This window comes from Heteronotia binoei, chromosome 2, assembly GCF_032191835.1.
Source record: "Heteronotia binoei isolate CCM8104 ecotype False Entrance Well chromosome 2, APGP_CSIRO_Hbin_v1, whole genome shotgun sequence".
NCBI lineage: Eukaryota > Metazoa > Chordata > Lepidosauria > Squamata > Gekkonidae > Heteronotia > Heteronotia binoei.
In genome coordinates this window covers 9,893,534-10,035,901 of record NC_083224.1, presented here as the reverse complement: position 1 = coordinate 10,035,901, position 142,368 = coordinate 9,893,534, and the positions used below count along the sequence as shown (strand labels likewise).

Here is a 142,368-nt window from a genome sequence, read left to right as displayed (position 1 = left end):
GGGCTCTCCTTCCTTGGAGGTTTTTAAACAGAGGCTAGATGGCCATCTGACAGCAATGAAGATCCTGTAAATTTAGGGAGAAGTGTTTGTGAATTTTCTGCATTGTGCAGGGGGTGGTGGGGCCAGGTGACCCTGGAGGTCCCTTCCAACTCTATGATTCTATAGAGGGAGAGGCAGTCCTGGAGATATGAAGGGCTAAGGCCGTGAAGGGTTTTGCGTGTGTCAGCCACTACCTTAAACTGTGTCCAGTTATTGACTGGCAGCCAGTGGAGTGACTGTGGGATAGAAGCATGTTCTCCTAGCTTCCAATAATGACCGAGTTGCATTTTACAAACTGTGACGGAACCGGCCCGATTCTGCCTTCAGACCCGGTCCCGTCAACTCCCTATTGAGTCACCAACTCCTGGAGGGAGCTATTTCTCCTCCGGCCACTTGGGCTCGCTGCCACCACCTGCTCAGTCTAGGGGTTCAGATTGAGAGGAACAGGACTCCCAATCCCCCTCTCCAGCTCTGAGGCCAGGCCTCAAGGTCCTCTGCCACCCTGTACTTGGGTATCACAGAGACCACAGCACTTCTTCGGGGAACCCCTGGAAGATTGGCACCTTATCCGACCACTGGCCCTCCCCCTTCCCCAGGGCCCCTTTCATAAAGCGTGGTCTAAAGCGGTTGGGGATCTATGTGGTACAAAGTTTGACTGCCAACATTCAAAACAGTAAAAATATTTAATTAGAAGAGAAAAAGAAAAGAAAAACAAAACAAAACAAAAACAGTTGCATGTAAAAGTTTAGCACCGCACAGCAGCCAAACAGCAACCAGACTGACAAATAAAAGGTGGATTTAAACGCATCCTCCCGTCCCTGGTCTAAACTTGCCCTGCCTTGTGGATGACTTACTCAGTCTGACTGCCTGGGGTCCTCTTCCTCTTGAGTAGGCCTCTCCCACAGTCAGGAGCCCACAGACTGACAACCTCTCTCTTTGAGGGCCAGCTGAGAACTGAACTTTTCCCGCCTCACTCCAATAAAACAAAAGAACTTCCTGCCGGTCTAGGAGGCTCTCCCCCTAGAGTTGATGGTTTAACTCCGGAAGGGAGCGGGGAGTGAAGGGAAGGCTAGGCCTCAAAGCCTGCCTAGCAGTTTCATGTTCCCTCCCAACTAAGATGGCGTTTCTCCACACAAACGACTGATGAAAACAACAAAAAAAGGACTTGTTGCCGAAATAACCCAATTTTGAATAATTTAAAAATAGGCAAGCCTCTTACTTTAAAAAAAAAAATGGCAAGAATTGTGTACCTTAAATTTGACTTCAGAAATTTAGGACAAAATTTGGAACCATTTGGAGAATACACGTTCAGTCATTGAAACCACAGAGATTTAGAATGATGGCATGTGGGTCTCTTTCTCCCTTAAAACTTTCTGATCTATCAAAAAAAAAAACCTGCAGTCTCTCTGTTGGGAAAAAAATTTGGAAACAGATTGGTTCGTACAAGCACGTTTGGTTAGATTGTCCAAAAATTCAAGCATTCTGGGGAAAGTATGAGAGTGTGTACAAGATATCAGAGGACAAAAACTTTTAAATTTTTATTATTAAATTTAAGATCAGGAATTAAAGGCACACAAATAATCCAGAAAAGGGTAACGATTTTATTACTCACAGCAAAGCTAACCGTAGCTAGTAAATGGAAATCGGAAAGATATCCAACTATAGAGGGATGGTTGAATAAAATATGGAATGTATTTATACGATGGACAAGCTAACTGAAATGACAAAACAAATAGATTATAATGATAGATAATTTGATTTTATATCAGTATGGTTCCCAATATAAGCCTACTAAATAAATAGAAAATTTTAGAATACTTATATGTTCAGACAGAAGTACCTGATATAGTTAATATGCTACAATTGTGGTAATTTAGATATGTTAAGGTCAGCGTAATGCATGTTGCGTTACATGATCTAATATATTGTACACTACAGATATTAACATCAGACTAAAAGGCTATGCCTTTTTAAAAGCCAATTACAGTGTTCAATAGAACAAAATATGATGAGATGATGTAGCAGGACAGTTTTTTAGCAGAGGTTTTTAAACAGAGGCTAGATGGCCATCTGACAGCAATGAAGATCCTGTGGATTTAGGGGCAGGTGTTTGTGAGTTTCCTACCTTGTGCAGGGGGTTGGATTAGATGACCTTGGAGGTCCCTTCCAACTCTATGGGAGGTGGTGGCCTCACCTTCCTTGGAGGTTTCTCAACAGAGGCTAGATGGCCATCTGACAGCAATGAAGATCCTGTGGATTTAGGGGGAGGTGTTTGTGAGTTTCCTGCATTGTGCAGGGGGTTGGACTAGACGATCCTGGAGGTCCCTTCCAACTCTGATTCTATGACAGGGCAGCAATTCAGCTCAGTAAGATATTGCAGTAGGGGACTCCAACGGACCTAATGGATAGATGCCCCCGCCTCACCCGAAGACCTGGCGGAATAGCTCCGCTTTACAGGCCCTATGAAAGGCTAGCAAGCCAGCGTATTCTAATGCATTTCTCTTTGAAAATAGTGTGTCAGAATAATGTTTTGTATTGACGTACTCAAATAAGGGATATAGGCTGGCTTATCTCATGACGTATACTGAGCCCATATTCGTTTTGTGTATTCTTTTTTTTCTAATGGCAAACCAGAACGATGTTTATAATGTATAGAACGATGTTGAGAAGTAAATTAGGTGGACAAGAGCAAGGAAATACTCGTCCTTTTGTAATTTACCTAGACTTGAAGCAACACCAATTAGCAGGCAACTTTGATTGCCCTTTATGGCTCTCCAGACCAAACGGCCTTCTAATTTGTTACACTGTTTTGCCATGGGATCGTAGCTTTACATCATTGCCCTCTAAACCCACCAACGACATGTATTTCAGCCCACCGTACCCTGTCCCCTCGTTTGGAGAAGCGTGCCTGCGTACGAAAGCTTACGTCCTGAATAAAACTTTGTTGGTCTTAAAGGTGCCGCTTGACGCCTGCTTTGTTATACTGTTCTTGCTACAGGATCCCAAGACGAAGAATGTCGCCGATTTGACCGTGAAGGTGACCGACTACGTCAATCCTGAACACCTGGCAACGTTTGACAAGTAACTGCATTTCTTTCGTTCTGTGGTGCAAGGAGGTTTGGTCTCTCCGAGGAAGAGTGTGAAAGTATTTTTAAAAACTTCATTGCCTTTTTGACCCACTTTCTTCCTATGTGGGGCTGAGTGGCTTACATGGGTTAAGAACATCAGAGAAGCCATGTTGGAGTAGGCCAATGGCCCATCCAGTCCAACACTCGGTGTCACATAAGAACATAAGAGAAGCCCTGTTGGATCAGGCCAATGGCCCCTCCAGTCCAACACTCTGTGTCACATAAGAACATAAGAGAAGCCATGTTGGATCAGGCCAATGGCCCCTCCAGTCCAGCACTTTGTGTCACAGAAGAACATCAGAGAAGCCCTGTTGGATCAGGCCAGTGGCCCCTCCAGTCCAACACTCTGTGTCACACAGTGGCCAAAGAAACCTGGTGCCATCAGGAGGTCCATCAGTGGGGCCAGGACACTAGAAGCCCTCCCACTATTGGCCCTCCCAAGCACCAAGAATACAGAGCATCACTGCCCCAGACAGAGAGTTCCATCAATAGCCACTGATGGACCTCTGCTCCATATAAGAACATAAGAGAAGCCATGCTGGATCAGGCCAATGGCCCATCCAGTCCAACACTCTGTGTCACACACACACACAAAAACAACCAAGTGCCATCAGAAGGTTCACAAGTGCGTCTAGAAGCCCTTCCACTTTGACCCCCCCTCCAAGCACCAAGAATATAGAGCATCACTGCCCTAGACAATTCCAACAATAAGCTGTGGCTAATAGCCACTGATGGACCTCTGCTCCATATGTTTATCCAATCCCCTCTTGAAGCTGGCTGTGCTTGAGTTTCCCAAGAAGTCTCCTCTTCCAGCGGTGACGAGATCTACTAAATTTAAGCTAGGGAGCTGAATTGGCTGTGACCTCCCACCATAGTCTGGGATCCATGATCTTGGAGAAAGAGGCCCATGGCTTGGTGGTGGAGTCTCTGCTTGGCATGCCAGGTTCAATCCCCAACATCTCCAGTTGAAAAGGAGGTGATGGGGAAGACCTCAGCCTGAAACCCTGGAGAGCCAGGAGGAGGAGCTGTGGCCCAGTGGAAGAGCCTCTGCTTGGCATGCAAAAGGTCCCAGGTTCAATCCCCGGCATCTCCAGTTAAAAGGACCAGGCGGGAGGTGATGGGGAAGACCTTAGCCTCAGACCCTGGAGAGCCAGGAGGAGGAGCCATGGCTCGGTGGTGGAGCCTCTGCTTGGCAGGCCGAAGGTCCCAGGTTCAATCCCCAGCATCTCCAGTTAAAAAGAAACAGTCAGGAAGTGATGCAAAAAGAACTCTTTGGGGACTTGGTGTCCCCGGTGGGGAGAAATCACGGGTATGAATGAAAACCCCTCGTTTCTGGCTCCCTTCCCGTCCCTCCGCAGGGTGTTCAAGAACACAGAGGAACTGCAGTCGCAGGTCGTCCATCACATCATCTCCCCGTTCGACACGACTGCCGAGCGGCCCAGCGCCAAGGAGGCCCCCAGGCGGGAGAAGAATCCCTCCCCACCCAACCCCCCGGACCACGACCCGCTGTGGATCCCCCCTCGGCAGCCGCAGGGCAGCCGGCAGCCCCACTGGTGAGTCTCTCTCCGGTGCAGCGGAAGGGGAGCTGGGCCTGGGCTGGGATTTGGGGCCTCTTGGGCCAGCCGGGGGGGGGGCGGGAAGGGGGGGGAAGAGATGAGGCCAAGGGCCAGGGCTTTTTTATCTGGCAGGAACTCCTTTGGGTTAGGGATAGGGTTACAGTCGGCCCTGTCCAAAGAGCGCTGGAAGCTCCAGGAGGATTGGCTACATCAGAGAGGTATGGCCCAGGGGTGGAATTCTAGCAGAAGTGCCTTTGCATATTAGGCCACGCCCCCCTGATGTAGCCAATCCTCCTGGAGCTTACAGCAGGCCCAGTACGAAGAGCCCTGGAAGCTCCAGGAGGATTGGCTACATCAGGGAGGTGTGGCCCAGGGGTGGAATTCTAGCAGAAGCGCCTTTGCATATTAGGCCACGCCCCCCTGATGTAGCCAATCCTCCTGGGGCTTACAGTAGGCCCTGTACGAAGAGCCCTGTAAGCTCCAGGAGGATTGGCTACATCAGAGAGATGTGGCCCAGGGGTGGAATTCTAGCAGAAGCGCCTTTGCATATTAGGCCACGCCCCCCTGATGTAGCCAATCCTCCTGGGGCTTACAGTAGGCCCTCTACTAAGAGCCCTGTAAGCTCCAGGAGGATTGGCTACATCAGGGAGGTGTGGCCTAATATGCAAAGGCATTCCAGCTACAAGAAAAAGCCCTGCTTACAGGGCTCTTAATACAGGGCCTGCTATAAGCTCCTGGAGGATTGGCTACATCAGGGAGGTGTGGCCTAATATGCAAAGGCATGCCTGCTACAAGAAAAAGCCCTGCTTACAGGGCAGCTCTTACATGGCCTACTGTGAGCTCCAGGAGGATTAGCTACATCAGGGGTGTGTGGCCTAATATGCAAAGGAGTTCCTGCTACAAAAAAAAAAGGCCTTGCTAGGGGCCACACATTCCTGGCACTGAACGGATCCCCTTCTCTTTCAGGCCAGACCCCCTGGGGCCTTTTGCAGTTGGTGGAGAAGATCTGGATCCTTTTGGGTAAGTTAACTTCTTGGTGTCCATCTCTTCATCAGTCTCGTTCTCATAGCAGCTGAACAGGAGGGATTCTGGGGAGATGTAGGCCTCTCCTTCTACTCTTAGGCAGGCTCCTCCCTGTCCTGTAGGCCTCGGATCATGCCACCATCTGAAAGCAGTGCCGATTCAGTGAACCTGGGCAGATCCTGAGGAGGAGGGCAAGGGGGGGGGGGGGTCGCATCAGGTCTGAGTTCTCGTGGCCCCTTCTGACACGCCCAGGGAAATGCTCATCGCTCCTGTGGAGTCCGGCAGCAATTTTTCTCTTGGCCAAGAAACCTAGAAATGGGGGGGGGGGGGGGGTTGCCATCTTTTGGACATGGCAGGAACAACAAGGGAATCGCAGTGAGGATATATACGAAAAACAAAATACGTGGCTGTGATATAAACAGGCTACCAGGCTTTTAAATAATTTTTAAATACGTTTACATTCTTTTTAAATATAAAACTGCTTCAGACTTAATGTATTTGACGCAAAAGTTCACGTTGACAACCATAAAATGTATGTGAATCATAAGAACATAAGAGAAGCCCTGTTGGATCAGGCCAATGGCCCCTCCAGTCCAACACTCTGTGTCACAGAAGAACATAAGAGAAGCCCTGTTGGATCAGGCCAGTGGCCCCTCCAGTCCAACACTCTGTGTCACATAAGAACATAAGAGAAGCCCTGTTGGATCAGGCCAGTGGCCCCTCCAGTCCAACACTCTGTGTCCCATAAGAACATCAGAGAAGCCCTGTTGGATCAGGCCAGTGGCCCCTCCAGTCCAACACTCTGTGTCACATAAGAACATAAGAGAAGCCATGTTGGATCAGGCCAATGGCCCATCCAGTCCAACACTCTGTGTAACATAAGAACATAAGAGAAGCCCTGTTGGATCAGGCCAGTGGCCCATCCAGTCCAACACTCTGTGTCACATAAGAACAGAAGAGAAGCCCTGTTGGATCAGGCCAGTGGCCCATCCAGTCCAACACTCTGTGTCACATAAGAACATAAGAGAAGCCATGTTGGATCAGGCCAGTGGCCCCTCCAGTCCAACACTCTGTGTCACATAAGAACAGAAGAGAAGCCATGTTGGATCAGGCCAATGGCCCATCCAGTCCAACACTCTGTGTCACATAAGAACATAAGAGAAGCCATGTTGGATCAGGCCCATGACCCATCCAGTCCAACACTCTGTGTCACATAAGAACATAAGAGAAGCCATGTTGGATCAGGCCAGTGGCCCATCCAGTCCAACACTCTGTGTCACAGAAGAACATAAGAAAAGCCCTGTTGGATCAGGCCAGTGGCCCATCCAGTCCAACACTCTGTGTCACATAAGAACATAAGAGAAGCCATGTTGGATCAGGCCAGTGGCCCATCCAGTCCAACACTCTGTGTCACATGATAGATAACTCACTGAAAGTGTCAAGACAGTGTGCGTTTGCAATAAAAAAGGCCAATGCCATGCTGGGAATTATTAGGAAGGGAATTGAAAACAAATCAGCCAGTATCATAATGCCCCTGTATAAATCGATGGTGCGGTCTCATTTGGAGTACTGTGTGCAGTTCTGGTCGCCGCACCTCAAAAAGGATATTATAGCTTTAGAGAAGGTGCAGAGAAGGGCAACTAGAATGATTAAAGGGCTGGAGCACTTTCCCTATGAAGAAAGGTTGAAACGCTTGGGACTCTTTAGCTTGGAGAAACGTCGACTGCGGGGTGACATGATAGAGGTTTACAAGATAATGCATGGAATGGAGAAAGTAGAGAAAGAAGTACTTTTCTCCCTTTCTCACAATACAAGAACTCGTGGGCATTCGATGAAATTGCTGAGCAGACAGGTTAAGACGGATAAAAGGAAGTACTTCTTCACCCAAATGGTGATTAACATGTGGAATTCACTGCCACAGGAGGTGGTGGCGGCCACAAGTATAGCCACCTTCAAGAGGGGTTTAGATAAAAATATGGAGCACAGGTCCATCAGTGGCTATTAGCCACAGTGTATGGAGCACAGGTCCACCAGTGGCTATTAGCCACAGTGTATGTGTGTATATAACATTTTTTGCCACTGTGTGACACAGAGTGTTGGACTTGATGGGCCGTTGGCCTGATCCAACATGGCTTCTCTTATGTTCTTATGTTCTTACATAAGAACATAAAAGAAGCCCTGTTGGATCAGGCCAGTGGCCCATCCAGTCCAACACTCTGTGTCGCATAAGAACATAAGAGAAGCCCTGTTGGATCAGGCCAATGGCCCATCCAGTCCAACATTCTGTGTCACATAAGAACATAAGAGAAGCCCTGTTGGATCAGGCCAGTGGTCCATCCAGTCCAACACTTTGTGTCACAAAAAAACATAAGAGAAGCCGTGTTGGATCAGGCCAATGGCCCATCTAGTCCAACATTCTGTGTCACTTGCCCCAGACAGAGAGTTCCATCAATAGCCACTGATGGACCTCTGCTCCATATAAGAACATAAGAGAAGCCCTGTGGGATCAGGCCAGTGGCCCCTCCAGTCCAACATTCTGTGTCACATAAGAACATAAGAGAAGCCCTGTTGGATCAGGCCAATGGCCCATCCAGTCCAACACTCTGTGTCACATAAGAACATAAGAGAAGTCCTGTTGGATCAGGCCAGTGGCCCCTCCAGTCCAACACTCTGTGTCACATAAGAACATTAGAGAAGTCATGTTGGATCAGGCCAATGGCCCATCCAGTCCAACACTCTGTCACACAGTGGCCAATGTATATGTATATATATATATACACTGTGGCTAATAGCCACTGATGGACCTCTGCCCCATATTTTTATCCAATCCCCTCTTAAAGCTGGCTATGCTTGTAGCCACCGCCACCTCCTGTGGCAGTGAATTCCACATGTTAATCACCCTTTGGGTGAAGAAGGACTTCCTTTCATCCGTTTTAACCTGTCTGCTCAGCAATTTCATTGAATGCCCACGAGTTCTTGTATTGTGAGAAAGGGAGAAAAGTACTTCTTTCTCTGCTTTCTCCATCCCATGCATTATCTTGTAAACCTCTATCACGTCATCTCACAGTCGACAGTTCTCCAAGCGTTTTAACCTTTCTTCATAGGGAACGTGTTCTGAACCTTTAATCATTCTAGTTGCCCTTTTCTGCACTTTTCCCAATGCTTTAATATCCTTTTTGAGGTTCGGTGACCAGAATTGTACACAGTATTCCACATGAGACCGCACCATCGATTTATACGGGGGCATTATGATACTGGCTGATTTGTTTTCAATTCCCTTCCTAATAATTCCCAGCATGGCGTTGGCCTTTTTTTCTGCAACCGCACACTGTCTTGACATTTTCAGTGAGTTATCTACCACGACCCCAAGATCTCTCTCTTGGTCAGTCTCTGCCAGTTCACACCCCATCGACTTGTATTTGTAGCTGGGATTCTTGGCCCCAGTCCTTAGAGCCCGTAGTGATTAACCGATACGGCATACGCATAACTAGTCAATAATATAATAGACGCGTTTCGCGTTCCCACTTTATCAGTATTACGATTTCTTCCGCTTGTGCTGTATATTACAAGGGTGTACGCCAGTTCCTTTCAATAGAAGCATAGCAAAGCCTTCCAGTCCATTGCCGACCACAAAACTCTTCGTGCAGATTGGATACAAGTGCTAAGGCTTCGTGAAGGCAACACCTTGAAAATACAAATAACAAAACTCTAATATAGGTTGTTTGTGAACTACTGTGATGTATTTCAAGGAGCCGGGGGTGAAACCAAACCTTTATCTCCAAGCAATTTAGCTATTGCAGGGAGCAAACATTTAAAAACTCACCCATTGTTGCAATATATCAGGGGTGGCCAAGGGTAGCTCTCCAGATTTTTTTTTTTTTGCCTACAACTCCCATCAGCCCCAGCCATTGGCCATGCTGGCTGGGGCTGATGGGAGTTGTAGGCAAAAAAAACATCTGGGGAGCTACCCTTGGCCACCCCTGCAATATATTATTTTCTTTCTATATGGAGCAAGCCACTTATATATCTGGTTCCAAACCTTCACTTCTGCATATGGCATAATGCTCTCCTGGGAGAACCGGGTTTGTTTCCCCACTCCCCCACTTGCACCTGCCAGCATGGCCTTGGGTCCGCCATAGCTCTGGCAGAGGTTGTCCTTGAAAGGGCAGCTGCTGTGAGAGCCCTCTCCAGCCCCACCCACCTCACAGGGTGTCTGTTGTGGGGGAGGAAGGGAAAGGAGATTGTGAGCCGCTCTGAGACTCTTCGGAGTGGAGGGCGGGATATAAATCCAATATCTTCATCTACCTCACAGGGTGACTGTTGTGGGGGAGGAAGGGAAAGGAGATTGTGAGCCGCTCTGAGACTCTTTGGAGTGGAGGGCGGGATATAAATCCAATATCTTCTTCTTCTTCTTCTTTTGGACACGGAGCAGGGGTCTCTGGGAGTTTAGGAGGGAGGTGTTTGTAAATTTCCTGCATTGTGCAGGGGGTGGGGCTAGGTGACCCTGGAGGTCCCATCCAACTCTATGATTCTATGACACTTTCACTGAGCTATCCACTATGACCCCATGATTTTTTCCCCTTGTTTCTGTCAAGTCTCTGTAAACCTTGGTCAAGCTTGTACTTAACTTTGGTTCAGGCAAAGAGCCTTCTGGGTAAAGCCTGTCTGTATTCCAATGCTGCTAGCTAAACCTCTCCCTACCCCCCTCCCTTTCTTTTGTTATGTAGCCTTGCTTTGAAATGGGAATATGTGAAGCTATAATCTGTGCCTTCTCAGGCTGGGCATCGGGGGAGGTTGGAGCCAAAAGACGCTCAAGGCCAAAGCCGGCCTGAGAAAGAAATTGTAACATCAATGTGTGAATGTGCCCCGCATAGTGCCCCTCCCTCAAGAATCCCTTTGAAGTGTACCTTATATGATGGCATTGTACTGTGTGATCTTTAGTCTTTCAATTTGAACTTAGCCAAGTACATCCTTATCAATAAACTAGCAACTTTGTTTCAACAACGACTCATTGAATTTGGAGACTTGACAGTTTCTTATCTCTTTTCTTCAGGGGCCGAAGAGGAGGGATGATTGCTGATCCGCTCCGATCGGGATTTCCGAACCCTATTGCTGACCCTTCCGCCGGACTCCCCCACAGACTTCCTCCCGGAGCTGTCCCTCCTGGGGCCAGATTTGATCCTTTTGGGCCCCCTGGGACTGGCCGGGCCGGGTGAGTGCAGAGAAATTCCTCTTGCAGGTTGGATTCTCTTTGGAGATGGAGCTGGGGGCGAAAAACTTGGCCCCTGAATTGGGAAGTCCACTTTCTCTCTATTTACACAAATTACTAGGGTTCATGGCTAAACCATGAACCGAACCACGAACCGATAGACCAGTTTGTGAACCTAACCCCGTTCGTATCAGTTCAGGAGCCATTTGAAGTTAAAACCTCTGCTTTCTGCTCTCCACAAAGCCAGTTTGGTGTAGTGGTTAAGTGTGCGGACTCTTATCTGGGAGAACCGGGTTTGATTCCCCACTCCTCCACTTGCACCTGCTAGAATGGCCTTGGGTCAGCCATAGCTCTGGCAGAGGTTGTCCTTGAAAGGGCAGCTGCTGTGAGAGCCCTCTCCAGCCCCACCCACCTCACAGGGTGTCTGTTGTGGGGGAGGAAGGTAAAGGAGATTGTGAGCCGCTCTGAGACTCTTCGGAGTGGAGGGCGGGATATAAATCCAATATCTTCATCTTCTTCTTCTTCACAAAGAGCTAATGGGGAGCAGAAGGCAGGGGTTTAGTGACTCTGATCCGTTTCACTCCTAGCTTTCTGTTCGCTGCTTTTTTTGTCAGCAAGCAGAAAGCTGGGGAGGGTAAAATGCATTCCAGCCTTTTCACCCTCCGGTTTGTGCTGCCTGTCAAAAGCCATGGTGAGCAGAAAGCAGGAGATTAAACGGCTCAGAGCCATTAAGCCCTCTTCACGAACGCCCACAAATGGCATCAACGTTCTCGGAAGTTCACGGCGGCTCTTCAGTTTGCGAACGTCACTTTGCGAACCAGCCGAAATCCATGGCGAACTTTCGTTTGTGAGCTGGTTGGTGCCCATCCCTTTAATTTTCATGGAATATGAGAAGCTTAAAAGTGGTAACTTCACTCCCTCACTGCTGCCAAGTTGTCCCGTTTCCTTTGCTGGGAAGAGGAGGGGCTAATTTGGATGAAATTCCATTGGCTCAGGATACCCAGTAAACCAGGCATAGATGTCCCAGGACAACAGGCCCAGCCCTTTGGTGGGGGTGAAAAGTGCGATCACAGCCAATGGATGGCAACCTCTTGTGGGCTTTCAAGGCAAGAAGCTAGTGGGGGTGGTTTTCCGTTGCCTGCCTCTGCGTAGCAACCCTGGACTTTCTTGGTTGCTTCTTGTCCATCTACTCATAAGAACATAAGAGAAGTCCTGTTGGCTCAGGCCAGTAGCCCATCCAGTCCAACACTCTGTGTCACATAAGAACATAAAAGAAGCCCTGTTGGATCAGGCCAATGGCTCATCCAGTCCAACACTCTGTGTCACAGAAGAACATAAGAGAAGCCCTGTTGGATCAGGCCAATGGCCCATCCAGTCCAACACTCTGTGTCACATAAGAACATAAGAGAAGCCCTGTTGGATCAGGCCAATGGCCCCTCCAGTCCAACACTCTGTGTCACATAAGAACATAAGAGAAGCCCTGTTGGATCAGGCCAATGGCCCCTCCAGTCCAACACTCTGTGTCACATAAGAACATAAGAGAAGCCCTGTTGGATCAGGCCAATGGCCCATCCAGTCCAACACTCTGTGTCACAGAAGAACATAAGAGAAGCCCTGTTGGATCAGGCCAATGGCCCATCCAGTCCAACACTCTGTGTCACATAAGAACATAAGAGAAGCCATGTTGGATCAGGCCAATGGCCCCTCCAGTCCAACACTCTGTGTCACAGAAGAACATAAGAGAAGCCCTGTTGGATCAGGCCAATGGCCCCTCCAGTCCAACACTCTGTGTCACAGAAGAACATAAGAGAAGCCCTGTTGGATCAGGCCAATGGCCCCTCCAGTCCAACACTCTGTGTCACATAAGAACATGAGAGAAGCCCTGTTGGATCAGGCGAATGGCGCATCCAGTCCAACACTTTGTGTCACATAAAGCCCTGTTGGATCAGGCCAATGGCCCATCCAGTCCAACACTCTGTGTCACATAAGAGAAGCCATGTTGGATCAGGCCAGTGGCCCATCCAGTCCAACACTCTGTGTCACATAAGAACATAAGAGAAGCCCTGTTGGATCAGGCCAATGGCCCATCCAGTCCAACACTCTGTGTCACATAAGACCATAAGAGAAGCCATGTTGGATCAGGCCAATGGCCCATCCAGAACAACACTCTGTATCACACAGTGGCCAAAAAAAACCCAGGTGCCATCAGGGGGCCCACCAGTGGGACCGGGACACTAGAAGCCCTGCCACCTGTGTCCCCCTCAGGCACCCAGAATACAGAGCATCACTGCCCCAGAGAGTTCCAATGATAAGCTGTGGCTAATGGCCACTACATAAGAGCATAAGAGAAGCCATGTTGGATCAGGCCAATAGCCCATCCAGTCCAACACTCATAAGAGAAGCTCTGTTGGATCAGGCCATTGGCCCATCCAGTCCAACACTCTGTGTCACACAGTGGCCAAAAAAACCCAGGTGCCATCAGAAGGTCACCAGTGGGGCCAGGACATTAGAAGCCCTGCTACTGTGCCCTTCCCCCAAGCACCAAGAATAAAGAGCATCACTGCCCCAGACAGAGAGTTCCAGTTACAACCTCTGGCTAATAGCCATTGATGGACCTCTGCTTCATATGTTGATCCAGTCCCCTCTTGAAGCTGCCTAGGCGTCATTCTCTTTTTCCCTTCCAGGCCAAACCCGGACCATCTCCCGCCTCCAAACTACGACGACATGTTTATGTGAGGGCAGCGGAAGACCCCCTCCCTGCCTCTCGGGGGAAGGGGAGCTGCAATTGCTTCGTACCCCCCACCCCACGTTTGGGATCCAGGCTTCCGTGTTCTTCGCTATGCCTACAAAAACCGGCTTCCGTTTCTCAGTAGATGAACCAGAAGAGGACGCTGTGTGCATAAAAGATATTTGCCCTCCTCTTCCCTCGCAGGATATTATTTTGACTCCCTCCGCCTCCCCCCGCTCCCGCCCCAGCAGTTTTGAGTCCGCAGAAGCCTTTTGAACTAACGTGAACTGGACGCTAAGAAGGGCTGCTCTGCTCTGGGGCGGGGTGTTCTTTCCAAAGGATGTGACAGCGTGAGAGCAAAAATCCTTCTCTGGATTCTCTGTTTGCAACAGTGGCTGGAACTCAGCTGACCATTGACCTGGCCCACAGTGGGTAGGGCCAATGGGCCAGTGGCAATCACCAGCTCTTTTTCTAGCAGGAGCTCCTCTGCATATTAGGCCACGCCCCCCTGATGTAGCCAATCGTCCAAGAGCTTAGAGGGCTTGTGACGGAGCCGGCCCGATTCTGCCTTCAGTCCCGGTCTCGTCAGCTCCCTTTTGAGTTGCCAGCTCCTGAAGGGAGCTAATCTTGTTCCCACCCACTAGGGCAGAGGTGGCCAACGGTAGCTCTCCAGATGTTTTTTTTGCCTACAACTCCCATCAGCCCCAGCCAGCATGGCCAATGGCTGGGGCTGATGGGAGTTGGAGGCAAAAAACATCTGGAGAGCTACCGTTGGCCACCCCTGCACTAGGGCACGCTGCCACCTCCTGCTCAATTTAGGGGTTCCTGACCGAGAGGAACAGGACTCCCAATCCCCCTCGCCAGTTCTGAGGCCTGGCCTCAAGGTCCTCTGCCAACCCAGCACCTGGTTATGACAGACCAAAGTCCTTCTTTGGGAGACCCCTGGAGGATTGGCACCCTTGCCAACTGCATGCCTTCCCCCTTCCCTGGACTCCCCTCTTGCAGTAGCGTGGTCTAAGGCGGTTGGGGAAACTATGTGGCCCAGAGGGGACTACCTTTTAAAAAGACAAAACCTTTATTGAAAATTTACGGCTATATTTGTTGTCGTTCAGTCGCACAGTCGAGTCCGACTCTTTGCAACCCCACGGACAAAGTCACGCCAGGTCCATCCACCATACAACTGTATACAGGCATTATAAAACTGTGAGCAGAAGAACTAAATCAAACTAGGGGGAAACGCTCCTTCTGTCCCTACTATACAGCTGGCCCTGACCATCCATCCAGAACCGACTCGCCAGTCTCCCAAGACTCAAATCAAACCCAAACTGACGGTCAGCTTCCCCTGACAACTTTTAATTCCCCGTTTCCCTCCCAAAACCTCTAATATAAAACCCACTTCCCGCCCAGGGACTGGTTTTCCCTCCTGCAGCCTTGTGGCAGACCAGCCTAAAAGACTTCCTGCCTCTCTCGGAGGCCTCCTCAAAATTGGGATAAGGAAGAGACTAGGCCGAAGCCTGAGTCCCGTTTGATGGCCTCTTCCTGCCAACTCCCAGATAACCACAGCCTAAAATGGCATTTCTCCACAGGGCTCTTAGTACAGGGCCTCCTGTAAGCTCCAGGAGGATTGGCTACATCGGGGGGAGGGGGGGGGCGCAGCCTAATATGCAGAGGAGCTCCTGCTAGAAAAAGAGCCCTCCCTCCACAAACTTGGGGCCTCCCGCTGGCTTCCGGAAGCTTCCGTTTGTCAGGAGGAAGGCCCTGAGTGCCTGTTGTGCCTCTCTTTCGGGTCGCCGCTCAAGTTTCAGAGGCTGAAGGAGTGCATAAGTGAACGGCCATCTGCTGGGCGAGCCCGTGCTTTGCTACATCTAGGGAAGTTTGAAATCTGTCTCTTGGTTCTTGTGGTGGTTTCCCGATAGTCTTGCACATCCATGGACTCTATGAAATTCTGTACACCCTTGCTTTTAGGAATTGCCTCCCTTTCCCTCCAGTCTGAGCTCCTGACGGCCTCGGAGCCAGCTGTGATGCTGAGAACAGACTGTCGGACGGAGCAGGCAAGGCGGTGGGCTCCTCAGCAGGTCTGCTGCCCCGCTGCCGGCATGCCCGCCTTTGGCCGTTTGCGTTGGTTTTTTAGAATCGCCTTGGACGTGGCCGGACCAAGTTCTGGGTGCCCCCTTCCCTGGTCGGAGCAGACTGCCTCTCCCGCATGGGAGGGTGGCCCCTTTTCTCACTGCCTCTGAACATACGAAGCTGCCTTCTACTGAATCAGACCCTCAAAGGTCCATCAAAGTCAGTATTGTCTACACAGACTGGCAGGGTCTCAAGCTGAGGTTTTTCACGCCTACTTGCCTGAACCCTTTTTCATTGGAGATGCCAGGGATTGAACCTGGGACCTTCTGTTTCCCAAGCAGATGCTCTACCACTGAGCCACCGTCCCTCCCCTGCTCTCCAGGGTCTCAAGCTGAGGTTTTTCACGCCTACTTGCCTGAACCCTTTTTCGTTGGAGATGCCGGGGATTGAACCTGGGACCTTCTGCTTCCCAAGCAGATGCTCTACCACTGAGCCACCCTCCCTCCCCTGCTCTCCAGGGTCTCAAGCTGAGGTGTTTCACACCTATTTGCCTGGACCCTTTTTAGTTGGAGATGCCGGGGATTGAACCTGGGACCTTCTGCTTCCCAAGCAGATGCTCTACCGCTGAGCCACCGTCCCTTCCCTGCTCTCCAGGGTCTCCAGCTGAGGTTTTTCACGCCTTTTGCCTGAACCCTTTTTAGTTGGAGATGCCAGGGATTGAACCTGGGACCTTCTGCTTACCCAGCAGATGCTCTACCACTGAGCCACCCTCCCTCCCCTGCTCTCCAGGGTCTCAAGCTGAGGTTTTTCACGCCTACTTGCCTGAACCCTTTTTCGTTGGAGATGCCGGGGATTGAACCTGGGACCTTCTGCTTCCCAAGCAGATGCTCTACCACTGAGCCACCCTCCCTCCCCTGCTCTCCAGGGTCTCAAGCTGAGGTTTTTCACACCTATTTGCCTGGACCCTTTTTAGTTGGAGATGCCGGGGATTGAACCTGGGACCTTCTGCTTCCCAAGCAGATGCTCTACCGCTGAGCCACCGTCCCTTCCCTGCTCTCCAGGGTCTCCAGCTGAGGTTTTTCACGCCTTTTGCCTGAACCCTTTTTAGTTGGAGATGCCAGGGATTGAACCTGGGACCTTCTGCTTACCCAGCAGATGCTCTACCACTAAGCCTCCGTCACTAAGCCACCATCCCTGCCTTGGCGCGTTGTTAACCACGTCCCTTGACATGCAGAATCTAGTGGGGGACGCTTTCCCCGTCAGGAAAGCGTCCTTTGCCAGTTTTCCGGATGCAGGGCCGCGATTTGAGCAGTGGGCTCGTTGGGAGGAAACCGATCTCATCGCCTTCAGTTGCCCCCTCCCCTCTTGCCGCTGCATGCCTTGATTTCAAAGAGGGGAGGGGAAAGGAAAGGTCCCCTGTGCAAGCACCAGTCATTTCCGACTCTGGGGTGACATTGCTTTCACAGCGTTTTCACGGCAGACCTTTTTACGGGGTGGTTTGCCATTGCCTTCCCCATTCCTCTACGCTTTCCCCCCAGCAAGCTGGGTTACTCATTTTACTGACCTCGGAAGGATGGAAGGCTGAGTCAGCCTCGAGCCAGCTACCTGAACACAGCTTCCACCGGGATCAAACACTGGTCGTGAGCAGAGCTTGGACTGCAGTACTGCAGCTTGACCACTCTGCGCCATGGGGCTCTTAATTCATAAATAAAGGTAAAGGTAGTCCCCTGTGCGAGCACCAGTCGTTTCTGACTCGGGTTACGCTGCTTTCACAACCTTTTCACGGCAGACTTTTTACGGGGTGGTTTGCCATTGACTTCCCCGGTCATTACACTTTCCCCCCAGCAAGCTGGGGACTCATTTGACCAACCTCAGAAGGATGAAAGGCTGAGTCAACCTTGAGCCAGCTACCTGAACCCAGCTTCCACCGGGATCGAACTCGGGTCGTGAGCAGAGGGCTCCAACTGCAGGACTGCAGCTTTACCACTGTGCCACGGGACTCTTTGGGGGGAGGGGAGGAAGAATTAAATCTCATCTAGTCGCCGAACAGCCACATGGAAGGTTATCCCAGTTGTTCCTAGTTACTCTGGGATTAGAAAGGCCTCCCTAAGGATAGTGGGGAACTGCTTCTCTGCCCACCTCCCTCTGGACAAAATGCTGAAGAAACCGAAGTAGAACGGTTTAAAGTCACCACCAATATTTACTATTTTTTTTTCCGCTGTGCCCCTAAACACTACAAAGACATCTATGTCCCTCTTGCAAATAAACAGTGTGAGTAGGGGTAGAATTCTAGCAGGAGCTCCTTTGCATATTAGGCCACCCCCCCCCCACCCCCCGATGTAGCCAATCCTCCAAGAGCTTACAAAAAAAGAGCCTTGTAAGCTCCAGGAGAATGTTTGGTGTAGTGGTGAAGTGTGCGGACTCTTATCTGGGAGAACCGGGTTTGATTCCCCCACTCCTCCACTTGCAGCTGCTGGAATGTTGGGTCAGCCATAGCTCTGGCAGAGGTTGTCCTTGAAAGGGCAGCTTCTGGGAGAGCTCTCTCAGCCGCACCCACCTCACAGTGTGTTGTGGGGGAGGAAGATAAAGGAGATTGTGAGCCGCTCTGAGATTTGGAGTGGAGGGCCAGATATAAATCCAATATCATCTTCAGGAGGATTGGCTACATCAGGGGGTGTGGCCTAATATGCAAAGGAGCTCCTGCTGGCATTCCACCCCGGGTACAAGGTACAAATCACATTCAACAATGGCTAGCAGTTCTAAAGCGTGGCAAAGATACTGTCTCTTTAAGAACACCTTAGCCCCAGGCCTTTGCAGGGAAGTCAGAATATAGTTTCTTGTACCTTCCCATCGCTCCTGGGAGCACGTGAACTTCTCGAGGCACACAAAAACTCTCCGCTGAGCAATTAAGAGTAATGACGCAGCCGATGATGGAGTCCGCGGAACAAACTGGTCCACAAGAGAGAGAGAACTCGTTTCCCCAGAACCAAAGACGGTTTCGTGCCTTTGTCATCTCGATCCCTCTTTGTATGGATACGAATTTCTCCTAGAACCACAGAGGACAAAATTCACTTATGGATCAACGTGAACCCTTTCCAGTCTCTGCCCCCGGCTCTCGTTCTATAGTGTCATGGTGGGAAATGTTAGTAAATATTGATTGTTACTTCAAACCGTTCTACTTGGGTGATTTCTTCAGCAATTTGTGTAATTCACACCGAAGCCCGGATATTTCTCTATACCTTCGTCTGGACAGCAGGGGGGGCGCTTCAGATGGGGACCTTTCCTCCTGCAGCTGGTAGAACTGTGCCCCCTCACCCTAAGAGCAGACCACCCTCCTCTATAGGACTGCAAACTCACCTCTTAAGTGTTCTGCCCTAGCCAAAGCTGCCAGTCTCGATGGTTCATGCCACCTTTCCCTTACACGGGAAGGTGGTTTTGCAATCGGCCACACTCCTAACTTCACAAAATTCTCTCTCTGTGTTTCTCTTTATCTAGCTCTTTTTCTTTTTCTCTCCCTTTCCCTTTCTCTTTTTCTCTTTCTCTTTCTTTCGCTCTCTTTTTCTTTCTCTCTCCCTTTCTCTTTTTTCTTTCTCTGTCTCTTTCTCCTCTTTCTGTCTTTCTTTCGCTCTCCCTTTCTCTTTTTCCTTTCTCTTTTTCTCTTTCTTTTTCTCTCTCTTTTTCTCTTTCTCCCTCTCTTTTTTCTCTTTCTCCCTATCCCTTTCTTTCTCTCTCTCCCTTTCTCTTTTTTGTCTTTCTTTCTTTTTCTCTTTCTCTCCCTTTTTCTTTTTCTCTCTTTTTTCTCTTCCTCCCTTTCTCTTTTTCTCTTTTTTCTTTCTCCTCTTTCTCTCTTTTTTCTTTCTCTCTCTTTCTTTCTCCCTTTCTCTTTTTTCTTTCTTTTTCTCTTTTTCTATCTCTCTCCCTCTCTCTTTCTCGCTATCTTTTTTTTTCTTTCTCCTCTTTCTCTCTCCTTCTCCTTCTCTTTCTCTTTTTCTTTCTCTCTTTCTCTCTTTATTTTTTTGCCGGGCCATTTGAGCCAATTTGCCCTGCCAAGGTAGGAGGAGATGCCAGGGAGGCCTGTGTTGAGGGGTGGGCAGGTCAGCCTGGAATTTCTTTCCCCTGCCAGGTCACCATCCCAAGACAACTGAAACTCTGTGTTGCAGGATTGCTTTTGACACGTTCTCTCAGAGAGGCCATTCTGACAAGTGGCGTGGCAAGGCCCGGCCTCCCCTGGGGAAACTTTGGAAACCAGTCGCAACCAGAAGCGGCAACAGGGAACGGCGTTTGGAGGAGAAGGTTTGGTGGATTAGCCAGAAGAGCTTAAGTCAAGAATGAAAGCAATACTGCAAAGGGGTTCCGCCTGGAGAGGAGGCAGTTGAGAGGAGATAGGATCACCATCTTCAAGTCCTTGAAGGTCTGTCATCTAGAGGAGGGTGTGGAATTGTTTTCTGTGGCCCCAGAAGGTCGGACCAGAACCAGTGGGTTGAAATTAAATCAGACAAGTTTCCGGCTCAACAATAGGAAGAACTTCCTAATGGAGAGCCAGTTTGGTGTAGCGGTTAAGTGTGTGGACTCTTATCTGGGAGAACCAGGTTTGATTCCCCACTCCTCCCCTTTCAGCTGCTGGAATGGCCTTGGGTCAGCCATAGCTCTCTTATCTGGGAGAACCGGGTTTGATTCCCCACTCCTCCCCTTGCAGCTGCTGGAATGGCTTTGGGTCAGCCAGAGCTCTCTTATCTGGGAGAACCAGGTTTGATTCCCCACTCCTCCACTTGCAGCTGCTGGAATGGCCTTGGGTCAGCCATAGCTCTCTTATCTGGGAGAACCGGGTTTGATTCCCCACTCCTCCCCTTGCAGCTGCTGGAATGGCCTTGGGTCAGCCAGAGCTCTCTTATCTGGGAGAACCGGGTTTGATTCCCCACTCCTCCCCTTGCAGCTGCTGGAATGGCCTTGGGTCAGCCAGAGCTCTCTTATCTGGGAGAACTGGGTTTGATTCCCCACTCCTCCCCTTGCAGCTGCTGGAATGGCCTTAGGTCAGCCATAGCTCTCTTATCTGGGAGAACTGAGTTTGATTCCCCACTCCTCCACTTGCAGCTGCTGGAATGGCCTTGGGTCAGCCAGAGCTCTCTTATCTGGGAGAACCGGGTTTGATTCCCCACTCCTCCCCTTGCAGCTGCTGGAATGGCCTTGGGTCAGCCAGAGCTCTCTTATCTGGGAGAACCGGGTTTGATTCCCGCACTCCTCCACTTGCAGCTGCTGGAATGGCCTTGGGTCAGCCAGAGCTCTCTTATCTGGGAGAATCGGGTTTGATTCCCCCCTCCTCCTCTTGCAGCTGCTGAAATGGCCTTGGGTCAGCCATAGCTCTCTTATCTGGGAGAACCGGGTTTGATTCCCCACTCCTCCCCTTGCAGCTGCTGGAATGGCCTTGGGTCAGCCATAGCTCTTATCTGGGAGAACCAGGTTTGATTCCCCACTCCTCCCCTTGCAGCTGCTGGAATGGCCTTGGGTCAGCCAGAGCTCTTACCTGAGAGAACCGGGTTTGATTCCCCACTCCTCCACTTGCAGCTGCTGGAATGGCCTTGGGTCAGCCATAGCTCTTATCTGGGAGAACCAGGTTTGATTCCCCACTCCTCCCCTTGCAGCTGCTGGAATGGCCTTGGGTCAGCCATAGCTCTTACCTGAGAGAACCGGGTTTGATTCCCCACTCCTCCACTTGCAGCTGCTGGAATGGCCTTGGGTCAGCCATAGCTCTTATCTGGGAGAACCGGGTTTGATTCCCCACTCCTCCACTTGCAGCTGCTGGAATGGCCTTGGGTCAGCCATAGCTCTTATCTGGGAGAACCGGGTTTGATTCCCCACTCCTCCACTTGCAGGTGCTGGAATGGCCTTGGGTCAGCCATAGCTCTCTTATCTGGGAGAACCGGGTTTGATTCCCCACTCCTCCACTTGCACCTGCTGGAATGGCCTTGAGTCAGCCATAACTCTGGCAGAGGTTGTCCTTGAAAGGACAGCTGCTGTGAGAGCCCTCTCCAGCCCCACCCACCTCACAGGGTGTCTGTTGTGGGGGAGGAAGGTAAAGGAGATTGTGAGCCGCTCTGAGAGTCTTCGGAGTGGAGAGCGGGATATAAATCGAGTATCTTCTTCCTGACCGTTAGAGCGATTCCTCAATGGAACAGGCTTCCTCGGGAGGTGAAGAAGAAGATTTTGGATTTATATCCCGCCCTATACTGTGAATCTAGAGCGGTCACAATCTCCTCTACCTCCCCTCCCCCCCACAACAAACACCCTGTGAGATAGGTGGAGCTGATTGTGCTTTTACAGCAGCTTCCAGAGCTATGGCTGACCCAAGGCCATCTCAGCAGGTGCAAGTGGAGGAGTGGGGAATCAAACCCGGTTCTTCCAGATTTATTTATTTATTTTTTCGTATTTATTACCCCCCCCTCCCCCACTGAAGCAGGCTCAGGGCGGCTAAGATAAAGAGTCCGTGCACTTAACCATTACACCAAACTGGCTCTCCTTCCTTGGAGGTTTTTAAACAGGCTAGAGGGCCCTCTGACAGCAATGAAGATCCTGTGAATTTAGGGGGAGATATTTGTGGGTTTCCTGCATTGTGCAGGGGGTTGGACTAGATGACCCTGGATGTCCCTTCCAACTCTGATCCTCCCCCTCCCCCCTGCTTTGGGAGCTCCACTGATTTGAGGGGCTCCACAGTGCCGAGTTTGCAAACATTGGAGGTGGGAAAACTTGACCCGCAAAGACGCACAGGCGTGATTTGTATTCCTCCCTTGGGCTGAAACATCACAACTGGGAAGCCTGTGTCAGCTCTGTTTCTTCAAGCAGCGAATGCTTAAGGCCGGTTGCTTCATTAAATGTTTCTTTTGTAAGACGTCCTCATGGAGTCTTTTCCTGTTGCATTGGTTTCCCACTGATGTTTGAAGTAATCCGTTGAGTTCCTCTTAGCTCTAAGGCAGGGGTGGCCAACGGTAGCTCTCCAGATGTTTTTTTGCCTACAACTCCCATCAGCTCCAGCCAGCAGGGCCAACGGCTGGGGCCGATGAGAGTTGTAGGCAAAAAAACATCTGGAGAGCTTCCGTCAGCCACCCCTGCTCTAAGGAACGCTCTCCTCCCGTTTCACAGGGGCATGTGGGGACTACTAGGGAGGGAAGCCTAGAATTAAGTCCAAATCTTGTCAGAGAGGAGAAAGTATCACGTCGAAAGCTGGCAGCCTCTCTGGGCTGGAGAGAATAGCGCACAGGTGAAACCGCCTTACCACTAGGGTTGCCAATCCCCGGGTGAGGCCAGGGGACCCCCTAGTTTGGAGGCCCTCCCCCCACTGCAGGGTCATCAGAATGGGGAGGGTGGGGCAATGTCTTCTGGGTATGATGGAGAATTGATCCACGGGTATCTGGGGCTCGGGGGGGCTGTTTTTTGAGGCAGAGGCACCAAATTTTCAGCATAGCATCCAGTTCCTCTCCTCCAAACACCCTCCAAGTTTCCAAAGGATTGGGCCCGGTGGTCCTATTCTATGAGCTCCAAAAGAAGGTGCCCCTATCCATTATTTACAATGACAGGAAGAAGAAGACCGCAGATTTATACCCCGGCCTTCTCTCTGAATGAGAGTCTCAGAGCGGCTCACAATCTCTTTTATCTTCCTCACAACAGACACCCTGTGAGGTGGGTGGGGTTGAGAGGGCTCTCACGGCAGCTGCCCTTTCAAGGACAACTCCTACGTGGGCAATGGCTGACCCAAGGCCATTCCAGAAGCTGCAAGTGGAGGAGTGGGGAATCAAACCCAGTTCTCCCAGATAAGAGTCCGTGTGCTTAACCACTACACCAAACTGGCTCTCTAAAACTGGAAGGCATCTAAAAGGTGTGCAGTCCCTTTAAATGGCCAGAACTCCCTTTGGAGTTCAATCGTGCTTCTCACACCCTTCCTCCTGGCTGCATCCCCAATGTCTCCTGGCTCCACAGCCTGGTCTTTCTGAGTCAGTGTCAATGGCTGGGAGGGACAGGGCCTTTTCCAGTGTGGCACCTGCACTTTGGAACTCTCTGTAGCCCCCTACCTGGCACCAAGTGTAACACACTTCCAGTCCCACTGTGCAGTCCCTTTAAATGGCCAGAACTCCCTTTGGAGTTCAATCGTGCTTCTCACACCCTCCTGGCTCCACCCCCAATGTCTCCTGGCTCCACCCCCAAAGTCCCCAGATATTTCTCAAATTGGACCTGGCAACCCTGCTTACAACAGAATCAGACCCTGGGTCCATCAAAGTTGGTATTGTCTACTCAGACCCGCAGCAGCTGCTCTCCAAGGTTTCAGGTGGACGTGCCTCAGGTCCTCTACCGCTTGCACCTGTTCCTCTCACGTCTAACTTCCAGTCTGCAAGCAGAGAGAGGTAAGACTTTCCAGCCACAAGGGTAGACTGTCGCCGATACTGTCACCTCTGCCCCCACCCTGCAAAGCTAAGCAAAACCCCACATAAACCAGCCAATCAGGTCAACTCCTCCACACCCTGGTCTTTCTGAGTCACTGTCAACGGCTGGGAGGGACAGGGCCTTTTCCAGTGTGGCACCTACACTTTGGAACTCTCTGTAGCCCCCTACCTGGCACCAAGTGTAACACACTTCCATTGCCAAGTAACGATGGTTCTTCTGTCCTGGGTTTAGTCTCCTTGTCTTTCTCCTGCTTCTTCTTTAATAGCAAAACTAATACTTTGGGCTGACATATATTGATTATACGGGTTGGGAAATTCCTGGAAGGTTTTTTTTTTTGGAGGGGGGGGTCTGGAGCCTAGCGAGGAGAGAGATCTCAACTGGGGTATAATGCCATAGAGGCCACCCTCCAGAGCAGGGGCGTCAAACATGCAGCCTGGGGGCCAAACCAGGCCCCCGGAGGGCTCCTATCAGCCCCCTCCCAAGCAACTGCCTGTCATCTGCTTCCTTCTCCCTCTCTCTTGCTTCCTTCTGCATCACAGCTCGCTTTGCAAGGCTTGCTCAATTGCACAGGAGCTACAGAGCAAAGCCTCTGCTTTCTTCATTGGCTGAGGCTCCTCCCTTGGGGAGGAAGAAGAAGAAGAAGATATTGGATTTATATTCCGCCCTCCACTCCGAAGAGTCTCAGAGCGGCTCACAATCTCCTTTACCTTCCTCCCCCACAACAGACACCCTGTGAGGTGGGTGGGGCTGGAGAGGGCTCTCCCAGCAGCTGCCCTTTCAAGGACAGAGAGAGGCCTACAATCTCCTTTCCCTTCCTCCCCCACAACAGTCACCCTGTGAGGTGGGTGGGGCTGGAGAGGGCTCTCACAGCAGCTGCCCTTTCAAGGACAACCTCTGCCAGGGCTATGGCTGGCCCAAGGCCATGCTAGCAGCTGCAAGGGGAGGAGTGGGGAATCAAACCCGGTTCTCCCAGATAAGAGTCCGCACACTTAACCACTACACCAAACTGGCTCTCCAGCTTTGCCAGGCTCTCTCAATCGCACAGCAGAGCTACTGAGCCAAACCTCTCTTCCTTCTATTGACTGAGGCTCCTCCCCCTCTCGGTCCCTTGGGAAAAGAAGGAAAGAGCCGGAGCTTCCTTTGCCCAGTTCCCTGGATCCCATGGGAGAAAGACAAAGAAAGCATTTTTAAGACCAATGTGCTGATGTTTTAAGGTTTTTAAAAAATAATAATAATTGTGTTTGCCTGTGTCCTTTATAAGCTTTAGATCTCTGCTGCCTAATCTTAAATAGGTGCACCCATGGCCCGGCCCGACAAAGTCTCATTTATGTCAGATCCGGCCCTCATAACAAATGAGTTTGACACCCCTGTCCCATAGCATCCATTTTGTCCAATCTCTATTGTCTGGAGGTCAGGAGTAGTTCCAGGAGATTGCCAGGCAGCTCCCCCTGGAGGTTGGCAATGGTCATTACATGAAGGAGGAGGTTTGGATTGATACCCGGACCTTCACTCCCAAGTCTCAGAGCCGTTTACAATCTCCTTCCCTTCCTTTCCCCACAACAGACACCCGGTGAGGTAGATGGGGCCGAGAGAGCTCGGACGGAAATCGCTCTTGCAAGAATTTGTGACTGACCCAAGGTCACCCAGCTGGCTGCGTGTGGGGGGAATCAAACCGGGTGCTCAGGGGTCACGTCACAGAAAAAGAGGTGCTGGAGCTCATTAGCACAACTCATTTGCATCACCGGAAGGTGTGCTAAGTTATATCAGCTCAGCATCTACCTCGAAATGCTCCTTGAATTATGATTGTCGTAATCTGATTCCCATCACACTTTCTCCTATGTGCTCACAGTGGTGCGATGAAGATTTCCATCTCTCTGCTTTATATGTTTTGGTTATTTTCCCATTTTTTTGGTGGGGGGCGGAATATTAGAAAGTTTGTCAGATCTTAAGAGTCCAGCGAAATTCTCAAAGGGGGTTTGAACAATGGAGCCCAGAAGCAAGTATTGGAGGGGGGGGCAGGGTAAGAAAGAAAGAGCACAATAACATTTAGAGCAGGGCGACAAAGATGGTGAGGGGTGTGGAGACCAAGTCCTATGAGGAAAGGTTGAAGGAGCTGGGCATGTTTAGCCTGGAGAGGAGGCGGCTGAGAGGTGATAGGATCACCATCTTCAAGGACTTGAAGGGCTGTCCTATAGAGGATGGGGTGGAATTGTTTTCTGTGACCCCGGAAGGTAGGACCAGAACCAAGGGGTTGAAATTAAATCAAAAGAGTTTCCGGCTCAACATTAGGAAGAACTTCCTGACCGTTAGAGCGGTTCCTCAGTGGAACAGGCTTCCTCAGGAGGTGGTGGGCTCTCCTTCCTTGGAGGTTTTTCAATAGAGGCTGGATGGCCATCTGACAGCAATGAGGATCCTGTGAATTTAGGGGGAGGTATCTGTGAGTTTAGAGCGGTTCCTCAGTGGAACAGGCTTCCTCCTTGGGAGGTGGTGGGCTCTCCTTCCTTGGAGGTTTTTCAACAGAGGCTAGATGGCCATCTGACAGCGATGAAGATCCTGTGAATTTAGGGGGAGGTATTTGTGGGTTTCCTGCATTGTGCAGGGGGTTGGACTAGATGACCCTGGATGTCCCTTCCAACTCTAGGATTCATTTATTATGAGGGTCAGATCTGACATAAATGAGACCTTATTGGGCCAGGTCACGTTGGGCCGGGCCATATGTGTACCTATTTAAGATTATGTAGAACAGGTATAAACTTTATGAAGAACACTAACACAATTAAAGATTTATTAAAAAAAAAACCCTTAAAACATCCTTAAAACATTAGCACTCATTGGTCTTAAAGGTGCTTTCTTCGTCTTAATGGGATCCAGGGAGCTGGGCAAAAGAAGCCCCGGCTCTTTCCTTCCTTCTTCAAGGGAGCAAGAGGGGGAGGAGCCTCAACCAATAGAAGCAGAGAGGCTTTGCACAGTAGCCCTGCTGTGCAATTGAGAGAGCCTGGCAGAGCAAGCTCTCCCTCCCCCACCCCTTCCTTCCCAAGGGAGGAGCCTCAGCCAATGGAGAAAATAGAGGTGATGCTCTGTAGCTCCTGTGCGATTGAGAGAGCCTGGCAAAGCAAGCTGTAATGCAGAAGGAAGCAAGAGAGAGGGAGAACGAAGCAGACGACAGCCAGTTGCTCGGGGGGGCTGATTGGAGCCCTCCGGGGGCCTCATTCGGCAATAGAACAACGTTGGATCTGGCCTTCGTAACAAATGAGTTTGACACCCCTGCTTCAGACCAGCACAGCTGACCGCCTGGATAGACCTCCCTAAGTTCTGCACAGTCTTCAAGACCCTGACGAGACGGCAAGCAGATCCTATTAAAGTCTCACTGTAAAGAGCCTGCCGTTCCACTACAAAGTCAAGTGCATCTCAGGTGCCAATCAACCAGCACCCCCTGCAGATGTAATCTATTTAACAGGCTGTGCGCAGATTTGAAAGGCATTTCATTTTATTGAAAGTGAGAGCAATTGATGTTCAATTTGCAGGTTTATGCATGTCCCCCCCCCCTCACTCTCTCTCTCTCTCTCTTTCTCTCTCTCCCTCTCTCTCACTCTCTCTCCCTCTCTCTCACTCTCTCTTTCTTTCTCTCCCTCTCTCTCACTCTCTCTCTCACTCTCTCTTTCTTTCTCTCCCTCTCTCTCACTCTCTCTTTCTTTCTCTCACTCTCTCTCTCCCTCTCTCTCTCTCACTCTCTCTTTCTTTCTCTCCCTCTCTCTCCCTCTCTCTCTCCCTCTCTCTCACTCTCTCTTTCTTTCTCTCCCTCTCTCTCACTCTCTCTCTCCTTCTCACTCTCTCTTTCTTTCTCTCACTCCCTCTCTCTCTCTTTCTTTCTCTCCCTCTCTCTCTTTCTCTCTCTCACTCTCTCTCTTTCTCTTTCTCTCTCTCACTCTCTCTCTCACTCTCACTCTCTCTCTCTCTTTCTTTCTCTCACTCCCTCTCTCTCACTCTCTCTCTCTTTCTTTCTCTCCCTCTCTCTCTCTCTCACTCTCTCTCTCACTCTCTCTCTCTCACTCTCTCTCTCTCTCACTCTCTCTTTCTTTCTCTCCCTCTCTCTCACTCTCTCTCTCCCTCTCTCTCACTCTCTCTCTCCCTCTCACTCTCTCTTTCTTTCTCTCCCTCTCTCTCTCTCTCTCTCTCTCTCTCTCTTTCTCTCAAATTGCCCTTTGGAGAGCTGCCGATCCGACGTGCTAAGAGGCGGACAGTCTTTTGAAGCATCTCTGGTTACTCCTAAGACAAAAATCAGGATTACAGCGTTGATTCACACAGCCAAGGTTCAAATCATGACAGGCAAACCACACCGGTGTGGCAAAGGTAAAGACAAACTGTGTAGACTAAGTCAATCCGCAGTTGTATAGAGACTTTCTTATAGAGACTTGATCGGTGTGGATTTTGCACGTTACTGCATCGTTAAGAATACAGGTTAAGAACAATTTTTATAGTGCTACCCAGTTTGTCTTTACTTTTGTCATAGCAGTACTGTGTATCCCCTTTGCTTGCTAAAACCACACAGGAGGACAGCAAGCAGGGATGTTTCAATGTGGCTCAGTGGTAGAGCATCTGCTTGGTAAGCAGGAGGTCCCAGGTTCAATCCCCGGCATCTCCAACTCAAAAGGGTCCAGGCAAGTAGGCGTGAAAAACCTCAGCCTGAGACCCTGGAGAGCTGCTGCCAGTCTGAGTAGACAGTACTGACTTTGATGGACCCAGGGTCCGATTCAGTAGAAGGCAGCTTCGTATGTTCATATTTTCAGGGGAGGGATGGTGGCTCAGTGGTAGAGCATCTGCTTGGTAAGCAGGAGGTCCCAGGTTCAGTCCCCGGCATCTCCAACTAAAAAGGGTCCAGGCAAATAGGCGTGAAAAACCTCAACTTGAGACCCTGGAGAGCCGCTGCCAGTCTGAGTAGACAAGACTGACTCTGATGGACCCAGGGTCTGATTCAGTAGAAGGCAGCTCCATATGTTCATATTTTCAGGGGAAGGATGGTGGCTCAGTGGTAGAGCATCTGCTTGGTAAGCAGGAGGTCCCAGGTTCAATCCCCGGCATCTCCAGCTAAAAAGGGTCCAGGCAAGTAGGCATGAAAAACCTCAGCTTGAGACCCTGGAGAGCAGGGGAGGGACAGTGGCTCAGTGGTAGAGCATCTGCTTGGTAAGCAGGAGGTCCCAGGTTCAATCCCCGGCATCTCCAACTAAAAAGGGTCCAGGCGAGTAGGTGTGAAAAACCTCAGCTTGAGACCCTGGAGAGCCGCTGGCAGTCTGAGTAGACAAGACTGACTTTGATGGACCGAGGGTCTGATTCAGTAGAAGGCAGCTTCATATGTTCACCAGTGACTTTAGGGGAGGGAGGGTGGCTCAGAGGTAGAGCATCTGCTTGATACGCAGAAGGTCCCAGGTTCAATCCCCAGCATCTCCAGCTAAAAAGGGTGCAGGCAAGTAGGCATGAAAAACCTCCGCTTGAGACCCTGGAGAGCCGCTGCCAGTCTGAGTAGACAAGACTGACTTTGATGGACCGAGGTCTGATTCAGTAGAAGGCAGCTTCATATGTTCAGAAGAACTCCAGCTCTCACCTGCAGGTTGACAAATCTAATCCAGAGTGAAGATGTGCACAGTATAAAAGAGGTATGAAGTGGAGGGGGGGGGGAGGTTTCCCTGCATTCTCATTTCACTCCCTGTTAAGTTCCTCTTTCTGGGGGGGGGGGGTTGTTCTGCACATGTTTGGTGTGGTGGTGAAGTGCATGGACTCTGAACTGGTGAACAAGGTTTGATTTCCCACTCCTCCATATACACCTTGGGTCAGTTACAAGTTCTCACAGAGCTGTCCTTGAAAGTGCAGCTTTCTGTGAGAGCTCTTTCAGTCCCACCTACCTCACAGGGTGTTTGTTCTGGGGGAGGAAGATAAAGGAGATTGTGAGCCGCTCTGAGATTCAGAGTGTATAAATCCAATATCTTCTTCTAATTCTAACTCTTCTTCTTCCTCTTCCTCCTCCTTCTCCTCTTCTTCTTCTTCCTCCTCCCCCTCCCTCCCTGCCTGAGAGTCAGTTTGGTGTCGTGGTTATCTGGAAGAACCAAGTTGATTCCCCACTCCTTCACATGTACCAACTGGAGTGACCTTGAGTCAATCATAAGTTCTCCCAGACTGTTCCTCTCAAGAGCAGTTTCTCTGAACCTGGGACCTTCTGCTTACCTTACAGGGCGTCTGTTGTGGGGGGGAGAAAGGGAAAGGAGATTTGTAAGCCATTCAGAGACTCCTTCAGGTAGCAAACGGAGGAGTATAAATCCAATCTCTTCTTCTTCTTTTGCTCCCTCTAGTGGCCAATGATATATCACTTGGATATAATATCAGCATTAAAAAAAACCCCGCAGTTTAAACCTGCAGGAAGATAGGTTAGAACACGGGTGAGAAACATGCAATTTGGGGGCCGAATCAGGCCCTTGGAGGGCTCCTATCAGGCCCCCAAGCAACTGGCTGTCACCTGCTTCCTTCTCCCTCTCTCTTGCTTCCTTCTGTATCACAGCTTGCTTTGCAAGACTTGCTCAACTGCACATGAGCTACAGAGCAAAACCTCTATTTTCTCCAGTTTGGTGTAGTGGTTAAGTGTGCGGACTCTTATCTGGGAGAACCGGGTTTGATTCCCCACTCCTCCACTTGCACCTGCTGGAATGGCCTTGGGTCAGCCATAGCTCTGGCAGAGGTTGTCCTTGAAAGGGCAGCTGCTGTGAGAGCCCTCTCCAGCCCCACCCACCCCACAGGGTGTTTGTTGTGGGGGAGGAAGGGAAAGGAGATTGTGAGCCGCTCTGAGACTCTTCGGAGTGGAGGGCGGGATATAAATCCAATATCTTCATCTTCTTCTTCTTCCATTGGCTGAGGCTCCTCCTTTGGGAACAAAGGGGTGGGGGAGAGCCAGTTTGGTGTAGTGGTTAAGTGTGCGGACTCTTATCTGGGAGAACCAGGTTTGATTCCCCCCTCCTCCACTTGCACCCGCTGGAATGGCCTTGGGTTAGCCATAAGTCTCGTAGGAGTTGTCCTTGAAAGGGCAGCTGCTGTGAGAGTCCTCTCAGCCCCACCCACCTCACAGGGTGTCTGTTGTGGGCGGAGAAGATAGAGGAGATTGTAAGCCGCTCTGAGTCTCTGATTCAGGGAGAAGGGCGGGGTATAAATCTGCAATTCTTCTTCTTCTTCTCCTCCTCCTCCCTTGGGGAGGAATGGCTTGCTTTGCCAGGCTCTCTCAATCGCACAGCGGAGCTACTGAGCCGAGTCTCTCTTGCTTCTATTGGCTGAGGCTCCTCCCCCCTCCCGCCCCCAGCCCCCCCCCCCCGGGAAAGGAAGAAAAGAGCCAGAGCTTCCTTTGCCCCGTTCCCTGGATCCCATGGGAGAAATACAAAGAAAGCATCTTTAAAAGCAATGAGTGCTAATCTTTGAAGCATGTTTTAAGATTTTTAAAAAATATATATTGATGTTTGTCTGTGTCCTTTATAACGTTTATATCTCTGCTACCTAACCTTAAATAGATACACAGATGGCCCAACCCGACATGGCCCGGCCCAGCAAGGTCTAATTTATGTCAGATCTAGCCCTCATAACAAATTCGTTTCGACACCCCTAGGTTAGAACAGCTAGCTATAAACCTGTGTGATATGGAATCAGCCACTAGAGGGAGCAAAACAGCAGTCCGGGAACATCTTAAAGCCCGGGTGTCAGACTCGTCTGTTATGAGGGCCGGAGCTGACATAAATGAGACTTAAATCATAAATCTCAATGCACAGCAGCCAAGAAGGTCTGAGCGCCTGCTCCGGCTGCAACGCCACTGAGGATGTTCTCCACAGCTGAGAACGAAACGTCTGGAAGGAAAACTTTCTCCAGTAGAACACGGCACTTGAGCCCGAAAGATTCTACAAACCCTAATGATGTTACCAGCCGTGAAAACCTGAATTCTTTGATAAATGAGACTTTATTGGGCCAGGTCATGTGTATACCTGTGTAAGATAAGGCAGCAGAGATATAAACTTTATAAAGGACACCGACAAACACAAAGATTTTTTTAAAAAACACCTTAAAACATGCTTACAAAGGAAGGCCGCCTGAAATCTACCAGGGACAGGGCTTTCTCTGTAATGGCCCCTTCCTGGTGGAACCAGCTGCCGGAAGAGGTGAGGCCCCTGCGGGACCTTGCTCAGTTCCGCAGGGCCTGTGAGACAACCCTCTTCCGGCTGGCTTATAACTAACCGGCATAGGAAACTGAGTGGAGTTCTATTAGATTTCTGCTATGTTTTAATGTTTTTAACTGTGTAAAATGCTTAAACTTAATATTTTTATGTTAGATTTTATGTGCTGTGAGCCGCCCTGAGCCACCTTGGTGGGAAGGGCGGGATATAAATCAGACATAAACTAAACTAAAAACTAAATACAACATTAGCATTCATTGGTCTTAAAGATGTTTTCTTTGTATTTCTCCCATGGGATCCAGGGAACTGGGCAAAGGCTCTTTTGGCTCTGGCTCTTTCTTCTCCAGAGGACCAGGGGAAGAAAGCTCTGGCTCTTTCTTCCCCAGAGGACCAGGAGGAGCCTCAGCCAATAGAAGGAAGAGAGGCTTGGCTCAGCGCATTCAGAAACACGAATTCTGCCCACCCGCAATATGGACTCCATTCTCCTAATGTCAGATCGCATGCGTTAACATGCTGCAGCAAAAGGGATTTTTGCCGACGTGATTCCACAAAGGAGGTCCGGGGGAGATACGAGACTGCTGGACTTGGAGATGTATCCGTGTTTAATTGGATTAACCAGGGTTCCAATCATGACAACGCCTTTCTCAGACACTCCAGGAGATCAACTGCTTAGCATAACAGAGTAGATTGTGTTACCATCAGTTACAGAGGTTGTTCGTATCTGGTACCTATGACGGATTTTGCAAAGAAACGTCTCAAACTAGACCTCTTGCATTTCAAGGTCTTTTCACCCAGCTGTTCACCATTTACCCCCCACCCCCTTATAGTCCCGTGTAGAGTGTCTGCTTTTGCTTCTTGACATTCATCTCAGAGGAGCACGAGCTGACAGCACGGTGCTGGAAATTATTTAATGTCAATAAAATATTAAATGAATCCATGGGAGGTGCAATTGGGGAGAACCAGGTTAGCCCAGGATGTTTTTTTTTTAATCCTTGGCAAGCAGAAATCTAGCAGACAAAATTGAGCTGGCTCTTAGAGGTGCTAGTTTTCTCCTTATGGGGACTTTTCCCTTTACCTATATAGGTAAAGGGAAAAGTCCCCATAAGGAGAAAACTAGCACCTATATAGGTAAAGGTAGTCCCCTGTGCAAGCACCAGTCGTTTCCGACTCTGGGGTGACGTTGCTTTCACAATGTTTTCACGGCAGACTTTTTACGGGGTGGTTTGCCATTGCCTTCCCCAGTCTTTTACACTTTCCCCCCAGCAAGCTGGAGACTCATTTGACCGACCTCAGAAGGATGGAAGGCTGAGTCAACCTTGAGCTATATATACCGGCTATATAGGGGTGGAATTCTAGCAGGAGCTCCTTTGCATATCAGGCCACACACCCCCGATGCAGCCAATCCTCCAAGAGCTTACAAGGCTCCTTTTTTGTAAGCTCTTGGAGGATTGGCTGCATCAGGGGGTGTGGCCTGATACGCAAAGGAGCTCCTGCTAGAATCCCACCCCCGGGGAAGCGCTGCACAATTGTATCTCCCAGTCTGAAATAGAACAATTCGCCCCGCTGCCTTTAATTGCTACACATGTTGATCAGGCTCCAAGTCAAACGAAGCACTGGGCTAACATTGAAGTACTTTTGTGGTGCTTTCAGGTTATTTTTAAACCACAGTCTCCTCCGCTCCCAATTACCGTGCCCGCCCCTAAAGAAAAACCTCTGCCAACATATCAAGATTTCCGCGCCAATAAATCTAGCATGAGCGAACACAAGCTGACCTATTCTCCCCCTTGTTTCGTTGCAATCTCAGATTCTGAGCAATCCATGCGTTTTGTTGCCCAGGATGCGGCCACGCAAACGAAGCTTGAGTGGGGTGCATTTGCTTTTTTTTTACCGTCATCCCTCCCTTGCAGAGGTCACCTCTAGCCTGGTGCCTGAATTATTTCCATTTTTATACTTCCTGCTGACACGCTTCCCTCTCTGCTGGCTGCGCACCGGCCTTCATTAATGTTTCATGCGCTGGGTCTCGGAGGTAATTTTATCTCCTAATTGCAGCAAATAAATTTGACATCGGAGGCAGGTGGCTCGGGGGGGAACGAAGGCGCTGGCCGGCCAGAAAAACCCAGAAGCTGGAGAGCGTCTGAAATCGCTGTTTGTTTTCAGATTCATGGAGCAAGAAACATTCCGAAAGAGGCGTTCTTGTTTCAGTCAATGCGTACGTGTCGTCTGTGCGGTGGGTGGATCGGGGTGTGCTGGTGTGAGCGGCTGGTCTGTGAATCCGTCTCTGGGTTTCGTCATCCTGGCTGTGCTTCCGGGATGTGTTTTTTTGTTGTTGTTTCTAAAGGCAGACATTGTGAAGAAGGTCTTGGGAAACGCAGACAAACTGGACTGCGTTGAACGCACGTTGGGCGTTTGCTGGAGGGGCGACCACGGATATCCAGCATTTGGTGTCTGATACACTGAACTATTGCTACAGAAAGACACAGTGACCGAGCTCCAGAATACAGGCCTCTCACCATACAGGACCATTTTCTTTAGAGGATTTCTGATGTTATCGCTTTGGCTCTGTTTTCTCGGCCTAGGCCGGGGGTGGCCAGACTTGCTTCATGTAAGAGCCGCGGAGAATAAACGTCAAGTTCGGGAGCCACAAGACGTGAACATCAGATAGCTGAGAGCCACAAGATGGGAGGCAGGGAGGGAGAGAGAGATGCACGAACCTGCAAAGAGAGAGAGAGAGAGAGAGAGAGGAAGGAAGGAAGGAAGAAAGAAAGAAAGAAAGGAAGAAAGGAAGGAAGGAAGGAAGAAAGGAAGAAAGAAAGAAAGAAAGAAAGGAGAGATAGACAGAGAGAATAAAGAGATAGACAGATGATAGATAGAGTCAGAGAGAGAGAGATGATGATAGATAGATAGATGATAGATAGATAGAGAGACAGATAGATGATAGACAGAGAGACAGAGAGATAGATGATAGAGAGAGAGAAAGACAGAGAGAGAGAGAGAGAGAGAGAGAGAGAGATAGATAGATAGACAGACAGACAGACAGATAGATAGATAGACAGAGAGAGAGAGAGAGATGATAGATGGATGAATGGACAGACAGACAGACAGATAGATAGAGACAGAGAGAGAGATGATAGATAGAGAGACAGACAGATAGATAGATAGATAGATAGATAGATTAGATAGATAGATAGATAGATAGATAGATAGATGATAGATAGATAGATAGATAGATAGATAGATAGATAGATAGATAGATAGATAGATAGATAGATAGATAGATAGATAGATAGATAGATAGATAGATAGATAGATAGATAGATAGAGACAGAGAGAGAGAGATGATAGATAGAGAGAGAGAGAGACAGAGAGATAGGGTGGGGGAAGGGAGAGAGAGGTGGAAAGAAAGCGACTTTAACTTTAAATGCATTCTCCAAGCCACCAGCTGGCTTGGCTTGGAGAAGGGATTTAAAGAGAGAGGTGCCATCTCCAAGATGGCTTATGGGGCAGGGGGGACTTCCAAAGCCACACAATACATGTGAAAGAGCCACAGTTTGGCCACCCCTGGCCTAGGCTATTTGGTTGTGCAGCAGTGAAAAAAAGCAGTGTGGGGGTTTTCCCACTACTGTACCTGGCACAGAAAACTTTGAAGGGGCTCAGACGTTTCCTTTGAAATCTAGTCAGGGTATTTTGGAAAGCACCTAGGAAGCAAACAGGAGCCCCCTCAGAACGCCGGCCAAGATGGCATATGCCTGAGCTTGTACTTCAAACAGCACGTCTTTCTCGGCAAGCGGTGAAATCCCAGTTTGTTTGTTTGTTTCCTGATCTTCTCTGAGGTACAAAGTTACTGTTAAATATGTTACGCGAACTTTTTAAATCAACCCCAAAGGCGTTCTCTAGGCTCAGGACTTTCGATTAGGTTTAAAAAGGAAGGCTGTATCCGATACATCTAGACAGGGCTTTTTTTTGTTAGCAGGAACTCCTTTGCATATTAGGGCACACCCACATGATGTAGCCAATCCTCTTGGAGCTTACAGTAGGCCCTGGAAGAAGAAGAAGAAGAAGAAGAAGAAGAAGAAGAAGAAGAAGAAGAAGAAGAAGAAGAAGAAGAAGAAGAAGAAGAAGAAGAAGAAGAAGAAGAAGAAGAAGAAGAAGAAGAAGAAGAAGACTGCAGATTTATACCCCGCCCTTCTCTCTGAATCAAAGACTCAGAGTGGCTTACAATCTCCTATACCTTCTCCCCCCACAACAGACACCCTGTGTGGTGGTTGGGGCTGAGAGGGCACTCACAGCAGCTGCCCTTTCAAGGACAACCTCTGCAAGAGCTCTGGCTGACCCAAGGCCATTCCAGCAGCTGCAAGTGGAGGAGTGGGGAATCAAACCCGGTTCTCCCAGATAAGGGTTCATGCATTTCACCACTATACCAAACGGGCTCCCCAGTTCTAGTCCAGCATCCCATCTCACAGTTGCAGATGAAGCTACACACAGAGAAGGAGAAGAACTGCAGATTTATACCCCGCCCTTCTCTCTGAATCAGAGACTCAGAGTGGCTTACAATCTCTTTTATCTCCTCCCCCCACAACAGACACCCTGTGAGGTGGGTGGGGCTGAGAGAACTCTCCCAGAAGCAGCCCTTTCAAGAACAACTCCTACGAGAGCTATGGCTCACCCAAGGCCATTCCAGCAGGTGCAAGTGAAGGAGTGGGGAATCAAACCCGGTTCTCCCAGATAAGAGTCCGCGCACTTAACCCCTACACCAAACTGGCTCTCCGTAAGCTCTTGGAGGATTGGCTACATTAGGGGCAAAGAAGTTCCAGCTACAAAAAAGGCCCTGCATCTAGATATCTAGAATCATCAGCAATTCTGGCCGACGGGTGCCGCTTCTGTCGTCTGAACGACCTCGTTCTCCACCAACGTTTGCCCCCCTTCCCCGTTCAGCTGCCTCATCCTCAGGTTTATCGATCCGTAGGTCTTCCTGGGAGCCCTGGAGGCCGCGAAAGTCCTTCTCCGATACAGCTCCCCTTTGTAGATGGAGACCATCAGGAGAACAGAGAGAAGCATGCCCCCAAAGTCAAGAACCCCAAGCCTGCAATGATGCACTTGTCCAACCGGGAGCCAGGCGGGCATAGTACATCTCCAGTCTCTCCATCTCCCGGGCTGACACTGTGTCCGGATCGACCCTCGCTTCTCGCGGGATGCTGTAAGCGACGATCACCAGCAAAATCCCACCCACTAAGAAGACCAAAGCCGAAATGAAGCCGTAGTCCACAGAATTCCCACTCGTGTCTGACGTAGGGCCGTCCTCTGACCTGGGAGAGAGGTCTCCTCTGGAGGGTGCTGAAGGGTCCGGGAACTGCCGGCAGTGCCTCGGTCATTAGGGAAGGAGGTTTCTGCCTCTTCTTCCTCCTCCTCCTCCTCGTAGGAGATATTCTCGATGCCGGAACTGGGGGCTGTCCATGGCGACGAAGGTACCCTCGTAGGGCTCTCTGGCTGGGCCCCGATCCATTCCCCAAGACGGTCAGTTCCAGGGGATGCGAGGACGCCATTGTGGTGCAGTCCCCTCGACCATTCCTGTTAGCACTTCATCTGCTGGGAAGAAATCACCGAAGAGTTATGAAATCAATGAAAACCATACCTAGCTACTTACAAAGAGCATAAGAACATCCGAAGAGCCTTGCTGGATCAGACCAGGGAGGGCCCATCTAGTCCAGCCTCCTGTCTCACACAGAGGCCAACCAGTTCCTCTGGAGACCCAACAACAGGGCAGAGAGGCCGAGGCCTTCATAAGAACATCAGAGGAGCCCTGCTGGATCAGACCAGGGAGGGCCCATCTAGTCCAGCCTCCTGTCTCACACAGGGGCCAACCAGTTCCTCTGGAGGGCCAACAACAGGGCAGAAAGGCTGAGGCCTTCATAAGAACATCAGAAGAGCCTTGCTGGATCAGACCAGGGAGGGCCCATCTAGTCCAGCCTCCTGTCTCACACAGAGGCCAACCAGTTCCTCTGGAGGTTCAACAACAGGGCACAGAGGTCAAGGCTTTCATAAAAGCCCTTCTGGATTAGACCAGTGGTCCATCTACTCCAGCGCCTTGTCTCACACAGTGGCCAGCCTCTGAAGGCCCAACAATGGAGCTGAGATGTTGAGGCCTTCATAAGAACGTCAGAAGAGCCCTGCTGGGTCAGACCAGGGAGGGTCCATCTAGTCCAGCATCCAGTCTCACACAGTGGCCAACCAGTTCCTCTGGATGGCCAACACAGGGCATAGAGGCCAAGGGACTTCATAAGAACATCAGAAGAGCCCTGCTGGATCAGACCAGTGGTTCATCTAGTCCAGCATCCTGTCTCACACAGTGGCCAGCCAGTTCCTTTGGAGGGCCAACAACAGGGCAGAGAGGCTGAGGCCTTCCCCTGATGTTGCCTCCTGGCACTGGGATTCAGAAATATATTGCCTCTGAAAGTGGAGGTTCCCTTTAGTCACCATGGTTAGTAGTCCTTTCAAACTGTCTAGTCCTGTGGCCTCTCCTGATGTTGCCTCCTGACACTGAGATTCAGAGGCTGACTGCCTCCAAATAAGAACATTAAGAGAAGCCATGTTGGATCAGGCCAATGGCCCATCCAGTCCAACTCTCTGTGTCACATAAGAACATAAGAGAAGCCATGTTGGATCAGGCCAATGGCCCCTCCAGTCCAACACTCTGTGTCACATAAGAACATTAAGAGAAGCCCTGTTGGATCAAGCCAATGGCCCCTCCAGTCCAACACTGTTCTCTCCCCTCATTGGTGATCTGTATAATATGGCATGTAAAAGGAAGATACAAATGATCCTAAGGGACCATACACATCTGGGCCATTTGCTTTTTTAGATCTTACCGTCAGGTAGACGATATAGAGTGTTGAAGGCTAGGACAAACAGATTTAAGGACAGTTTCTATCCAAGTGCTGTGGTTAGGTTAAATGCAGGGTTATGAAGGATTATCTGTTTTAGAATGTATTTAATGGTTTAAATGGTTTTAATGGTTTTATGAATGTTTAATGGTTTTATGAATGTTTATTTAATGGTTTAAATGGTTTTAATGGTTTTATGAATGTTTATCCATTTTAGATGTATTTAAATGGTTTTAATGGTTTAAATGGTTTAATGGTTTCAGATGTATTTAAATGTTTATGAATATGTGTGTTTGATGTGTTGGTATGTTTGTGGAAGAGCACCTCATTTCGTTGCTCTCTTTTTGTTGAGAACAATGACAATAAATTCATCTATCTATCTATCTTTATAAGAACATTAAGAGAAGCCATGTTGGATCAGGCCAATGGCCCTCCAGTCCAACACTGTGCCACATAAGAGAAGCCCTGTTGGATCAGGCCAATGGCCCCTCCAGTCCAATGCTCTGTGTCACATAAGAACATAAGAGAAGCCCTGTTGGATCAGGCCAATGGCCCCTCCAGTCCAACACTGTGCCACATAAGAACATAAGAGAAGCCCTGTTGGATCAGGCCAATGGCCCCTCCAGTCCAATGCTCTGTGTCACACAGTGGCCAAAAAAACCAGGTGCTATCAGAAGGTCCACCAATGGGGCCAGGACACTAGAAGCCCTCCCATTGTGCCCCCACCCGAAGCACCAAGAATACAGAGCATCACTGCCCCAGACAGTTCCAACAATACGCTGTGACTAACAGCCCCTGATGGACCTCTGCTCCATATGCTTATCCAATCCCCTCTTGAAGCTGGCTATGCTTGTAGCCGCCGCCACCTTCTATGGCAGTGAATTCCATGTGTGAATCACCCTTTGGGTGAAGAATGTGGAGTTTCTCTTTAGTCACCCTGGCTAGTAGCCACTGATAGACCTCTCCTCCGTTAATCTCTCTAGCTGCCCAACGACCTACCTAAAGGATGTGTACAGTCTCGCGCTGCCTTTTGCATTCCCCATAAGTAGACTCCTTACCAACTGCTTTCGCCCAGGGGATGTGCAGTGACTTGATATCTGGACTAAAGTCAAGTTAGTTGCCTGCAGAGAACGCCAGCAAAATCAGGCGGTAATGGGGAGCGGGGCTGTGGCTCAAGAAGGGGGAGGTCTTCCCTCTTCCTTTCACATAACCCATAAAAGGAACCTTCATGGCGGGCTTATCGAAGTCATTTGTTATGAGGGCCGGATCTGGCATAAATGAGAGCTTGTCGGGCTGGGCCGTGCGTGTGCCTATTTAAGATTAGGTAGCCGAGATATAAACTTAATAAAGGACACAGGCAAACATACACATACATACCGTATATACCGTATTTTTCACACCATAAGGCGCTCCGGACCATAGGACGCACCTTCCTCCTGGGGGCGATCCGCTGCCTCCACCTCCGATCCGGCGCTTCCCCCCCCGCCTGCCTGCCTGGCTCCAGCTTCTTCCAGCAAGCGCTGGGATCGTTCCACGCTGCCCCCACCGCAAACCCAGCGCTTCGCGAGCGCCGGCTGCGGAGAGGGCAGCGTGCTTCCTCCGTGCCTGTCTGCCTGGCTCCAGCTCTGATGCTTAAAGCAAGCGCTGGGATCGGAGGGCGGAGGGAGCAATCCTGGCGCTTGCTGTAAGCGTCAGAGCTGGAGCCAGGCAGACAGGCACGGAGGAAGCACCCGCCCCCTCCGCAAACCCAGCGCTTCACGAGCGCCGGCTGTGGAGGGGGCAGCGTGCTTCCTCCGTGCCTGTCTGCCTGGCTCCAGCTCTGACGCTTACAGCAAGCGCCAGGATTGCTCCCTCCGCCCTCTGATCCCGGTGCTTGCTGTAAGCATCAGAGCTGGAGCCAGGCAGACAGGCACGGAGGAAGCACGCTGCCCCCTCCACAGCCGGCGCTCGCGAAGCCCTGGGTTTGCAGCGGGGGCAGCGTGGAGCGATCCCAGCGCTTGCTGGAAGAAGCTGGAGCCAGGCAGGCAGGCGCGGGGAAGCGCCGGGATCGGAGGCGGAGGCAGCGGATCCCCCCCCCAAGAAGGTACGTACCTTCGCTCCATAAGACTCACACACTTTCCCCCCACACTTTTTTTGGAGGAAAAAGTGCGTCTTATGGTGTGAAAAATACGGTATTTAAAAATTAAAACAGGCTTTAAAAACAGCGCAGGGGTGTCAAACTCATTTGTTACGAGGGCAGGATCCGGCATATATGAGATGAAGGTCCCCTGACCTGGGAGCCCTGTAAAACCAGTCTCAGAGTTGACTAAATCTCCTATATCTTCTCCCTCACAACAGACAATTGGAAAGGGCAGCTTCAGGGAGAGCTCTCTCAGCCCCACCCACCTCACAGGGCTGGGCTGGGCTGTGTGTGTACCTATTTAAGATTAGGTAGCAGAGATATAAACTTTATAAAGGACACACAGACAAACACAAAGATTTCTTTTTTTGAAAAAAAAAACTTAAATAAAACATGCTTAAAACCTTAGCACTCGTTGGACTTAAAGGCGCTTTCTTTGTATCTCTCCCACGGGATCCAGGGAACTGGGCAAAGGAAACTCTGGCTCTTTCCTTCCTTCCCCAGGGGAGGAGGAGGGGGAGGAGGCTCTCCCAGCAGAAGGAAGAGAGGCTTGGCTCAGTAGCTCTGCTGTGCGATCGAGAGAGCTGGCAAAGCAAGCTCTGCTTCCCCCCCGTTCCTCGCCAAAGGAGGAGTCTCAGCCAACGGAGAAAATAGAGGTTTTTCTCTGTAGCGCCTGTGAGATTAAGCAAGCCTGGCAAAAGATGCTGTGATGCTGAAGGAAGCCAAGAGAGAGGGAGAAGGAAGGAGACGACAGCCAGTTGCTTGGGGGAGGGGACTGAAATATGCCCTCCGGGGGCCTGATTCAGCCCCCTGCTTCATGGTGTCATCTGCAGGTACAGGGGGGCACCAGCCTGCACCCTTCTTCCCCCCCCCCCCATTGCAGAGTGAATAGGACAACAGTGAGTCAAGTACGGAAGAGCCAATCTACCTGCCCAGCTCCATCTTTCAGGGCGTAAGGAGAAACGGATGGTGATCATTTCTGCAGGCACGAGAACAAGGGTTTACCTGTAGCTCCTGACCTCATCTGGAAGGATCTAGCTCTGCCCTTGGAACCTTCCCACCCCCTGCCTGAATTATGGGGAGTATTCCATGACTCCAGTTTGGTGTAGTGGTTAAGTGCAGGGACTCTTATCTGGGAGAACCGGGTTTGATTCCCCACTCCTCCACTTGCACCTGCTGGAATGGCCTTGGGTCAGCCAGAGCTCTTGCAGAGCTGTCATTGAAAGGGCAGCTTCTGGGAGAGTTCTCTCAGCCCCACCTACCTCACATGGTGTCTGTTTTGGGGGAGGAAGGGAAAGAAGATCGTGAGCCGCTCTAGACTCTGAGTTTCAGAGTATAGGGCAGGATATAAATCCAATATCTCCTTCCTTCCTTCCTTGAGAGCCAGTTCGGTGTACTGGTTCAGTGTGCAGAGTCTTATCTGGGAGAACCGGATTTGATTCCCCACTCCTCCACTTGCAGCTGCTGGAATGGCCTTGGGTCAGCCATAGCTCTTGCAGAGCTGTCATTGAAAGGGCAGCTTCTGGGAGAGCTCTCTCAGCCCCACCTACCTCACAGTTTGTCTGTTTTGGAGGAGGAAGGGAAAAAAGATTGTGAGCTGCTCTGAGACTATGAGATTCAGAGTATAGGGCAGAATATAAATCCAATATCTCCATCTCCTTCTCCTTCTCCTTCCTTCCTTCCTTCCTTCCTTCCTTCCTTCCTTCCTTCCTTCCTTCCTTCCTTCCTTCCTTGAGAGCCAGTTTAGTGTAGTGGTTAAGTGTGCGGACTCTTATCTGGGAGAACCAGGTTTGATTGCCCACTCCTCCACTTGCGGCTGCTGGAATGGCCTTGGGTCAGCCATAACACTCACAGAGCTGTCATTGAAAGGGCAGCTTCTGGGAGAGCTCTCTAAGCCCCACCTACCTCACAGGGTATCTGTTGTGGGGGAGGAAGGAAGATTGTGAGCCGCTCTAGACTCCAAGACTGAGAGTATAGGGTGGGATATAAATCCAATATCTCCATCTCCTTCTCCTTCCTTCCTTCCTTCCTTGAGAGCCAGTTCGGTGTAGTGGTTAAGTGCGTGGACTCTTATCTGGGAGAACCGGGTTCAATTCCCCACTCCTCCACTTGCGGCTGCTGGAATGGCCTTGGGTCAGCCATAGCTCTCGCAGAGCTGTCCTTGAAAGGGCAGCTGCTGTGAGAGCCCTCTCAGCCCCACCCACCCCACATATTGCGGGGGAGGAAGATAAAGGAGATTGTGACTGCTCTGAGACTCCGAGATTCAGAGTATAGGGTGGGATATAAATCCAATCTTATCTTCTTTCCTCCTCCTCCTCTTGCTTGCTTCTTTTTCCAGTCTCCAAGCTGGGCAAGAGCCTCCGTTTGGCACTGCATCCTTTGGAGGTGAGGGAGGGGTTAATACGAAACGATCTGAAGAAAGCAGCTGTATCAACACCTCTTGGGAGCAGCAATGTAAAGGCCATCCGGAAGGGAGGGGCAGGAAACAGCCACCTGCACCCTGAATAATATACAAGACTAGACTAAAGAGGTTGAATGAAAACTACCAGACTGGGTGCATTGGCAGAACTAAGCTGCGAGTGCTACAGACGGAGGAAGAGTGAACTGGCCCAAGCGATAATCAAACAAACATGCCAATATTTGGTCGATGAAAGGGCTGTCAACTTGCAGTCAACTTAGGGCAGCCTGTAGAAGAAGAAGGCCGCGGATTTATACCCCACCATTCTCTCTGAATCGGAGTCTCAGAGTGGCCTACAATCTCCTTTATCTTCTTCCCCCGCAACAGACACCCTGTGAGGTTGGTGGGGCTGAGAAAGCTCTCACAGCAGCTGCCTCTTCAAAGAAGAAGAAGAATGCAGATTTATACCCCGCCCTTCTCTCTGAATCAGAGTCTCAGAGTTGACTAAATCTCCTATATCTTCTCCCCCATGACAGACACCCTGTGAGGTGGGTGGGGCTGAGAGAGCTCTCACAGTAACTGCCTTTTCAAGGAAGAAGGAGAAGGAGACTGCAGATTTATACCCCGCCCTTCTCTCTGAATCAGACTCTCAGAGTGGCCTACAATCTCCTTTATCTTCCTCCCCCAAAACAGACACCCTGTGAGGTTGGTGGGGCTGAGAGAGCTCTCACAGCAGCTGCCTTTTCAAGGAAGAAGAAGAAGAAGAATGCAGATTTATACCTCGCCCTTCTCTCTGAATCAGAGTCTCAGAGTGGTCACAGTATCCTTTACCTCCCCCCCCCCCCACAACAGACACCCTGTGAGGTGGGTGGGGCTGAGAGAGCTCTGACAGAAGCTGTCCTTTCAAGGGCAATCTCTGCAAGAGCTATGGCTGACCCAAGGCCACTCCAGCAGCTGCAAGTGGAGGAGAGGGGAATCCAACCCGGTTCTCCCAGATAAGAGTTTGCACACTAAAGCACTACACCAAACTGACTCTCTTGAAGAGAGGAGTTTCAAGGCAAGAGAAGAACAGAAGCGGATTCCCAAGTCCAGGCTCTGTGTAGCAATGAAGATCCTGTGAATTTAGGTGGAGGTGTTTGTGAGTTTCCTGCATTGTGCAGGGGGTTGGACTAGATGACCCTGGAGGTCCCTTCCAACTCTATAATTCTATGATTCCCAATGGAGAACTGAACCTCCTTCCTTGGAGGTTTTAAACAGAGGCTGGATGGCCCTCTGACAGCAATGAAGATCCTGTGAATTTAGGGGGAAGTATTTGTGAGTTTCCTGCATTGTGCAGGGGGTTGGGCTAGATGACCCTAGAGGTCCCTTCCATCTCTATGGTTCTATGAACTTCCTGACCGTTAGAGCGGTTCCTCAGTGGAACAGACTTCCTCCTTGGGAGGTGGTGGGCTCTCCTTCCTTGGAGGTTTTTCAACAGAGGCTAGATGGCCATCTGACAGTGATGAAGATCCTGTAAATTTAGAGGGAGGTATTTGTGGGTTTCCTGCATTGTACAAGGGGTTGGACTAGGTGACCCAGGAGGTCCCTTCCCATTCTATGGTTCTGTGAACTTCCTGACCGTTAGAGCGGTTCCTCAGTGGAACAGGCTTCCTCCTTGGGAGGTGGTGGGCTCTCCTTCCTTGGAGGTTTTTCAACAGAGGCTAGCTGGCCATCTGACAGCAATGAAGATCCTGTTAATGTAGGGGGAGGTCTTTGTGAGTTTCCTGCCTTGTGCAGGGGGTTGGACTAGATGACCCTGGAGGTCCCTTCCATCTCTATGATTCTGTTATTCTATTCTGATTCCCCATCCCCTGCGACTGGGTTCCTCGGGAGGTGGTGGGCTCTCCTTCCTTGGAGGTTTTTCAACAGAGGCTAGATGGCCCTCTGACAGCAATGAGGATCCTGTGAATTTAGGGGGAGGTGTTTGTGAGTTTAGAGCGTTCCTCAGTGGAACAGGCTTCCTCCTCGGGAGGTGGTGGGCTCTCCTTCCTTGGAGGTTTTTCAACAGAGGCTGGATGGCCCTCTGACAGCAATGAAGATCCTGTGAATTTAGGGGGAGGTGTTTGTGAGATTCCTGCATTGTGCAGGGGGTTGGACTAGATGACCCTGGAGGTCCCTTCCAACTCTAGGATTCTACGATTGTAATTGTAATTCTAGGATTCTAATTGTAGCAACCCTGGACTTCTTGGCGGTCTCCCACCCATGCACTAACCAGGGCCAACCCCAAAGTCTGCTGATCCAGGTTGGGGGGCCCTTCCAGGTTGCAGCTTTAAAATGGGCAGTGGAAAGTATCATCAGGTTGCAACTGATCTGTGGTGAAGCCAGAGGGTTTTCCAGGCAAGGGAGGATTGCACGTGCTTGGCCATTGCCTACCTCTGCGTAGCAACCCCCGACTTCCTGGGTGGACCCCCACCCAAGTACTAACCAGGGCTGACACAGTTTAGCTTCCAAGATACAATGAACTGGGCTCGCCTGAGCCATCCAGGACCAACAGAGGTGATTTCCCATTGCCTACCTCTGCGTAGCAACCCTCAACTTCCTTGGTGGTCACCCATCCAAGTAATAAGCAACGCCAACCCAGCTTAGTCTCTGAGATCTGATGAGATTGGGCTTGCCTGAGCCATGGTAGACAAACAGAGGTGGTTTCCCATTGCCTACATCTTCGTAGCAACCCTCAACCTCCTTGGTGGTCTCTCATCCAAGCACTAAGCAGGGCCAACCCAGCTTAGTTTCTGAGATCTGATGAGATTGGGCTAGCCTGGGCCACGGTAGACAAACAGAGGTGGTTTCCCATTGCCTACATCTTCGTAGCAACCCTCAACCTCCTTGGTGGTCTCCCATCCAAGCACTAAGCAGGGCCAACCCAGCTTAGTCTCTGAGATCTGATGAGATTGGGCTAGCCCCGGGGTGGCCAAACTGTGGCTCGGGGGCCGCATGTGGCTCTTTCACGTGCTATGTGGCTCTCAAAGCCCCCACCCCTTCATCAGCCAGCTTGGAGAAGGCCTTTGCCTCTTCAAATCGCTTTGCCAAATCAGCCAGCTGGCTGTTTGGAGAATGCATTTAAAGTTGCTGTCTTTCCACCTCTTGTTTTCCCCTTCTATTTGCCTGCCTGCCTTCCTGTCTTGCAGCTCTCAAGCATCTGATGTTTATTCTATGTCGCTCTTATGTTAAGCAAGTATGGCCAACCCTGGGCTAGCCTGAGCCATGGAAGACAAACAGAGGTGGTTTCCCTTTGCCAGCCTCTGCGTAACAACCCTCAACTTCCTTGGTGGTCTCCCATCCAAGCAATAAACGCCAACCCAGCTTAGTCTCTGATATCTAATAAGATTGGGCATGGTAGACAAACAGAGGTGGTTTCCCATTGCCTACCTCTGCGCAACAACCTTCAACTTCCTTGGTGGTCTCCCATCCAAGTAATAAGCAATGCCAACCCAGCTTAGTTTCTGAGATCTGATGAGATTGGGCTAGCCTGAGCCATGGTAGACAAACAGAGGTGGTTTCCCATTGCCTACCTCTGCATAGCAACCTTCAACTTCCTTGGTGGTCTCCCATCCAAGTAATAAGCAACGCCAACCCAGTTTAGTCTCTGAGATCTGATGAGATTGGGCTAGCCTGAGCCGTGGAAGACAAACAGAGGTGGTTTCCCTTTGCCAGCCTCTGCGTAACAACCTTCAACTTCTTTGGTGGTCTCCCATCCAAGCAATAAACGCCAACCCAGCTTAGTCTCTGAGATCTAATGAGATTGGGCATGGTAGAAAAACAGAGGTGGTTTCCCATTGCCTCTGCGCAACAACCTTCAACTTCCTTGGTGGTCTCCCATCCACGTAATAAGCAATGCCAACCCAGCTTAGTTTCTGAGATCTGATGAGATTGGGCTAGCCTGAGCCATGGTAGACAAACAGAGGTGGTTTCCCATTGCCTACCTCTTCGTAGCAACCCTCAACTTCCTTGGTGGTCTCTCCAAGTAATAAGCAGCGCCAACCCAGCTTAGTCTCTGAGATCTGGACGAGATTGAGGTAGCCTGAGCCATTGTAGACAAACAGAGGTGGTTTCCCATTGCCTACCTCTGCGTAACAACCCTCAACTTCCTTGGTGGTCTCCCATCCAAGTAATAAGCAGTGCCAACCCAGCTTAGTTTCTGAGATCTGATGAGATTGGGCTAGCCTGGGCCATCCAAGGCAGCGTGTGCCAATAGCTGTTGACCACAATTCACTGCTCTTTACTAAATGGGTAATTCTACTAAAGGACAATCTTACAGGTGCTTATTTGGAGTGAAGGATTTAGGTCCAAAGAGGCACAAAGGGTTGGCCCCCTTTAAAGCAACAGACTGAGGAGGAGGAGGAGGAAGAGGAGGAGGAGGAGGAGAGAGGAGGAGGAGGAGGAGGAGGAGAAGAAGAAGAAGAAGAAGAAGAAGAAGAAGAAGAAGAAGAAGAAGAAGAAGAAGAAGAAGAAGAAGAAGAAGAAGAGAAGAAGAAGAAGAAGAAGAAGAAGAAGAGAAGAAGAAGAAGAAGAAGAAGAAGAAGAAGAAGAAGAAGAAGAAGAAGAAGAAGAAGAAGAAGAAGAAGAAGAAGAAGAAGAAGAAGAAGAAACAGCTTCTGGCTGTATATTCTTGTTGGTGTTATGATCCTCTGCTTTTATGTATTATGTTTACGAGTTTTTTAAATTTGTTGCGTTTATTTGGATATGTTTTATTTATTCTTATTGTAATGTTTTAATGTTGCAAGCTGCCCTGAGCCCACTTTGCGGGATAAGGTGGGGTATAAGTCTCAAATTAAATTAAAACTAAATGAAAATGAAAAAGAAGAAGACGACCACTGCGGATTTATATCCCGCCCTTCTCTCTGAATCAGAGACTCGGAGTGGCTTAAAATCTCCTCTCTCTTCCCGCCCCCCCACAACAGACACCAAGTGAGGTGGGTGGGGCTGAGAGGGCTCTCCCAGCAGCTGCCCTTTCAAGGACAACACTACGAGAGCCATGGCTGACCCAAGGCCATTCCAGCAGCTGCCAGCGGACGAGTGGGGAATCAAACCCGGTTCTCCCAGATAAGAGTCTGCACACTTAACCACTACACCAAACTTTAAGCTTTGCCAGATCCTGCCCAAATTTAGGGTTGTCAGCTGTGGGTTGGGAGATTCCTGGGCGTTTGGGATTGGATCCTAGAAAGGGTAGAGTCTGAGGAAGGAAGAGATAGCAGCAGGGATGCGATGCCATAGATTCCGCTCACTGAAGATGGTGGCTCAGTGGTAGAGCATCTGCTTGGGAAGCAGAAAGTCCCAGGTTCAATCCCCGGCATCTCCAGCTAAAAAGGGTCCAGGCAAGTAGGCATGAAAAACCTCAGCTTGAGACCCTGGAGAGCAGGGGAGGGACGGTGGCTCAGTGGTAGAGCATCTGCTTGGTAAGCAGAAGGTCCCAGGTTCAATCCCCAGCATCTCCAACTAAAAAAGGGTCCAGGCAAGTAGGCGTGAAAAACCTCAGCTTGAGACCCTGGAGAGCCGCTGCCAGTCTGAGCAGACAATACTGACTTTGATGGACCCAGGGTCTGATTCAGTAGAAGGCAGCTTCATATGTTCTTAAGATGCCATTTTCTGTAGGGGAACTGATCTATGGAATTGCAGGAAATCATCAGACCCCTATGCCCAATGCACGTCCTGCAAATTATGCTGCCTCATTTGGACTACTGTGTACAATTCTGGTCACCCGCACTTCATAAAAGATATTATAGCACCGGAAAAAGTGTAGAAAAAGGCAACTATAATGATTAAAGGGTTGGAACACTTTCCCTATGAAGAAAGGTTAAAACGCTTGGGGCTCTTTAGCTTCGAGAAACGTCGACTGTGGGGTGGCATGATAGAGGTTTACAAGATTATGCCTGGATGGAGAAAGTAGAGAAAGAAGTCCTTTTCTCCCTTTCTCAGAATACAAGAACTCATGGGCATTCAATGAAATAGCTGAGCAGTTGGGTCGGAATGGATAAAAGGAAGTCCTTCTTCACCCAAAGGGTGATTAACATGTGGAATTCACTACCACAGGAGGTGGTGGCGGCAACAAGCATAGACAGCTTCAGAGGGGATTGGATAAACAAATGGAGCAGAGGTCCATCAGTGGCTATTAGCCACAGCATGTTGTTGGAACTCTCTGTCTGGGGCAAGTGATGCTCTGTATTCTTGGTGCTTGGGAGGGGAAACAGTGGGAGGGCTTCTGGTCCTCCTAATGGCAACTGGGTTTTTTTGCCCCTGTGGGACACAGAGTGTTGGACTGGATGGGCCATTGGCCTGATCCAACAGGGCTTCTGTTATGTTCTTATGTGACACAGAGTGTTGGACTGGAGGGGCCATTGGCCTGATCCAACAGGGCTTCTCTTATGTTCTTATGTGACACAGAGTGTTGGACTGGAGGGGCCATTGGCCTGATCCAACAGGGCTTCTCTTATGTTCTTATGTGACACAGAGTGTTGGACTGGATGGGCCATTGGCCTGATCCAACAGGGCTTCTCTTACGTTCTTATGTGACACAGAGTGTTGGACTGGAGGGGCCATTGGCCTGATCCAACAGGGCTTCTCTTATGTTCTTATGTGACACAGAGTGTTGGACTGGAGGGGCCATTGGCCTGATCCAACAGGGCTTCTCTTATGTTCTTATGTGACACAGAGTGTTGGACTGGAGGGGCCATTGGCCTGATCCAACAGGGCTTCTCTTATGTTCTTATGTGACACAGAGTGTTGGACTGGAGGGGCCATTGGCCTGATCCAACAGGGCTTCTCTTATGTTCTTATGTGACACAGAGTGTTGGACTGGAGGGGCCATTGGCCTGATCCAACAGGGCTTCTCTTATGTTCTTATGTGACACAGAGTGTTGGACTGGAGGGGCCACTGGCCTGATCCAACAGGCCTTCTCTTATGTTCTTATGTGACACAGAGTGCTGGACTGGAGGGGCCACTGGCCTGATCCAACAGGCCTTCTCTTATGTTCTTATGTGACACAGAGTGTGGGACTGGAGGGGCCATTGGCCTGATCCAACAGGCCTTCTCTTATGTTCTTATGTGACACAGAGTGTTGGACTGGAGGGGCCATTGGCCTGATCCAACAGGGCTTCTCTTATGTTCTTATGTGACACAGAGTGTTGGACTGGATGGGCCATTGGCCTGATCCAACAGGGCTTCTCTTATGTTCTTATATGGAGCACAGGTCCATCAGTGGCTATTAGCCACAGCGTATTGTTGGAACTTTCTGTCTGGGGCAGTGATGCTCTGTATTCTCGGTGCTGGGCAGGGCACAGTGGGAGGGCTTCTGCTGTTCTGGCCCCGCTGATGGACCTCCTGATAGCACCTGTTGTTGGTTTTTTTGGCCACTGTGTGCCACAGAGTGTCGGACCGGATAGGCCACCGGCCTGATCCAACATGGCTTCCCTTATGTTCTTATATGGAGCAGAGGTCCCTCAGTGGCTATTAGCCACAGCGTATCATTGGGACTCTCTGTCTGGAGCAAGTGATGCTCTGTATTCTTGGTGTTGGGGGTGGGGCACAGTGGGAGGGCTTCTGGTGTTCTGGCCCCACTGACGGACCTCCTGATGGCACCTGGTTCTTTTGGCCACTGTGTGCCACAGAGCGTCCGACCGGATGGACCACTGGCCTGATGCAACACGGCTTCTCTTATGTTCTCCTCCTCACGCACCTTTATGACTGCAGCAGGTGCTGTTACAGGCGCCGTTGCTCTAAGCGAAGCGATCCCTGGGGCTCCCGTCTCTCTCTTTAGCAACCCACCCTCCCCAGGGCACCAGACACACAGAGAGCTGAGCAGAGGCTCTCCAAACGGGGGACAGGGGACATGAATCCCCTCTCTGCCAACAGATGCCACCGTCGCCAGGTGAGTGTGGGGGGGGGGGGCGGGCAATGGTATTCCAGCCAGCGCACGACCTACCAGGGACGAATAAGTCTCTCCAGCGACCCTCCCTTTCCTGCACAATGCAACACCGGGTTGTTGCATCACACATACACAGGGACGCGCGTGCCCGCACGAACCCCCCCCCCCCCCCCGTCCCTGCGCGTTTGGAAGGAGGGCTTGGCAGCCTGTCTCTCCCCCCCTTTGCCCCATAGCTCCCCCCCCCCACCCAAGCTCATCACCCCCGCGACGACCCCTCCCCCCCTCTCCTGTTGCTTGCTCCCCTCCTCCCACCACTGCAGAGCGCCCAGTGCGGGGCTGGTGGAGGGGTGGGTGGGTCTTTCAGTACCTGTCTCCGCCCGTCCCTCCTCCCTGGACGTCGCGGGGCGCATGCTGCCTGGGGGGGCACATCCAGTGGGTCCCCTTAGCCCGGGCTCCCGGCCGCCAGCCACCATGGATGCTCCGTCGTGGGGCTCCTCCTCCTCCTCTTGCAATGGTCACGGCTTGGGCGGCCTGGGGAAGGAGGAAGGGGGGGGGAGAGATAGGCGGAGCTGGACGGGGTGGGGGGGGGCGCTGCTGGCGGCGTTTTGCAAAAGAGAGACAAAGGTGGAGAGCGCTCCGCTGCGCCCCTGGCGGCCGCCTCGGGGACGGCAAGCGTCGGTGAAGGGGGAGCTGTCCGTTCAGCACCGCGGCGCTTCTGGGGGGTTACAGAAGGAGACCCACAAGTCGCGGGTCGCAACTGGCCAAGGGGTCAAGCTTGCCCGATGGCGGGTGGGGCCCCCTTCAATGTTAGGCGATATGTTAACAATGCCAAGGTCCTTTTAGTCGCTGGAGAACAGAACGGGAGTCCCTTTCTCACAACGCAAGAACGATCTCCTTTACCTTCCCCCCCCCCCCGCCCACCCCACAACAGACACCCTGTGTGGTAGGTGGGGCTGAGAGAGCTCTGACAGAAGCTGCCCTTTCTAGGACAACTCCTACGAAAGCTCTGGCTGACCCAAGGCTATTCCAGCAGCTGCAAGTGGAGGAGTGGGGAATCCAACCTGGTTCTCCCAGATAAGAGTCCCCGCACTTCATCACTACACCAAAAACCCTAGTACCGACCCTGCTTTTCAGCTTTTCCTAGCAGGATGGTCTTTCCCAGTCACTTTTACAGTTGCCAAGTCTGATTCAAGAAATACCTGGGGACTTTGGGGGTGGAGTCAGGAGACATTGGGGTGGGGCCAGGAGCAAGGGTGTGACAAGCATCATTGAACTCCAAAGGGAGTTCTGGCCGTCACATTTAAAGGGACTGCACACCTTTTAAATGCCTCCCCTTCATTGGAAATAATGAAGGTTATTTATGGAAATAATGAAGGAAATAATTGGAAATAATGAAGGTTGTTTACAAGATTACACATGGGATAGAGAAGGTAGAGAAGGAAGTCCTTTTCTCCCTTTCTCACAATACGAGAACTCGTGGGCATTCAATGAAATTGCTGAGCAGTCGGGTTACAATGGATAAAAGGAAGTACTCACCCAAAGGGTGATTAACATGTGGAATTCACTGCCACAGGAAGTGGTGGCGGCTGCAAGCATAGTCAGTTTTTAGGAGGGGATTGGATAAAAATATGGAGCAGAGGTCCATCAGTGGCTATTTATGTGTGTGTGTGTGTGTCTATGTATGTATATATGTGTGTGTGTATACATGTGTGTATATGTGTGTGTGTGTGTTTCTGTGCAGCTGCTGTGAGAGCCCTCTCCAGCCCCACCCACCTCACAGGGTGTCTGTTGTGGGAGAGGAAGGTAAAGGAGATTGTGAGCCGCTCTGAGACTCTTTGGAGTGGAGGGTGGGATATAAATCCAATATCTTCATCTACCTCACAGGGTGTCTGTTGGGGGGGGAGGAAGGTAAAGGAGATTGTGAGCCACTCTGAGACTCTTTGGAGTGGAGGGCGGGATATAAATCCAATATCTTCATCTACCTCACAGGGTGTCTATTGTGGGGGAGGAAGGGAAAGGAGATTGTGAGCCGCTCTGAGACTCTTTAGAGTGGAGGGCGGGATATAAATCCAATATCTTCATCTATCTCACAGGGTGTCTGTTGTGGGGGAGGAAGGGAAAGGAGATTGTGAGCCGCTCTGAGACTCTTTGGAGTGGAGGGCGGGATATAAATCCAATATCTTCATCTACCTCACAGGGTGTCTGTTGTGGGGGAGGAAGGTAAAGGAGATTGTGAGCCGCTCTGAGACTCTTTGGAGTGGAGGGCGGGATATAAATCCAATATCTTCATCTATCTCACAGGGTGTCTGTTGTGGGGGAGGAAGGGAAAGGAGATTGTGAGCCGCTCTGAGACTCTTTGGAGTGGAGGGCAGGATATAAATCCAATATCTTCTTCTTCTTATCTTCTTCTTATACACACACACACACACACACACACACATACATATATATTGGCCACTGTGTGACACAGAGTGTTGGAGTGGATGGGCCATTGGCCTGATCCAACATGGCTTCTCTTATGTTCTTATTACTGTCATGCCATTAAAATTGACTTTGTATGTAGGGTTGCCAGCCTCCAGGTGGGACCTGGGGATCTCCCGCTTTCACATCCAATCCCCAGCTGGCAGACATCAGCTCCCCTGGAGAAAATGCAGCCTGTATTTACATTTAATATCTACCGCATCCTGCCAGTGAAATGAACAAAGCGGGAGTGCAGTGGCACCTTTAAGGCCAGCCAATTTTTATTTAGAGCGTCAGCTTTTGTGTCTTATGTTCTAAATAAAAATCGGTTGGTCTTAAAGGTGCCACTGGACTCCTGTTTTGTTCAACTGCTTCAGAGCGACATGGCTGCCTCCTTAGATCTGCCAGTAAAATGTACAATACATGCACACGGTAATAACTAATATATATTAAAAAGGTCAAGGCAGTCCCCTGTGCAAGCACCAGTCGTTTTCGACTCTGGGGTGACGTGGCTTCCACAGCGTTTTCACGGCAGACTTTTGACGGGGTGGTTTGCCCTTGCCTTCCCCAGTCGTCTACGCTTTCCCCCCAGCAAGCTGGGGACTCATTTGACCGACCTCGGAGGGATGGAAGGCTGAGTCAACCTGGAGCCGGCTACCTGAGCCAGCTTTCGCTGGGATCGAACTCAGGTCGTGAGCAGAGGGCTCCGACTGCAGTAGTGCAGCTTTACCAATCTGCCCTACGGGGTACATATTACATATATACATATATATACATATATTGTACATTTTACCAGCAGTATGCAGTAGATATTAAATGTAAATCCAAATTGTATTTCCTCCAGGGGAGCTGAACTCTGCCAGCTGGAGATCAGCTGGAAAAGCGGGCGATCCCCAGGCCCCGCCTGGAGGCTGGCAACCCTAAATGCAAAGTACATTTTAGTTGCATGAGGGTAATAATATTGGGACTTCTACTTTTATTTCGCAAAAGTTTTAATTGTACCTTTTCCCACTAATGTATTTTATGGAATTGTTACTTATTTCTTATAAAATGTAAATGATAGCCTTATAGTTGTGGGTGGGCCCCCTTTGTCTCCTGGCAACCAATATTTTTAGACCCCGCCCACCACTGGGAGAGAGGGTCAGGGCTGCCCCTGTTCCCCTTCCCCCTCTTTCCTCCACTGCAACCGGGTCTTTCTCCTCTCTGGGCTCTCCTTCCTTGGAGGTTTTCAACAGAGGCTAGACGGCCCCCTGACAGCAAGGAGGGGCTTGTGAGTTTCCTGCCTTGTGCAGGGGGCTGGACTAGACCAGGGGTGGCCCAACTTGCTTGATGTAAGAGCCACATTGAATAAACGGTGGATGTTTAAGAGCTGGAAAACATGAATATGCAATGTTTGAGAGAGGAAGGAAGGGAGATGGGGAGGGAGAGAGGAGGGGAGGAGGGGAGGGAGGGAAGGAAGGAAGGAAGGAAGGAAGGAAGGAAGGAAGGAAGGAAGGAAGGAAGGAAGGAAGGAAGGAAGGAAGGAAGGAAGGAAGGAAGGAAGGAAGGAAGGAAGATGGGGAGGGAGGGGGAGGGGAGGAAGAAGGGAAGGAGGGAAGGAAGAGAAAGTGGGGAGGGAAGGAAGGAAGGAAGATGGGGAGGGATGAAGGGAGATGGAGAGGAGGAAAGGGAGGGAGGGAAGGAAGGAAGAGAGGGAGGGAGGGAGAGAGGGAAGGAAGGGAGGGAGGGAGGGAAGGAGGGAAGGGAGGGAGGGAGAGAGGGAAGGGAAGGGAGGGAGGGAGGGAAGGAAGGAAGATGGGGAGGGACGAAGGGAGATGGAGAGGAGGAAAGGGACGGAGGGAGGGAGAGAGGGAAGGGAGGGAAGGAGGGGAGGGAGAGAGGGAAGGGAGGGAGGGAAGGAAGGAAGATGGGGAGGGACGAAGGGAGATGGAGAGGAGGAAAGGGAGGGAGGGAGGGAAGGAGGGAAGAATGGGAGGGAGGGAAGGAAGGGAGGGAAGGAAGGAAGGAAGGGAGATGGGGAGGGAGGGAGATGGGGAGGGAGAGATTGAAAGAAAGCAATTTTAAATGCATTCTCCAAGCAGTGATTTTTAAAAGCTGGCTGATGGGGTGGGGGTGGGGTCTTCAAGAGTCACCCCACATGCAGCCCCTGAACTGCAGTTGGGCTGCCGCTGGATTAGATGACTCTGGCTTTCCCTTGCAAATCTAGGATTCTAGGATCCCCGGACCTTAGGCAGACCAGCCTCCTTCTCTGGGAGGCGGGGAAGTCTCTGCCCCCTGGGCTCTGCTCGCACCCCCTTTCCCTCCCCCAAGCTGCAGTGCAGACGCTCAATGCCCCTGCTGCTCCCACCACTCCATGGCCTGCCCCAGAGGCGACAGGCAGGGAGGGGGAGATGGAGCAGGCAGGGAGGGAGGGAGGAAAGTGGGCAGGGACTGCTTTTCTCTGTCTCCCCTCCAGGAGGCAAGGCGAGGCAGCTGGCTGCCCACTCCTCCACTTGCACCTGCTGGAATGGCCTTGGGTCAGCCAGAGCTCTCTTATCCAGGAGAACCGGGTTTGATTCCCCACTCCTCCACTTGCACCTGCTGGAATGGCCTTGGGTCAGCCAGAGCTCTCTTATGCAGGAGAACCGGGTTTGATTCCCCACTCCTCCACTTGCAGCTGCTGGAATGGCCTTGGGTCAGCCAGAGCTCTCTTATCTGGGAGAACCGGGTTTGATTCCCCACTCCTCCACTTGCACCTGCTGGAATGGCCTTGGGTCAGCCAGAGCTCTCTTATCCAGGAGAACCGGGTTTGATTCCCACTCCTCCACTTGCAGCTGCTGGAATGGCCTTGGGTCAGCCAGAGCTCTCTTATCCGGGAGAACCGGGTTTGATTCCCCACTCCTCCACTTGCACCTGCTGGAATGGCCTTGGGTCAGCCAGAGCTCTCTTATCCAGGAGAACCGGGTTTGATTCCCCACTCCTCCACTTGCACCTGCTGGAATGGCCTTGGGTCAGCCAGAGCTCTCTTATCCAGGAGAACTGGGTTTGATTCCCCACTCCTCCACTTGCACCTGCTGGTATGGCCTTGGGTCAGCCAGAGCTCTCTTATCTGGGAGAACCGGGTTTGATTCCCCACTCCCCCACTTGCGGCTGCTGGAATGGCCTTGGGTCAGCCAGAGCTCTTATCTGGGAGAACCGGGTTTGATTCCCCACTCCTCCACTTACAGCTGCTGGAATGGCCTTGGGTCAGCCAGAGCTCTCTTATCTGGGAGAACCGGGCTTGATTCCCCACTCCTCCACTTGCACCTGCTGGAATGGCCTTGGGTCAGCCAGAGCTCTCTTATCTGGGAGAACCGGGTTTGATTCCCCACTCCTCCACTTACAGCTGCTGGAATGGTCTTGGGTCAGCCAGAGCTCTCTTATCTGGGAGAACCGGGCTTGATTCCCCACTCCTCCACTTGCACCTGCTGGATGGCCATGGGTCAGCCAGAGCTCTCTTATCTGGGAGAACCGGGCTTAATTCCCTACTCCTCCACTTACAGCTGCTGGAATGGCCATGGGTCAGCCAGAGCTCTCTTATCTGGGAGAACCGGGTTTGATTCCCCACTCCTCCACTTACAGCTGCTGGAATGGCCATGGGTCAGCCAGAGCTCTCTTATCTGGGAGAACCGGGCTTGATTCCCCACTCCTCCACTTGCACCTGCTGGAATGGCCTTGGGTCAGCCAGAGCTCTCTTATCTAGGAGAACCGGGCTTGATTCCCCACTCCTCCACTTGCACCTGCTGGAATGGCCTTGGGTCAGCCAGAGCTCTCTTATCTGGGAGAACCGGGCTTGATTCTCCACTTGCACCTGGCTGGGATGGCCTTGGGTCAGCCAGAGCTCTCTTATCTGGGAGAACCGGGCTTGATTCCCCACTCCTTCACTTGCACCTGCTGGAATGGCCTTGGGTCAGCCAGAGCTCTCTTCTCTGGGAGAACCGGGTTTGATTCCCCACTCCTCCACTTGCACCTGCTGGAATGGCCTTGGGTCAGCCAGAGCTCTCTTATCTGGGAGAACTGGGCTTGATTCCCCACTCCTCCACTTGCGGCTGCTGGAATGGCCTTGGGTCAGCCAGAGCTCTCTTATCTGGGAGAACCGGGTTTGATTCCCCACTCCTCCACTTGCAGCTGCTGGAATGGCCTTGGGTCAGCCAGAGCTCTCTTATCTGGGAGAACCGGGTTTGATTCCACACTCCTCCACTTGCAGCTGCTGGAATGGCCTTGGGTCAGCCAGAGCTCTCTTATCTGGGAGAACCGGGTTTGATTCCCCACTCCTCCACTTGCAGCTGCTGGAATGGCCTTGGGTCAGCCAGAGCTCTCCTATCTGGGAGAACCGGGTTTGATTCCCCACTCCTCCCCTTGCAGCTGCTGGAATGGCCTTGGGTCAGCCAGAGCTCTCTTATCTGGGAGAACCGGGTTTGATTCCCCCCTCCTCCCCTTGCAGCTGCTGGAATGGCCTTGGGTCAGCCAGAGCTCTCTTATCTGGGAGAACCGGGTGTTTGTTTGTTTTTGTGATAAACAATTTTATTAGTAACATATGGTAGCAAAACTATATCTACAACTTATAAAAGCTTAAAATAAAAGAAAAAACTTTCTACCCCATATCTTACTTTTCCCCCACCCCTCCCCCCGTTACTTGACCCCCGCCAGTGTTATTTACTTAAAGAAAGCAAATATTAAAGGCACCCTTAACTGTTAAAAAGAAAAAAAACCCCAAAAGTTATATTCTTATTTTAAAAACCTTAATCATTATCAAAGATTGTCCAATGTCCTTTTATTTTCCACTCTTTTTCTACATATCTTCTGAATTTCTTCCACTCCAACTTAAAAAGTTCCAAATCATAGTCTCTTAATTTTCTTGTTAATTTGTCCATTTCACTCCATGACATAACTTTTGTAATCCAATCCCATTTCTCTGGTATTTTTTCTTGCTTCCACAGCTGCGCATACAATGTCCTAGCAGCTGAGAGCAAGTACCAGATTAATGTTCTATCTTCTTTTGGAAATTTTTCCATTGGTAATCCCAGCAGAAAAGTCTCTGCCACTTTATTGAATTCATATCCCAAGATCTTAAAAATCTCTTGCTGAATCATTTGCCAAAACATTTTAGCCCTTTCACAAGTCCACCACATATGGTAGAAAGAACCTTCATGCTTTTTACATTTCCAACACCTATCCGGCATCTTGTTGTTCATCTTTGCTAATTTTTTTGAAGTCATATACCATCTATACATCATTTTAAAACAGTTTTCTTTAATACTATGACATGTTGCGAGTTTCATAGAAGTCCTCCACAGATATTCCCAAGATTCCATCTTTATTTCTTTATTTACATTAATTGCCCATTTTATCATATGAGATTTCACTACTTCATCTTCTGTAGACCATTGTAAAAGTAATTTGTATACTTTTGAAATTAATTTCTCATTGTCTCCAAGCAGAACTCTTTCCATTTCTGTTTGCTCCTTCCTTATTCCTTCGGTTTTAATATCATTCTCCACCAAACTTTTTATTTGTTGCATTTGAAACCAATCATATTTGTAACTCAGTTCTTCTGCAGTTTCCAGTTCTATTTTTCCACTTTGTATTTTTAGTAACTGGTTGTATGATAGCCGTTTTTCTTTGGCTGTTTTAGCCGTTATCTTTATCACTTCAGCTGGCACTATCCACAAAGGTCTCCTCTCATCCCCATATTTCTTATACTTTATTCCCCACTCCTCCACTTGCAGCTGCTGGAATGGCCTTGGGTCAGCCAGAGCTCTCTCAGTGCTGTCTTTTAAAGGGCAGCTGCTGCGAGAGCCCTCTCAGCCCCACCTATCTCACAGGGTGTCTGTTGTAGGGGTGGGGGAAGGTAAAGGAGTTTGTGAGCTGCTCTGAGTGTAGGGCAGGGTATAAATCCAATACCTTCTTCTTCCTCCTCCTCCGCTTCTTCTTCTAAATTGGATTTAAATCACAATGAGACTTTTATGTGACACAAGACTTCAGTCTTCTCTTTGTAGGCTCCCGATGAAGCTTCCATGAGCAACTCTGTATGGCTGGTGTTTTGTTAACTCATTTTATGAAGGCCTTAGCATTATAATAGGATACCCAAATGATGGATAAGAACTCCAGAGATCAGGCCAATGGCCCCTCCAGCCTAACACTCTGTGTCACACAGTGGTTTATACCCAGGAGTCATCAGGAGTTCCAATACCAGCAGGGCTCCGGAAGACCTCCCACTATTGCCCCCCAAGAACTGAGCACCACCGCCTCACACATGAGAGAACATCAGAGAAGCCATGTTGGATCAGGCCAGTGGCCCATTCAGCCCAACACTCTGTGTCACACAGTGGCCAAAATCCAGGGGTCACCAGGAAGTCCACCAGTAGTGACAGAATTAGAAGAATTCCCGATTTATACCCCACCCTTCTCGCTGAATCAGAGACTCAGAGCGGCTTACAATCTCCTATATCTTCTCCCCCACAACAGACACCCTGTGAGGCGGGTGGGGCTGAGAGGGCTCTCACAGCAGCTGCCCTTTCAAGGACAACTCCTGTGATAGCTACGGCTATCCCAAGGCCATTCCAGCAGGTGCAAGTGGAGGAGTGGGGAATCAAATCTGGTTCTCCCAGATAAGAGTCCACACACTTAACCATTACACCAAACTGGTTCTCCAGAAGCCTTCCCACTGTTGGCCCCCAAGAACCAAAAGACAGAGCATCACTGCGTGAACATAAGAGAAGCCATGTTGGATCAGGTCAATGGCCCCTCCAGTCCAATACTCTGTGTTACACTGTAGCCAAAGCACAGGGGTCATCAGGAGGTCCACCAGCCGGGCCAGAAGAAGATATTGGATCTGCCCTCCACTATGAATCTCAGAGTCTCAGAGTGGCTCACAATCTCCTTTGTCTTTCTCCCCCACAACAGACACCCTGTGAGGCAGGTGGGGCTGAGAGAGCTCTCCCGAAGCTGCCCATTCAAGGACAGCTCTGCGAGAGCTATGGCTGACCCAAGGCCATTCCAGCAGGTGCAAATGGAGGAGTGGGGAATCAAATCCCGTTCTCCCAGATAAGAGTCCAGGCATTTAACCACTACACCAAACTGGCTCTCTTTGTAGCATTGCTGGGGTAAGAGATGTAGACCAAGAAGCATAAATCTTCTTCCATCCTGGGCTGCCAAGGCCCAGAAGCAGTTTTCCATGTTATTCCTTATTCCAGCCTCTTTCATTCAAAGACTTGCTGTTCCACCTGACAAAATGAGAGCCAGAGTTTGAAAAGGCGCATTGGCACACCGTGACAACCTTATCGAGCGACGTCGCCTAGGCAACGCATCTCCCAGGCTCACGCTGGGCCTTTGGAGCAGAGATTGTGACCTGAACAACGGCGGAGGTGGGAGTTTTATTTATGGTTTTGAAAAATGTACCTCACACTTTTGGACAACGAGGCAGGCCAAAAGGGAGTTCCTACCGAACCTGGAAAGGTATGGTGTCAAAACACCGTCTCCTCATGCAGAAAATAGAGGACTTTCTGGAGAATACATTGAAAGCAAGGTGAGAAGAGATGTCGTAAGGACGTGGGAAGTATATATTTGTATGTGGGCCTGTGTCATGATCGTGTACTAATTTAGGAGACAGAGAAAAGCATTCCTGCCCAGGAATTATGATCCCAGGGGGAGGCCCTCCTGTCTCTCCCACCAAACAAAGAAGGGAGGAGGAAGGAACGACCATGGCTTAGTGGCAGAGCACCTGCTTGGCATGCAGAAGGTCCCAGGTTCAATCCCCAGCATCTCCAGTTGAAAGGGCCAGGCAGGAGGTGATGAGAAAGACTTTAGCCAGAGACCCTGAAGAGCCAGGAGGAGGAGTCATGGCTCAGTGGAAGAGCCTCTGTTTGGCATGGAGAAGGTCCCAGGTTCAATCCCCGGCATCTCCAGTTAAAAGGACCAGGTGGGAGGTGATGGGAAAGAACTCAGGCTGAGACCCTGGAGAGCCAGGAGGAGGAGCTGTGGCTCAGTGGAAGAGCCTCTGCTTGGCATGCAGAAGGTCCCAGGTTCAATCCCCGGCATCTCCAGTTAAAAGGACCAGGTGGGAGGTGATGGGAAAGACCTCAGCCTGAGACCCTGGAGAGCGAGGAGGAGGAGCTGTGGCTCAGTGGAAGAGCCTCTGCTTGGCATGCAGAAGGTCCCAGGTTCAATCCCCGGCATCTCCAGTTGAAAGGACCAGGTAGGAGGTGATGGGAAAGACCTCAGCCTGAGACCCTGGAGAGCTAGGAGGGGGAGCCATGGCTCAGTGGAAGAGCCTCTGCTTGGCATGCAGCAGGTCCCAGGTTCAATCCCCGGCATCTCCAGTTAAAATGCCAGACAGTAAGTGATGGGAAAGACATCAGGCCTGAGACCCTGGAGAGCCACTGCCTGTCTGAGTGGAAAAGACTGACCCCAATGCAACAAGGGTTTGATTCAGGATAAGCTGGCTTCACGTGTCCGTGTGTGTTTCGTGGGCACACAAGAGAGGGCCTTTTTGGTAGCAGCCCCGCAATGATGGAAAAACCTCCCGAGGTAGGTTCATCTGGACCCTTTACTGTCACTATTCAGGAGGTAGTTGAAGACCAGGATTTTTTAGTACTGCATAGACTGGTTCAGTTTTATTTATTGGCTGTCCTATTTGGAGATTTTAAATTGTGATCTTTCTATGCGCTTTTAAAATTGTTGTTTCCTTGATATTGTTTTATTGTGTTTTGTTGTAATCATTTCTATATTGGAAGCTCAGCTGCCTTGAGTGCCAAAAGGGAGGAAAATGGCAGACAGACAGACAGAGATGATAGATGAGAGAGAGATGACAAATAGATAGATAGACAGGCAGGCAGGCAGATAAATAGAGAGAGAGAGATGATAGATAGATAGATAGATAGATAGATAGATAGATAGATAGATAGATAGATAGATAGATAGATAGATAGATAGATAGATAGATAGATAGATAGATAGATAGATAGATAGATAGATAGATAGATAGATGATAGATAGATGATAGATAGATGATAGATAGATAGATAGATAGATGATAGATAGATGATAGATAGATAGATAGATAGATAGATAGATAGATAGATAGATGATAGATAGATAGATAGATAGATAGATAGATAGATAGATAGATAGATAGATGATAGATAGATAGATAGATGATAGATAGATAGATAGATAGATAGATAGATAGATAGATAGATAGATAGATAGATAGATAGATAGATTATAGATAGATGGTAGATAGATAGATAGATAGATAGATAGATAGATAGATAGATAGATAGATAGATAGATAGATGAGAGATAGATGAGAGATAGATAGATAGATAGATAGATAGATAGATAGATAGATAGATAGATAGATGAGAGATAGATGAGAGATAGATAGATAGATGATAGATAGATAGATAGATAGATAGATAGATAGATAGATGATAGATAGATAGATAGATAGATAGATAGATAGATAGATAGATGATAGATAGATGATAGACAGATGATAGAGATAGATAGATAGATAGATAGATAGATAGATAGATAGATAGATGATAGATAGATGATAGAGATAGATAGATGATAGAGATAGATAGATAGATAGATAGATAGATAGATAGATAGATAGATAGATAGATAGATAGATAGATAGATAGATAGATAGATAGATAGATAGATAGATAGATAGATAGATAGATAGATAAATAGATGAGAGAGAGAGAGAGAGAGAGATGCCTCAGATTCAGTGGGAGCTCACAGGAGCACAGCTCCTGAACCTTTCTGAGAGTTCCACCTCCTCCTTCTGAGAGTTCCACTTCCTTGTCCATTGAATAATATGTGCAGCTGTATAACAATCCCTGGATGAGCTTCATCACCTATTTTTCTACAAAATGACCCCTGGATGGATGGACGGACGGACAGACAGACAGACAGCGGTCTTTCCTCCAGTCCAATGGCAGCCCTCTTTTGCTCAGCTTCAGCAAAGAGCCTTTGCGCTTATGTCGTTCACATCCAAATCCCAGTCTCATGGATACGTGGGAGCACCTTTGGAAGAACTCGATGAAGATTTCAACCTGTCAGAGTATTAAAGAGAACTGTTTCAAGATGATGTATAGGTGGTATATGACTCCGAAAAAGCTGGCTAGGATGAGTAAGAAGATGTCGGACAGATGTTGGAAATGTAGAAAACACGAAGGTTCTTTCTTTCACATGTGGTGGACTTGTGAAAAAGCGAAAGAGTATTGGAAGATGATACAACAAGAAATCTCCCAAATTTTGGGTTATGACTTCAAGAAAACTGCAGAGACTTTTTGGCTTGGATTACAATTAGAAAAATTTCCAAAGGAAGACAGGACTTTAATTTGGTACTTGCTCTCAGCTGCTAGGACACTGTATGCGCAGCTGTGGAAACAGGGAAAAATACCAGAGAAATGGGACTGGATTGTGAAAGTTTTATCGTGGAGTGAAATGGACAAATTAACTAAAACTTTAAGAGACTATGATCTAGATATATTCAAAAAGGAGTGGAAGAAATTTAAAAGATATATGGAGAAAGAATGGAATATAAAAAGTCATTGGACAATTTTTTAGTAGTAATGAGAGAAGAAAAATATTGAACTTTGATTGGTTAGCGGTACCTTTATAATTGAATTTAAATTTACAACTTCGGGGAAGTCAAACATTGGAGGGGAGGGTTGAAATATCATATGGGTTAGTATAGAAAAGAGACAATAAATTACTGTAACCATATGTTATTAATAAATTGTTAAAACACACATCCAAATCCAAGTCTCTGTCCAAGCCTTTTCTTTGCTTTTTCTTTCTTTCTTTTATTTTAGCTGATCTATTTTTGCTGCTTTATAGTCCCCACCACCACCATGGGCTCAAGGCAGATGCCAACAAGAGCCACATCGTTAATTAAAACATATGTTAAGACAGTTAAACATGGGAATTAAAACAGATTTAAGGATTCAAATAAGAATTACACAGGCCAGGAACAGCCAATAATGCTCGCAAAACCCGTCCCTTCTTTGCAGGCCCCTGGCCTTCAGAATGTGCCCAGCAATTGAGCTTGCCAACTTCCAGGAGCTCTCCCGGAATGACAAATGATCTCCCAGCTATTGGTTGCCCTGGAGAAGATGGCTGCTTTGGAGGGTGGAATCTATCTTGCAGTGTTGCCAACCTCCAGATGGGCTCTGGAGATCTTCCGGAATAGGAAAGGCTCTTCAGACTACAGGGATCGATTGCCCAGGTGAACATGACATCTTTGGAGGATGGAATTCAGGGTTACCAACCTCCAGGTGGGGTCTGGAGATCTCCCAAAGTGGAAACCAATTTCCAGACTACCAGGATCTGTTCCCAGGGAGAAAACCACAGCTTTGGATGGGGGTAGACTCTATAGAATCCCAACCCTCCAGTTTGGTGTAGTGGTGAAGTGCGTGGACTCTTATCTGGGAGAACCGGGTTTGATTCCCCACTCCTCCACTTGCACCTGCTGGAATGGCCTTGGGTCAGCCATAGCTCTGGCAGAGGTTGTCCTTGAAAGGGCAGCTGCTGTGAGAGCCCTCTCTGCCCCACCCGCCTCACAGGGTGTCTGCTGTGGAGGGAGAAGATATAGGGGATTGTAAGCCGCCCTGAGTCTCTGATTGAAAGAGAAGGGCGGGGTATAAACCTGCAGTTCTTCTTCTTCTTCTCTTGCTCTCCCTCTCCAGCCTCCCCCTCCCGGAATCCCCCGGAATCTTCCTTCCAGGAGTTGGCAAGCACTTCCATTGCCTGGGTGCCTCTCTCCTAGGCAGCCGGCTCCCACGGCTGACCTTTTCCTGGCTGGTCTTCTGCCACTTAAGGGCAGCTCTGCGCGCCAGCTCCCTGCAGGGCATCACTGGCTCTGGGTCAGCCGGCCTTTGGCTCCTCGCCCTGCTCTGCTTAGAAAGCTGCAGGCGGCAGCGGGGGGGGTTGGCAGGAGGGAGAGAGAGAGAGAGAGAGAGAAAGATTATTCTCTCCCTCCCCCCAGGGTTGCCAGGTCCAATTCAAGAAATATCTGGGGACTTTGGGGGTGGAGCCAGGAGACCTAGGGATGGAGCCAGTAGACCTTGGGGTGGAGCCAGGAGACCTTGGGGTGGAGCCAGGAGACCTTGGGGGTGGAGCCAGGAGACCTTGGGGTGGAGCCAGGAGACCTTAGGGGTGGAGCCAGGAGACCTTAGGGGTGGAGCCAGGGACCTTGGGGTGGAGCCCAGAGACTCCACCCGCGGCATTGCACACTACTTCCTGACTCCATTCTCAAGGAACGAAGCGTCGGACATCAATATAGGGCTGGTTGTTTCGGGAGTAGTTTATCTTTGCACTTTGTGATACCCTGTGTTTTCTATGAATGATTTGTTATATAAATCAGGGGTGGCCAAGGGTAGCTCTCCAGATTTTTTTTTGCCCACAACTCCCATCAGCCCCAGCTATTGGCCATGCTGGCTGGAGCTGATGGGAGTTGTAGGCAGAAAACATCTGGAGAGCTACTGTTGGCCACCCCTGTGTTATATAATTCAGGGGTGGCTAACGGTAGCTCTCCAGATTTTCTTTGCCTACAACTCCCATCAGCCCCAGCCATTGGCCATGCTGGCTGGGGCTGATGGGAGTTGTAGGCAAAAAAAACATCTGGAGAGCTACCATTGGCCACCCCTGTGCTATATAAATCAGGGGTGGGCAAGGGTAGCTCTCCAGATTTTTTTTTTTGCCTATAACTCCCATCAGCCTCAGCCATTGGCCATGCTGGCTGGGGCTGATGGGAGTTGTAAGCAAAAAAAAAAAAATCTGGAGAGCTACCATTGGCCACCCCTGTGTTATATAAATCAAGGGTAGCTCTCCAGATTTTTTTTTTTGCCTATAACTCCCATCAGCCTCAGCCATTGGCCATGCTGGCTGGGGCTGATGGGAGTTGTAGGCAAAAAAAAAAAAAAATGAGGAGAGCTACCGTTGGCCACCCCTGATTTATATCGCACAGGGGTGGCCGAGGGTAGCTCTCCAGATGTTTTTTTGCGTACAACTCCCATCAGCCCCAGCCATTGGCCATGCTGGCTGGGGCTGATGGGAGTTGTAGGCAAAAAAACATCTGGAGAGCTACCCTCGGCCACCCCTGTGTGTTATAAAGAATTGAATTCCGAAGGCTTTGAGGTTGATTTAACGTGAATGCCTGTGTGGCTCTCTCCTCCCGCTCCACCTGGGGATTGGCAACCCTAAATCGTCTCCTCGCCCTGCTCTGCTTAGAAAGCTGCAGGCGGCGGGGAGAGGGAAGGAGAGAGAGAGCTGCTCCCCCCCCCCCCCCGCTCCCAGGCCCAAGCCCAAGCCCAAAACCGCCTTCCTTTCCAAGTCACCAGTTGCTTCTCTCTCTCCGCGCGCGGAGCTGCTGCGCAATGGAAACTGCGTAGCTGCTTGCATTTTGCAGGCTGCAAAACCCTCCAGTCTGAGCCGCCGGAGGAGGAGGCGGCGGCTTAAGGGAGAGGCCGGCGGGTCTGCAGCACCCCGGGGGCCCATGTGGCGCTCTTCCCCTGGAGCAGGGCCGCCGCGGGGAGCGTCAGCAGCAGTACCATGCCGTGGGGAGAGGAGGGGCAGAGCCTGGCGATACAAGACGCCCTGGCCTGGCTGCGGAGGGAGCTGGTAAGACAAAGACACCACCCCCACCCCCCCTCCGCGGTCCGGGAAGCCCTTGGTGTGCGGCCGCTTCTCTCCAGCTTGGTGTAGTGGCGAAGCGCGCAGACTCTGGTCTGGGGGAACCGGGTTCGATTCCCAGCTCCTCCGCTTGCACCTGCTGGAATGACCTGGGCTCAGTCAGAGGTTGTCCTTGAAACGGCAGCTGCTGGGAGAGCCCTCTCAGCCCCATAGCTCTGGCAGAGGTTGTCCTTGAAAGGGCAGCTTCTGTCCGAGCTCCCTCAGCCCACCCTCCCCACAGGGTGTCTGCTGTGGTGGGGGGAAGAAGGTAAAGGAGATTGTGACGGCTCAGAGACTCTTGAGATTTAGAGTGCAGGGTGGGGTGTATAATAATCCAGTGTCTTCTACTTGAGAGCCAGTTTGGTGTAGTAGTTAAGTGTGTGGACTCTTATCTGGGAGAACTGGGTTTGATTCCCCCCTCCTCCACTTGCAGCTGCTGGAATGACCTTGGGTCAGCCATAGCTCTCTTATCTGGGAGAACTGGGTTTGATTCCCCCCTCCTCCACTTGCAGCTGCTGGAATGACCTTGGGTCAGCCATAGCTCTCTTATCTGGGAGAACTGGGTTTGATTCCCCCCTCCTCCACTTGCAGCTGCTGGAATGGCCTTGGGTCAGCCAGAGCTCTCTTATCTGGGAGAACCGGGTTTGATTCCCCGCTCCTCCACTTGCACCTGCTGGAATGGCCTTGGGTCAGCCAGAGCTCTCTTATCTGGGAGAACCGGGTTTGATTCCCCACTCCTCCACTTGCAGCTGCTGGAATGGCCTTGGGTCAGCCAGAGCTCTCTTATCTGGGAGAACCGGGTTTGATTCCCCACTCCTCCACTTGCAGCTGCTGGAATGGCCTTGGGTCAGCCAGAGCTCTCTTATCTGGGAGAACCGGGTTTGATTCCCCGCTCCTCCACTTGCACCTGCTGGAATGGCCTTGGGTCAGCCAGAGCTCTCTTATCTGGGAGAACCGGGTTTGATTCCCCGCTCCTCCACTTGCACCTGCTGGAATGGCCTTGGGTCAGCCAGAGCTCTCTAATCTGGGAGAACCGGGTTTGATTCCCCACTCCTCCACTTGCACCTGCTGGAATGGCCTTGGGTCAGCCAGAGCTCTCTAATCTGGGAGAACCGGGTTTGATTCCCCACTCCTCCACTTGCAGCTGCTGGAATGGCCTTGGGTCAGCCAGAGCTCTCTTATCTGGGAGAACCGGGTTTTGTTTCCCCGCTCCTCCACTTGCACCTGCTGGAATGGCCTTGGGTCAGCCAGAGCTCTGGCAGGAGTTGTCCTTGAAAGGGCAGATTCTGTCAGAGCTCTCTCAGCCCCACCCACCTCACAGGGTGTCTACTGTGGGGGCAAGAAGATAAAGCAGATTGTGAGCCGCTCTGAGACTCTTGAGATTCAGAGTATAGGGTGGGATAAAAATCCAATATCATCATCATCATTATCAGCCAGTTTGGTGTAGTGGTTAAGTGTGCGGACTCTTATCTGGGAGAACCAGGGGGTTGATTCCCCACTCCTCCACTTGCACCTGCTAGAATGGCCTTGGGTCAGATAGCTCTCACAGAGTTGTCCTTGAAAGGGCAAATTCTGTCTGAGCTCTACCTCACAGGGTGTCTGTTGTGGGGTGGGGTGGGGGGCGGGAGGTAAAGGAGATTGTGACGGTTCAGAGACTCTTGAGATTTAGGGTGCAGGGTGGGGTGTATAAATCCAGTATCTTCTGCTTGAGAGCCAGTTTGGTGTAGTAGTTAAGTGTGTGGACTCTTATCTGGGAGAACCGTGTTCGATTCCCCACTCCTCCGCTTGCAGCTGCTGGAACAGCCTTGGGTTAGCCATAGCTCTCACAGAGCTGTCCTTGAAAGGGCAGATCCTATCTGAGCTCTCTCAGCCCCACCTATCTCACAGGGTGTCCCTTGTGGTGGGGGGAGAAGGTAAAGGAGATTGTGATGGCTCAGGGACTCTTGAGATTTAGAGTGCAGGATGGGGTGTATAAATCCAATATCTTCTTCTTGAGAGCCAGTTTGGTGTAGTGGTTAAGTGCGCGGACTCTTATCTGGGAGAACCAGGTTTGATTCCCCACTCCTCCGCTTGCAGCTGCTGAAATGGCCTTGGGTCAGCCAGAGCTCTGGCAGGAGTTGTCCTTGAAAGGGCAGATTCTGTCAGAGCTCTCTCAGCCCCACCCACCTCACAGGGTGTCTGTTGTTGGGGGGGGAGGTAGAGGAGAGTGTGACTGCTCTGAAATTCAGAGTATAGGGCGGGATATAAATCTAATATCTCCCCACCCCACCCAGACAAAGCTGACGGCATGGCAGGCAGAAGTTCAACTGGTGAGGCTTTTCCGGGGAGGAGTGGAAAGCGCCTTCGCAGCTGGCTTTCTGTCTTTCCAAGGGGTCAGGGGCTTACCCTGAGCAAATGTGGGGTCCTGAGTCCAGTCTGGGAGCGCTCGGCTCTCTGCCTGCCCCCATCCCCTCGCATCTCTCTGGAGCAGTAGGATTAGTGTATTTCTTTCCCACCTTTCCCCACCAGCACCACCGCAGGGACCGTTTTCCTCTCCTCCGTTTGCACAACAATCTTGTGAGGCAGCTGAGAGCATGTGACTGGCCCCATGTCCCCCAGCGAGCTGCCGTGGCAGAGTGGGGATTCGATCTCATGATGCGTCCCCTGCATAAGCTCCCTGCCATTTAATATATCAAGCTGGGTCACTGTGTTAGTCTATTCAGGGGTGGCCAAGGGTAGCTCTGCAGATGGTTTTTTTTGCCTACAACTCCCATCAGCCCCAGCCAGCATGAGACTGAGGTCAGAGAATTGAATTCCCTTTTAGAAATGCTTTGGGTTGAAATAGAGGGCCCAAAAGGAAATTTAACTATGGGAGTTTGTTATCGCCCACCAAATCAAAAGAGAGAGGACGATTATATGATGGAAGGCTTAAAGATAGCGGCTAAACATAAAAACTGTGTCGTAATAGGTGATTTTAACTACCCGCAGATTGATTGGGTCAATATGTGTCCTGGTCGAGAGAAAGAGATTGAGTTTCTTGATGCTCTCACTGACTGTGCTATGGAGCAGATGGTCTCAGAACCTACCAGGGGTGGGGCGATCCTGGATTTGGTCCTAAGTAATGCCCAAGACTGGGTGAGAGGTGTAAAAGTGATTGCGCCACATGGGAGCAGTGACCATAATGTTATTGATTTCACCGTTTGTATAAATAGGGAGTTGCCCAAAAAGACCGCCACAACCACGTTTAACTTTGATGAGGAGGCATGTGAGGAGGAAACTGAAAGGAAAGATAAATACGGTCAAAACCCTTGGGGAAGCTTGGAGACTATTTAAAACTATAATCCTAGAAGCTCAGATAAAATACATACCACAAGTTAGGAAAGGCACAAACAGGCATAAGAAAAGGCCTGCATGGTTAACAAACAAAGTAATGGAAGCTGTAAAAGGTAAGAAGGACTCCTTTAAGCGGTGGAAAACCAGTCCAAGTGAGATTAATAAAAGGGAATACAGGCTGTGGCAAATCAAATGCAAGACAGTGATCAGGCAGGCAAAAAGGGACTATGAGGAGCATATTGCAAAAAACATAAAGACCAACAATAAAAATTTCTTCAAATATATTAGAAGTAGGAAACCAGCCATGGAGGCAGTGGGGCCCTTGGATGACCATGGGGTAAAAGGATTACTGAAGGAGGATAGGGAAATGGCTGAGAAGCTGAATGCATTTTTTGCCTCCGTCTTCACTGTGGAAGATGAGAACTTTTTGCCCGCCCCAGAACCACTAATTTTGGAAGGGGTGTTGAAAGACCTCAGTCAGATTGAGGTGACAATAGAGGAGGTCCTACAACTGATTGACGAATTAAAAACTTAATAAGTCACCGGGTCCGGATGGCATACATCCGAGAGTTCTGAAAGAACTCAAAGTTGAACTTGTGGATCTTCTAACAAAAATCTGTAATCTTTCATTGAAATCTGCCTCCGTTCCTGAGGACTGGAAGATAGCAAATGTCACCCCCATCTTTAAAAAGGGTTCCAGAGGAGATCCGGGAAATTACAGGCCAGTCAGTCTGACTTCAATACCGGGAAAGTTGGTACAAAGCATTATCAAGGACAGAATGAGTAGGCACATTGATGAACACGGGTTATTGAGGAAGACTCAGCATGGGTTCTGTAAGGGAAGATCTTGCCTCACTAACCTGTTACAGTTCTTTGAGGGGGTGAACAAACATGTGGACAAAGACCCGATAGATGTTGTTTACCTTGACTTCCAGAAAGCTTTTGATAAAATTCCTCATCAAAGGCTCCTTAGAAAGCTTGAGAGTCATGGAGTAAAAGGACAGGTCCTCTTGTGGATCAAAAACTGGCTGAGTAATAGGAAGCAGAGAGTGAGTATAAATGGGCAGTCTTCGCAGTGGAGGACGGTAAGCAGTGGGGTGCCGCAGGGCTCGGTACTGGGTCCCATGCTCTTTAACTTGTTCATAAATGATTTAGAGTTGGGAGTGAGCAGTGAAGTGGCCAAGTTTGCGGATGACACTAAATTGTTCAGGGTGGTGAGAACCAGAGAGGATTGTGAGGAACTCCAAAGGGATCTGTTGAGGCTGGGTGAGTGGGCGTCAACGTGGCAGATGCGGTTCGATGTGGCCAAGTGCAAAGTAATGCACATTGGGGCCAAGAATCCCAGCTACAAATACAAGTCGATGGGTTGTGAACTGGCAGAGACTGACCAAGAGAGAGATCTTGGGGTCGTGGTAGAGAACTCACTGAAAATGTCAAGACAGTGTGCGTTTGCAATAAAAAAGGCCAATGCCATACTGGGAATTATTAGGAAGGGAACTGAAAACAAATCAGCCAGTATCATAATGTCCCTGTATAAATCGATGGTGCGGTCTCAGTTGCAGTACTGTGTGCAGCTCTGGTCGCCACACCTCAAAAAGGATATTATAGCATTGGAGAAAGTCCAGAAAAGGGCAACTAGAATGATTAAAGGGCTGGAACACTTTCCCTATGAAGAAAGGTTGAAACGCTTGGGGCTCTTTAGCTTGGAGAAACGTCGACTGTGGGGTGACATGATAGAGGTTTACAAGATAATGCATGGGATGGAGAAAGTAGAGAAAGAAGTACTTTTCTCCCTTTCTCACAATACAAGAACTCGTGGGCATTCGATGAAATTGCTGAGCAGACAGCAATAAAAGGATAAACGGATAAAAGGAAGTACTTCTTCACCCAAAGGGTGATTAACATGTGGAATTCACTGCCACAAGAGGTGGTGGCGGCCATGAGTATAGCCACCTTCAAAAGGGGTTTAGATAAAAATATGGAGCAGAGGTCCATCAGTGGCTATTAGCCACAGTATGTGTGTGTGTATATATATATAAATTTTGCCACTGTGTGACACAGAGTGTTGGACTGGATGGGCCATTGGCCTGATCTAACATGGCTTCTCTTATGTTCTTATGAGTTGTAGGCAAGAAACATCTGGAGAGGTACCCTTGGCCACCCGTGGTCTATCTGTAGCACTGAAACCCAATCTTTACAATACATTCACAGGAAAACCTGGAAATCTTACAGACATGTTCTGAACCTTCTTGGTCTCCTGTGAATGTATTGTAAAGATTGGGTTCCAGTGATAAATAAGCCTCCAAACAGAAGAAAAACGGATGAAACGTCTTGGTATCTAGAACAGACGTCTTTGGAAGGAATCCCCAAGTGGTTGCAGGGAATCTCCCCCATTTGGAGGCCCTCCCCCTATGCTAGACAATACCAAAGAGGGAGATTGGTTTCTACAAAAATGGTTTGACTTCCTTGAACACGTGAATAGCGCTGACACTATGTTCGGGAAAATGCCGGCAAAATATGTGAACTTCACGATCTATTAACACTGAATTGGACACAACCCATTGATCACTAACTTTCTGTTATATTTGCACTCTGCGAGAGATTTCTCTTTGCTGTAAAAGCTGTTTAACAACAACGAACGTGACGGCTCATGTAAGGTTATGTCTTGGACCCCGTGTTGGGGTGTGTTGTAGTTGTTGAAAGGTTATTTAAAATGTTAATAACAAATTTTAAATTGTAAAAAGCGGGGGGGGGGTAGGAAATGTCTGCTGGGCACTCCATTATTCCTTACGGAAATTTGATTCCCATAGGGTATAATGGAAAATTGATCAGTGGATAGCTGGGGCTCTGGGGGGGGCTGTTTTTTGAGGTAGAGGCACCAGATTTTCAGCATAGCATCCAGTGCCTCTCCCCAGAGTACCTTCCAAGTTTCAAAAGGATTGGACCAGGGGGTCCAATTCTATGAGCCTCCCAAGAAGGTGCCCCTGTCCTTCATTTTTTATCCAGTGGAGGGAAGGCATTTAAAAGGTGTGCAGTGGTCCCTTTAAACGTGATGGCCAGAACTCCCTTGGGAGTTCAGCTCAGCTCCCTAAGTCTCCCGGCTCCTCCCCAAAAAATTTCCTGGCTCCACCTCCGGAGTCCCCAGATATTTCTTAAATTGGACTCGGCAACCCTAGCAATGACGGTGGTTCTCTTTTTGCTTCCTTCCAGCTGGAGATGCAGCGTCAAGATGAGCAGCTGCTGGAGAAGCTGTTGAAGCTGCACACGGCCTTGCGGGAGCTGAAAGTGGAATGTGCCGACTGGGAGGGCTCCGAGCCCAGCCGCGACGGGTTTGCCACCAGAGCCCGCTCCAGTTCGGAGGACTTGGGGGTGCCCTTCCTCCCCGGAAGCTCCTTGAAATGTGGGGCGAGCAGAAGAAATTCCCTCCCGTAACCCATCTCGGGAGCCTGTGGGGAACGCAGCCATCCGTTGAAATAACTTGAGTTGCATTGCAGCAACGTGGTAACAATGAGGCAGTCTTCAAGGGTCTGCCAAACCACCGCTCGTTTTTCCTGCGGCTGACTAGCACAGCAAGCTGGTTGAAGTGGTTCATGATATTTCTTTATCTGGTTTATTGCTTGAGCCAGTTTGGTGTAGTGGTTAAGTGTGCGGACTCTTATCCGGGAGAACCGGGTTTGTTTCCCCACTCCTCCACTTGCGGCTGCTGGAATGGCCTTGGGTCAGCCAGAGCTCTCTTATCCGGGAGAACCGGGTTTGTTTCCCCACTCCTCCACTTGCGGCTGCTGGAATGGCCTTGGGTCAGCCAGAGCTCTCTTATCTGGGCGAACCGGTTTGATTCCCCACTCCTCCACTTGCAGCTGCTGGAATGGCCTTGGGTCAGCCAGAGCTCTCTTATCTGGGAGAACCGGGTTTGATTCCCCACTCCTCCACTTGCAGCTGCTGAAATGGCCTTGGGTCAGCCAGAGCTCTCTTATCTGGGAGAACCGGGTTTGATTCCCCACTCCTCCACTTGCGGCTGCTGGAATGGCCTTAGGTCAGCCATAGCTCTCATAGGAGTTGTCCTATGAGCCAGTTTGGTGTAGTGGTTAAGTGTGCGGACTCTTATATGGAAGAACCGAGTTTGATTCCCCCACTCCTCCACTTGCAGCTGCTGGGATGGCCTTGGGTCAGCCATAGCTCTGGCAGAGGTTGTCCTCTCTCAGCCCCACCCACCTCACAGGGTGTCTGTTGTGGGGGAGGGAGATAAAGGCGATTGTGAGCTGCTCTGAGATTTGGAGTGGAGGGCAGGATATAAATCCAATTTCTTCTTGGTGGCGGCCCCCAACTCTTATGGTCCCTCCTCCCCCTTTGTGTATTTTTAGGTCTTTATATATTTTGTGTGCTATGTAATGTTTTAAGTACTATATATATATATTTGTACTTTAAATTATTTCTATTGTCTCAACTGTTTTAATGTCACTAGCGTTTGCCACCCTGAATGGGGTGGAAAGGTGGCATAGAAATGTCCTAAACGAATAAATAAAATTTGATTTCCACCATCACAGCGGATAAGTAGACATGGTGTAATCGGATGCATATTTACTCAGGAGTAAGTCCCACTGAGCATTAAAAGGTCCTGCAAGACTCAGACCCTGGTCTTCTACCCCGAATGCATGGCTGATGGGAGTTGTAGGCAAAAAAACATGTGGAGAGCTACCATTGGTCTCCCCTGATATACGAACATCAGAAGAGCCCTGCTGGATCAGACCAGTGAGGGTCCATCTAGTCCAGCCTCCTGTCTCACACAGTGGCCAACCAGTTCCTCTGGAGGGCCAACAACAGGGCAGAGAGGCCGAGGCCTTCATAAGGACATCAGAAGAGCCCTGCTGGATCAGACCAGTGAGGGTCCATCTAGTCCAGCCTCCTGTCTCACACAGTGGCCAACCAGTTCCTCTGGAGGGCCAACAAAGGGCAGAGAGGCTGAGGCCTTCATAAGGACATCAGAAGAGCCCTGCTGGATCAGACCAGTGAGGGTCCATCTAGTCCAGCCTCCTGTCTCACACAGTGGCCAAACCAGTTCCTCTGGAGGGCGAACAACAGGGCAGAGAGGTTGAGGCCTTCCCCTGAGAAGAACATCAGAAGAGCCCTGCTGGATCAGATCAGGGAGGGTCCATCTAGTCCAGCCTCCTGTCTCTCACAGTGGCCAACCAGTTCCTTTGGAGGGCCAACAACAGGGCAGAGAGGTTGAGGTCTTCATAAGAACATCAGAAGAGCCCTGCTGGATCAGACCACGGAGGGTCCATCTAGTCCAGCCTCCTGTCTCACACAGTGGCCAACCAGTTCCTCTGGAGGGCGAACAACAGGGCAGAGAGGCCGAGGCCTTCATAAGAACATCAGAAGAGCCCTGCTGGATCAGATCAGGGAGGGTCCATCTAGTCCAGCCTCCTGTCTCTCACAGTGGCCAACCAGTTCCTTTGGAGGGCCAACAACAGGGCAGAGAGGTTGAGGTCTTCATAAGAACATCAGAAGAGCCCTGCTGGATCAGACCACGGAGGGTCCATCTAGTCCAGCCTCCTGTCTCACACAGTGGCCAACCAGTTCCTCTGGAGGGCGAACAACAGGGCAGAGAGGCCGAGGCCTTCATAAGAACATCAGAAGAGCCCTGCTGGATCAGACCAGGGAGGGTCCAGCCTCCTGTCTCATACAGTGGCCAGCCAGTTCCTCTGGAGGGCGAACAACAGGGCAGAGAGGCCAAGACTTTCCCCTGAGGTTGCCTCCTGACTCAGGGATTCAGAGGCGTAGTGCCTCTGAATGTGAAGGTTCCCCTCAGTCCCCATGGCTGGTAGCCACCGAAATCCTCAATAAATCTCTCTAACCCCCTTTTAAAGCTGCTGATTTCTGTGGCCATCACAGCATCCTCTAGCAGCAAATTCTGCATTTCAATCACTCTCTGTGTAAAGTGGCATTCCCTGTTGGTTGTGCTTTATTTACACCGTGTAAACCACCTTGAGTCTCAGTGGGAATGGTGGGCTCTAAATAGTGTAAATAAATCGTAACGGATAAAAAATAAATAGCAGAGAAGTGTTTTGAACTCGGGTCCCCCAGCTATTAATTCAATACGCTAACCCAGGGGGTGGCCAAACTTGCTTAACGTAAGAGCCGCATAGAATAAACGTCAAGATGTTTGAGAGCTGCAGGAAGGAAGGACGGAAAGAAGGAAATTAGATGGGGGAGAGTGGAGAGGTAGAAAGAAAGCAACTGCATCTTTAAATGCATTCTCCAAGCCAGCCAATGGGACTTCTGTTCCACCCATCCCACCAAGACAGACTCAATCAATCAATCAATCAACATTTTATTTATATCCCGCCCTCCCCGCCGAAGCAGGCTCAGGGCGGCTAACAACATCAAGGACACGTTACAAACAGAATACACATCAGTGGAGACTGACTGGGGAGATGCAGGGCTCAGAGCAGCAACTCATGCAGAGATGCAGCAGGCAACCTCCTCCGTGCATGGTGATCTGGGCTCACCGGGGACTCTTGTGGCACTGTTCAATTGCATTGTTTATTACAACAGGGTTCATTTTGCTCAGTTTTGTACTGACAGTCCTATTACGTTATCTATGTGATAACCTCTGCTGTAGAATTTCTCTCTCCCTCTGTATTCTGCACTGAACCTCAGTGACCAAAAGAGGATATAAAGAAGTTAAATTGTTATTTTTGTTGATGGATTCAGGTAGGTAGCTGTGTTGGTCTGAAACAGCGAGACAACGTTTGTGTCCAGCGGCACCTTTCAAGACCAACGACGCTTGATTATGTTGGTCTTAAAGGAGCCACTGGACTCAAACTTCTCTCTAGTCGTCGTCTTGTTTTGTGGCTGTTAACAACAATGCATTTTGCATTTATTTATTGGCATTCAGCTTTTCTCCCCAGCGGGAATCAAAATGAATATTGTTCTCTTCGCCTCACTTCTCCCACAAAAAAATCCTGGGACATAGGCCAGGCTGAAAGTTTGGGATGGGTCCAAGGTCACCCAGCGAGCTTCCATGGTCAAAGTACAGATTCAAACCCTGGGCACCCAGGGTCCTCGTCTGCCATTCCAGCCACACTACACCACATAGCTTCATTGGAGAGCCAGTTTGGTCTAGTGGTTAAGTGTGCGGACTCTTATCTGGGAGAACCGGGTTTGATTCCCCACTCCTCCACTTGCACCTGCTGGAATGGCCTTGGGTCAGCCATAGCTCTGGCAGAGTTGTCCTTGAAAGGGCAGCTGCTGTGAGAGCCCTTTCAGCCCCACCCACCTCACAGGGTGTCTGTTGTGGGGGAAGAAGGGAAAGGAGATTGTGAGCCACTCTGAGACTCTTCGGAGTGGAGGGCGGGATATAAATCCAATATCTTCATCTACCTCACAGGGTGTCTGTTGAGGGGGGGGGAAGGTAAAGGAGATTGTGAGCCGCTCTGAGACTCTTCGGAGTGGAGGGCGGGATATAAATCCAATATCTTTATCTACCTCACAGGGTGTCTGCTGTGGGGGAGGAAGGGAAAGGAGATTGTGAGCTGCTCTGAGACTCTTCGGAGTGGAGGGCGGGATATGGATAAAAGGAAGTACTTCTTATGGATAAAAGGAAGTACTTCTTCACCCAAAGGGTGATTAACATGTGGAATTCACTGCCACAGGAGGTGGTGGCGGCCACAAGTATAGCCACCTTCAAGAGGGGTTTAGATAAAAATATGGAGCACAGGTCCATCAGTGGCTATTAGCCACAGTGTATGTGTGTATATAACATTTTTTGCCACTGTGTGACACAGAGTGTTGGACTTGATGGGCCGTTGGCCTGATCCAACATGGCTTCTCTTATGTTCTTATGATATAAATCCAATATCTTCATCTACCTCACAGGGTGTCTGTTGTAGGGGAGGAAGGTAAAGGAGATTGTGAGCCGCTCTGAGACTTCGGAGTGGAGGGCGGGATATAAATCCAATATCTTCTTCTTCTTTTTCTTCATTGAACATCATTTTTGCTAGCTCTCCAACCATGAACTGCTGTTACCTGGCTTTCCCTGTAAGGCCAGTGCCCCCTGCTGACCAGATTTTTTCCATCCTGTTTTGCAACATCTGTGTGGGAGATTAATTGCAAAAATAGAAGAAGAATCATAGAAGCAGCACTATCTGTGTCACACAGTGGCCGAACCCCAGCAGCTATTAGGAGGTCCACCAGTGGGCTCTGAACACCTACTCTTGCCCACCCACCCCCCAAGCACCAAGAAGACAAGAGCATCACTGCCCCGGACATAAGAATGTAAGAGAAGGCATGTTGGATCAGGCCTATGGTCCATCCAGTCCAACACTCTGTGTCACACAGTGGCCAAAAAACCCCCTTTAAGACCAGCAAAGTTTAATCCCAGGTATAAGGTTTCATGTGCATGCAACACTTCTAAAAAGGCAAAGCTGGAGCTCAGTTGTAGTTCCAGCAGACCAGCCACTACCTAGAGGTAGTGAAATACAAACTTTTGAATTTTTAGTTCCATTCAGCTGACGGTGGCTCAGTGGTAGAGCATCTGCTTGGGAAGCAGAAGGTCCCAGGTTCAATCCCTGGCATCTCCAAAAAAGGGTCCAGGCAAATAGGTGTGAAAAACCTCAGCTTGAGACCCTGGAGAGCCGCTGCCAGTCTGAGAAGACAATACTGACTTTGATGGACCCAGGGTCTGATTCAGTATAAGGCAGCTTCATATGTTCATATGTTCATCTTGGTTTATTCCAGATTGAGAGAAAAGATGTTATAAGAAGAATCATGAACATTGGTCAGTACTAGCAGCTGTTACACCTGGGAAAAACATAGAAAGGCATTACTCCCGAGGAAGTCTACTGATGAAATGGGCCTATATCCGGGTGCTCATAGACTTTTTTTTTTTGCAATATCGAAATGTTAATATTGGACCTCTACTACAACATGAATTATGCAAAATTTACTATATGAAATATATGAACGGATATTCAAATTGGATTTTTATTATAATATGAAGTTTGTAAGGTTTAAAATGTCGAGCATTGAAAAATAAGGAGGTTTTTAAATGGTTAAAAAAATAAATCTTTATAAATCCTTGTTTATCATCGCAGTAGTTTAACTTCTACTACCTGGAGGTCAGCATAGGGCTGCCCATCCCCAGGTGGGTGAGAAGCCAAAGAAAAACCGTGACAAAATAACGAATACAATAATAAATTCACTTGTAATGCATGAAACTTCAAAGATTATACACCTTGGGAATGATACTGCGGGCTTGTATTAGCTTCAGTCTTTGCCCTTGAGTGCCATTGCGAAATACAACTTGTTGTATATCCCTCTTTGATCAAGACAGTGGAAACGGTGCGACAAGCATACCGCCGGCTCCACGCTCCATCAGAGGGACGTCGGGGAATCTTCAGATATATTCCTTTTGGAAGAGAAATCTGCACAGGCGCTCTGACTTACAAGCGCTTTGTAGCACTAAGCACTTTGTTCTGATGCAATTGTGCTTAGAGGCATTTTGTAAATGAATTATATGCGCTTACCTTAAAATACTAACTGTTGGAATGGATCGTGATAATCAAATACTTTGACGTTTCATACATTGATAAATTACAAGTGAATTTATGATTGCAGTCGCTATTTTGTCACGGTTTTTCTTTTGGTTCTCATCTTACTCCGTGATTCTCTCTATTGTATTTTCTATATATTTTTTCAATCCCCAGATAGGGGCAGGAGATCCCCCTCCCCTTCAGGGTCATCAGAAAGTGGGAGGGAGGGAAATGTCTGCTGGGCATTCCGTTATTCCCTACGGAGACCCATTCCCATAGGGTATAAAGGAGAGTGATCTGCAGGTTTCTGGGCAGTGTTCCCTCTACGCTAGCATGTGCTAGCTCACAGATTTTTAGCCTCCAGCTCACACATTTTTGCCTTCGCTCAGGAAGGATGACTCCAGAGCGCACCAATTTATGCAGTAGCTCACCACTTTTAATGCCAGGAGCTCACAAAGTAGAATTTTTGCTCACAAGACTCTGGCTTAGAGAGGGAACGGAACATTGGTTCGAGGGTGGGGGGGGCTGTTTTTTAATATAGAGGCGCAAAATTTGCAGCACAGCATCCGGTGCCTCTCCTCAACAAAAGGATTGAAACAGGGGGTCCAATTCTGTGAGTCCCAAAAGCAGGTGTCCCTATCCTTCATTCTTTCCAACGGAGGGAAGGCATTTAAAAGATGTGCAAGACGCTTTCAATGTGATGGCCAGAACGCCCTTCAGGGTTCAATCATGCTTGTCACACCCTGGTTCCTGGCTCCACCCCCAATGTCCCCTGGCTCCACCCCCATGTCCCCTGGCTCCACCCTCCAATGTCCCCTGGCTCCACCCCAATGTCTCCTGGCTCCACCCTCCAATGTCCCCCTGGCTCCACCCCCAGTGTCCCTTGGCTCCACCCCCAAAATCTCCAGATATTTCTTGAATTGGACCTGGCCAGCCCTAGGTTGGCAACGATAGGAACCACCCGCTTTCAGGCTTTCCTTCCAAAGTTGCTTTGCAGCAGTTTTCTGCTGAGCAGTCTAATTTTGCGTGCATGCGTTTGTTTTGTAATTTGCGTTAGCTTAGGGTTTTTTACTGTTTAGATTTTTCTGACCATCATTTAGCATTGTTTCCTGTAGAAGTGGCAATAATTTATTTAAGTTAAATAACAACAATCGTAACTGTGCTCCGCAATGCTTAGTGCAAGCAGCAACCAAGCCTCTAAGTCTCTCCATCCCGCTCACATTAATTCCACTTCCTCCATGCCTAAAAACAGCCTCTCCCTTTTCTTTTTTAAAAGATGCCTTTGTGCGCCTGCGTCGGTCTCCCGGATAATCTCAAGCGCAGTTTTGCCTTGCCGTCCGCCGACGGGAAGAGCGCATGCGCTTGGATTCGCGCGCTCTGCCGTTCGAAAGCCCACGGCCCCGCCTCGGGATGGAGGTTGGTGGTCTTTTTTTGCAGGGCGCATGCGCAGTTCTCCAGGCTTTCTTCCTTGAGGCGAGAAAGAACTCTGAGGGACTGAGGCGCGTCGAGAGCGCGTGCGCGGGCGTTACTTTTGGCGGGAAGCTGCGAGCTCCTCTTCCTCACAGAACGCTGCAATATAATGTCAAATCCATTAGCCTGTTAGCGTGCCTGGTACTTTCCATATAAACCAGCACAACCCCTCGAAAAAGCATCAGGGTTCGTTCCTCTCATAATAGTTCCCTCACAGTTCTCCCTCAGGGCGCCTGTTAGCCCTGAGGGCTGAGTCATGGAGCCTCCATGTCCAGAGGCAGGCTACCTCAGAATCGCAGGCTTCTCTTACGATACCTTTATTAAAAGGCTCATTGTATGATGCCCTGGAGCAGGACTCCTCAGCCTTTTTAGACCTCTAAATCCTCCTGACCTGCCTTTTAAGTATTCGGCCACAAGCCTCATGAAGTGACCTTGGCTCAGTCGCTTTCAGCCAGAACCTTCCTCATCACAGGCAGTATTGCCAACATGCCTGGAGGGAAATGGCCTGCCCCTTGAATGGAGGCTTAATGTGGAAATAGGGCTGCCAGATCCAATGCAAGAAATATCTGGCGACTTTAGGGGGGAGCCAGGAGACATTGGCGTGGAGCCAGCAGCGAGGTGAATTGAACTCCAGAGGGAGTTCTGGCCATCACATTTCAATGGACTGCACACCTTTTAAATGCCTTAAAACGGATAAAAGGAAGTACTTCTTCACCCAAAGGGTGACTAACGTGTGGAATTCACTGCCACAGGAGGTGGCAGCAGCTACGTTAACATGTGGGATTCGCTGCCACAGGAGGTGATGGCGGCTACAAGCATAGCCAGCTTCAAAAGGGGATTAGATAAAAATAGAGCAGAGGTCCATCAGTGGCTATTAGCCACAGTGTGTGTGTGTCTATCTATCTATCTATCTATCTATCTATCTATCTATCTATCTATCTATCTATCTATCTATCTATCTATCTATCTATCTATCTATCTATATATATATATATATATATATATATATATATATATATATATATATATATATATATATTGGCCACTGTGTGACACAGAGTGTTGGACTGGATGGGCCATTGGCCTGATCCAACATGGCTTCTCTTATGTTCATTGGAAATAATGGATAGGAGCACCTTTTTCTGGGGCTCATAGAATTGGACCCTTTGGTCCAATCTTTTTGAAACTTGGTGGGTGTTTTGGGGAGAGGCACTGGATGTTATGCTGCAAATCTGGTGCCTTTACCTCAAAAAAGCAGCATCCCCCCCCATGCCCCAGATCAATTTTCCATTATACCCTATGGGAATCGGTCTCCATAGAGAATAATGGAGTGCCCGGCAGATGTTTCCCTTCCCCCCACAAATTTTCTGATGACCTTGGAGTGGGGACAAGGCCTCCAAACCGGGGGATCCCCTCCCCCCACCTGGGGATTGGCAACCCAATGTGTAAAGGGGCAGTTGAAGCTTTTCAGGGCACAGAGGTTAATATCTCCAAGCTGGTATCCCATGAATTTGCAATTAAAAGGATGAGGTGTTTTGTTTCTCCAAGAAACTGGCAACCCAATATGTTGTGAGGCTAAAGTGGGGAAGAGAAAACCCTGAGTTCCCTGGCAGGATTAAAAAAAAATGAAATAAAATTAGTAAATGATTTTTGGCCAGTGCGTGACACAGAGTGTTGGGCTGAATGAGTTATTGGCCTGATCCAAAATGGCACCTCTTATGTAATTATTCTCAGTTTCTCCTTGTCAAGAATATCCTCCCCAGGGCCTTTTTTGTAGAAAAAGCCCAGCAGGAACTCATTTTCATATTAGGCCACACCCCCTGACATCACCATTGTTTAGCATAGAACCGTCTTGTAGGAAAAGCCCAGCAGAGGCTCATTTGCATATTAGGCCACACCCTCTGGTGCCAAGCCCGCCGGAACTGCGTTCCTGTGTGTTCCTGCTAAAAAAAAGCCCCGATCCTTCCCAGATAGGGATGCCAGTCTCCAGGTGGCATCTCCGGATCCCCTGGATTTAAGCTCCTTTCCAGACTACAGTGATCCATTTCCCTGAAGAAAGTAGATGCTTTGGAGGGTAGACACCCTGCTGTGCCCCTCCCCTACTCAGGCTCCATCTCCAAATCTCCAGGACTCTCTTCCCCTGGAGCTGGCAACCCTACCTCCCCATCCCCACTGGGGACCTGGGGGGACCTGGCAAACCTCTCCCCAGAAATGGTGGCCATCATGCCATGAGGGTCTGTAAGTTAAACACACCTGAATACAGAACCCATGTTTGTTACCCAACCTTAGATCCTTGTTCCAAAGAAAATTAAATTAAATGGGTAGTCTATAACACTAGCGTAAGAGCCCCGTGGCGCAGGGTGGTAAAGCTGCAGTACTGCAGTCGGAGCCCTCTGCTCACGACCTGAGTTCAATCCCGGCGGAAGCTGGTGCAGGTAGCCGACTCGAGGTTGACTCAGCCTTCCATCCTTCCGAGGTCGGTCAAAGGAGTACCCAGCTTGCTGGGAGGAAAGTGTAGATGACTGGGGGAGGCAATGGCAAACCACCCCGTAAAAAATCTGCCGTGAAAACGTTGTGAAAGCAACGTCACCCCAGAGTCGAAAACGACTGGTGCTTGCACAGGGGACTACCTTTACCTTTTTATAACACTAGAATCCTGTGCAGAATTAGTCCAGTATAAACCCACTGAAATCAATAGGTTTAGAATGCAGTAATTGCATAAGTCTGAAGTGGGGTGGCCAGACTTGCTTAACGAAGGAGCCACATAGAATAAATGTCAGGTGTTCGAGAACCGCAAGACAGGAAGGCAAATAGATGGGGGGAGGGAGAGGTGGAAAGAAAGCAACTTTAAATGCAAAGTAATAAATAAATGAATTCTCCAAGCTGCTAGCTGGCTTGGCCTGGAAAAGTGATTTAAAGAGAAATGCCTTCTCCAGGCTGGCAGACAGGGTGTAGGGGGCTTCAAGAGCCACACAATATGTGTGAAAGAGCCACAGTTTGGCCACCCCTGGTCTGTACTATCATGGCATGATTCTAACCAGAGTTACAACTTTCTAAGCCTACTCAGCCTTCCATCCTTCCAAGGTTGGTAAAATTGGTACCCAGTTTGCTGGGGGGAAAGTGTAGACGACTGGGGAAGGCAATGGCAAGCCACCCCGTCAAAAGTCTGCCGTGAAAACATTGTGAAAGCAACGTCACCCCAGAGTCGGAAACGACTGGTGCTTGCACAGGGGACTGCCTTTATCTTTTTAAGCCTACTGACCTCAGTGGACTTAAGAACCTCAGAAGCCCTGCTAGATGAAACCATCTAGTCCAGCATCCTGATTTACACAGTGGCCAATAGTTCCTCCCCAACAGGCCACAGAGGCTGAGATCTGACGTTGCCTCTCATTCTGAGATTCAGAGGTTTGGTGCCTCTGGACATGGACGTTCCCCTCAGCCACCAGAGCTAGTAGCCACTGATAGAGCTCTATGAATCTATCCAATCACTTTTTACAGCTGTTTATTCCTGTGGTCATCGCTACATCTCTGGCAGCGAATTCCCTATTTTAATCACTCCGTGCGTAAAGCAGTATTTCCCTTTGTCTGCCCTGAGCCTCCTGTCCATCAGCTACGTTAGATGGCCTTGGGTTCTAGTATTTGGGGGAAGGCGGAAAAGTCTACTTTCTCCACCCTATGCATGTTTTAGAGAAGGGTATAATTCTCTTACTCTCATTAGGAGACCTCTGTAAATCCCATTGGTGGAGAAGGGTGCTCCAAAGAGTGACGAGAAGAGCACAAACGATTTGTGGATGTTCTCTCCCCTCATTGGTGGATCTGTATAATATGGGATGTAAAAGGAAGATACAAATGATCCTAAGGGACCCTTCACATCTGGGCCATTTGCTATTTGAGATCTTACCGTCAGGTAGACGATATAGAGTGCTGAAGGCTAGGACAAACAGATTTAAGGACAGTTTCTATCCAAGTGCTGTGGTTAGGCTAAATGCAGGGTTATGAAGGATTATCTGTTTTAGATATATTTAAATGGTTTTAATGGTTTTATGAATGTTTATCTGTTTTAGATGTATTTAAATGGTTTTAATGGTTTAAATGGTTTAAATGGTTTTAGATGTATTTAAATGGTATGAATATGTGTGTTTGATGTGTTGGTATGTTTTGTGGAAGAGCACCTCATTTCGTTGCTCTCTTTTTGTTGAGAACAATGACAATAAATTTATCTATCTATCTATCTATCTATCTATCTATCTATCTATCTATCTATCTATCTATCTATCTATCTATCTATCTTCTGAGTAAACATACAGAAAACCACAGCCTCTAGCTCAGGGGTGGCCAAATTGTGACTCGGGAGCCACATGTGGCTCTATCACACATATTGTGTGGCTCTCAAAGCCCCTGCCACCCTGTCAGCCAGCTTGGAGAAGGCATTTGTCTCTTTAAATAACTTGTCCAGGCCAAGTCATCAGGCGGCTTGGTGAATGCATTTAAAGTTGCTTTCCACCTCTCCCTCCCCCATCTATTTTCCTTCCTTCCTTCCTGTCTTGTGGCTCTCAAACATCTGACGTTCACATCTTGTAGCTCTCAAACACCTGATATTTATTCTATGTGGCTCTTATATTAAGCAAGTTTGGCCGTCCCTGCTGTAGTTGGTGGCAGAAGATAGGGCTTTTGTACCAGAAAGTTTAAGGCAATTTTAAATCATAATTATGCACACGGTATTTCCGTAAGAGAAGTAACAACGAACTCTCATTGTTTCACACCATGGTATATATTTCAAACTGTAGTATAGTTGTTTTATTTCTTTGTATATACATCATCCAAGATTTAGTACATAAGTAGCTAGACAGGCCTGTTCTTATGCAAAGTTAAGGTGTAGACACCTTAACCAATTTGTAAGCATACAAAATCTAACCAAAGCTTCATCTTGCTCCAGCAAATCCCTTATTGCAAATCATGGCTGGTATTTTTCCAGTTAATTACATTGAAAATCATGCAAAAATGACACATACGGTACATTATTTGAAATTATGCCATGTTTTGTATTAATTGATTTTTTTTTTTAAACTCTAGCTTGCCTAATTGAAGAACACAACACCGGCAAAATGTTCTACACACAGCTGCTTACGAACAAGCGTGGGCCTCTGTCCAAAATATGGTTGGCTGCTCATTGGGACAAGAAAGTTACCAAAGCTCATATATTTGAATGCAATTTAGAGATGACTGTGCAAAAGTTACTTTCACCCAAAGTATGAATGTAACAGAAATGTCTCTTGAAAAGCTTTACCAGGGCTAGGGTTGCCGAGTCCAATTCAAGAAATATCTGGAGACTTTGGGGGTGGAGCCAGGAAACATTGGGGTGGAGCTAGGAGCAAGGTTGGGACAAGCATCATTGAACTGCAAAGGGAGTTCTGGCCATCACATTTAAAGGGACCGCACGCCTTTTAAATGCCTTCCCACCACTGGAAATAATGAAGGATAGGGGCACCCTATTTTGGGGCTCATAGAATTGGACTCCCTGCTCCAATCCTTTTGAAACTTGGAGGGTATTTTGGGGAGGGGCACTGGATGCTATGCTGCAATGTTGGTGCCTATACCTCTGAAGCCAGGCCTTCCAGAGCCTCAGATACCCACAGATCAATTCTCCATTATACCCTATGGGAATCGGTTTCCATAAGGAATAATGGAGTGTGCAGCAGACATTTCCTACCTCTGCCCCCCACTTTTTGATGACCCTGAAGTGGGGGGAAAGCCTCCAAACTGAGGGATCTCCTGCCCCCACCTGGGGATTGGCAACCCTAACCAGGGCATTGATCACACTGGGCACATTGGGAATGTTGAATTGTTGATAGGCATGAGACAAACTACTGTGTGCTCTGTTTTCAAAGTCTGACACATACTTTCATTCCGTCCCCCTATTATACTTTTTATCAAGTGCAATCTAGCATGTGATGGGTAGGCTATATATGAGAATGTGTATTTAATTACATTTCTGTCTTGCCCCAGAAGGTCCCTAGACTAGCTCAAGGGTACCCAACATAGTGTCCACAAGCATCATGATATCTGCCACCACCTTTCCGGAGTTCGCTAAATGTGAGGCTTTTGCCCAACAGGGCTTCTGATTGGCCACTGGAGATCTGATTTGCTGTGCAGATTTTTTAAAAAGTTGCTTCGGAATCAGCTTCTTATCTTCAGCTATGCAGTGAACCTCCGCGTAGGCAAGACGATATTTTAAACAATATATTCATTTTAAAAAGTCATCCTGTGAAGCAGATCTTCTGCCTAAAATGTGGAAGAGTCACTATTAGAGTTATGCGTGATCTCACGGCTTGACATTCTGTGGATGGCTCCGCCCCTGCGGCAGCCATGTTTTTATTGGCTCTGCCTCCTGCGGAAGCCATTTTGTGACTGCGCTCACCATTCTGTATCGGGATTCCAAAGGTTCCCGCAGGCCGAACAAGTTTGGGGGCCCCTGGACTAGTTCATAGACATATGCAAGAACAATTTTAGAAGATGAGAAAATCCTACTTTTAGAAGAACAACGTTTGAGTCCAATGCAGGGCCGTAGCCAGGATTTGGGAGGTTGAGGGGCCTATAAATTTTTCAGGGGGCACTCAGCGGCCCCACCCCATAGCCTTCCCTCCCACCCCCTTCAAATAAAACTGCCCTACATGATTTAGGTGATGGGGAAGGAGGGCAGCAGCTACTACAGCACTGACTGAACTCGGCAGGCGCTGCAGAGAAACTGACAAGTGTTTTTCCTTGGCTTTAAAGGGGTGGGGGGGAGTCCCTCCCCTTAAAGCCACAATAAAAGGGTGATTCCCCTCTCCTGCACTGCCTGAACTCAGCCAGGGGCTGCAGAGGGAAACTGACAAGTGCTTTTCCTTGGCTTTAAAGGGTGGGGGGAGTCCCCCTCTTAAAGCCACAATAAAAGGGCGATTCCCCTCTGCTGCACTGGCTGAACTGGGCACAGGCTGCAGAGGGAAACTGACAAGTATTTTTCCTTGGCTTTAAGGGGAGGGGGGAGTCCCCCTCTTAAAGCCACATTAAAAGGGCGATTCCCCTCTCCTGCACTGGCTGAACTCCGCGGGGCTGCAGAGGGAAACTAACAAGTGCTTTTTCCTTGGCTTTAAGGGGGGGGGGAGTCCCCACCCCCTTAAAGCCAAGGTAAAACTGTGATTCCTCTTTCCAGCGCTGGCGGCAGGGCCTGGTGGCAGGGAAGGAAGGGACTGCCCTCCCTTCCCTGCCACTCAAATAGCGTGCGTGGGCTGAGGGGCAGCAGAAGCAGTCCCAGCCTTCCATGCCAGTTAAAGGGCCCGTGGATCAGCTGATCAGTGGAGAGCCAGTTTGGTGTAGTGGTTAAGTGTGTGGACTCTTATCTGGGAGAACCGGGTTTGATTCCCCACTCCTCCACTTGCACCTGCTGAAATGGCCTTGGGTCAGCCATAGCTCTGGCAGAGGTTGTCCTTGAAAGGGCAGCTGCTGTGAGAACCCTCTCCAGCCCCACCCACCTCACAGGGTGTCTGTTGTGGGGGAGGAAGGTAAAGGAGATTGTGAGCCGCTCTGAGACTCTTCGGAGTGGAGGGCGGGATATAAATCCAATATCTTCTTCTTCTTCTTTAACTGGCTGGGGAATGCTTATTCCACCCACCCCCGCATAGGATTTGGGAGCCAGGGAAGGGAGGGTGGCAGGAAGGAGACCAGAGGCCCTGGAGGCTGGTGGGGGCCCAAAGTTAGGGGGCCTCATCCAGAAGTGGGGGGGGGCTGTGCCCACACAGGCCCCCTGGTAGCTACTGGCCTGCTCTTGCTTACAAATTTTTAAACCAGATTAAAGCAGATAGTCTTCACCAAATTCTGCTTTTTGTTGCAATATGCCTGCCAGCACAGCTACTGTTTGGTCAGGAAAAAAAATACATTGTGACAGCAAACAGTGAGGTTATGGGATTCCATGTTCCTTTCAGAATGTTGTGTTTTCATTGTTGCAATGACAGATGCTCCTTTGGTGCAGGTAGCTGGGGAATGGCAGGTAAATTTGATCTAGTGTCAGGAAATATAAAACGTGAAACCAGAAGAAATAGGTTAACAACATGGCAAGCAAGACAGCTGATATGGTTATGCTGCTCCATGGTGCAGTAAACCTCAAGGCTTGATTACTGCAATGCAAGGGGCTACCCCTTGAGATGATTCAGAAACTCCAACTGGCAAAAAACGTGGCAGCCTGCTTGTTGTTTGGGCAAGATCTGTTCATGGATTGCCTGTCTGTTTCTGTGTTCTTCCTTGTTACAGGGCCGGATCTGGGGGGGAGGGCAGAGGGCGGTGCTTGCCCCGGGTGCCAATGGAGGGGAGGGGCACCAAATTGGGTATGGAGTCCATTGTATTCTATGGGATCATAAGGTAAAACGGCCCATAAGGGGGTGTCATTTTTTAATTCCCCCCCCTCAAAAAACATGTAGATCCGGTCCTGCCTTTTTATATAGCCGTTCATGATCTGACACCCAATATCTGAAGGACCACCTGTCCCTGGATGTACCTTAGCAATAACTCCATTCAGGTCAACGATGCCTTCATATATACATATGAACATATGAAGCTGCCTTCTACTGAATCAGACCCTTGGTCCATCAAAGTCAGTATTGTTTTCTCAGACTGGCAGCAGCTCTCCAGGGTCTCAAGATGAGGTTTTTCACACCTATTTGCCTGGACCCTTCTTTGGAGATGCCAGGGATTGAACTTGGGACCTTCTGCTTACCAAGCAGATGTTCTACTGCTGAGCCACCATCCCTCCCCTGCTCTCCAGGGTCTCAAGCTGAGGTTTTTCGCACCTATTTGCCTGGACCCTTTTTTGGAGATGCCGGGGATTGAACCTGGGACCTTCTGCTTCCCAAGCAGATGCTCTACCACTGAGCCACCCTCCCTCCCAGCATATTTTGGTCCCGTTCTACTAATTGAACAACTGAGGGTCTTAAACATGGTGCTTGTCAATACCTTTCCTGGTGCCCACCAAGTATTTTCAGAAAGTAGGCAAGGCCAGGTGGGGCTTTCGCCCAACAGGGCTGCTGATTGGCCACTGGAAGTGTGACTGACTGCGCAGATTTTTTAAAACGTTGTTTTGTCATCAGCTGCCAGCACAGCTGCTTTGCCCACCATTATGTCAGAACTGGAAAGGTGTCCTTTGGCTCAAAAAGGTTGTGCAGCCCTGGTCCAACAGGAATCGCTGTTGGTGGAATATTTATTTGATATAGATGTGTAGGAGACAGTTTCGTTTTGGAAGTTACCTGCAGGGACCGTGACTGTTAGCATTGTGTTGTTTTCCATAAATATCAATACAATACTAATGCAGTGTTTTTGCAATTTCCCCAAGTTTAACATTGCCCTGCGTACCTCAGGACACCTCTTACTGGGAGTGGTGCGGATCTATAATAGAAAAGTCAAGTATTTATTGTCCGATTGCACTGAAGCTCTGCTTAAAATGCAGACAGCCTTTCGTCCAGGTATGCGTTTATGTATATTCTTTATGTGGGCTTTCTTCTTGGTGTATGCCACTGAAATCCTACCAGACTAGATCAACTAGTTTGTGAATGTCAAACAGAACCATGAATACAGATTCTTGTTTTTCTATCAACTGTTGAACCAGGAGTGATGTATAACAGCCCAGATTCATCCACATGGGCAGCTGTGTTCGTCTGAAGACTAGAAACAGGTTAGAAGAAGAAGATGTTGGATTTTTATCCCGCCCTCCACTCCGAAGAGTCTCAGAGCGGCTCACAATCTCCTTTACCTTCCTCCCCCACAACAGAACCCTGTGAGGTAGATGAAGATATTGGATTTATATCCCGCCCTCCACTCCGAAGAGTCTCAGAGCGGCTCACAATCTCCTTCACCTTCCTCCCCCACAACAGACACCCTGTGAGGTGGGTGGGGCTGGAGAGGGCTCTCACATCAGCTGCCCTTTCAAGGACAACCTCTGCCAGAGCTATGGCTGACCCAAGGCCATGCTAGCAGGTGCAAGTGGAGGAGTGGGGAATCAAACCCGGTTCTTCCAGATAAGAGTCCGCACACTTAACCACTACACCAAACTGGCCCCTGTAAACCCAACTAAGTTTTATTCAAGGTGTGAGCTTTCTTGTGCACATGCACTTCCTCAGATACCAGAGGAAGTGTGCATGCATATGAAAACTCATACCTTGAATAAAACTGTTATGTATGAAAGTAAACGTTATCAGTGGTGTTCCTGCCTGGCTCATTAAAGCCTGAAGGACTGAGCTTGGGGACTTGGGAACAATGGGCAGTAGGATCCAAATCCAAACTGCCCTGCTCCAATCACAGGCCCCCTGCTGGTTTGAACGACCCAATCACGTGCTTGCGTGGGAACCCAGAGTTGTATATAGTTGTGGCCCTCTTGGCCGGTTCTCCAGTCTTGTAGTGCAGCAACCTACCATGCTGTACTCAATAAAGAGCTTGTTATCACTACCACCTCGCCTCTCCAATGCCTAAGAACCCACTATATTATAAAAACTTTATTGGGCTTAAAGGTGCCACGACTGGATTCTGACTTTGTTTTATCCAGATTCGTGGGAGGTGTGGCTTCAGTAAGTCAGCTTCACAGAAAAGATAATGAGGGCCAACTTCTTTAGGGTTTGTAGAATCTTTCGGGCTCAAGTGCCGTGTTCTACTGGAGAAAGTTTTCCTTCCAGACGTTTTGTTATCGGCTGTGGAGAACATCCGCAGTGGCGTTGCAGCCGGAGCAGGCGCTCTGACCTTCTTGGCTGCTGTGCATTGAGTGAGGCCAGGGCTGCTGGAGAGCTGCTATTTCTAGGCTGGAGGGGGTGTGGTGAAAGGGAAATTGGTTTGTGGATGTGCCCATTGTTTGGTGGGGCTTCCTGGAAGGGTGGTGATAAGGAAACTGGCTGTTGAATGTGACCATTGTTCTGTGTTAATTGCTGGGAGGGTTGGAAGGGGTGTGAAGATAAGGAAGATGGTTGTTGACTGTGCTGATTGTTCTGTGGAATTTGCTGGTTGTTCTGAGACTTTCTGCAATTTATAGTCTGTAGGGTGTTTTGCAGAGCTGGGTACCAAGACTGGTGGATGGAAATGCCTTCTTCCTTTCTGTTAAAATTGTGCTGGTGTTTGTAAATCTTCTGTTTAGCTACTCCTCCTCTCTCAAACTGCTTCCATAAGTGGCCATTCTCTGTTGCAGTAGTAGAGGATGAGAGTAGTAGAGGAGGAGCCTGGAGATCTCCTGGGATTACATCTGATCTCCAGGGGACAACAATCAATTCCCCTGCAGAAAATGGACTCTATGGCATTATATCCTGCTGAGGTCCCTCCTCAGGCTGTAGTCCACCCTCAAATATCAAGGAATTTCCCAACCCATAGCTGGCACACCTAGCGAGGTCAGACAGTGCGGCCTTCTCTATCACCTTGGCTTGTGCTATGTGGCTCTTCCCACCCCAAGCTGCCACTTACAGCAGCCATTCCATCTGGCCAACAATTTTCTGAATTATCTGAGAGTTTATATTACAATTTGCATGTTTTCCTCTTTCCTGTTCCCGTTTCCCTTTTTCCCTTTGATGTTCCGAGCAGTTGTTTCAAGCAGAAAGGTGATATAGCATTGCATCAAATTAAAAGGGAGTGCAAAGCACTTTGTATGTTGATGCTATCATGTAACTTTCCACTGTCTTAGGTTTGTGTCATCAAGTCATTTTCACGACTTCATTTACAAAATGGAAAATTAATGTCTGCCCATGAAAAACGTTATCATAATGGAGCACATGACCCCAAAGCAGCATGCAGTGCCCAGAGTCCTGAAAATGACATCAAAATAATATATATATATATATATTTCTGGCTCTCATGGTTGAAAAATTACTTGCATTTGGAGTTCTGCAATCCTGAGGTGTTGGAAACAAGCAAACACATGCTATTGTGAATTCCTTTTACCCTTTCCAATTCCTGAAATTGCTTATCAATACTTTTGAGAATACACACACACACCAAAGAATAAGATTAATGCAATGGATGCTTCAGGCACATTTCAGCATTTGCCGTGGTCATGAAATACCGTATTGTTTAACTTAATCCGTAGATTGTAGTCTAAAATACATTTCAAATTGTTCTAAAGTTCTTCAAAGTGATAACTAAAAAATAATAAAAAAAACCATTACCAGCAGTACAGAAATTGTGTCGCTGTAGACTGCATTTATTTATTTATTTATTTATTTATTTATTTATTTATTTATTTATTTATTTAAGATTTATATCCCGCCCTTCCCACAAGTGGCTCAGGGCGGCTTCCAATAGTAGATCCATCAAAATTACATATATAAAGGGATCCATTTTTAAAACAGATAAAACAGATAAAACAAATAAAACCCTAGTTATTAATACACATAAATATTTCAGCTATATATAAAAGGAATCCAGCAAGTTACAGTAAAATACATAGTTGATCAATTAACACTCCTCCCTCAAAAAAGGACAAATTATTGACATTTAACATATTTACTCCCAATCCAGTGATTTCATATGGGCTTAACTTCCAGCATTCCCCTGGGCTTCCCCATTGGCTTTAACAGCAGCAGTACTTAGTTAAAAATTATCTTGGAGAGGAAATGGCTTGCTTACAAATGTTAATTTTGTTTGATAGTAATAATAACAGCAGTATGTAAAATGTATTTATTTGTAAACTTTGATTGATATTGCTTGTGATGGTATAGTTTAAGTTTTGGTTTTTTTATGCTTGATGCCTTGAGACATTGATTAGAGCATTTATATTCTGCAGAATATCTAGATCACTGGGGCAGGCCACAATTAATCTGTGTTACTGATTTATTTTAGGACTTGTTGACCTTCCAAAAGGGAGCTCCGAGGCTAAGTATGATACTATTACATTGCCTGAAGAATTTCATGAGTTTGACACACAGCTCCCAGAGGTGAAGTAAGTCTTTTCCAGACTGACTGTTTGTTTGTTTTATTGGATTTATATCCCAGCTCAGGGCAGCTTTTTTGTTTTTCATTATACTAATATTGGCCCGTTACGCATATACATCTTACTGCAGATTTTCAGAGCAGTAAGCCTTTAATCTTGACTTTGGATTCGGTATCTACCTTATGCACTATTCTTTTTCCTCCAGTGTATATTTTCTGCAGCTACAATTTAAAAACTGCACTTTTCTAAATAAATGTGGGACATCACTTGTGAAGTGTGGGTGGTGGCGTCCAAAGTTTTTTTATTATGATGATTTATGCATTTGCCCTGTTGCAGCTGCACAACAAGCGCCTGCCGTTTAAATTCTCGTGGTTCACGTGTCACACATGCGTTTTAGTATTAGTTTGTTAAATGAAAAGGAACAGAAAGGAACCCGGGCAAGGGGGAAAAACGGATGAAGAAACTGACCAAACTTTTCTTTTTAAAACTGGCAAACAGCTGCAAAGCCCCCCTTTCCATATTGTGGAGCACTAGGAGATTCTCTGCTATTATTGGCCACTGTGAAAAATGCGAGTCACGTGATCTCATAATATAGGAACAATGAACATATGAAGCTGCCTTCTACTGAATCAGACCCTTGGTCCATCAAAGTCAGTATTGTCTTCTCAGACTGGCAGCGGCTCTCCAGGGTCTCAAGCTGAAGTTTTCCACGCCTATTTGCCTGGACCCTTTTGAATTGGAGATGCCGGGGATCGAACCTGGGACCTTCTGCTTCCCAAGCAGATGCTCTACCACTGAGCCACCATCCCTCCCCTGCTCTCTAGGGTCTCAAGCTGAAGTTTTCCACGCCTATTTGCCTGGACCCTTTTGAATTGGAGATGCCGGGGATCGAACCTGGGACCTTCTGCTTACCAAGCAGATGCTCTACCACTGAGCCACCATCCCTCCCCTGCTCTCTAGGGTCTCAAGCTGAGGTTTTTCACACCTACTTGCCTGGACCCTTTTGAGTTGGAGATGCCGGGGATTGAACCTGGGACCTTCTGCTTACCAAGCAGATGCTCTACCACTGAGCCACCCTCCCTCCCCTGCTCTCCAGGGTCTCAAGCTGAGGTTTTTCACACCTACTTGCCTGGACCCTTTGTAGTTGGAGATGCCGGGGATTGAACCTGGGACTTTCTGCTTCCCAAGCAGATGCTCTACCACTGAGCCACCATCCCTCCCCTGCTCTCCAGGGTCTGAAGCTGAGGTTTTTCATGCCTACTTCCCTGGACTCTTTTGAGTTGGAGATGCCGGGGATTGAACCTGGGTCCTTTTGCTTCCCAAGCAGATGCTCTACCACTGAGCCACCATCCCTCCCCTGCTCTCCAGAGTCTCAAGCTGAGGTTTTTCATGCCTATTTGCCTGGACCCTTTTGAGTTGGAGATGCCGGGGATTGAACCTGGGACCTTCTGTTTCCCAAGCAGATGCTCTACCACTGAGCCACCGTGTTAAGTGTACAGAATGCACCTTAGAGCCCACTGACACTGGCACTGCAAGCTGCAATTGTTGGCAACGTGTGTTTGTGTGTGCACCTGCCTGTGCAAAGGTGGCTGCAACTCCACCACACTTTGCACAGGGCTACAATTTGTATGAGGGAGCAGTCCTCAGGCCGACACTCTAAAGAGGTGTGTTTTTTTTTTTAGTCTTGTGCCACTATTCCCTTTGTAAAAATGTACAATTGGCAGGGCTTTTGGGGTAGAAAAGGCCCAGCAGGAACTCATTTGCATATCAGGCCACACCCCTTGACATCAAGTCAGCCAGAACTGCGTTCCTGTGTGCTCCTGCTCAAAAAAACCCCCCCTGACAATTGGTCTTGTGAAGCATTACTCTTGGAGCTGCCAAACTCCAGGTAGTGGCTGTTGCTCTCCTGGGATTTCTACTGATCTCCAGGTGACAGAGATCAGTTCACCTGGAGTAAATGACTCCTTTGGATGGGGGATTCTATGGCACTGTACCCTGCTGACGTCCTTCCCCCAAAATATCCAAGTATCCCTACCTTGTGCGGGCAACCCAACTTCCTGTCCTTCCTCATTGACCCTGTCCACAACCCTTCCTTCATTGGAAAAAAAAAATCTTTTCCCCCTAAAGGGATGAATTTTCACTGTTTGTTCTCTTCTGCCACTCTGTGGCAGCGAGACCCCCCACTAGCTGTGACTGCGCTACCAGCCTCGTCCATGCTGCTGCAGGAGCCCTAATCCTGCCCTCCTACATTCCCTCCCTCCCTTGTTCTTCAACTCTAGGCAGAAAATCAAGCCCTGATAGCTCCCCTAGTTTCTTGGGACGATGACAGCACAGCAGGACCTCAGGTGGTTCAGGGTGCAGAATCATGCCTGGCACCAGAAGGAAGGGGAAATGAGTTCGACACTCCTGCCCTAGAGAGCCATTGCCACTCTGACGAGACATAAGAACATAAGAGAAGCCCTGTTGGATCAGGCCAGTGGCCCCTCCAGTCCAACACTCTGTGTCACATAAGAACATAAGAGAAGCCATGTTGGATCAGGCCAGAGGCCCCTCCAGTCCAACACTCTGTGTCACATAAGAACATCAGAGAAGCCCTGTTGGATCAGGCCAGTGGCCCATTCAGTCCAACACTCTGTGTCACATAAGAGAAGCCCTGTTGGATCAGGCCAATGGCCCCTCCAGTGCAACACTCTGTGTCACATAAGAACATAAGAGAAGCCCTGTTGGATCAGGCCAGTGGCCCCTACAGTCCAACACTCTGTGTCACATAAGAACATAAGAGAAGCCCTGTTGGATCAGGCCAGTGGCCCCTCCAGTCCAACACTCTGTGTCACATAAGAACATAAGAGAAGCCATGTTGGATCAGGCCAGAGGCCCCTCCAGTCCAACACTCTGTGTCACATAAGAACATAAGAGAAGCCCTGTTGGATCAGGCCAGTGGCCCCTACAGTCCAACACTCTGTGTCACATAAGAACATAAGAGAAGCCCTGTTGGATCAGGCCAGTGGCCCCTCCAGTCCAACACTCTGTGTCACATAAGAACATAAGAGAAGCCCTGTTGGATCAGGCCAGTGGCCCCTCCAGTCCAACACTCTGTGTCACATAAGAACATAAGAGAAGCCCTGTTGGATCAGGCCAGTGGCCCCTCCAGTCCAACACTCTGTGTCACATAAGAACATAAGAGAAGCCCTGTTGGATCAGGCCAGTGGCCCCTCCAGTCCAACACTCTGTGTCACATAAGAACATAAGAGAAGCCCTGTTGGATCAGGCCAGTGGCCCCTCCAGTGCAACACTCTGTGTCACATAAGAACATAAGAGAAGCCCTGTTGGATCAGGCCAGTGGCCCCTCCAGTCCAACACTCTGTGTCACATAAGAACATAAGAGAAGCCCTGTTGGATCAGGCCAGTGGCCCCTCCAGTGCAACACTCTGTGTCACATAAGAACATAAGAGAAGCCATGTTGGATCAGGCCAGAGGCCCCTCCAGTCCAACACTCTGTGTCACATAAGAACATAAGAGAAGCCCTGTTGGATCAGGCCAGTGGCCCCTACAGTCCAACACTCTGTGTCACATAAGAACATAAGAGAAGCCCTGTTGGATCAGGCCAGTGGCCCCTCCAGTCCAACACTCTGTGTCACATAAGAACATAAGAGAAGCCCTGTTGGATCAGGCCAGTGGCCCCTCCAGTCCAACACTCTGTGTCACATAAGAACATAAGAGAAGCCCTGTTGGATCAGGCCAGTGGCCCCTCCAGTCCAACACTCTGTGTCACATAAGAACATAAGAGAAGCCCTGTTGGATCAGGCCAGTGGCCCCTCCAGTGCAACACTCTGTGTCACATAAGAACATAAGAGAAGCCCTGTTGGATCAGGCCAGTGGCCCCTCCAGTCCAACACTCTGTGTCACATAAGAACATAAGAGAAGCCCTGTTGGATCAGGCCAGTGGCCCCTCCAGTGCAACACTCTGTGTCACATAAGAACATAAGAGAAGCCCTGTTGGATCAGGCCAGAGGCCCCTCCAGTGCAACACTCTGTGTCACATAAGAACATAAGAGAAGCCCTGTTGGATCAGGCCAGTGGCCCCTCCAGTGCAACACTCTGTGTCACATAAGAACATAAGAGAAGCCCTGTTGGATCAGGCCAGAGGCCCCTCCAGTGCAACACTCTGTGTCACATAAGAACATAAGAGAAGCCCTGTTGGATCAGGCCAGTGGCCCCTCCAGTGCAACACTCTGTGTCACATAAGAACATAAGAGAAGCCCTGTTGGATCAGGCCAGTGGCCCCTCCAGTCCAACACTCTGTATCACATAAGAACATAAGAGAAGCCCTGTTGGATCAGGCCAGTGGCCCCTCCAGTCCAACACTCTGTGTCACATAAGAACATAAGAGAAGCCCTGTTGGATCAGGCCAGTGGCCGCTCCAGTGCAACACTCTGTGTCACATAAGAACATAAGAGAAGCCCTGTTGGATCAGGCCAGAGGCCCCTCCAGTGCAACACTCTGTGTCACATAAGAACATAAGAGAAGCCCTGTTGGATCAGGCCAGTGGCCCCTCCAGTCCAACACTCTGTGTCACATAAGAACATAAGAGAAGCCCTGTTGGATCAGGCCAGTGGCCCCTCCAGTGCAACACTCTGTGTCACATAAGAACATAAGAGAAGCCCTGTTGGATCAGGCCAGAGGCCCCTCCAGTGCAACACTCTGTGTCACATAAGAACATAAGAGAAGCCCTGTTGGATCAGGCCAGTGGCCCCTCCAGTCCAACACTCTGTGTCACATAAGAACATAAGAGAAGCCCTGTTGGATCAGGCCAGTGGCCCCTCCAGTGCAACACTCTGTGTCACATAAGAACATAAGAGAAGCCCTGTTGGATCAGGCCAGAGGCCCCTCCAGTCCAACACTCTGTGTCACATAAGAACATAAGAGAAGCCCTGTTGGATCAGGCCAGTGGCCCCTCCAGTCCAACACTCTGTGTCACATAAGAACATAAGAGAAGCCCTGTTGGATCAGGCCAGAGGCCCCTCCAGTCCAACACTCTGTGTCACATAAGAACATAAGAGAAGCCCTGTTGGATCAGGCCAGTGGCCCCTCCAGTCCAACACTCTGAGTCACATAAGAACATAAGAGAAGCCCTGTTGGATCAGGCCAGTGGCCCCTCCAGTCCAGCACTCTGTGTCATATAAGAACATAAGAGAAGCCCTGTTGGATCAGGCCAGTGGCCCCTCCAGTCCAGCACTCTGTGTCATATAAGAACATAAGAGAAGCCCTGTTGGATCAGGCCAGTGGCCCCTACAGTCCAGCACTCTGTGTCATATAAGAACATAAGAGAAGCCCTGTTGGATCAGGCCAGTGGCCCCTCCAGTCCAGCACTCTGTGTCATATAAGAACATAAGAGAAGCCCTGTTGGATCAGGCCAGTGGCCCCTCCAGTCCAACACTCTGTGTCATATAAGAACATAAGAGAAGCCCTGTTGGATCAGGCCAGTGGCCCCTACAGTCCAACACTCTGTGTCATATAAGAACATAAGAGAAGCCCTGTTGGATCAGGCCAATGGCCCATCCAGTCCAACACTCTGTGTCATATAAGAACATCAGAGAAGCCCTGTTGGATCAGGCCACTGGCCCATGCAGTCCAACACTCTGTGTCACATAAAAACATAAGAGAAGGTATTTTGGATCAGGCCAGTGGCCCCTCCAGTCCAACACTCTGTGTCACATAAGAACATAAGAGAAGCCATGTTGGATCAGGCCAGTGGCCCCTCCAGTCCAACACTCTATGTCACAGAAGAACATAAGAGAAGCCATGTTGGATCAGGCCAGAGGCCCCAACACTCTGTGTCACATAAGAACATAACACTCTGTGTCACATAAGAACATAAGAGAAGCCCTGTTGGATCAGGCCAGAGGCCCCTCCAGTCCAACACTCTGTGTCACATAAGAACATAAGAGAAGCCCTGTTGGATCAGGCCAGTGGCCCCTCCAGTCCAACACTCTGTGTCACATAAGAACATAAGAGAAGCCCTGTTGGATCAGGCCAGTGGCCCCTCCAGTCCAACACTCTGTGTCATATAAGAACATAAGAGAAGCCCTGTTGGATCAGGCCAGTGGCCCCTCCAGTCCAACACTCTGTGTCATATAAGAACATAAGAGAAGCCCTGTTGGATCAGGCCAATGGCCCATCCAGTCCAACACTCTGTGTCATATAAGAACATCAGAGAAGCCCTGTTGGATCAGGCCACTGGCCCATGCAGTCCAACACTCTGTGTCACATAAAAACATAAGAGAAGGTATTTTGGATCAGGCCAGTGGCCCCTCCAGTCCAACACTCTGTGTCACATAAGAACATAAGAGAAGCCATGTTGGATCAGGCCAGTGGCCCCTCCAGTCCAACACTCTATGTCACAGAAGAACATAAGAGAAGCCATGTTGGATCAGGCCAGAGGCCCCTCCAGTCCAACACTCTGTGTCACATAAGAACATAAGAGAAGCCCTGTTGGATCAGGCCAATGGCCCTTCCAGTCCAACACTCTGTGTCACATAAGAACATAAGAGAATCCTGTTGGATCAGGCCAATGGGCCCCTCCAGTCCAACACTCTGTGTCACATAAGAACATAAGAGAATCCCTGTTGGATCAGGCCAGTGGCCCATCCAGTCCAACACTCTGTGTCATATAAGAGAAGCCATGTTGGATCAGGCCCAATGGCCCCATTCAATCCAACACTCTGTGTCACATAAGAACATAGAGAAGCCCTGTTGGATCACGCCAGTGGCCCATCCAGTCCAACACTCTGTGTCACATAAGAACATAAGAGAAGCCCTGTTGGATCAGGGCCAGTGGCCCATCCAGTCCAACACTCTGTGTCACACAGTGGCCCAAAAAAATTATATATACACACACACACACACACACACAACACAACACACACATTCTGTGACTAATAGACACTGATGGACCTCTACTCCATATTTTTTATCTAACCCCCTCTTGAAGCTGGCTATGCTTGTAGCCGTCACTACCTCCTGTGGCAGTGAATTCCACATGTTAATCATCCTTTGGGTGAAGAAGTACTTTCTTTTATCTGTTTTAACCCAACTGCTCAGCAATTTCATCGAATGCCCATAATAATAATAAATTTATTTTTATATCCCACCCTCCCCTGCCGAAGGCAGGCTCAGGATGGCTCACAGGACATGGTGTATACCATGATTACAATAAAATACAATCATTACGAACAGTTAAAATATAGTTAAATTACATTCATAAATTAAGTTAAAAGTTAGATAAAACAGTTAAACCATTGTAGATTATTAATTAAGTTGTTCTTGTATTATGAGAAAGGGAGAAACGTACTTCTTTCTCTACTTTCTCCATCCCATGCATAATCTTGTAAACCTCTATCATGTCACCCCGCAGTCAATGTTTCTCCAAGCTAAAGAGCCCCAAGCGTTTATTATTATTATTATTATTATTATTATTATTATTATTATTATTATTATTATTATTATTATTATTATTAATTCGATTTATATCCCGCCCTCCCCACTGAGGCGGGCTCAGGGCGGCTTACAACATGAAATTCTAACAGTAAGATTAATAAATATTAAAATACATTAAATAATTTACAACAGCTAAAACAATAAAACAAAATGATCTAACAGTGGTGCTATTTTACAACCTTCCTTTGCAGTTTTTAGACACCAGTCAGTTATATGCCAACCAGAAGAGGACTGTCTTACAGACCTTGCGGAACTGCCCAAGGTTCCGCAAGGCCCTCACCTCTTCCGGTAGCTGGTTCCACCAGCAGGGTCTGTAATCAAAAAGGCTCTATCCCTGGTTGACTTCAGACCTTTGGCCCGGGGATTACTAGCAGATTTTGCGAACCAGATCTAAGCACTCTCTGGGGGACATGTGGAGAGAGACGGTCCCTAAAGTAGGCAGGTCCTAGGCCATATAGGGCTTTAAAGGTGAAAAACAGCACCTTGTACCGAACCCGATATATTATTGGCAGCCAGTGCAGTCCACGGAGCCCTGGCTGAATGTGCTCCTGCCTGGGGAGCCCTAATAACAGCCGGGCGGTGGCATTCTGCACTAGCTGCAATTTCCGGGTTCAGCACAGGGGCATCCCCATGTAGAGGGCATTACAGTAGTCCAACCTCGAGGTGACCGTTGCATGGATCACTGTTGCCAGATCGCCATGCTCCAGGAAAGGGGCCAGCTGCCTCGCCCGCCTAAGTTGAAAGTGGCTGCTATTTGGGCCTCCATTGTCAGGGCAGGCTCCAACAGTACCCCCAAGCTCTTAACCCTGTGTGCCACTGTCAGTGGCACACCGTCAAAGGCTGGTAGGGGAATTTCCCTTCTCAGGCCAAGTCAACAGAAGCAAAGGACCTCTGTCTTCGCTGGATTTAGTTTCAATCTACTCAGCCTAAGCCATCTAACCATGGCTTGTAACACCAGGTCCAGATTTTCTGGGACACAGTCAGGCCGTCCGTCCATGAGTAGATAGAGCTGGGTGTCATCAGCATACTGGTGACAACCCAACCCATACCTCCGGGCAATCTGCGCAAGTAGATGTTGAACAGCATCGGGGAAAGCACCGCCCCCTGAGGCACCCCGCAATTAAGCATGTGTCTCCAGAGCAGTTCACCCCCAATGGCCAAACTTTGTCCCCGGCCACTGAGGAAAGAGAAAAGCCATTGTAAGGCCAGCTCCTGAATCCCCACGTTGGCGAGACGGCAAGTCAGCAACCGATGGTCAACCGTATCAAACGCTGCCGATAGGTCTAACAACATCAGCACCACCGAGCCGCCTCGGTCCAGATGCCACTGAAGGTCATCCACCAGAGCAACCAGCACTGTCTCCGTCCCATGGCCCGGGCGAAAGCTGGACTGATGGGGGTCAAGAACGGAAGCATCTATTTTAACCTTTCTTCATAGGGAAAGTGTTCCAACCCTTTAATCATTCTAGTTGCCCTTTTCTGGACTACTGACTTTGATGGGCCAAGTGTCTGGTTCAGCATAAAATAGCTTCATGTGTTTGTTCATTTCATCGCTCCCAACCCGACTTACTTCTTTTGGCTGCGTTGACTTACCCTGCGTAATCCACCTTGAATCTCAGTGGGAAAGGTGATTATAAATAAAGTAAATCAGTTTTTTAAAATAAAAATATTTAGTGTCTAGTTTTGCAGGAATTGCATCATAGGGTTTTAATGATGTTATAGCACTGTCTTACAATGAGAAGCCACAGTTGTAATTCCATTTCCAGGCCAAGCTATTTATGGAATCCTTCAAAAGCACAAAAAAGGACCCATGTGCGGAAATGACCACAATCCAATAATACTATTTTCATTATGGGAATATATTGTAGTGACCAAAGCAATCCAAAATCAATCGGTGTTTCTTTAATTTCTTTCAAATTTAGAATAAAATTCCAGCACCACCTTGAAGACTGATGGCATTTATTTCACGATGAGGTTTTGTGAGTCACAGCCTGTATCTGACTCACAAAAGCTCATATTGAAATAAATGCTCTTAGTCATTAAGGCATTGCTGGACTTTTTTTGCCAGGGAAGACTTAAAACAGCTGCTTAACATTTTGAAAACCGGGGCAGCTTTCTGAATTCATATATACTTCTCTTCTATACGAGTGTTCCTGCCACCTAAAAAGCAACCAAAATGTTTGCAGCAGCCATAAAACTATAACATTATTTTATTTTATTACATTTATATCCCGCCCTCCCCTAGCAGGCTCAAGGCAGCTAACAACAGTTAAAAGATCATACTATTAAAATCATGGTACAATGAAATCATTAGAACATTTCAACAGTTCATACAGTTTAAAATATGTAGTACAGTTTCAGGTTCACTTGCTAGGATCCAGATGGCAGGTTTTAATTCATATTCAGCGCTGCATTTAATGATGTTATAAGATGTTATTTGGTGCTCTGGATTTGTGCTGGGAAAGTTCAAGTGTCAATGCTGTGGGACGGTGCAATAGTAGCCGCCTCCCCATTATTTATTAACCGCTAATTTAAACAATTTTGTCTTATAAAACGCTATTATATTACATAAAATGCTTTTTCAAAGAAGCCACAAGGGAGCAGACTTTAGGAAGCAGTGTCAACAATTTGCACATGCCTGAACACTTTTTCCAGTTTAGCATTGTCCATGAGTTCCAACATGGCTTCTCTTATGTAGAACAGATAAAAGGAAGTCCTTCTTCACCCAAAGGGGGATTAACACGTGGAATTCACTGCCACAGGAGGTGGTGGCGGCTACAAGCATAGCCAGCTTCAAGAGGGGAATGGATAAGCATATGGAGCAGAGGTCCATCAGTGGCTATTAGCCACAGCCTATTGTTAGAACTCTCTGCCTGGGGCAGTGACGTTCTGTATTCTTGTTTTTTTTGGGGGGGGGCGCACAGTGTAAGGGCTTCTAGCCCCACTGGTGGACCTCCTGATGGCGCCTGGTTTTTTTGGCCAGTGTGTGACACAGAGTGTTGGACTGGATAGGCCACTGGCCTGATCCAATATGGCTTCTCTTATGTTCTTAGATAGTCACCTTATTTGCTGCCATATGACAGCAATGAGGATCTAGTGAATTTAGGGGGAAGTATTTGTGCGTTTCCTGCATTGTGCAGGGGGTTGGACTAGATGACCCTGGAGGTCCCTTTCAACTCTATGATTCTATTTCTCTTTAGTGCCATCGACGTCGCTCAACATTTTACACTGAACCAGAGCAGAGCTGAAGACATCACTTTGTTGGAAGAAGATTATAGACAGGACATACTTTTCCATGGTGACAGTTTTGGTGAGGTTGGCTGTCCTTTCCTTCAGAAGTGAAATTATGAACCGTGTTTGAAATCCTCAGGATTTTACATTGAAGGATTTGTAATATCTTTCTTTTAAATGAACTGCTCTTTCAACATATCCATATCTGGGTGTTCGTGTCACGGTTTTGTGTTGCTCTGCAGCTAATGACATCAGCACTGTTCCATGCCTTCAACCAGTCATTCTAAATAGTAGTTTGTTGTAATTGTAATTAACTGTATGTCATGTCTGCGGGAGTGGGGGCCACAGTCATCCAACACAACAATAAAGACCAATATTGCAATGCCCCTGTATAGATCTATGGTGCAGCCTCATGTGGAATAAATACTGTGTATAGTTTTTGCCACTGTATCTTAAAAAGGACATTGCAGAGCTGGAAAAAGTACAGAGGAAGGCAAACAAGATGATTAGGGGTTGGAGCACCTTCTCTTTGAGGAAAGACTGAAGAGTCTGGAAGTTTTCGGTTTAGAAAAGAGACAAGAGAGAAGGAGAAGGAAGCAGATGACAACCAGAGACAAGAGAGAGGGAGAAGGAAGCAGATGACAGTCACTCGGGGGCCTGATAGGAGGGTCTGATTCGGCCCCTAGGCTGCATGTTTGACACCCCTGCCCTAGAGAGCCATTGCCTGGCTCCACCTACAATTCTCCGGGCCCCACTTCCAAAGTCCCCAGATATTTCTTGAATTGGACTTGGCAACCGTATCTCCTGAACAAAGAACAGTCCAACAGCAGCATCAGGGGATTCTTGCTTCCCTTTCAATAGTGTCTCTTGCTCCCCCCCCCCTTCCCTGTTATACTGTTGTCTTCTGATTGCCTTGCCAAACTTCCCCTTCCTTTTATACTGTTGTCTTCTGATTGCCTTGCCAAACTTCCCCTTCCTTTTATACTGTTGTCTTCTGATTGCCTTGCCAAACTTCCCCTTCCTTTTATACTGTTGTCTTCTGATTGCCTTGCCAAACTTCCCCTTCCTTTTATACTGTTGTCTTCTGATTGCCTTGCCAAACTTCCCCTTCCTTTTATACTGTTGTCTTCTGATTGCCTTGCCAAACCTCCCCTTCCTTTGCCTGAGTTTATCTAAAGCAGGGGTGTCGAACTCATTTGTTCTGAGGGTCGGATCTGACATAAATGAGACCTTGTTGGGCCGGGCCATGCCATGTTGGGCTGAGCCATGTCGGGCCGGGCCATGTGTAGCAGAGATATACACTTTATAAAGGACACAAACACAATTAGATTTTTAAAAAAGAAACTTAAAACATGCTTAAAATGTTGACACTCGTTGGTCTTAATGGTGCTTTCTTTGTATTTCTCCCATGGGACCCAGGGAATGGGGCAAAGGAAGCCCTGGCTCTTTCCTTCCTTCCCCAGGGGACCAGGAGGGGGAGGAGTCTCAGCCAATAGAAGGAAGGAAGATTTGGCTCAGTAGCTCCGCTGTGTGATCGAGCAAGCCTTGCAAAGCAAGCTGTTATGCAGAAGGAAGCAAGATATAGGGAGAAGGAAGGAGATGACAGCCAGTTGCTCAGGGGCCTGATAGGAGACCTCTGGGGGCCAGATTTGCCCCCCGGACCGCATGTTTGACATCCCTAATATCGAAAGGACATGACTGAATGTTCAAATCTGAGTTCTTTTGTCCGAGGAGTCCCCAACCTTTTTGAGGCTTGTGGGCACCTTTGCGTTTTCAAGAGGGGGTGGTGAGCATGAGCCCGAAATGTGTGCCACAGGAGGCAGAGCCAAACCCAGAGTGGCTCCTGCAGGAGGGAGAGCCCAATACAACACCTCTTTCCTTGCTTTGCAGAAAGAAATGCAGAAAGGGAATAAAAAGAATCCAAGAAAGCCTGGTGGGGGAAGAAAGGAGAAAGAGAAGGGGGGATCAAATGAAAGGAACCTGGAAGGGAGACAACCATAAGCCCAGTTATTTACCAGTCCTTGACCTTCCAGTGGCTGTGGTTGCTATGGGAAACACTTTCATTAGATTGAAGGCAATCAGTAACAAGCCCTGCCTTAGAATGGTCCCACTCACTTTCTGAAAAGTTCATTGGGCACGAGGGGAAGTACTGGCGAGGGCCATGGCACCCAAGGGCACATGTCTTGGGAACCCTGATTTATACATTATACTTCTCCTACAACCCTACTAGGGTTGCCAATCCCCAGGTGGGGGGAGGGGATCCCCCGGTTTGGAGACCCTCCCCACGCTTCAGGGTCATCAGAAAGCGGGCAGCGGGAGGGAAATGTCTGCTGGGAACTCTTATTCCCTGTGGAGATTTATTCCCATAGAAAATCATGGAGAATTGATCTGCAGGTATCTGGGGCTCTAGGCGGGGGCTGTTTTTTGGGGTAGAGGCACCAAATTTCATTATACCATCTAGTGCCTCTCCCCAAAATACCCCCCAAGTTTCAAAACGATTGGACCAGGGGGTCCAATTCTAGGAGCCCCAAAAGAAGGTGCCCCTATCCTTCATTATTGCCTATGGAAGGAAGGAATTGAAAAGGTGTGCCATCCCTTTAAATGTGATGGCCAGAACTCCCTTTGGAGTTCAATTATGCTTGTCACAGCCTTGATCTTGGCTCCACCCCTAATGAGTCCTGGCTCCACCCCCAAAGTCTCCTGGCTCCACCCCCAAAGTCCCCAGATATTTCTTGAATTGGACTTGGCAACCCTAAACCCTACATGTGTAAATAACCCTTCATGTGTGATCATCATCACATATGAAAGCTTCCACATGGTGTGGCGCTTTGCCCTGTATTACGTATTTTCTGTTCAGAGGAACCATGAAGCAACCTAAGCAATGACTTTCATCAAAATTCAGAGATGCTTGCATTTGTATTTCTTTATATCCTGCATTTCTCCCCAGTTGGGAATCAAAGTAGCTTAGAACATCCTCTCCTATTTTATCATATCAACAGCCCTGTGGGGTAGGCCAAAGTGAGAGTTTGTGACAGGCCCAAGGTCAAGAGCCAGTTTGGTATAGTGGTTAAGTGCACGGACTCTTATCTGGGAGAACCGGGTTTGATTCCACTCCTCTACTTGCAGCTGCTGGAATGGTTTTGGGTCAGCCAGAGCTCTCTTATCTGGGAGAACCGGGTTTGATTCCCCACTCCTCCACTTGCAGCTGCTGGAATGGCCTTGGGTCAGCCATAGCTCTCTTATCTGGGAGAACCGGGTTCGATTCCCCACTCCTCCACTTGCGGCTGCTAGCATGGCCTTGGGTCAGCCAGAGCTCTCTTATCTGGAAGAACCGGGTTTGATTCCCCACTCCTCCACTTGCAGCTGCTGGAATGGCCTTGGGTCAGCCAGAGCTCTCTTATCTGGGAGAACCGGGTTTGATTCCCCACTCCTCCACTTGCAGCTGCTAGTCATAGCTCTGGCAGAGGTTGTCCTTGAAAGGGCAGCTGCTGTGAGAGTCCTCTCCAGCCCCACCCACCTCACAGGGTGTCTGTTGTGGGGGAGGAAGATAAAGGAGATTGTGAGCCGCTCTGAGACTCTGAGATTCAGGGTGGAGGGCGGAATATAAATCCAATGTCTTCTTCTTCAACAAACAAGTGAGAGCACCCAGGGTCCATGCCCACTGCTCCATCCACTACACTACAAGAAACATCTCTCATTGCTATACATTGCATATGTATAAACCAGGGGTGGCCAAACTTGCTTATCGTAAGAGCCACATAGAATAAATGTCAGATGTTTGAGAGCTGCAAGACATGAACAGAGGAAGGAAGGAAGGAAGGAAGGAAGGAAGGAAGGAAGGAAGGAAGGAAGGAAGGAAGGAAGGAAGGAAGGAAGGAAGGAGAGGTGGAAAGAAAGCAACTTTAACTTTAAATGCATTCTCCAAGCTGCCATCTGGCATGGCTTGGAGGAAAGAAATGCCTTCTGCAAGCCGGCCAATGGGGCACTGGGGGCTTTGAGAGTCACACAATATGTGTGAAAGAGCCACATGTTGTTCGCAAGCCACTGTTTGGCCACCCCTGGTATAAACTAACAAGGGGTTATTAATAACCCTTCAATTGTATCTTCACAGGTGAGGACAGTGAAATACCCAGGCACCGTAGCTTTCCTAGCGACAGTTTACAAGCTAGTTTCAGCAGTCTCTTCGCCGATCACAGTTTTTTGAATCTCACTGGAGACAAAACCATATTCGATGAAAGTGCATATTCTTTAATGCGTGATGGATTTGGAGATGAAGGATTTGCAGGTGACATGATTGGTAAGTGTTGATCTTGTTCAACAATAGGGCTGCTCGCTCTGGTTTTGGGAAATACCTTGCATCCCTGTTGTTGTTGTTGTTTTTAAACCATCTCTGCTTTTTAAAAAAACTGCCCGCCCCCCCCTCAAAAAAAATCCATATTTACGGAAGTCATAAAATTGGCTGAGGCAATGTGGTACTTCAATTGAAAAAAAAAATCAAAATAAATTTATTTCACAAGAAATCAATCAATTATCATTGGTGGAATTGCCTTTTCTCCCTGAAATATTTCTTCTTAGTAACTGGTCAGATCCTGGTCAGAAAACTGAAACTGTCCATATACGTGTTAGATCATCTACTTGTTAGATCAGTTGGCCTCCCCTGTGCTACCACACTACTGTGCCATCCTACTATATCATTCCGTTGGACCATCCCACTGTACTACTAACTTGCTATTGTAACTGATTTTTTAATGGTTTTTTTTGTAATTTATTGTGATTTTACTATTATCTATATTGATGTACTCTGCCCTGAGCCCCCATGGGGGAATGGGTGGAATATAAATAAACTAATAATAATAATGCTTTTATCAGCTGCACATACTACCATAGCAGCACGGAGGATAGATAAATCAATTCTGAGCATCACCTCATGGCAAAATGGATTATGGGAAAGTTTCATAATATATAAATATATAATAATGTATATAAAATTACTTCTTTTTATATGAATATATATATAATATAAAATTACTTCTAATACTTCTATCAAGGTCAGAGGTCTCAGAGTTGAAGTTAATAGCTATTTGGTATTCCATTGTTGACTGTCTCACCTGTAAAGAGGTTCTTCCAAAGAATCGCTTATACCATCAGATGTTGTATTTTTGAATGTTGATATCGATTTTAATAAGTGCTGGGTTTAGGATTGAGATTTGGTGTTAACGAACTGTGGTTTTTTTTAGTTTTGTTAGAGTAATAGTAGATTGTACATATAATGTAAGTTTGTATCTCCCTTTTTTCCAATTGTAAGTTGCATTTTTGAAAATAGAGTATAAAAAGATTATATCGTTGCAAAATGTCGAATAAACTTTCAAATTGCGACAAACAAACAAAAATGTTTATTGTCCTCATAAAAGACTTTTTGGATTGGTGGTGCAGGAGGTGTTCCAAACCTTCTAAATAATTCATCATAATGGCTTTGTCTGAGCATGGCATGAGGTGTGCTTTTAAAAAGGCATGTGTCTAGCCTCCTAACCACAGTCAAAATGATTTATTTGATTGCTTTTCATTTTAAAGATATGCTTATTTTTGTATTAATGCCATCGGCATACCTGGAGGCTGTGATGCTATTCCTGTAACTTACTCTTGCTTTCCTGTTGTGGTTCATTTTCTTGCCAACTGAAAGCCACAACATCCTTTGAAATCCCAGGGAGGCCTGATAACTGCTTTTCAGGTTGAAATACTTAAGGCACAGGATCTTGCCGAATGTGTAGCATACATAATTTTTTTAAATATGCTAGTGACTTATTAGATCAGGGCCTGTGGGCACCTTTGGAATATTGTTACTGTAGTGTGCAGAGCCACAAAATGGGTGCCACAAAATGGCTGCTGAAGGAGGTGGAGCCAGTCACAAAATGGCTGCTGCAGCTTGCCTTCAGCCAGCCAGTGAAGATGATGATGATATTGAAGAAGATGATATTGGATTTATATCCTGCCCTATATTCTGAATCTCAGAGTGGTCACAATCTCCTTTACATCCCCCCCTCCACAACAGACACCCTGTGAGGTAGGTGGGGCTGAGAGAGCTTTTACAGGAGCTGCCCTTTCAAGGACAACTCCTACAAGAGCCATGGCTGACCCAAGGCCATTCCAGCAGCTGCAAGTGGAGGGGTGGGGAATCAAACCCGGTTCTCCCAGATAAGAATCTGCACATTTAACCACTACGCTAAACTAGCTTTACAAATATTGGATTTATACCTCACCCTACACTCTGAATCTCAGAGTCTCAGAGTGGTTCACGATCTCCTTTCCCTTCCTCCCCCACAACAGACACCCTGTGAGGTGGGAGGAGCTGAGAGAGCTCTGACAAAAGCTGCCCTTTCAAGGACATCTCTGCAAGAGCTATTGGCTGACCCAAGGCCATTCCAGCAGCTGCACGTGGAGGAGTGGGGAAATCAAACCCAGTTCTCCCAGATAAGAGTCCGCGCACTTCACCACTACGCCAAACTGGCTCTCAAGATTGTTGTGCTGTGCTGCCAAAGCAATGTTTTAAAAACCTGCATAACCTATCAGAAGCCTTGCCGGAGAAAAGGCCAACTGGCCCCCGCCCACTTTCCGAAAGCACATGCCTGACTCCAGGAAGCGTAATGACAGGTGTCACGGTGCCCATGGGAACTGCATTGGTGACCTCTGATACGTTTTAGTTATAACTTGAGGCTGCAGTGCTGTGGCAAGGTTCGATCATTTTGCTTGAAGCATGCACTGCTTCAGCAACAGTGCCTCCCAACCCTTTTGGCACCAGAGACCGGTTTCATGGAAGACAGTTATAATATAGTGGGTTCTATGCATGGAGGAGACAAGGCGGTATCGATAGCAAGCTCTTTATTGAGTGCAGCCTGGTAGGGGGCTGCGCTACAAGACTGGAGTGGAGAACTGGGCCCACTGTATACAACACTGGGTTCCCGCGCAAGCACGCTATTGGGTCATTCAAACCAGCAGGGGGTCCGTAATCGGAGCAAGGCAGTATGGATATGGATCCTACTGCCCATTGTTCCCATGTCCCCAAGCTCAGTCTTCCAGGCTCCAATGAGCCAGGCAGGAACACCATTAATCACAATATTGACTCATATGCATAATAACAATTTTTCCACGAACCGGGAGGGGGGGTGGCACTGGGCTTTTTGCTGCCCCAGGCTGCCCCCCGTGCCCCTGCCCTGTTGCTGCCCCCATGGGGGTCTTAAATGGGAGGGAGACTGGGGCTGTTTCTGCCACCCTTCTTGCTAGTTGGCCAGGAGACAGAAGGCCAGTCTGTCTCCCCCTACTATTTAAAAACTCCCTCCTGAGGCTGTGCTGCCTCTTTCATTCACCTAGGTCCCAGGGCTTTTTGCTGCCCCCCAGGCTGCCCCCCGTGCCCCTGCCCTGTTGCTGCCCCCCATGGGGGTCTTAAAATGGGAGGGAGACTGGGGCTGTTTCTGCCACCTTCTTGCTAGTTGGCCAGGAGACAGAAGGCCAGTCTGTCTCCCCCTACTATTTAAAACTCCCTCCTGAGGCTGTGCTGCCTCTTTCATTCACCTAGGTCCCAGGTGGGCGGGGGTGGTGTGGCGCTTCTGCTTTGTTCTGCGGCCCAGTTGCTAGCAGGCACAGACTGGAACCGGCCCATGGACGGTGGTTAGAGACCACTAAACTAGGATACACCTGGATTGTGCTACGTTTTAATGTACCCCAAAAAGGGGGATTACAAAGGGCCATGACTGTGATGCAACTGATACATTTTTTTTTTAAAGATGATGTGCTTGGAGCTGAGAAGAATATCTTCATTATAGACACAGAGGAAGAAGTTCTTTTACCCAGGAGCTTCCTGCTGAAGATCTTGTAGGTGAGTTTGTTTTGCATCTTCTGAATTCTGTTTATTTATTTCTCAGATTTATATCCCACCCTCCCCGCCAAAGCAGGCTCAGGGCTAGGGTTGCCAATCCCCAGGTGGGGGCAGGGGATCCCCCGGTTTGGAGACCCTCCCCCCGCTTCAGGGCCCTCAGAAAGCAGGGGGAGGGGAATGTCTGCTGGGAACTCTGTTATTCCCTATGGAGATTTATTCCCATAGAAAATCATGGAGAATTGATCCACGGGTATCTGGGGCCCTGAAGGGGCTGTTTTTTTGAGGTAGAGGCACTAAAGTTTTGGCATAGCATCCAGTGCCACTCCCCAAAATACCCCCAAGTTTCAAAAAGATTGGACTGGGGGGGTCCAATTCTATGAGCCCCAAAAGAAGGTGCCCCTATCCTTCATTATTTCCTATGGAAGGGAGGAATTGAAAAGGTGTGCGGTCCCTTTAAATGTGATGGCCAGAACTCCCTTTGGATTTCAATGATGCTTGTCACAGCCTTGATCTTGGCTCCACCCCTAATGTCTCCTGGCTCCACCCCCCAAAGTCTCCTGGCTCCACCCCCAAAGTCCCCAGATATTTCTTGAATTGGACTTGGCAACCCTACTCAGGGCGGCTAACAACAGTCAAACTAAAACAATAAAACAGTAAATAAACAATTAAAATTTTAACAATTAATTAATACCAATTAAATAATATTAAAATAGTTTAAAACGATTTAAAACAATTTTGGTGCTAGTGTTGATTTCATTAAGTTCAACGATGTTGGCATCTACTCTATACTATAATTCAGCTAAAGGCGAAATAGGGCTGTTTTACCAGGCCTTGCGGAACTGAACAAGATTCTGCAAGGCCCTTACTTCTTCTGGAAGTTTGTTCCACCAGTGGGGGGCCGCAATTGAGAAGGCTCTTTCTCTGGTAGCCTTCAGTCTTGCCTCCCTTGGTCCAGGATTGACAGTAAGTTCTGCGATCCAGATCTGAGTACCCTCCAGGGAACATGTGGGGAGAGATGGTCCCTAAGGTAGAGGTGCTCGGCCATATAGGGCTTACACTAGAACGATTGGCTGCACACAAATGAAACTGTTTTGGATCTTCTCTTGAGCCATTTGTGTCACTGGTAGCAGAAAAACAAACTGAATGTACATTCTAGCCAGGTTTTTGTTTGTTTGTTTAAGTCCTGTTTCAAAACCCAATGTAGGTTTCATATTTGTGGTTTAGGCTGCACTGTACACGCCTTATGTATGAAAATGTCCTTCTGGCCTCTTCATCTTTTGAATTCTGTTTCCTTCCTGAATACAGTTTTACCTTTCTCTGCATATTTAATAGTCATTGCATTCTTAATCAATCTCTCTTTTTTTTTAACCTGAGATGCAGTTTGGTGATTTGACTTTCAATTAATGTTCAATAACAATTTTTAAAAAGTGAAGTACAAACTAGGATTTAACAAGATGCTGTTGACTTAGGGTTGCCAAGTCCAATTCAAGAACTATCTGAGGACTTTGGGGGTGGAGCCAGGAGACTTTGGGGGTGGAGCTAGGAGCAAGGTTGTAGCAACCATCATTGAACTCCAAGGGGAGTTCTGGACATCACATTTAAAGGGACCACACACCTTTTAAACGCCTTTCCTCCTTGGAAATAATTAAGGATTGGGGGCACCGTCTTTTGGGGCTCCTAGAATTGGTTCCCCCTGGTCCAAACTTGGAGGGTCTTTTGAGAAGAGGCATCAGATGCTATGCTGCAAATTTGTTGCCTCTACCTCAGAAAACAGCCCCCCCCCCAGACCAGATACCCACCAATCAATTTTCCATTATTCCCTATGGGAATCGGTCTCCATAGGGCATAATGGAGTTCCCAGCAGACATTTCCCCCCCCCCCTGCTTTCTGAGGACCCTGAAGTGGGGGGAGGGCCTCCAAACCAAGGGATCCTCTGCCCCCACCTGGGGATTGGCAACCCTATGTTGACAGTTTACAATAGGGTCCTGCCAGCCTCCAGATGGGGCCTGGAGATCTCTCTCTTTTATAACTGAACTCCAGCTGGCAGAGATCAGCTTCCCTGGAGAAAATGGCTGTTTTGAAGGGTGGACTCTATGGCACTGTATAATGCTGAGGCCCCTCCCCGCCCTAAACCCCACCCTGTCTTGTACCCCCCCCCAAAAAAGTCTCCAGGTATTTTCCAACCTGGCAACCCTAGTGTACAATCTTCTTAAAAGTCAGTATTTTCCCAAAAGATTCACTATTTAGCATTTTTATTTCATGTCAGATTTATTTTCTTTTATCCAGAAAAGTTTATCCTGCTCTTCCTTCAGGAGCTTAGAACAGTGTACGTGGTTTCTCTCTACCCACCCCGTACAGATTTCACTCTCACCACAACCTTGTGAGATATGTTAGGCTGCTTCGGCGGGGGAGGGCGGGATATAAATTAAAAATTAGTAGTAGTAGCAGTAACTGGTCCAAGTTAATTTTATGAGCATTTTAACCTGCTCTCCCCAGTCCTAGTCCAGCACTTTATATCACAATGGATTTAACTATAGCACTCTTATTATATGTGATCACCATCTTCAAGTACTTGAAGGGTTAGGGTTGCCAAATCCAATTCAAGAAATATCTGGGGACTTTGAGGGTGGAGCCAGGAGACATTGAGGGCAGAGCCAGGAGCAAGGGTGTGACAAGCATAAATGAACTCCAAGGGAGGTCTGGCCATCACATTTAAAGGGACGGCACACCTTTTCGATGCCTTCCTTCCATAGGAAACAATGAAGGATAGGGGCACCTTCTTTGGGGGATCATAGAATTGGACCCCCTGGTCCAATCTTTTTGAAACTTGGGGGATATTTTGGGGAGAGGCACTAGATGCTATACAGAAAATGTGGTGTCTCTACCCCAAAAAACAGCCCCCCCAGAGCCCCAGATACCCGCAGATCAATTCTCCATGATTTTCTATGGGGATAAATCTCCATAGGGAATAATAGAGTTCCTAGCAGACATTTCCCTCCCCTCCCCCCACTTTCTGACGACTCTGTAGCGGGGGGAGGGTCATCCTGGGGATTGGCAACCCTACAAAGGGCTGTCCTATAGAGGATGGTGTGGAATTGTTTTCTGTGGCCCCAGAAGGTCGGACCAGAACCAACGTGTTGAAATTAAATCAAAAGAGTTTCCAGCTCAACATTATGAAGAACTTCCTGACCCTTAGAGCGATTCCTCATTGGAACAGGCTTCCTCCTTGGGAGGTGGTGGGCTCTCCTTCCTTGGAGGTTTTTCAACAGAGGCTAGATGGCCATCTGACAGCGATGAAGATCCTGTGACTTTAGGGGGAGGTGTTTGTGAGTTTCCTGCCTTGTGCTGGGGGTTGGACTAGATGACCCTGGAGGTCCCTTCCGATTCCATGATTCTATGAACGTGTTTTAACACATATATTTTGTGTAGTATATTGCAGCAGACATTCTGACTGGTTATGGATGGGTTTTTTACAGACTGCCACAGATCTAACCAGGAAGCAAAAAGCTGCCAAATTAATGAAACCGTATTATTGTCCAGCGAAGAACAAGGATTTGTACTTGAACCATTTGATAGCACAGGTCAGATGTGTCAGATTGCTCTTTTGGATTAAATATATATGTCTAATGGCAAAGAACAGTATTTTATTTCATGGTGAAGCGTTTGGAACAAATTGTTGAGTCTGTTCGGAATTAAGCGATTACCCTGAGTGAAACCATATGGAAACTTAAGTGCCTCTTCGACTGAACACAGAGCAGTAAGTCTTTTTACTGTCAGGTCTGATAAGTCAGACTCCCTCCGAGAGGTAGCTGATTCTGACAGTGCAATTTATTGGAGCTCTGATGCTCAGCGCTCACCGGACCAAACAGAAATGTTTTTACCAAATTTGCTTTGTTGAACTAAAGTTTCAGCTCTTTTATTTATGCAAGAAAGTGCTAATATAAAAAAAATAAACATACAGAACCAGTTAACAGAAAGTTTATAAGAAACAAATCAGTTATCGCATTGGATCACTGTCTGCCTCCAAAACAAGCGAAAAGTCCCACTAAATTCACACAGGTCACATTTAAGGTCCTGTGTTTAAGGTATTTGGACTCCATCCACAAACTTCACAGTAATTTCCATGAAGAATAAAACATTTCTAGACAGGGGTGGAATTCTAGTTGGAGCTCCTTTGCATATTAAGCCACACACCCCTGATGTAGCCAATCCTCCAAGAGCTTACAAGGCTCTTTTTTGATAGATCCCAGTAGGCAGCCGTGTTTGTCTGAAGCAATAGAACAAAGCAGTAGACAAGTACACCTTTAAGACCAACTAAGTTTTATTCAGAATGTAAGCTTTCGTATGCTCTTAAGCTGACTTCATCAGACAAGTGGGAATGGAAGCAGCAATTCTTAATTGCTGCTTCCATTCCCGTTTGTCTGATGAAGTCTGCTTAAGACCATATGAAAGCTTACATTTTGAATAAAACATAAAGGTGCACTTGTCTACTGCTTTGTTCTAATGCTCTTTTTTGTAAGCTCTTAGAGCATTGGCTACATCAGGAGTGTGTCGCCTAATATGCAAAGGAGCTCCTGCTAGAATTCCACCCCAGCTGCTAGAATAAAGTAAAGAACAAAGGACTATCAAAACTTTGCAGGAAAAATGTTTATCTCACCTATCATCCAAGCAGTTAAAGTCCCCATAAAGATTCCCACCTGATTTATTGTAATAGCCCTCTCTCTATTCAGTTCCCTCCTCTTTCCCCTTCCCTTTTTGTAATTTTCTGTAAAAATTAGGAAAATGATTTTTTCCCCTTCCCGTTGTATCTGAAGAAGTGAGCTGTGGCTTACAAAAGCTTGTACTGGAATAAAATAAACTGTCACAATGCTGTTATTTTTCTTATTCTTTTCCCATCAGAAATTACTTGATCCTTTTGTCATAGTCCCATCCCTGCATTCCCCAAAAGAGATAGCTTTAAATTTCTTGTAGGTTTATATTTATGTTCTTGCACACTGAAATAGTTTCACCTTATTATGTGCTTGCAAACATGATGAACTGAGCTGTGGCTTTTCTGCATTCTCATTTTTCTTGGTTACGTGTTCCCCTTGCTTCTGTTGCACTTGTGTTCAGGCGGGGCTATGGCTCAGCGGTAGAGCATCCGCTTGGCATGCAGAAGGTCCCAGGTTCAATCCCCGGCATCTCCAGTTAAGAAGGACCAGGCAGGAGGTGATGGGAAAGGCCTCAACCTGAGACCCTGGAGAGCCATGAAGTGGGGCTGTAGCTCAGTGGTTGAGCATCTGCTTGGCATGCAAAAAAGTCCCAGGTTCAATCCCCAGCATCTCCAGTTAAGAAGGACCAGGCAGGAGGTGATGGGAAAGGCCTTAACCTGAGACCCTGGAGAGCCATGAAGTGGGGCTGTAGCTCAGTGGTTGAGCATCTGCTTGGCATGCAAAAAAGTCCCAGGTTCAATCCCCAGCATCTCCAGTTAAGAAGGACCAGGCAGGAGGTGATGGGAAAGGCCTCAACCTGAGACCCTGGAGAGCCATGAAGTGGGGCTGTAGCTCAGTGGTTGAGCATCTGCTTGGCATGCAAAAAGTCCCAGGTTCAATCCCCGGCATCTCCAGTTAAGAAGGACCAGGCAGGAGGTGATGGGAAAGGCCTCAACCTGAGACCCTGGAGAGCCATGAAGTGGGGCTGTAGCTCAGTGGTTGAGCATCTGCTTGGCATGCAAAAAGTCCCAGGTTCAATCCCCGGCATCTCCAGTTAAGAAGGACCAGGCAGGAGGTGATGGGAAAGGCCTCAACCTGAGACCCTGGAGAGCCATGAAGTGGGGCTGTAGCTCAGTGGTTAAGCATCTGCTTGGCATGCAAAAAGTCCCAGGTTCAATCCCTGGCATCTCCAGTTAAGAAGGACCAGGCAGGAGGTGATGGGAAAGGCCTCAACCTGAGACCCTGGAGAGCCATGAAGTGGGGCTGTAGCTCAGTGGTTGAGCATCTGCTTGGCATTTAAAAAGTCCCAGGTTCAATCCCTGGCATCTCCAGTTAAAAGAACCAGGCAGGAGGTGATGGGAAAGGCCTCAACCTGAGCCCCTGGAGAGCCATGAAGTGGGGCTGTAGCTCAGTGGTTGAGCATCTGCTTGGCATGCAAAAAAGTCCCAGGTTCAATCCCCAGCATCTCCAGTTAAGAAGGACCAGGCAGGAGGTGATGGGAAAGGCCTTAACCTGAGACCCTGGAGAGCCATGAAGTGGGGCTGTAGCTCAGTGGTTGAGCATCTGCTTGGCATGCAAAAAAGTCCCAGGTTCAATCCCCAGCATCTCCAGTTAAGAAGGACCAGGCAGGAGGTGATGGGAAAGGCCTCAACCTGAGACCCTGGAGAGCCATGAAGTGGGGCTGTAGCTCAGTGGTTGAGCATCTGCTTGGCATGCAAAAAGTCCCAGGTTCAATCCCCGGCATCTCCAGTTAAGAAGGACCAGGCAGGAGGTGATGGGAAAGGCCTCAACCTGAGACCCTGGAGAGCCATGAAGTGGGGCTGTAGCTCAGTGGTTGAGCATCTGCTTGGCATGCAAAAAGTCCCAGGTTCAATCCCCGGCATCTCCAGTTAAGAAGGACCAGGCAGGAGGTGATGGGAAAGGCCTCAACCTGAGACCCTGGAGAGCCATGAAGTGGGGCTGTAGCTCAGTGGTTAAGCATCTGCTTGGCATGCAAAAAGTCCCAGGTTCAATCCCTGGCATCTCCAGTTAAGAAGGACCAGGCAGGAGGTGATGGGAAAGGCCTCAACCTGAGACCCTGGAGAGCCATGAAGTGGGGCTGTAGCTCAGTGGTTGAGCATCTGCTTGGCATTTAAAAAGTCCCAGGTTCAATCCCTGGCATCTCCAGTTAAAAGGACCAGGCAGGAGGTGATAGGAAAGGCCTCAACCTGAGCCCCTGGAGAGCCATGAAGTGGGGCTGTAGCTCAGTGGTTGAGCATCTGCTTGGCATGCAAAAAAGTCCCAGGTTCAATCCCCAGCATCTCCAGTTAAGAAGGACCAGGCAGGAGGTGATGGGAAAGGCCTCAACCTGAGACCCTGGAGAGCCATGAAGTGGGGCTGTAGCTCAGTGGTTGAGCATCTGCTTGGCATGCAAAAAGTCCCAGGTTCAATCCCTGGCATCTCCAGTTAAGAAGGACCAGGCAGGAGGTGATGGGAAAGGCCTCAACCTGAGACCCTGGAGAGCCATGAAGTGGGGCTGTAGCTCAGTGGTTGAGCATCTGCTTGGCATGCAAAAAGTCCCAGGTTCAATCCCCGGCATCTCCAGTTAAGAAGGACCAGGCAGGAGGTGATGGGAAAGGCCTCAACCTGAGACCCTGGAGAGCCATGAAGTGGGGCTGTAGCTCAGTGGTTGAGCATCTGCTTGGCATGCAAAAAGTCCCAGGTTCAATCCCCGGCATCTCCAGTTAAGAAGGACCAGGCAGGAGGTGATGGGAAAGGCCTCAACCTGAAACCCTGGAGAGCCTGAAGTGGGGCTGTAGCTCAGTGGTTGAGCATCTGCTTGGCAAGCAAAAAGTCCCAGGTTCAATCCCCAGCAGCTCCATTTAAAGGATCTGGCAGTAGGTGATGTGAAAGACCTTTCTGTGGCAGGAGCCTGGAGAATCCCTGCCAGTCTGAGTAGATAATACTGACTTTGATGGACCAAGGGAGTATAAGGCAGTATCATGTGTTCATTGATACGATATTACATCACTTTATGTCTGGCATAAAAACATGCAATTTAAATCTGAAGGAGGTACCCCAGACATAAAGTAAAAGTAAAGGTAGCCCCTTGTGCAAGCACCAGTTGTGTCTGACTCTGGGGTGACATTGCATCACGTTTTTACGGCAGACTTTTTTTATGGGGTGGTTTGCCATTGCCTTTCCCAGTCATCTACACTTTCCCCCCAGCAAGCTGGGTTCTCATTTGACTGACCTCGGAAGGATGGAAGGCCGAGTCAACCTTGAGCTGGCAACTTGAGCCCAGCTTCCGCCAGGATCGAACTCAGGTTGTGAACAGTGAGCTCAGACTGCAGTACTGCAGCTTGACCACTCTGCACCATGGGGCTCCTCAACACCAGAAATAAAGTGATGTAATATCAGATCTGCCACTAGAGGGAGCCAAACCTCGCACTCGTTGGAAAATATCCAAAGCTATAGGAACACATAAAAAAGGAAAACAAGAATGCGGAAAAGCCCATTGTGTATGCTGAAGATTCCTCAGGCTGGCTAGTCATGTGTTCCTTGCAAATGTTTCTAATATGTAGTTCTCAAAAGGAAGCTAAAAGGTAAAAGAAAGTTACTTGTTGATGCTGTGAAGAAGCTGAGCAAATCGACTATACAGAAGCAGCTTGAAAGCTACAAGGACACTCTGACCACATTGGTTATTGCACCCCCCACAAGAAAGCTGATGATTTTGCAAGAGTCGGGGAGTGTGGAAAAGCTGATGAGCCAAGCAACACAGCCTTTAATTCATGAGGATCTGCAAATGGTAACTGTTTGTGACTTTGGATGTTGATTGTACAAATAGGGGTGCCAACTCTGGAGATTTGTGGGTGGATGGGGCAGGATGGGGGGGCAGGATGTGGAGAGGTAAGTGACCTCAGAGGAGTATAATGCCATAGACTGCTCTATCCAAAGCAGCCATTTTCTCCAAGGGAACTGAGCGCTATAGCCTGCAGACCTGTTGTAATTCTGGGAGGTCACCAGGCCCTACCTGGAGGTTGGCAACCCTATTTCAAGCAAAAGAAGCCAGTCTCTGTTCTTCCATTACACTGCGATGGCCAAACTTGGTTAATGTAAGAGCCACATAGAATTAACGTCAGGTGATTGAGAGCCAAAAGGAAGGAAGGAAGGAAGGAAAAGAAGAAGATATTGGATTTATATCCTGCCCTCCACTCCGAAGAGTCTCAGAGCGGTTCACAATCTCCTTTACCTTCCTCCCCCACAACAGACACCCTGTGAGGTGGGTGGGGCTGAGAGGGCTTTCCCAGCAGCTGCCCTTTCAAGGACAACCTCTGCCAGAGCTCTGGCTGATCCAAGGCCATGCTAGCAGGTGCAAGTGGAGGAGCGGGGAATCAAACCCGGTTCTCCCAGATAAGAGTCCGCACACTTCACCACTACACCAAACTGGCTCTCGAAGATATTGGATTTATATCCCACCCTATACTCTGAGTCTCAGAGCGGTCACAATCTCCTCTTACCCTTCGCCCCCTCCCGCACACACACAACAGACACCCTGTGAGAGAGCTCTTACAGCAGCTGCCCTTTCAAGGACAACTCCTGCGAAAGCCATGACTGACCCAAGGCCATTCCAGCAGATGCAAGTGGAGGAGTGGGGGAATCAAACCTGAAATGCATTCTCCTAGCCGGCCAACGGGGCAGTGGGGGCTTCAAGAGTCACACAATATGTGTGAGCCATGTGTGGCTGCTGAGCTGCAGTTAGGCCACCCCTACGTCACACAGCCTGTTTGAGGTTTATAGTCCAAGAACAAGACGATCAGAATCGCCTGTTTACACGGCAGTTCAATGAACAGCTGTCGTAGCATGATGGAAACATCATAGCGATCAGAACCCATGGCATGAGCCATCGCAATTTGCTTAGTATGTTTTTAAGTTTCAAAACATGACACACGCTTTCAGTCATCTGTCTCTCCTGCTCTCATTCTCCAAGCACGCTGCCTGGTTGGTGAAGCAAGTCCCCATTAGATGTGTCTAACATCCCTTCCAGTTTTAGCCACTTAAGGTTGCTAGCTCTGGTTTGGGAAATCCCTGGAAATCCTAGGGTTGCCAAGTCCAGTTCTGGAGACTTTGGGGGGGTAGAGCCAGAAGACATTGAAGCTGGAGCCAGGAGCAAGGTTGTGACAAGCATCATCAAACTCCAAAGGGAGTTCTGGACATCACATTTAAAGGCACCACACACCTTTTAAAAGCCTTCCCTCCGTTGGGAATAATAAAGGATGGGGCACCTGGAGAGCCAGTTTGGTGTAGTGGTTAAGTGTGCAGACTCTTATCTGGGAGAACCGGGTTTGATTCCCCACTCCTCCACTTGCACCTGCTGGAATGGCCTTGGGTCAGCTATAGCTCTGGCAGAGGTTGTCCTTGAAAAGGCAGCTGCTGTGAGAGCCCTCTCCAGCCCCACCCACCTCACAGGGTGTCTGTTGTGGGGGAGGAAGGGAAAGGAGATTGTGAGCCGCTCTGAGACTCTTCAGAGTGGAGGGCGGGATATAAATCCAATATCTTCATCTACCTCACAGGGTGTCTGTTGTGGGGGAGGAAGGGAAAGGAGATTGTGAGCTGCTCTGAGACTCTTCGGAGTGGAGGGCGGGATATAAATCCAATATCTTCATCTACCTCACAGGGTGTCTGTTGTGGGGGAGGAAGGGAAAGGAGATTGTGAGCCGCTCTGAGACTCTTCAGAGTGGAGGGTGGGATATAAATCCCATATCTTCATCTACCTCACAGGGTGTCTGTTGTGGGGAAGGAAGGTAAAGGAGATTGTGAGCCACTCTGAGACTCTTCGGAGTGGAGGGCGGGATATAAATCCAATATCTTCATCTACCTCACAGGGTGTCTGTTGTGGGGGAGGAAGGTAAAGGAGATTGTGAGCTGCTCTGAGATTCTTCGGAGTGGAGGGCAGGATATAAATCCAATATCTTCATCTACCGCACAGGGTGTCTGTTGAGGAGGGGGGAAGGTAAAGGAGATTCTGAGCCACCCTGAGACTCTTCAGAGTGGAGAGCAGGATATAAATCCAGTATCTTCATCTACCTCACAGGGTGTCTGTTGTGGGGGAGGAAGGTAAAGGAGATTGTGAGCTGCTCTGAGACTCTTCCGAGTGGAGGGCAGGATATAAATCCCATATCTTCTTCTTCTTTGGGGGCTCATAGAATTGGACCCCCTGGTCCAATGTTTTATAAACCTGGGGGGTGTTTTGAGGAGAAGCACCGGATACTATGCTTAAAATTTGGTACATCTATCTCAAAAAACAACACCCCCCCCACAAGCCCCAGATATCCACAGATCAATTCTCCATTATACCCTATGGGAACTGGACTCCATAGGGAATAATAAAGTTCCCAGAAGACATTTCCTCCCCCTGCCCCCACCCCTGCTTTCTGATGACCCTGAAGCAGGGGGAGGGCCTCCAAACCAGGGGATCCCCTGACCCCACCTGGGGATTGGCAACCCTAGGAAATTCGGGAGTGGAGCTGGGGGAGGTGTGGGGTTTGGGGATGGAAAGACTGTTCCTAAACTATGACATCATGAACTGTTGGTGTCACTGAAGGCAAATGAAGACTGTTCAGGCCAATGTTAATTGTTTTTACAGTAATCCCCAAAAACTCTGAGAGCAGAGTCGCTTTTTATGTTACTTGAAGAACGTATGAAGTTGCTCATGAGTCATGCTCTCAGTTTATCTGGCCTAGTGCTGTCTGTTCTGATTGGCAGTGCCGTATGTCCAACAGAAGCCTTCTGCAGCCCTATTAGTAGAGACGTTGTGCATTGAATCTGGAATATTCTACGTGCAAATAATCTACTTTGCCATCTGTGCGGGGAAAAAATGTCTCCTTCACTTGGCTCAGCCTTAGTTTTACTTTTTATACATATGCGTTTGGATTTTACAGTTGGTTAAGGATCTTGTAGACGTTGAATAGTTAATGCAAAGTTCATATTCTGAAATTTTGTTTTAAAAAAAAAAAAGACAAGTCTGTGTTTTAACAGCTGTTTGCCAAAAGTCTCAGAGATGGAAGCAAAAAGCTGCAGCAAAAGCCCACAGCACAAGACAAAAACAAGCGACGAGGTCCCCAAGGTAAGACTTTAGCATCTTCCCATTGCCAGCTAATCCCTTTAATATACCAACCCGCAGTTATTTTCCAAGAGCCCTGTATTTATTTCAAAAGCTACAGATTCAGTCTGCGCAATTGTCAAGGAGCAGATGCTTAAATTTCAAAGATGCCGAATTTTGTAATACATGGTGTAAGTATAGTGCTCTGTGGGAGGTTTGAGGGATAAAGCAAAAGTGCTGACTTTAGGAACTCTGGCAGGCTCTGGAATTGTGTTGTCAGAGGCAGGAGTTCTGTTTGCCCAGCAATGTCCTTGAAAGTAATAAGAACATATGAGGAGCCCTGCTGGATCAGTGGAGTGGTCCATGTAGCCCAGCATCCCATCTCTCACACTTCCTCGGGAGGGCAGCCCTAGTTTTAAAGCTGTCTATGCCAATCCCCAGGTGGGTGTTTGGGACGCCTGGAGTATCACAGGGGAAGACTGAAACCAAGGGGAAACGGTGAAAAATATTAACGAAAAAAACTCAATGCAAAACTTCTATAACAAATATTTAAAGGCAAAAGAAGAAGAAGATGATATTGGATTTATATCCTACCCTACACTCCGAAGAGTCTCAGAGCGGCTCACAATCTCCTTTCCCTTCCTCCCCCCCAACAGACACCCTGTGAGGTAGATGAAGATATTGGCTTTATATCCCGCCCTCCACTCCGAAGAGTCTCAGAGCGGCTCACAATCTCCTTTCCCTTCCTCCCCCACAACAGACACCCTGTGAGGTGGGTGGGGCTGAGAGAGCTCTTCCAGAAGCTGTCCTTTCAAGGACAACCTCTGCCAGAGCTATAGCTGACCCAAGGCCATGCTAGCAGGTGCAAGTGGAGGAGTGAGGAATCAAACCCGGTTCTCCCAGATAAGAGTCCGCACACTTAACCACTACACCATACAGGCTCTCCAGTAACTAAATAACAAGGGCTTAAAGGAATACAATGTGAAAAATCACAATATCAAAAATTCATCCTAATCACATACACATAGCAATCCTAAATCATCCACAAATGTCATTATTCCATTAATTCATTTAGTCCCTTTTAATAGTGTTAGTTTCCGACTTGTAAAAACTCACAACGATTCGCCCGTTCCAACGGGCTGAATTAAAGTGCTGGTGCTCCGAAAATTCAACAGGAAAAGTTTCTATATTTTTTTTCAACATGCTTTTGCAGTTATGCCAAATTTCTGACTTCCAAAATTCATGCAAGAACTCTCCAAACGTGAAGTTGAAGTGGGTATGTCACAAGCCTCTAACAGGAACGCACCTTTACTTCTGTTTCTAAGAAAAACCCTTCTTCAGAGAGGCATATCCCACTGTTCTCCTCTCCTCCCTTTAATGTTGGATGGGTGAAATCTTTGAAAGCGCATTTCCTTCTAAAGTTTCCCTGGCTGTGGAAATTGCCTTGAGAGTTGTATGTCTCCACCACATACTCCACCTTTGAGGGAGATAGCTGTCCTGTTGACAGGTTCTTCTGGGGGCTTACTGATCACCGCTGCCTCTCCTCAGAGCCCACTGTAGGAAGTCCAGGACAGTCCATCTCCCCACCACCACCACAAACAATGAAGCAGTCTTTCCTCCCTTTTCCTTCTGTTGGGGAAGTCTGTGGCGGGGGAGTGAGAGGAGACAGCAATCTTCATTCCTCGGACGTTCGTTGACTGCTTCATCGTTCACCCCCTTCAACTTCACGTTTGGAGAGTTCTTGCATGAATTTTGGAAGCCGGAAATTTGGCATAACTGCAAAAGCATGTTGAAAAAAAATATAGAAACTTCTCCCTTTTGAATTATCGGAGCGCCAGCGCTTTAATTCAGCCCGTTGGAACGGGCGAATCGTCGTGAGTTTTTACAAGTCGGAAATTGACGCTATTAAACGGACTGGAATAAATGAATTAATGGAATAATGAAATTTGTAGATGATTTAGGATTGCTATGTGTATGTGATTAGGATGAATTTTTGATATTGTGAATTTTTGCATTGTATTTCTTTAAGCACTTGTTATTTAGTTATTAAGTTTTTGCCTTTAAATATTTGTTATAGAAGTTTTGCGTTGAGGTTTTTTTTTGTTAATTTTTTCACAGTTTTTCCTTGGTTTCAGTCAATCCCCAGGTGGAGGCAGGGGGTCCCCCCAGTTCGGAGGCCCTCCCCCTGCTTCAGGATAACCAGAAAGCAGGGGGAGGGAAATACCTGCTGGACACTCCATTATTTCCTATGGAGACCAATTCCTATAGGGCATAATGGAGAATTGATCCGCAGGTCTCTGAGGCTTGGGGGAGGCTGTAGAGGCACCAGATTATCAGCACAGCATCCAGTGCCTCTCCCCAAAATACCCTCCAAGTTTCAAAAGGATTGGACCAAGAGTGGCTTGAAGAATCAGGTTATGTTCACATTAAAGAAAACAGAATGAGAAAGGCCAGTATTGGCTGAAAAGACTTCCTGTTGGAAAAGTGTTTTTCTCTGGCACCAGAGGAAGGATTAACGAACAAGTGACAGTTTGGTAGTCTTTGGTGATCTTCTTTAATTCATTTAAACTATGTGTTTATTCTCCCACAATACCTGCGGATAAGAAGTAGGGTTGCCAATCCCCAGGTGGGGGCAGGGGATCCCCCGGTTTGGAGACACTGGTCTATGGGCCCCCATGCCTTTAGGGGCCTTGGGCCAGCTCCCCCCGCCCCGCCAATTTCCCCCCTGCTTGCAGCCCGCCCAGCCTGCACGTGCAGCCACCAACTGAGCCACTCTTTGCCCGACTCGCCTGGTGCGGCTGCTGCTGTTGTCATTGCCAAGTTCGCCTCTCTCTGCCTCTTCCCTGCAGCTTTGCCAAAGGGGATTTTGAGAAGGTGCCTGCAGGCTGCAGCGTGGGTTGCGGGACAGTCACTCTGACTAAGATCATTTCCAACCCACCCACCCACCCGCCCCAAGATTTTGACTGCCTTGAGGCCTCCACAGGGTTTAATCTGGCACTGGTTAACAAGATCATTTTCTACATGATAAAAGCACCAAGGCAGCACGTTTTGATGTTGTGATCTTTGGAGTGCCAAAATGCTGTTGTGAATGATAATTAGTGAAATCTGGATACCTGCCGAAGAATTCCAAGGCACACCATGTCAAAATCAACTGGAAAAGAAAGTTACAGAGGTTCAAGCTGCTTCTACACTGAGACAATTATATGTGTAGCTGTTATTGATCATGCAAATGCAGGTGCGGATCCTACACGTTTCACCTTATGACACCACAATGAAAAGGGCTAGAAATGTACTTTAAAAATAGGAGACTGGTACATTGTTGCAACAGATCACTATAACACTGTACCAATTTACCACTCCCAATTTTTAATGTAAGAAAAAGCCCTCCTATGTATGGGGGAAGATGTGACAGCAAGGAAAAGGATGCCAGTGTGAACAGGACTTGCAAAAACTGCACACCTTCCTGTCCATAGGGCATCCCAAGGCACTTTAACTGTAGTCTTTCCAAAAAGACTATACCAGGGGTGGCCAAACTTTCTTAACATAAGAGCCACATAGAATGCAATGAAATTGCTGAGCAGTCGGATTAGAACGGATAAAAGGGTGATTAACATGTGGAGTTCACTGCCACAGGAGGTGGTGGCGGCTACAGGCATAGCCAGCTTCAAGAGGGGGTTAGATAAAAATATGGAGCAGAGGTCCATCAGTGGCTGTTAGCCACAGTGTGTATATATATATATGTGTGTGTGTGTGTATATATATATATATAAATTATTGGCCACTGTGTGATACAGAGTGTTGGACTGGATGGGCCGTTGGCCTGATCCAACATGGCTTCTCTTATGTTCTTAATGTTTGAGAGCCGCAAGGGAGGGAACGAGAGGTGGAAAGAAGCAACTTCAAATGCATTCTACAGCTGCTGACTGGCTTGGCTTGGAGAAGTGATTTAAAGAGAGAACTGCCTTCTCTAAGCCAGCTGACAGGGCGGTGGGGGCTTCAAGAGCCACATAATATGTGTGGAAGAGCCATATGTGGCTCCTGAGCCACAGTTTGGCCAACCCTGGACCATGCCAAATCAGATTTTGGGAAGACCACGGCGAAGCCAAAGTAAGGGAAAACACAGAAATAAAGATGGTGTCTTTAACAGGCAGACAGAGCAAAACATCTGAGGAAACACAGCATCAGTCATTGATATGAATGGGCCCCATCACTTGCAAGCGATGGCAGTTAATCTTTCTGGGGAAGAGAAGATGTTACGATGTGGCTGTATTATTAATTGTCAATTGCAGAAAGCCGAAGTGACATGCGGGAGACCGTTTGCCATTCTGCCCTGCGGTCTGAGTTTCTGGATGAAGACAAAAGGGATAACAGTAAAACTACTGACGCTATGGTAGGGATTTCCTATTCAAATTGCTGTACTTGGAAATCAAACAGCTATGGGTGTTTTTCACAAGACTGCGATTGGATTTCAGATTTCCTTGATCTGAGATGAAGCCTCACGAGAGGTTGGACGGCTTTAGATTTTCTCCTTGAAACAAATTTCCTACAAAGTCTGGTCTAACTCAGGCCAAAAATAAGACAAAGAGGCAGTTTTGAACAATAGGACGTGCTCAGTGGTATCTGATAAAAGGAGCTTGGGCTCTCAAGAACTTGTACTCATAAACTTTGGAGAGTCCAAGCTTCCTTCATTGGGTACTTCGATTCTCATACTCCAAAACTCCTGTTGCTCTCTAGGGTGCCTAGAATTGAACTCCTAGGCATGCAGGGGTGTGGTTTGGTTTGAAACTGTGGCCCACAGGCAAGCCGAATTTCCCTACCACCCACCAGATCGTTTTCTTCATTGATAATGGCCCAACGGGGCCACTATTTGCCCTATTTATTTTATTTTTGTTTTATTTATTATTTTATTTATGTCTCTCCGTCCTCCCCAGTTGGGACCCAAAGCAGATTACATTCTTCTCCTTTCCTTCATTTTAGTCTCACAACAACCTTGTGAGGTAGGTTAGGCTGAAAGTGTGTGACTGGCCCAAGATGAACGTCCATGGCAGAGCAGGGATTTGAACCTCCCAGATCCTAGTTCAGGGGTGGCCAAACTTGCTTAAAATAAGAGCCACATAGAATAATTGTCAGATTTCTGAGAGCCGGAAGACAGAAAAGCGGGCAGGCAGGCAAATAGATGGGGGAGGGAGACAGAGGTGGAAAGAAAGCAACTTTAAATGCATTCTCTAAGCTTCCAGCTGGTTTGGCTTGGAGAAGTGATTTAAAGAGAGAAATACCTTCTGCAATGGCTGCCAGACAGGTGTGGGCTTCAAGAGCCACACAATATGTGTGAAAGAGCCACATGTGGCTCCCGAGCCACAGTTTGGCCACCCCAGCCCAACACCCTAGCCTCTACACCATGTAGCACTCTTGGGAAAACATACACGTAGCTCCCAATGACTTCTACTGTAGTTCCGTTCCAGATTAGTTTTGCGCGTCTGGCTACTAGTATCTCTCTGACGTTACGCTTTAACTCTACACTTAGAGCACTTTGCCAGTGAGTTTATTTCTGCTTTTTGGCAATATCAGATACTAATTGGGTATTTCAGCCGCCACTGCCATTTCCTGTGTACTACAGGAGTATTCTCTGCTGTTAGTTGAGATCTTATTTCCTTTCTCTGTTCCCACCCTCTTTGCATCCTCTTTGCTCCTTCATTTTCATCAATCCCTTCTCAATGCTCTCTTAAAAATATCTTTTTAGGGTTAGAAACTCTTCAAGAATCATCAGGTAGGAAAAGATAATTGTATTTATGCCCTGGCTAGTGAAGGGGATGATAGCTTCTCCCCTTCTTTAATAGTATTATTCTTAAGAAAGCCTCTGGGAAGTCTCTTAAAACACCATATTCTTACAGAGTATGCCAGTATGCTGCAGGTAGTATAGACACCTGTGTCACGTGACCTTTGAATTCAATCATTTTTCTGAGCCTAGAAATCTTTTAATTCTTCCTCTGCTCCAAAATATAGTTTGTATGGAGCCATTACCTCTTTTATTAGAAGATAATAGCAGACCTGTTACACTTTTAACTGTGAAATTTTCTGCATCTGTGTTAGATTTTTGCAGCCATTCAGATGGGGGCGTCTAGCCTCTTCTGTATTTTAGTAATCTGCTTCAAACTAATAAGAAGCAGTATGAGGTAGAGAGAGATGCCCCGGGGGAAAGAAAGGCATATATTTCAAAATGTAGGCCTCATGTCCTTAGATCTTCTTCCAATGAATCCAATTATTAAACTTCTCTCTTTTCATCTCCCACTGCGAGGAAATGGACGTCTCCAAAGCCTTGGGGCTGCAAAAGTCAACACACCTAGTCTAGCCTTAATTATTCCCTGTAATTAATGTTTTAAAGTAACATAATGAAAACTACAATTTATTTGCATTATATCAGGAAGCTGTGGATATGCGATCTGTTTTGTCAGATGGTTCTTTAGTTGGCTCCTCTGGAAGACAAGAAGCAGAGAGGCAGCACGTTGAGGTGGAAAATGTAAGTCTGCTCACATTCTCAATTCTAGCAGGCATTTTCCAAATCTATGATATATGAAGATATGAAGCTGCCTTCTATTGAATCAGACCCTCGGTCCATCAAAGTCAGTCTTGTCTACTCAGACTGGCAGCGGCTCTCCAGGGTCTCAAGCTGAGGTTTTTCACGCCTATTTGCCTGGACCTTTTTTTTTAGTTAGAGGGATTGAACCTGGGATCTTCTGCTTTGCAGGGGCTTCCGGAGAGCAGTCAAGACTATGAAGAAAAGAGGCAGAAAAAGAGAACTTTAGAGTTATTAAATACCTTCCGGGTGAGGCAGCTTTTTTATTACTCTATCATTTGGCAAAGGAATATGTGTAAGAGATGCTATACAATCATCAAATAAAACCAAAGGTTAACATCCACACTCTATTTTACAAATGTTAAGTGTCCACATGTATGTATTTTTGATGTGTATGAATATATGAAGCTGCCTTATACTGAATCAGACCTTTGGTCCATCAAAGTCAGTATTGTCTTCTCAGACTGGCAGCGGCTCTCCAGGGTCTCAAGCTGAGGTTTTCCACGCCTATTTGCCTGGACCCTTTTTTGGAGATGCCAGGGATTGAACCTGGGACCTTCTGCTTCCCAAGCAGATGCTCTACCACTGAGCCACCGTCCCTCCCCAAAACATATGAACATATGAAGCTGCCTTATACTGAATCAGACCCTCGGTCCATCAAAGTCAGTATTGTCTTCTCAGACTGGCAGCGGCTCTCCAGGGTCTCAAGCTAAGGTTTTTCACACCTATTTGCCTGGACCCTTTTTTGGAGATGCCTGAGATTGAACCTGGGACCTTCTGCTTCCCAAGCAGATGCTCTACCACTGAGCCACCGTCCCTCCCCTAATATCCCGTTTACACTTCCAGCTTCCATCTCCGTCACACCAGCTTTCCAATGCAAAGTGCTTTTCTGTCCCTTAGGGGCCATGTTGCCGTTAGTGTGAACCAAGCAATTACGCAGGTGCTTTTTCTCTGAGCAGCAGAGTGCGAAGGAAGAACGCTGGTTTGGATCCCATGGCATCATTCTGCTTGCGTTTTTAGCATTACGCCGGCAGATTTTTGTCTTTCGTGTCCCGCAAGAGCTAAGAATGAATCCACATGTGCAAGCTACTGCAGGAGCAGCGCTTGTCTTGGATGTCCCAGGCTAGCCTGATCTCATCTGATCAGAAGCTTAGCAGGGTCAGCTCTGGTGGGTACTTGGGTAGGAGACCACCGAAGAAGTCCAGAGATGCTACCCAGAGGCAGGCAATGGCAAACAGGAGTCTAGTGTCCAGATCACGTGATGTGATGGTATCGCTTTACTCTGCTCTGGTAAGACCTCACCTGGAGTATTGTGTTCAGTTTTGGGCACCACATTTTAAGAAGGATATAGACAAGCTGGAACGGATCCAGAGGAGGGCGACGAAGATGGTGAGGGGTCTGGAGACCAAGTCCTGTGAGGAAAGGCTGAAGGAGCTGGGGATGGTTAGCCTGGAGAGGAGGCGGCTGAGAGGTGATAGGATCACCATCTTCAAGCCCTTGAAGGGCTGTCATAGAGGATGGTGTGGAATTGTTTTCTTTGGCCCCAGAAGGTAGGACCAGAACCAGTGGGTTGAAATTAAATCAAAAGAGATTCCGGCTCAACATTAGGAAGAACTTCCTAATGGTTAGAGTGATTCCTCAGTGGAACAGGCGTCCTCGGGAGGTGGTGGGCTCTCCTTCCTTGGAGGGTTTTTCAACAGAGGCTATATGGCCACCTGACAGCAATGAAGATCTTGTGAATTTACGGGGAGGTGTTTGTGAGTTTCCTGCATTGTGCAGGAGGTTGGACTAGATGACCCTGGAGGTCCCTTCCAACTCTATGATTCTATGAAACCATCTCTAAACATCTGCCCTCATCTGGATGGCCGAGGGCTAGCCTGATCCCAACAGATCGGAAACTTAGCAGGGTCAGCTCTGGTTGGTACTTGGGTAGCAGACCACCAAAGAAGTCCAGAGACGCTACCCAGAGGCAGGCAATGGCAAGCCCCTTCTGAACATTTCTTGCCTTGAAAACCCGAGAGTAGGGGTGTCAAACATGTGGCCCGGTGGGCCAATCAGGGCCCCTGGAGGGCTCCTATCCCTGAGCAACTGGCTGTCATCTGCTTCCTTCTCCCTCTCTCTTGCTTCCTTCTGCATCATAGCTTGCTTTGCCCAGGCTTGCTCAATCACACAGGAGCTACAGAGCAAAACCTCTATTTTCTCCGTGGCCCGACTGACATGGCCCAGCCTAATGAGGTCTCATTTATGTCAGATCCGGCCCTCGTAACAGATGAGTTCGACACCCCTGCCTAGCAAGTCATCGTGTCAACTGCAATTTAATGGCTCTTACCACCACCGATGCTCAGGGTAACCCCTCCACCCCCCCTTCTTCCATCAGTAAACTTTACAATTAATACATTAGGAAAATTAGGAAGAACTTCCTGACCATTAGAGCGGTTTGTCAGTGGAACAGGCTTCCTCGGGAGGTGGTGGGCTCTCCTTCCTTGGAGGTTTTTCAACAGAGGCTAGATGGCCACCTGACAGCAATGAAGATCCTGTGAATTTAGGGGGAGGTCTTTGTGAGTTTCCTGCATTGTGCAGGGGGTTGGACTAGATGACCCTGGAGGTCCCTTCCAACTCTAGGATTCTGTGATGGGTTAAATGGATTAGGGTCTTTTGAAATTAAATCAAAAGACTTTTCAGCTAAACATAAGGAAAAACTTCCTGACAGTTGGAGCAGTTCCTCCTCAGTGGAACAGGCTTCCTCCTCGGGAAGTGGTGGGCTCCCCTTCCTTGGAGGTTTTCAAACAGAGGCTAGATGGCCATCTGACAGCAATGAAGATCCTGTGAATTTAGGGGGAGGAATCTGTGAGTTTCCTGCATTGTGCAGGGGGTTGGACTAGATGACCCTGGAGGTCCAACTCTATAATTCAATGAATACAACACCAAACTGCACCATATAGGGGCTTACTTTCTTCTTCACGTGCAGAATTAACTTCCATCTCATCGGTTGTCTGTTTCCTCCCCACTCTGCATAGCACCTCCACCAGACAGGTACAAAGTCTTTCAGTTTTCTGACCCTCTGTATGAAGAAGAACCGTGAAGAAGTTGCAACCATGTTCTACAGCTTGCTTGTCCTGAAGAAACAACTGGCCGTCGAGGTGGCTCAAGCCGCTTCCTACGCTGACATTATCGTGACTGCAGGTTCAAAGTTCCATGCGATCTGAAGGTCGGAGTGGTCTCTCCTTTTAGAACAATCTGCTGGTCAAATTGAAAGCAGAATTCTGCGTTTTTTTTAAAAAAAAAGAAAAGCTCAACGGAGAACCTTTACACCACATCCACATCTCTTCCCCAAATCTAATATTGACTACTCCAGAATAGTCCTGCATCTCTAGGAAAAATGAGCCAAGGGTATGTGAATTTTATGTTTTATTGTAAAAGGAGAAAGAATCCATGTTGTTGTTTCATGTCTAGCTGAATTTCAGGTTTTTAAAATTGTAATTCTATTTATGTTTGTATTTATTGGATTTATATCTCGCCCTCCCCACTGAAGCAGGCTCACGGCGGCTTTTGTGTCGCCTCTTGTGTTGGGTTTATGTATTTCATCTCTGTTCCCACAGTGGAAACAGACCAGTTGGGCTGGCTCCTGTTCTTCACATAGTGGCCTTTTTTTTTATCAGGTATGGAAAGGCAAGTTATTAGCACTCAGAGCACCCTTTCATGACAAGGAAGGGACTCCTTTGCACTTGTGAATGTCTGGATTGCAACCCATGCTTTTACAAAGCTTTTAAACTGAAAGTGTCAACATTGCATAGAGTGCACGATGTTATTTGTCTAAGGGCATAGCCATGTGGTGCTTCTTTCAGGGCATGGTTGACCTTTCATGGTGTATTGGATGGCTCACAAGATTACACAACCAGGGGCTTCTGTCCCTCTGCCTGTTTTCATAATAGATGCAGGCAGCAGCAAGCGCAGCTTTGTATCTTTCCGTGAGACTGTTCCATCATTTGAACCCAAAAGAAAGTTGCTTCCGTACACCCACGAGGCTGCAGACAGGTGATGTTTTTAAGTAGGCTGAAATCAGTAGGGTTGTCCAGCAACTGACTTTGGTCAAACAAGTTTTTGCTGCAAGATCCTGTTTGAACAGAAAATGCGAAATAGACGCTCCTGCAGCAATGAAGGGCCTATTACGCCGGTTGCGGGAGGGTGTCAGCTATCTTCAGCCTAAAATTCTGATTAAACTCATTTTTATGAATAGTTTAAATCATGTTTTGTTCTATTTGAAGTGTATCATTAAACGTGTATTTGGTTGTTTTTACTTCTTTCTGAGATGTCCTGTTTTGTTTAGATAATTAAACAAATGTTGAGACTTGAGAAAATTAAGAACATAAGAGAAGCCTTGTTGGATCAGGCCAACGGCCCACCCAGTCCAACTCTCTGTGTCACATAAGAACAAAAGAGAAGCCCTGTTGGATCAGGCCAATGGCCCACCCAGTCCAACTCTCTGTGTCACACAATGGCCAAAGAAACCCAGGTGCCATCAGGAGGTCCACCAGTGGGGCCAGGACACTAGAAGCCCTCCCACTGCTGCCCACCCCCCAGGCACCAAGAATCCAGAGCATCACTGCCTCAGACAGAGAATTCCAACAATATGCTGTGGCTAATAGCCACTGATGGACCTCTGCTCCAGATGTTGATCCAATCCCCTCTTGAAGCTGTCTATGTCTGTAGCTGCCACCACCTCCTATGGCAGTGAATTCCATGTGTGAATCACCCTTTGGGTGAAGAAGTACTTCAGAATGCAGAATGCAGTATAATGTAAATTGGGAGATTTTAGGAGACTTGTTGGTGCATTTAGGGGACAAATATGGATAGCACATCTTTTTGGCGAGCAGGAAGATTTCAAGTTTAGTCTCTGGTATCGCCTGTTAAAGGATCTGGCAGTGGACAGACCACTGCCTGAGACCCTGAAGAGTAGCTGCCAGTCAGAGGGAACAATAGAGACCATGATGGATGAAGGGTCTGATTAGGAGTCATTTTGTAGAAAAATAGGTGGTGGAGCACTTTAGCATAACTTATTAGCATATGCTGCTCCCCCAGGCCAAAAGCAACCCGATGCAAGAAAGGAGATCCAGCCAGCCCAAGCAGGCCTCACTCCCCTGGGGCTCTCCTGATCCATTGCCTCCACCCAGTCAAAAGGTCAGCAAGCCACCCACCACCCAAAATCACATAAGAAGTGGAGAAAGGGTGGCGCGGGCTTCTCTAGGGGTCAATGAGGGCTGCTGGGGGTGTGGCAAAGCCCCTGGTGGCTGGCTGGCTGCCCGCTCTCCTAATCCAGGGATTGTTATGCAGCTGCACCTAGAAAAAAAGAAAATGATATTGGATTTATATCCCACCCTCCACTCCGAAGAGCGGCTCACAATCTCCTTTCCCTTCCTCTCCCACAACAGACACCCTGTGAAGTAGATGAAGAAATTGGATTTATATCCCACCCTCCACTCCGAAGAGTCTCAGAGCGGCTCACAATCTCCTTTCCCTTCCTCCCCCACAACAGACACCCTGTGAGGTAGATGAAGAAATTGGATTTATATCCCACCCTCCACTCCGAAGAGTCTCAGAGCAGCTCACAATCTCCTTTATCTTCCTCCCCCACAACAGACACCCTGTGAGGTAGATGAAGATATTGGATTTATATCCCACCCTCCACTCCGAAGAGTCTCAGAGCGGCTCACAATCTCCTTTCCCTTCCTCTCCCCCACAACAGACACCCTGTGAAGTAGATGAAGAAATTGGATTTATATCCCACCCTCCACTCCGAAGAGTCTCAGAGCGGCTCACAATCTCCTTTATCTTCCTCTCCCACAACAGACACCCTGTGAGGTAGATGAAGATATTGGATTTATATCCCACCCTCCACTCCGAAGAGTCTCAGAGCGGCTCACAATCTCCTTTATCTTCCTCCCCCACAACAGACACCCTGTGAGGTAGATGAAGATATTGGATTTATATCCCACCCTCCACTCCAAAGAGTCTCAGAGTGGCTCACAATCTCCTTTACCTTCCTCCCCCGCAACAGACACCCTGTGAGGTAGATGAAGATATTGGATTTATATCCCACCCTCCACTCCGAAGAGTCTCAGAGCGGCTCACAATCTCCTTTACCTTCCTCCCCCGCAACAGACACCCTGTGAGGTAGATGAAGATATTGGATTTATATCCCGCCCTCCACTCTGAAGAGTCTCAGAGCGGCTCACAATCTCCTTTACCTTCCTCCCCCCCACAACAGACACCCTGTGAGGTAGATGAAGATATTGGATTTATATCCCGCCCTCCACTCCGAAGAGTCTCAGAGCGGCTCACAATCTCCTTTCCCTTCCTCACCCACAACAGACACCTTGTGAGGTGGGCGGGGCTGGCGAAGGCTCTCACAGCAGCTGCCCTTTCAGGGACAACCTCTGCCAGAGCTCTGGCTGACCCAAGGCCATTCCAGCAGGTGCAAGTGGAGGAGTGGGAAATCAAACCTGGTTCTCCCAGATAAGAGTCCGCACACTTCACCACTACACCAAACTGGCTCTCACCAAACCTACTATTCAATGGACAAGGTAGGCTGGGAGGAAGAGGGGGAGCCATCAGAAAGGTTCAGTAGCTGCGCTCCTGTGACGTCCTGCTGAATCTGAGGCCTGGGTCTGATTCAATATGAGGCAGCTTCATGTGTTCACATGATAAACAGGGCACCACGGGAGAACATCTCAGTAAAGAAAGGTGGAAGACCTGAGCAAAAGGTTGCTGGTGCCCCTTCCCTAGTTCTGGTTCTTCATTCAATCCACCCAAGTAATGGCTGGGGGGTGATGCACTGCTGTAGCCAAATATAATGTGTGTGTGTGCATGCGTGTGCAATGCACCTTTGAGCAGAACACGCAGGTAAACATTGCACTTTCCCACACTGGGCATCACAGCAGCGGCCTGATCCTCTCCATTCCTCTCCATCGCATTCTTCAAATTGCTTCGTCTTGCTAGTTTTAAAAAATAAAATAATTCAGAGCACCTCTTTGTACCCGCTCCTCCCGTTTTCCAACATCGCAATGCTAAGTTAATCACTGAAATCAACGGCAAGTATGTCACAAAGCCAGAAGGAATAACTTTTAAGTGCAAATAAAGATGGCAGACAGATGGTAACATCTATTTTTTCCTACGCATTTTATTTAAAATGTTTATATCCCAACTTTTCTCATGGTTCAAGGCAGCCCTACAACCATAATTTTTTTAAAAAAATTAATCTCCAACAAATATAATAGTAAACTTCAAATCTCTCCTTTCTCCCCCTTCAAAGACGCACGCCACTGAAACCACCCCCCAAAAGTTCTGGCAAACAGGCAGGCCTTGCAGCACCTCCTGAATATCTCCAAGAAGGGGGGCCTGCTCACCTCTTCAGGAAGCCCAACTCTTTGTCAGGTATCTGATGAAGGGGACCTTGACTCAAAAGCTTATACTCCAAAACTCCGGTTGCTCTCTAAAGTCCTTCTGGACTTGCCTGTTGTCCGTTTCCAGAAGAGGAAGCAATTTCTAAGGGGAAATTAAAGGAGAGGGAATACATCTGTCGTCTTATTCTTTTTCTTTCTTTCCCTTAACAGGTAATGAGTCTGTAAAAGATTTGTATCCTAGGAAAGGAAAGGTTCCCTGTGCAAGCACCAGTTGTTTCTGACTCTGGGGTGATGTTGCTTTTCACGTTTTCACGGCAGACTTTTTACGGGGTGGTTTGCCATTGTCTTTCCCAGTCTTTTACACTTTCCCCCCAGCAAGCTGGGGACTCATTTGACCGACCTCGGAAGGATGGAAGGCTGAGTCAACCTTGGGCCGGCGACCTGAATCCAGCTTTCGCTGGGATAGAACTCAGGTCGTGAGCAGAGAGTTCAGAACACAGTACTGCAGTACTGCTGCTTTACCACTATGCGCCACGGAGGCACTAATCCTGCCTAGAGACATAAGCAAATTAAGAATATACACCTTTCTTCCCCCCTCCCTTTTTTTAACAGGTGTGGCGGAACCGGCCCGATTCTGCCTTCAGACTCGGTCCCGTCAGCTCCCTATTGAGTCGCCAACTCCTGGAGGGAGCTATTTCTCCTCCTGCCCCCTGGGCGCGCTGCCACCACCTGCTCAGTCCCGGGGTTCAGATTGAGAGGAACAGGACTCCCAATCCCCCTCTCCTGCTATGAGGCCAGGCCTCAAGGTCCTCTGCCACCCTGCACTTGGGTTTCACAGAGACCTCAGCGCTTCTTTGGGGCACCCCTGGAGGATTGGCACCTTATCCAACTGCATGCCTTCCCCCTTCCCCGGGGCCCCCTTCTCAAAAACAGCGTGGTCTAAAGCGGTTTGGGGATCTATGTGGTACAGAGTTTGACTGCCAGCATTTTAAACAGAAAAAACATTTATTTAAAAGGGAAAAGGATAGGGAAAGAAAAACAAAACAAAAACAGTTGCATCTAAAAAAGTAGCACAGCACAGCACAGCACAGCAAACAGCATGACAAAGGAAAGGTGTTTATAAACGCGTCCTGCTGGCCCTGATCTAAACTTATCCTGTCTTGAGAATTACTTACTTAGTCTGCCTGCCTGGGGGGCCTCCCCGGCAGGAGCCTCCATTGCTCACCACATGCTCGCTCGAGCCCCAGTTCAAATCTGGCTTCTCTTCCTGCCTAACACATGCAAGGAACAACAGCACTTCCTGCCTCTCTAGGGGATCTTCCCCCTAGCGTTGTTGGTTTGGCTCTGGAAGGGAGGGGGGGAGTGAGGGGAAGGCTACAAAGCCCTGCTGAGGGATTTACTGATCCCTGCCTTTTTGGATGAAGCACCAGCACTCTAAGATGGTGTTTCTCCACAACAGGTAATAATTTTGTAAAGTATTTGTACACGCTCTACAGGCGTGTGCTAAAGCAGGTGCGTCAAACTCATTTGTTATGAGGGCCAGATCTGACATAGACCTTGTCAGGCCGGGCCAGGCTATGTCGGGCTGGGCCATGTGTGTACCTATTTAAGATTAGGTAGCAAAGATATACCGCCGGACATTCGGTCGCACCATGACGTGGCAAACTCTGTGAGAAACGGGGGGGACCAGCGGGAAGGTGTTGCCACGGATGCAGTAATGCAGGAGAGGCCATTGCAGTGACCCTCTGCCAGGCATAGCCGGACAGTGACCACGCGGCGTTCACTACACCGGGAAAGGAGAGGCTATGTATTGCGCATACACTTTCCCTGGGGGGGCAGGATACCCAAGAGGGAGCCCACCCACGCATAGCTGGTCTTGAGGACAAAAGGAGATTGAGGAAGAATCGCACTGCTACAGCACCAACCCCAAACCAGACTTTTCCCTGCAGTCGCTGTGGCCGGATCTGCCTGTCCCGCATTGGTCTTGTCAGCCACCAGCGAGCCTGCAGCAGACGTGGACTACTGCACCCTTCTTAAATCTTCGTTCGCGAAGTCAAGCCGAGAGAGAGAGAGAGCAAAGATATAAACTTTTAAAAGGACACAGACAAACATGGCTGAAGATTAAAAAAGAAAAATTAAAACATGCTTGTTGGTCGTAAAGGTGCTTCCTTTGTATTTCTCCCATGGGATCCAGGGAACTGGACAAAGGAAGCTCTGACTGCTTCCCTCCCTCCCCAGGGGACCAGGAGGGGGAGGAGCCTCAACCAATGGAGAAAATCGAGGTTTTGCTCTGTAGCTCCTGTGCGATTGAGCAAGCCTTGCAAGCAAGCAGTGATGCAGAAGGAAGCAAGAGAGAGCGAGAAGGAAGCAGATGACAGCCAGTTGCTTGCGGGCCTGATAGGAGCCCTCTGGGGGCCTGATTCGGCCCCCAAGCTGCACGTTCGACACCCCTGTGCTAAAGGGATGCATGGCTAGTTATGGGGAATGTGCTTACGTGAAGATATCAGAAGGAGTTTGACAACTTAGTTGCAAGGGGCGATAAGTCCAGGTGGGCAGCCACGCTGGCCTGAAGCAGTAGGACAAGTTTTGAGTTCAGTAGCACCTTTAAGGCTAACAAAAGTTTATTCAAGGTATGAGCTTTCGTGTGCATAGATCTGAGGAAGCGTGCCTGCTTATGAAAGCTCGGATCTTGAATAAAGACGCCACTAGACTCGAAATTTGTTCCACTAAGGAAAATAGGGCTATTCTTAAAAGGCTTTCAGAATTCCAAAGTACCTCACTGTTTAAACAAGGCCTTGATGGACTTATTTATTCCTTTCACCAGTCACAATATTTGAGTATGCTCGCTTCTGTTGTTGTTGTTTTTTTACCAGTATGGAGTCAGAGTTGAAAAGCCACTCAAGGAAATCAGAAAAGTCAAGGGGGAGACAGCACAGTATGAGGT

At 48.6% G+C, this 142,368-nt stretch overlaps 4 protein-coding genes across 4 annotated transcripts in view; 3 read left to right on the top strand and 1 right to left on the bottom strand.

Moving 5' to 3' along the window:
- Positions 1 to 13,876, top strand: part of PSMF1 (proteasome inhibitor subunit 1) — a 19,703-nt gene extending 5,827 nt beyond the window's left edge. Inside the window, exons 3-7 of the mRNA XM_060230577.1 lie at positions 3,038 to 3,120; positions 4,526 to 4,720; positions 5,690 to 5,743; positions 10,800 to 10,958; positions 13,640 to 13,876. Coding sequence (XP_060086560.1) covers positions 3,038 to 3,120; positions 4,526 to 4,720; positions 5,690 to 5,743; positions 10,800 to 10,958; positions 13,640 to 13,691 — 543 coding nt within the window. The 3' untranslated portion in view covers positions 13,692 to 13,876. The remainder of the gene's footprint in view (positions 1 to 3,037; positions 3,121 to 4,525; positions 4,721 to 5,689; positions 5,744 to 10,799; positions 10,959 to 13,639) is intronic.
- Positions 13,877 to 37,211: 23,335 nt separating this feature from the next.
- TMEM74B (transmembrane protein 74B) lies at positions 37,212 to 52,161 on the bottom strand. The gene is given in 6 exon segments (XM_060233198.1): positions 37,212 to 37,438; positions 37,441 to 37,488; positions 37,491 to 37,712; positions 37,715 to 37,840; positions 37,843 to 37,958; positions 52,039 to 52,161. Coding segments are annotated over 5 exon segments (684 nt in total). The 5' UTR covers positions 37,916 to 37,958; positions 52,039 to 52,161; the 3' UTR covers positions 37,212 to 37,223.
- A 15,140-nt stretch (positions 52,162 to 67,301) lies between these two features.
- On the top strand, positions 67,302 to 74,793 carry C2H20orf202 (chromosome 2 C20orf202 homolog). Its single transcript, XM_060233196.1, has 2 exons — positions 67,302 to 67,787; positions 74,361 to 74,793. The coding sequence occupies exons 1-2, from the start codon at positions 67,719 to 67,721 to the stop codon at positions 74,580 to 74,582; spliced, it is 291 nt and encodes a 96-aa protein (XP_060089179.1). The 5' UTR covers positions 67,302 to 67,718; the 3' UTR covers positions 74,583 to 74,793.
- Positions 74,794 to 87,230: 12,437 nt separating this feature from the next.
- Positions 87,231 to 136,318, top strand: RAD21L1 (RAD21 cohesin complex component like 1). The gene is made up of 12 exons (XM_060233461.1): positions 87,231 to 87,402; positions 91,515 to 91,644; positions 94,991 to 95,090; positions 105,778 to 105,887; positions 109,920 to 110,105; positions 113,587 to 113,674; positions 114,634 to 114,641; positions 121,933 to 122,156; positions 125,387 to 125,474; positions 129,740 to 129,840; positions 132,196 to 132,273; positions 135,042 to 136,318. Exons 1-12 carry the CDS (start codon positions 87,259 to 87,261, stop codon positions 135,228 to 135,230), a joined length of 1,446 nt encoding a protein of 481 aa, XP_060089444.1. The 5' UTR covers positions 87,231 to 87,258; the 3' UTR covers positions 135,231 to 136,318.
- Positions 136,319 to 142,368: the final 6,050 nt, after the last annotated feature.

Bases quoted from the DNA above. Each gene is read 5' to 3' on its own strand.
- C2H20orf202 (XM_060233196.1), top strand. From the start codon at position 67,719: ATGCCGTGGGGAGAGGAGGGGCAGAGCCTGGCGATACAAGACGCCCTG. The intron at 67,788-74,360 runs GTAAGACAAAGA...GCTTCCTTCCAG, and splicing joins CCTGGCTGCGGAGGGAGCTG to CTGGAGATGCAGCGTCAAGA.
- RAD21L1 (XM_060233461.1), top strand. From the start codon at position 87,259: ATGTTCTACACACAGCTGCTTACGAACAAGCGTGGGCCTCTGTCCAAA. The intron at 91,645-94,990 runs GTATGCGTTTAT...GATTTATTTTAG, and splicing joins GCAGACAGCCTTTCGTCCAG to GACTTGTTGACCTTCCAAAA. The intron at 132,274-135,041 runs GTGAGGCAGCTT...CACTCTGCATAG, and splicing joins AGTTATTAAATACCTTCCGG to CACCTCCACCAGACAGGTAC.